The 144,179-nt window shown below is 45.6% G+C and overlaps 3 protein-coding genes across 3 annotated transcripts; all 3 read left to right on the forward strand.

Annotated features, from left to right (window-relative positions):
* Positions 1 to 16,667: 16,667 nt before the first annotated feature.
* LOC128303473 (ATP-dependent DNA helicase PIF1) lies at positions 16,668 to 18,960 on the forward strand. The gene is made up of 2 exons (XM_053040440.1): positions 16,668 to 17,706; positions 17,773 to 18,960. The coding sequence occupies exons 1-2, from the start codon at positions 16,747 to 16,749 to the stop codon at positions 18,829 to 18,831; spliced, it is 2,019 nt and encodes a 672-aa protein (XP_052896400.1). The 5' UTR covers positions 16,668 to 16,746; the 3' UTR covers positions 18,832 to 18,960.
* A 5,207-nt stretch (positions 18,961 to 24,167) lies between these two features.
* Positions 24,168 to 110,218, forward strand: LOC128300182 (ski oncogene-like). Its single transcript, XM_053036161.1, has 2 exons — positions 24,168 to 25,276; positions 110,126 to 110,218. The coding sequence occupies exons 1-2, from the start codon at positions 24,281 to 24,283 to the stop codon at positions 110,216 to 110,218; spliced, it is 1,089 nt and encodes a 362-aa protein (XP_052892121.1). The 5' UTR covers positions 24,168 to 24,280.
* Positions 110,219 to 128,706: 18,488 nt separating this feature from the next.
* LOC128300196 (YLP motif-containing protein 1-like) lies at positions 128,707 to 137,633 on the forward strand. The gene is made up of 2 exons (XM_053036179.1): positions 128,707 to 128,826; positions 134,271 to 137,633. The coding sequence occupies exons 1-2, from the start codon at positions 128,707 to 128,709 to the stop codon at positions 137,142 to 137,144; spliced, it is 2,994 nt and encodes a 997-aa protein (XP_052892139.1). The 3' UTR covers positions 137,145 to 137,633.
* Positions 137,634 to 144,179: the final 6,546 nt, after the last annotated feature.

Consider the following 144,179-nt stretch of genomic DNA (forward strand, 5'->3'; position numbering starts at 1 on the left):
GATCGAGTTGGAGCCTGGATACCATGAACTGCCATTGGATAGCGTAATTAAGATATCAATCTTCTCGCTTGCCAACGCTCTGGAACAAACACACGCAGCAGACGGCGGAGAAAGACCCTACCGAATGGTTTGCTGCCACAGCCCTACGAAGTAGGAAGTATCGTCGACAGATTCAATGTTTGTATATGTGTGGGCTCAATGCATACACGGCGATACACGGGTGTAAGTTTTTAACAGCATCGCCAGATTGATCACTGACTCTGCAACAGACTCTCCAAAACAAAAAAACACACACACACAACGAGCCGCTGATTAATGGACCCATGCCACTAGCGTACGTCCGTCTAGCTTCGGAGATTAGTGAAATTAATAAGTTTATTAAAGCAGCGACGTTTGCTATCGATCGATGTGGTGGTACAAATTGAAAACTAAGTGGAACGCAAGTGGTTCTCCCCCTGGAAGAAGGCTGGGGAGAAACTGAAGAAGCAAGGGACTTTCGAGTTATACTATCACTTCCATCGTTTTGTATAATATACAACGATCCGAACATGACATTATCGCCATGCGCCAATCCAGCATTGAGCGAGGAGTGGTTCGAGGTTGTCCCACACGAGCAGGCAGTTCAAAGAGCATCGGCTAACAAGTGGCAATATAGGCAGCAGCGCTGCGATATGAAGCTGGGGGAAAAAAGTATAGGTTGGGCATGTAATTTTAAACGACAATAGTTAGCATTAGGACAACGATGATATCGGGAGTGTATTACACGGGTGACATAATAACTGCCGTTCGACTGTGTGTGGGTAATGATAATATATGGGTATCTCGAATGTAGATGTGTCGTACGTCATTTCTAACAGCTTACCAGAGAGTCCCATGTGAGTCCCATAGGGATTCTCGATGGCTGCGTACAATGACACACGCTGCAGAAAACCCCATTAATCAACCTGATAGACGCGGTCAATCTAAAATAGCATGCATTGCGGTGAGTGCCATATCATTACATCCATCCCCGGCTTCGAGCTCTGGCGAAGATGTACGAGGCGAATATTCTTGGCTATGTTTCACAAAATATTGTTCCTGCCAGCGTCATAAATCATACATCAATGGAAGAGGAATCGATGCGAATGGGTCCGCGGGACATCGATTGACAGAAAGCTAATTTCTCTAGCCCCTAATGGATACCTCGGCGTACTTAGAACGTGATACACACAAAGAAGACCTTGTGTGCCTTTATTAAAATTGTTGATGGCTCTGTAAAACGAAGAAAAGTAACCTTCGCATGGAACGAATAAATGAAACGGTCCGCTATATAATATCAACATTGGCACGAAAGAAAAAAAAAAGTAGGTACTACTAACCATCATCAATTCCTTGGCAAAACATTACAGCGTCTCTGTGAGACAAGACCAACCTCTTGTCCCTCTCTCCCCTTCGATTTCTCACAGGGACTCTGTTACGCACTCCGCCTCCGGAGAGGCCATTTTGTCGACCGCAAAAGGGGCGCTTTCGACAGCCGGAACGGCGGGGACCCTATACAGCCCGGTCTTCTGGGACAGCTGCATCACTAGCCACACACCAAAAACAACCTTGAGAAGTGGTTTGCATCGGGCAGCTTACCGCTTCGGAGCAGCAGATAGACAAGATACAAAATAAAAACTTGATGACGAGAAGAGAAGAGAGAAAAACGACAGACACACACACACGCGCCACTCATGGAAGGCCGCATGGATGTTGGAGACACGAGACATTATGCAATCGATGCCGCCTGCCTTCCCGAGTTCTGCGAACCTACTGCTGGGATGGTGCGCTAACGTGGCACAGTTAAGTGGGCTCCCAGCGATCGGGGTCTCGCACGTTCCAACGACCAAGGCTCGTACACGTGTACACGCGGAGGCTCCACAACCGGTTAGACGAAGCCGATACGGCCGGGTCGTATCTACGGCGCAAAAAGGCTTTCCGTCTGACGGTGTTTGCTGTTTGTCGGGAGGAAGAAGCCCTCACGACGTGAAATGGTACTACTGTCACGGTCTGTGTCCGGGGGTCTGTCCAGTACAACGGGGATATAGCTCCGAAGTGGAAGGTGGATATTCGGAAGATGTCTTCCTTGAAGCAGGGAAGCCGATACATGTCACTGTCACCGCAAACTAGTGATGTGATCACAATGATTCAGAATGAATGAATGGTTTAAATCTTGGGAGTCCAAGAATCAAATCTCCAAGAAGAGTATTGATAGCTCTTTGCGATTTAACTCTTTCACAAAGAATCAAATCATTCAAAATAATTAATATTTAATTCTTCACGATGGTCTCACGGAACTCGGAACTCACGATTTAAATTTTAAGATAAAAGGCGCAGAAGAAGCGTGAGGTTAAGAGTTCAATCTTCGTTCGAACTCTTTAACTCGGATTTAAATCCTTGAAAAGAATTAAATTTCCCATCTCTACTGCAAGCCGTCATCATCCCGTTGACGGATTTCAAACTCTCCGTGTTTTTTCTTCTAGAAGTTGATGGGTCTTTCGCTTTTACGAAACATACGTGAGAGTGTGTCCTGGAAGGTGACGGATAAGGTAATCGGGTGCAGTACTTCCAGCGAAATACCGCAATTCCCACCTCGCTTTCGTCTATCTGCGAGGCGTGCGAACGAAACCATTGCTTCCAGCGGAGGGACGTGCGAATCGTGCGATGCACGCGATCAGAAATTAGCACATAGTTTATAAAGCACTGCGCCCGAGTCCATCTGTTTGCGGGGGTTTACACGATAGCGAAATGTCAGTAATTAGCGCTGCAGTTTGGCTAATTGCTCTGCTCGCACTCCCTTCCTGCGCAACGGCAGCCACTCCTGACAGAGCGCAGAGGACGCCGTGTGCGGTTTTACGTTTTTCCTACGCCAAAGCCTGTAGGAAGATCAACCCGAACCCGATCGTGGGAGTTCACGACGCTCAGGTACTCCGGCAAGATTATTCCTGCACGTACAAAACGGAGCATTATCGCTGACGTTTGATTAGCGTATGAGTAGCGTACCGCTGCTCACGACATTGCAGCGGTGGGCGTGCGCGCGCATGCATCCGTGAAGATGATTGTCGCTAAAACACTTTGCGATCACGTTGCTTATCGAGTTTACACGGCGATCAGGCAAAACTGTCGCCCGCTTTTCCATGCCGATATGCTCTCTCTCTCTCTCTCTCTCTGCGTAAGTGGCCGAGGGAAGTGACGTTTATACCGATAATTGTAGCGTGCCATCCAGTTATTCAACGATTTGGTGCCATTGCTACGCCCGGTTGCGTAAGTCGCGTTCCAGGCAGAATCGTCTACCGTCGTTGTCACATTCACTCGCCGGATGTAGGTCAGCCTAGTTTGCGATCCCATTTCCTCACCTCGGAGCGATGCACAACACACGTGGGGATGCTTTGTGCTTTGTGGAAGTGAACGCACCTCAAACACCCAAAGAGATGTGAAAGAAGAGGGTTTCTGTAACTGTAAAGCCATTGTTGAGCAAATAGACAACATGCACGGTGGAACGGTCCGCATCCCGTACATCCAGATACAGCTGTACGGGTTCGATTGTATGTGAGCGATCCGCACGTTAGAGGTCACTTCGGAAACTCTGTCGAATGTGACGAAAGCTGTGTAGAATGTAGCTTTCACAGCTGATCCTCGGTTCAGTCTAATCGAATCGGTGCCCCTTTCTTTACCATCGTGTCCCTATTCCGACGCGTAGACGTAATACACGTCGCGTTTAAAGCCACGCAATCCGCAGCACCGATGTGCGGACCCCAAGATTCCAGTAGCATTATTATCTCGCACCCAATTTCCGTCACGTTTTGACTCGCGACCTCCTCCACGTCAGCCGGGGCCGCGCGCACACAACAACAATCATCCATTACGATTGAAAGGAATTGTTTCCGAAACCGGGCATCGGCCAGTGATCGGAGTGGGGAGGGGGAACGGACGAACGGACAGTGAGAGAACGCGAAAGAAGTCGCATCGACCCAAGGCATGGCGATTGTTAAAACCGGAATGGGTCTGTACCGCAAACGGGGAGCGGGAAGGAAAGGTAAAATAAAAAAAAGCAAGAGCGAAATAATTGCCTGACCTCATTGCGGACAAACATTTTCGGGAATGGTGCTACCGCCCGGTTTGGCTCCCCCGAACCGGGAAACATACCGAAGGGTGAAATGGTACGGAAATGGGCCACTTCCGAAAAGGGGAGATACACGTACGTACAAATCGGTTAATTTTGCCGAGGTAAAAGCCGCTAGAGGGAGTTGCTTGTCAACAGTTCGTAAATTGCCAACCTTTTGTTAAAACTTTGAAGAATTCTAGAAATTCCTTCCTGTTTCCTATAAACCCACCAAGATGACGTCAATGCACACAAGTCAGCAAACAGACATCTGTTCAGTGCGATGGGACGAGGCGGGGTACCATTATACTAATGCACGCCAATTGATATTCCACGAATCATATAAGATGTCCACGTTCCGATAGCATTATTCATACTCTCATCAGCCAAGAAGCTGCCAAGGTAAGATGATAGCAATATTGATTATTCGGATCTCCACAATGCTCTTCTCCACCGTACGTACACACCAGCTACATTCTAAGAAAGAACAAGTTTCTCTTGTAGACGTCACGTTATCTACCGGTACGTCACCGGCACTGGATTTAAGTCTGACCTCATGGACCACGGAGCATGGCGAATTCCACGAGCGTATCAGCATCATCAGAGGCTCAAGAACGTTGTTTCACTGTACCGTGGCCGGTGTACAACTGTTGTCACTTAACGGATCCAAGGTTATCTGGCAAGTTCAAGCCAGTGTGTGTGCCTGTGCCACTACGCAGCGGGAGATTTCAGGAGTTCCTGGTTCCTTTGGAAGGGATCCGGGAAAATCCGGTCTTGTGAAGTCCGCCAGAGTACTTGTAGTAGCTACATTGATCGGGAGATTCTTAGAGATGGACTTTCCCGTGGGCTCCCCAGACCCTCAGTGCCTTCTAATCTTCGAGAGACTGTGGGAATATCTATTGGAACGATAAAAAAACCTGTACCGGACTGGGATCTTGGGATGCGGTAAAACATCGCTCGCACGTTGTTACTGGTATCGCGTACAAGCAAAGTGTTATTCGCCAGCAGATAACCGAACATGAAATATTTCACTGAAAAGCAGCTTACAAGGGCGGGAGGGCGACGGTCCATCGCAGCGTGAACTCATCACACCCTAACCCAACACGGGGACGAAAGTCGTTGACGTTACCGACGACACCCTGGCGCGGTGTGTCTCCATCTCCATGATCGGCTATGTAATTTCTTTGAAAATGTGCACGAAATATAGCTCGATCTCTCGATCGTCTCGATCCCTTACCGACCAAAGACCTTTGGTGTTTCAATCGGCACCGGCGCCCCGAAAGTGTGCTCCGGTCGAAATATTCACCAATTATGTAAGCGCACCATTAAAATGGCCTCCATTTTTCGTCCGTAGTTTTCTTTTTTTTGTTGTTGGTCAGACGGTTCCACCGTGTGGCAGGAAATGAGAGTGTGTGACGGTGCACGATGATGATGCGGATCACTTCTTGGGTGAAGGTTGCTGGCTTTCGCGTGGCGTCACCTTCCTGTGGTTGGCGCAATATCTGTGCGCCCGGCTTGAAGATAAGCTTGAACATCCCGCCCGGAAAGTGGACTGCGAGCTGGATTCCGTGCGTTTGGAGGTTTTTGTTTGATCGAATGCAACGAAATCGCGACCGAAGTCGACGGTGTATCGGACCTTGTCCGATGTTCAACCACGAGATAGCGATGGTACGATACAGTGATGACCGCTGTGAAGAGTGTGTTTCCTTCACTGAAAGTTCCTCTCAAATCGTCTGCAGGGACAGGCGGAACCTTTCTGTTGCGGTCCGCTCACTTTGTGCAGATAATTGTGCACCAAAGATCGGAGATAGTGAGGGGCCAGTTGTTGTTGTGGTGCTTTTTTTTTGGCGAACCACGCTGTCATAACACAAATACCTTCGACATTTACATCGGGCATGTTTATTGGAACTGTGTCAATAAAGTTGGGGCCCATCTACGTAGCACGGGCTCACCTGCTAGGGTACGCAGAGAAAAGGTGTCTTTTTAACGGAGACATAAAATGTGTATTTAAATGGGAACTAATCGCTTATAAAGTGACTGTCTGCGGTAGTTAAGTTGCCGTCCATAACCTGCTTTTGTGGGTCATAAGCCTCACTTGCACGAGAATACCCCAAACCGGACGGGTTGTCTCCATCTCGGGAGATAAGCTTAATTCTTCGGATCTTTTCCGAAAACTATCATTCGATCCAGAATTTCTCTAAAGCAACCCTTTTTTACTGTGGCTTTCCATCTTCGCCGGGTAAACGACACCAACTCCACTCTTTTCCGGCACCCTTTGGGTAATGTAATCGAATGGACGAAGTCTGTTTCCCAGCGCGACTGTTCGCCTCAACCGGTGTTCCAGAGCAGGAGGCACCAGACGTGCCGTGTAAGAACGTGACCAGAGCGGACCAGTCTCGCCTAGACGTCCCTTACAACTACCACCGTTACCTACACCACGACCACACACCCCACACCCCACCGGTAGACGGCAGACGACCACTGCAGCCCTATAACGGTGATTTCCAGACCTCGAAGACTTGCTACGCAAAGGGTCGTACACCTTTCTTCTCTCCGGCCGGAATGTGTGCATGTGGTGAGCGTGCGCGCGAACGCGAAGCAAAGGAGAATAAAAATTATTAATAATTTCTAACCTTAAAGCTTCCCGGTTCGTCCGCTTCCTACCCTGCGAACGAAATGTGATGGTGGGGTTGGGAAAATTTGCATTCTTTAGGCGGCTTGCATATTTCCCCACGAGGGCATATTAGAACCGACTTAGAATGGGCTCGCGATCACGGTTCCCGAAACGTAATGGCGATAAATTGCCCACCATAAATCGTCCCATCGCAAAAAAAAAGCTCCCTATAGATAAATAATCCACCTGTGGCTCCACAGTGAGAATGTTGTGGGGAACAAAATGAAAAATCTTATAAATTCCAACCGAAAATAGAGACACTTGTTGAAGTTGGAGTTCTGATTGGGGTATAAGCGAACAAAAAAACATACGCTTCTTTACTACGTCCGCCTATGGTCTGCACTAACGGGAAACTCCCTTTTTTCGATGAAGTTCTCCAACGTTCTGGTGGGATGGGATGCGATGCTGGACGATAGCGAAACAAATGGGGCTATCCAAAACAAACAAGACAAAAAAAACCTTCTTCCGGAAACTCTAATAACCACATCTCGGTCCCAACCTTGCGGTGGAATATGACAAGCGGGCGTACTCTTCAAGGTGCCTGGGTGAACATTTCTTTCCCAGGCCCACACGTCCGAAAAGTCAAACTTTCCTAGATTAATGAGCCGATCGCCGATAAACAACGCATATAGCCATGGCCGAACGAATCGGTCACGGTCGATCAGGCCCGAGATCGAACATGATCCGCACGAGGGGGGGGGAAGAAAAAAGGCACTGGCATTCCGCTGAGATGCCCGTGGTGGTCACACGGGATCAGACCAAATAAGAAGACAAAATGAATCATACAAGGTCCGAAAAATTCTAACGGCTTCGGTGACGATGTTTATCGGTGGCTTTTCTTGCCAAAAACTCACCCTCCCCTATCCCGAAACCGCACCAGCATTGCTGCACAGTGTGGAAAGATAGTGATCGGTTCGTTTCTCCCCCTCCCATCATCGATTATCATCCCTGATTGTGTTGTTTGTGTGCGGTTTTTTTTAAGTTCATTTGTTTCATTTCTAATTCTATTCTCACATTGATGACATATTTATAGGGGTAGTTTAAGGTGATCATTTGGGCGCTCATAATGAAGTGAGATTCTATCGAAACATAGCGGTAGAATGTAAATGGCAGCTCGTTTGTCTTATCATTAGCAGCCACCAGCGTCATCTTTATTCGCATCTTTGCCAGCAAGCCAACAAAAACGATGATGCGGCTAATGAAATGCTGAAAAAGAAGGACTTAAATTATCGTTATTATTGCTGTGCCCAAGGTGAGGTCGATGAAGCTAACCGAGAGCCTAATAAATAGACGAATAATAAGTTAACTTTGCTGACGTTATGATATTGCAATTATGGAAAAAATTGTAACACATTTGTAGCGGTATAGAGTGAGCTGCAACATTCGACGCATTTATGTGACGATTTTATTTGAAAACAATCAAAGTAACCTTTCAAGCAATACCGCAAAGCAGGCGCTGGGGTGACATTTATGGTACCGAGGAGTAGATATAATTGTTTAATTAAGTGTCGTTAGCATCGTATGTCACCGTGACGGAACGGGGTGGCAGCATATGACTGTAGTCGCATATGGTGGAAGATGATGGTTGCCTTCTTGCTTCTTGTACCCAAAGGGTGTGCGTGTGTGTTTTCTTGGATTCCATTAACGACCTTCGCCGAACTCGGGCCCAGTCCGCGAAGGTCGGCGTCTCGTGTAGTGTTTTCTGCTGTGCGTTATGCAACTAAAAACCTCCACAGGAAGGAACAATAAAGCATTTAATGTGCGTTTTACAGCGATGCAATTGAAACATTTGAAATGTTTATCAGTTACAACGGTTTTACGAGCTTTATGATGGTACTGTACCGCATAGGAAAGGAAAACGATTTAAGGTGAGAAATAGAAATATATAAACAAAAGAGGTCTTTTATAATAATAAAAAAATAAACGATTTAATTCAGCAGCATTTATGAGCATAAAATGTTTAAAGTTATTTAAGTTCATGATTATTAAACTATAACCGTTTGACTAAAAAATCAATAATGTAGCATAACATATTTTATTTTTAAAAGCACACAAAATACAAACGTATAAAGAGGGCTTAAAACAAGTTCTGCAAGTGGAGTTGATTGTGTCGCAGATGAGGCAATACTCGAAGGGAACCGTGAACCACCATACACAACCAAACAACGTGTAGGTAGTGGTGACTGCTCCCTATTGCCGTCAATTAGCATTTTTTGGCCACTCCGGCGGGTTGATATGGTCGGTTTGTTAAACATTTTACTGGATTCAACAAAATGGAACCGTTTCCATTATTTTAAACACCAAAAACGCCAACCCGAAAAAAGCACCCCCACCTAGACCCACCCCCATCATAATGGCTAATGTTGTTGTTGTTGTTGTGAGAGGGGTTACGAATTTGGTGTTTCGAAACTTCGCTTTATCATTCGACTAACTAATCAAACATCCGCCGGCAGATATTGAAACGAGTTGGAAAAAACACACACAAAATAAAATAAAAACCGCCCCAATATAACCGTTACCTCCCTCCTTTCCAGGGTAACCACCCTGGTAGGTGGTGATGGGAACAGCAAAACAAAACAAAAAACGACGAGTACAAACGCACCCACCACCCCGCTGCTCTGAACGACCTTGAGAGAGTGTTGCTTGCTTGCACGGCTACAATTTTCTCGCTGGCGTCCGGGAAAACTTCGTGACTGGAGGAAGAAATTTGTGCATTTTTTCCCGGCCGTAACCAACAGTAATTGCGCGATGGCAGTGCAAGAAACCATTCGTTCGCTCCAGCCGCGATGCACCCACCAGACGGGGGGCGCGCTGTACCGAGACACGCAACCAAAGAACGGTACACACCGCCCCGTTGTGGGGTGGCTTTGGTGAGCTGTTTTCTTTAGAGAAAGAAAAAAAAAATCTGACGCGCGTAACGCAAACGCACACCGGTACAACGATCGGCCTTGCATTGGGAGGGAAGGAAGCAAACGGCATGCTGATGGCATAACGCAACGCACCCGGTGGAGGTGGAAGGGTGAGAAAAGGGTGCGGGAAACGATCATCATTAGGGAGCGAAATTCCGGCCGGGCCTGGGCCGGGAGGAAAATTGTTAGCAACAGGTACGCCGCCTATTCCCGTTGAAAGGGGGTGGTGGTTTAGTAATTATCGAATTTGGAAAATTAAGAGTTCAAGTCCTTTAAAGAAAAAAAAACACAGACCAAAATTGGTTTGGAAGGAGAAGGAGCGCGAAATATTATAATTGAGAAAAGATTCCCCCTCGCATTAACCCGCGCGCAGCAATAGGTGTCTGGGGTCTATGTTCGGTGGTGTTGCAGGTTGCGATTGCACGAACTGAAGGCGTCGAAAGATTCGGATTCGGATGGTGCAGAGAAGCTGGGTTATGCAGGGAGAAGAAGCAAACACGATTGCATACCATCTTACGACGGGTGCATTGACCTCCCGCCAGGGCAACCAAAGGGTTATCGTTTCTTCTCGGCAGATAAATGGTACCCCGATCCAGAAGAGGCCGTGAAAAGTATTTCACCGAGGTTACCCCCGCTGCAGGGTTTGTGATACGGTACGAGATGTTTTTTTTAATGTTAGAACTTGAGATGAAAATAAAATTTAACGATTGAGGTTCGTTGCTCTTTCCATCGTTGAGGTCTTTCGCACTGCGCAGCGACGCGCGAACATGTGGTACAATTGTAACCTTTACTTCATCAGAGATTGTCGATAAAGTATCATTTAAGTGAATTTCAGTTTGATAATTTCATGTATTTTAGTGATGTAACTGCACAGTTTGATCAGTTTGCGGGGTGTTTGTTCTCTAAAACACTGTTGAATGTGCTTCTCAACAGTTTGTTCCCAACTAGAACTAGCCCTGTTTCATTGTTAAGATTAAAAAAAAGAGGTAGTTAAGCGTTATAATGGTTCAAGATTCATGGCGTTCGATCAACCGAACCTGTTCTTGACATTAGAAGTTCGAATTGATAGTTAGATTTCAGAATCTCATAATGCAACAAATCCTAGTGGGCGTTAGGTCAAGATATTGCAATGGTTTACAAAGTAGTGTTGGGATCTACAAGAAACGCTGACATTGAATCCTTCGATCAAAGCAAACCGGATTTACCTTGGCAACCTTCTTCAATTGGATACCAAGTTGAATTCACCAGGATTTGGATCAGGCAATGGAAGTGGAACATGGAATCGAAAGAAAGGAATTGGAAGAAATTAGGTTAGGATCTTTCGGGTCCCGGATCTTCTGCCATGATTGGAATTTGAGGTTGGCATTCGAAACAAGAGTCGAAACAAATTGAGATTTTTTGAGATCCGGGTGTTTCACGGTTCGAACTCGGGGTCGGATTGCGATGATCGAACCCAAGGCGAATTGTATACGGTCAGATCGAATTACACCTAGAAGCGCATACTCTCAGCACTACTGTGTAGATTCTCAACTCTTCATATTCAAGCGTTTTCGTGTCTGATGCTCGCACTTGATCAATCTTTCATCACCCATTATTTGGCGTCCCAGAGATGAGTAATTTAATTCCGTTTCTGGAACAATTCCTATCTTATTTTTTAGATGACAATTCAGGCAGTAATCAAACATCTTCATCATGTCGAGCTCTTTCAGATAATTGTAAGTGGTGAGATTTTTCAATATCCTAGCATGGTTCTTTTGTTCAATCGTGCTCCATTAATTCCAACACTTTTTTAACTTTTCCAGTGGACGGTCAAAAAGGAAAACACTTTCTTAATTACCAAGATCAAGATCAGGATGATCGCTATAGCTAGATAGTATAGCATATGACCTTATAGTATAAGCATATTCAAAATCAAAACCCCAAATCAACAACTTCTAATAAGCAACTGTGAAAAATAGCCGGTATTAATACGATGAACAACGTTTCAGGAAAAAATATCACACCAAAATACGTTTCTCGATTTGTTGCTGCCCTGACATTCTAAGCCAAATGTCGACCAGCCGGCTACCAATGAATTATGCACCACTAATAGGTAGCGCGTTCTACGTGTTGCGTTAATTTAGACAGTTCAAACGCAAAAAAAAACAATACTAACCTTTCAGCGGAGGGAAAACAAAACCAACCAACGAAAAGACAAAACCACAATAAGCAATCGAGCATTTGGTTGGGATAGGGAGGAAGATTTTAGCATTTTATCACAATAAAATATTCCTGCTTGGCGTTTTCTATTCACCCGCCCCTCACCGGTCGATCAGGCCATTTAGCACTGATTGTTAGGCTGGTTGGCATTTTAATGACGATAACCAGGGTTTATCTACGGAACATGGTTCGGAAAAACAGCAGAACAGCCGTAAAAAAAATGCAACTAATGGGCAACATCACGCTGCCCATCCAAGGAACGTTTCTCAACGACCCCTGGTGTAATTGTGAAGCGTTCGAGTTAGATTCTCATTCAAGTTCTGATTCCAGCCTGGTTGTAATGACTTTGTCGTAATAATACATTCTTTTTTCGATGTTTGAACACGCTGCCATCCAATTTCGCCTCGCCAGTAGAACGCAACGAAGCCGAAACCTGAAAAAAGATGTTCATGATGGGTTCCGCTAGCCAGGTTTGGTGCTTTCCCATCAGAAAAGTGAGAATTGAACAGGAAAATTGCACACCAAGTATGGAATCTTGCAGAGGGAGAGAGAGAGAAAAAGAAAGCTAGATTTGTTAGAGATCCATCAAACGTAGTCTTAATTTACAACCAATTTAACTATTACAAGAACCCCGAGCGGCACTGTTCCTACAGGTTGCGATCTTGCAGTATGATCAAGCTCAAATGCCGCCGATGCCTTCTTGCTACAACGTTCGTTGCCTTTTTTTACGGACGTAGAAATTTAAACTCAATGTAAGCTTCAGTTCCGGTTACTTTTCTTTTTTGGCTAGTTCTTCCGACCGTTCATGCCTGCCAGCACGAATAAAAAAGGAAAACCGTCTCAACCTTGAAACAATTCGGTCCGGTTCCCGCTAAACACACCTCCGCTTGAGGGCGGGGGATGTGCAAGTTTTCTGCGCGAAAGCGCTTGTGTCCTCTTTTTATTGTGTGTGTGTTTTTTTTTGGCAACCCTTCTGACTGGGGCCTGAAGATATATTCTGGCGAAAAGCGTGCAGGTTCATTGCACTTCTGTCGCACACACATTTAGGCGGGCGCGCTTGGTTGGCGATTTTTATTCCCGAGGTTCGTCGCTGCTACCACCGTTGACGTCTTTTGTCTTTCGGCGCAGCACAGCGTACCATAAACGGCCGTTTAGTGTGTGTTCCGAACGGAACGGGGGGGGTGAATGGCACACAATGTTTTGTTCTGTGCAAAAAGCAAAAGTGTGCACGGTGCAACAACACAAAAAAATCAGCAAAAGCAGATATAGTTTTGGGGGTTTTTTTTGCTTTACATTTCCCTACGAATTATTCATGAAATCGTTGCAGAGTTGAACCAAACGGGCCACAGGCAACAGTTTCCGGGCCGGTTCTTAAAAAGGCCAACACGTTGTCGTAACCGAAACACACCGAAGCACATCGCGCTACACTCGGTGCACCCACAACTGTCTACGTGTTCTGCCAATCGGACGGTTTTGTTCCAACGCCTTGTACTGGCTTGTTTGGTGGGTTTGAAGTGGCCAGTAGCGGCACGATGCGCGTTAAGCTCACTCGCTATCGACGTCATTATGGCTGTATCATTATCGCGCCACTTGATTGACAAGCGAGCTGGTGTTGCGGGGCGATAATACTCTCCTTCCTCTCGAGAGGAAACGGAGCTGCTAACCCGGCGCGGCACTAGATAATAAATATTGCCGACCCGGATTGATTTGAATGATTGGACGAATACGCAAACACGGATTGCAAAAAAAAACGGAACAAGAAAGCACACATTTACAGCAAGCAAATGTATAATAAACGAAGAAAAAACAAAGTAAACACACACTAGAGTCGACCGAAAAATTCCGGGAGCTTTTAACGTCGTGGTAATGAGAAAACATATAGAACATACAGGGCGACAAACAAAAAAACAAATATCAAGATTTGTGCAACGATATTTTTCGCCGTTCAAAAACCAACCTTCCAATGGATCTCTTCATCATTGATCGCATATCGATAGCGTTGGACGCAAAACGTTTTAAATGCTTTTAGATTGACGACAACAACAACAGCAACAAAACGAGTCTAACATGTCTTTTCAAGATGTATATCAAACAAATTGACTTCCATCAGCAAAGTGACTTTTATGCCGGGTGGTTTAGATATGCATCCTCCCTCCAATGCTCCTTGAGTTCTTGCCCTCTTCTTGATCATCAGCACAGACACACACAGCAAATCGTCGTTTAATGCTCGCTGGCGATCAAGCAAACCTCCACTGCTGGTACCGTGTGCTGCCCAAGGTTTAGACATGATAAAGGACCATTAATAATGTCCACCGATCATTAGCGTTCCATACACGTACGATCAATTATGTGCTTCGATCGATTCTTTCCGATCGCCGATGACGATGATGACTTGGTAAAATTGGTTCAATGGTTTCTATTGCAGTCAATAGTAGCATTGCCATTTGCATGCCACCCGAGTGCCAAGGTGAATGGATTAATCATAACTGCATTGGGGACAAAAAGTTATAACGGGGATTTGGTTTTATATAAAACTGCATTACTATATCACTTCCACCGAAAGACTTCCGTCTGAACGAAGCGAACACTTGCATTCTTGCACCAGCAATTTCACCATCGAGCGAAGACGAATATTAAGGCAAGAAGAAAACAAACTCCACTCACCAGATGCTCTCCTTGCAGATCGGCCGCACACACCGGGATTTATTTCACGAGCGAACGAAAGGGGAATCACACAAAAAAGATCGCACACATTGACCGGAATTGTGGATCGTGTTCGATTCGAACTGTTACTCCTATATCCTGGCAAGAACTTGTACGAAATTTGCACTCTTCGTTTGCGAATATTATTTTACTTACTTAAAATCCTAACCAAATCACCCACATGATAATACTTGATCCGCACACTAGTTACTGGTTTGATTCTACACCTTTTATTGATGTGTGCTGTTTCGTATGTACAAGATCGTTATCGGAGTACTAAAAGAGATGCGAGAGAGATTACAATACACTGATGCGTTTTTTTTTCTATTCTCACACAAAAGAACCGAATACACTTTTGCTCTTTGATCTCGTATCACTCTTCTTTTCTTTCTTGCTTGTACTAGCAGCAGAGCAGGAATCAAATAGCGACTTACGCTAACACTGTGTAACGATTCGTGTGCTTTAGAAGATATTCCGTACACTTCAAGTTTGTACACTGATATATTTTAAACCCGTCGCGCAGCACGGCACGCAAAACACACCCGACGCCGTTGAAAGTTGAGATTTTTTTAACCGCATGTACGGTGCTGAATGTTCAACGTGCTCTGACGTGATGTGAGTGCCCGTGACTCAACGTGAACGCTAGAGCGAAACAAAACATCCCCACGGATACTGGCGTTCTCTTTCTACTCGATGGCTTTTCTCGTTGTGTCTCGCTTTGGCAGCTGTACGAAACGGTTATTGCAAAACTGGAGTGAGAAGTGAGTGTGCCCATTTAACAATTAAGGTGGAACTCACTGCTCACATGTCTCATTCCCCGTTGACAAAAGTGGGCAGGGAACCTGGTGCTTAATAAAGTTAACAAGGTGGCTTAACAAGGTTATTCGTTTTCTTTTCGACTTAACACGTTTAGCGCGGTATCGTTCAAGGTGATTTCCATAGAGTATCATCCTAATTTTGATGATGAGACACTAAACGTGTAAAAACCATGGTTTTCACAATGAAATATATGAAGGTGCATCAAGATTGTTGTTGCGGGAACAAAGTTCGGACTGCTGGGTCCGCCGCCGTAGGTAGACCACGCGAAGATTGGCCTACCATGAAACTCTCGCGCTAGTTTCGGAATGTCGTAGAAAAATGGGACGTTAGGCTTGGCTCTGGAATTCCGGAGCTAGTTTCTAACGGTGGACTTTGCTAGTCGGAAAACCGTAGAAGTGAAGGCGCTCGGAATTGTTCGGGTCGGACAGTTAGGCTTTTGTTCTGATAAATCAGAATAAGTTCCTAATGTGGACCTCCGTTCAATTCGATTGCCAACCCAACGACTCGAAAAGCACCGGTTGAGGTTTAAAGTACAAGTGAAGTTTATTGGCAATTTCTCCTGCTTATATACTAACAATGTGTCTTGAGATTTGAAGGCGAAAACGAGATGAACGATAGAATCGTTCTCCTTACGTTAGCATATCTTGTATTTGGAAGATCGAATTATTCTTCTTATGTTGGCAAATCTATTGGTGTCGGGTGTACACGCCCGTTGGCGGTCGTATTGCGTCTGCTTATTTGCGATAATTGTCGTATAGTCGATTGTATTTGTTTACAGTATCAACGGTGAGGGCTCTTATTGTTTATACGCTTTTCGAATGGGTCTCCGGACGTTGTTTACTTATGACCTCACGTATCTTTCAATTGTTATGTTTTTGTTCCCCCTTTGAGCGCTGGCATGCTCATTCATGAATTTTGTTCGCGTTCGTAACAAAGACAAAACACTTCAAAGAGACAAATACAATGTGTTGACCATAACTATTGCAACTTTTGACGCGACGTTGACCGAGTTAAAGCGATTTATGGCGTCAAAATGAACATAGAAATGAATGTAGAAGTTTGTTTATCTGTCAAAATTAACATTTCTCTTATTTGAAAGGTGCGCAGCGTCATCTGGTGGTACGTTCTGTTTTTGGTCATTGGGTTTCGATTTCAATGACAGCTGACAGCTGTCCCCGCCGTGTTTACAATTAGCTGTCACATTTAAATCCGCTTGGAGGGAAACATTTTGTTGGCATCAGTTCCTTCCTTGTGCATTACCTGCGTCCTTAGTGGTTGTATTAATTTATACAAAAAAACTCGAATATTCCGATCTCAAAACCATGGACCCCAATGATGCCTCCTTAACCTGTGCCGTTAACGTGGAATGGAACGATGCACATGGTGCTACGATGCGGAAATTTGCCCACAAACAGACGACGCTAAGGCTTGCCCGGAACGGCATGAAGGAAATGTTCCTTGAGTTGTGCGCGGAAAAGCAGAGCACGATACGTATGAAGCTGAAAAGCGTACAGGTGCATTCGAAGTTTATGGCTGAAGGTAAAGCGAGCATCAAGTTCAACGAGGAAAAGTGCACGATTTTTCTGTCTAATGCACCGCCCGGGTTGTTGGTACAGTTTTTAAAGATTGTGTTTATCAAGCTAACGAATGGCAATGGAAACACTTCTGGAAGGAAGGAACCTTTAGACAAAAGTGAACTGCTGAAGAAATCTCGCACAGAAATATTGGCCGGCAAGTCGCTCAATCAGTATGACGAAATTAGCCCCGTAACAACGACTGAACTGATCCGGGCACGGAAGATAGCCCTCGGGAAGGGTTCCGTTACGACACCTTCACCATCTCAAAAGCGAAAGCGACCAACGGACGATCCATCCAGCGATCGTCCGAGGCCGAAAAAGCTGCTCGCTGAGGAGACTGTCAACGAACTTGCTGTGATGGATGTAGTACAGCTTAACCAGGAACAGAAACGTATCCTGGCCGCCTGTCAGTCGGGGCAGAACGTATTCTTCACCGGTTCCGCTGGAACGGGCAAGAGTTTCCTCCTGCGAAAGATCATTGCCGCCCTTCCACCGGATGGCACGATAGCGACCGCTTCGACAGGAGTGGCTGCCTGTTTGATCGGTGGCACCACGTTACATTCGTTCGCTGGAATTGGAACGGGAGAAGCCACTTTGCAAAATTGCTATGAAAAAGCATCCCGCCCGAATACCGCCCAAGCATGGCGCAAATGTAAAAGACTGATTATTGATGAAATTTCCATGATAGATGCAGATTTCTTTGAAGTACGTGTGGCGATGGTAAGATGGTAGAACGTTCCATATTGATTAATTTTTCTTGTGTTATTGTAGAAAATTGAAGCAGTAGCACGATACGTCCGGAAAAACGATAAACCCTTCGGTGGTATTCAACTGATCCTGTGCGGAGATTTCTTTCAGTTACCTCCGGTCGGTCGCCTACCGGATCGTACCCGTACCGGAAAATATTCCCAGGACGCTGACCAAGACGACGAATCGGGTCGGGTACGGTTTTGCTTCGAATCGAAAATTTGGCGCGAGTGCGTGCAAGCTTGGTACGAGCTGACGATCGTACATCGGCAGCGCGACCAAGAGTTTATTACCATACTGAATAGCATCCGCATTGGACGCGTTACGGACGAAATCAGTGAACGACTGCGTAAAACGGCCAGTCAACGTATCGAAACGGAAGGTATTCTAGCAACGCAACTCTGCTCCCACACTAGCGAGGTGGACGCAATTAATCAAGCCAAGCTGGAAGCACTCCGATCCGAACCCATAGTGTTCGATGCGAAGGACAGCGATCCGTATAGTAGCAAGCAGCTCGACACGATGTTGCAGGCACCAGCCAAGCTGACGCTCAAGATTGGTGCCCAGGTAATGCTGCTGAAGAACTACAACATTGCCGAAGGACTGGTGAATGGGGCACGAGGTGTGATTGTAAACTTCGTGCAAGGTTTACCGCTGGTGAAGCTAAAGCATCGCGAACTAGTGGTGCGCCACGAAAAGTGGTCCGTAAAGGTGGGTTCCGGAATGATGCTGACGCGCTCCCAGCTTCCATTAAAGCTAGCTTGGGCATTTTCTATCCATAAATCCCAAGGTCTTACGCTGGACTGCGCAGAACTGTCACTGTCGAAGGTATTCGAGGCGGGACAGGCATACGTTGCCCTCAGCCGTGCCCAAAGTCTCGATAGTATTCGCGTGCTTGATTTCGATTTGCGGCAAGTCTGGGCCAACACGAAGGTGCTCGAATTTTATCGGGATCTTCGGAAAAGAATTAACGCCGTGAACAACATGGAACCGGTAGCAGTGAAACGAAGCTTAAAGAAATCTCTTTCATCTATGGGACTCACGAAGTCGATCATGAGCAAACCCTTGATGGTAATAAAATAAGTGCTGACCTTTTTCCCTTTTTTTCAAAGTATTCCCCATCTAATGAAAATTCTTAGCTCAATGTATGTATTAAAGTTTGTGATTTATTATGCAACAAAAGAACTTTTTCCAATAAATTGGTGCCTCATTCGATTACTTACCTCGTGACTACTATCGGACTATCGTCCTACTATGATCGTCGGATTACTATCGTACTATTATCACGTTCTCGATTGCGGTTTTTGTCGACGAAAAACTCCAAAAATATTTAAATTAATGATGATCTTAAATGTTTAAAACGTCACTTTCAACGGGTTGTTTGAATTGTCATAAATTCAAATTTGCTTGAAAAACACACACCGTAAGATACTCTCTTGCAGCGCGGGCCGATTGTTCGTGTCATCGGGGAGGTGTGAAAGGAACGAGGAAAGGGCCGCGCGTCTGCGAGTGTGTGTGTGAGTGTCTGGCTAGAGTACGCAAGAGAACGCAAAACGCGGTGCGTGCGGTCCGCGCATGTACACACACATCAGTCGGTTGTTGTCCGGGGTGTCGAGTGCATGCTGGCTCGTCCATTTTTGTGAATTTTCCAATTCCCGTATCGTGGGCCGCGCTTCAATTTCAACCACAGTGGCAGTATTTTGCGCAAAGAGCGAATAGGGAGTCGTCATACACTCATCTCGTGGTGGCAAGGATCCTGCGGTGTGCATCCCTGTGCAAGGCACAAATGTGCAAAGGTTGGACGCAGAAACCGTAGCGAAAGGTAGGCATCGCGCGTCCTTTTGGAGAAGTGTTTTTTTCACACCTGCCGGGGCAACGACAGTGTGTGGCAGCCGTGCAAAACCGTGATGGATTCCAGTGGAAAAGTGGTTTGCGTTCTGTTGGGGTAAATCGGTGCAGTTACAGTACGGCACGTACGAATTGTCTCAATGTGTTTGAATGGTGCGTTTTTCATCCCTTGATTCGTGGTGGCTGCGAGTTTAGCGTGCACGAATCCAACGCATGCTTCGATTTCGTCTCGGGAGTAAAATGAAAACGAAAATTCACACAGCAAAACATACACCTCACAGCGTCCAAACGTACATGTACATAAAGGAAAAGCCAGTGGCCAGTAGTGTGTTTCTCGGCCGGTCGGGTGCATACACACAGTTTCCGTGCCGCAGAATGTAAAATCGATGAAAACCCCAGCGAGGAAAAAATCGACTATTTCTCATCAGAATAACACGGAACGAGCATTGCACACACATGCAAAACGGTGCTAGAGAGTGGTGTCGGGCTGCAAAAAAATTAAAAAAAAACGATGGCCGAAAAAGTGGTTGATGCGTTGATGCGGCAAAAGAAGCTGTCTGTCTGTCTGTGCTCTCTTTTCTAGGCAGGAAAATCATCTAGAAGGCACATCGACAAAAAACCCAACCCCCACCCCCTTTCGGAGCATCGTTTTTTTCCTGCTTCATCCTCTTTCGTGGTGTGGTTTTCGGTGGTCGCGGCCGTTTCGAAGTCGTCGCGGAACCTCAGTGTTGCTAGTGTTTTTCGTCGGAACTAGAAAATTTGCGTATTTCGAGGTGGTTTTTTTTCTCGTTGTTGTTGTTGCAACGGCTCATGTGCAGAGAGGTGATACTGTGTGCAGCGTGTGCTATAAGCTCGATGCGAAGAGAGGGAAAACAACGAATATCAACCCAGTGGCAGGAAACCCACCCAGAGGGGTTAAACTTTTGTTTGTCGGCCGCCGTGCGTTTCCCGTTGCGTTTCGCTCCGTGCAGAAAAGTAGTCGAAACACACACACGCACGCACGTACGCACATCCCGCAGAAGCGGCTGTCAACGCAAACAGCGACCCATGGAGGGTTGATAAAAATGGATGTGGACGGTTGTATGGTTGGCGAAAATTCAGAAGTGTGTGGCCCGGACCACCCGAAACCTTTGCTCCACCCTCTCCCGCCCGTCATCCCTTTTTCCGCTTCCGTTGCATACGCGGAGCCGCGAAACGGCGAATCTTCTCGCGTATAACCCCGAAAATTTCAACCCCGTCTCTGTGGGACACACACACACACACTCATGAGGTGTGAAAAAAACGCAACGCGGGAAGGGTGCGAGACAGGTTGCGACTGTGAGTCTGCGGTGTGTGTGTGTGTATGTGCATTGTTGATGGGGGAGCGCGAAGCAAAAGAGTACGATCATCCCGTTGAGTGTAGGCGAAACGACGTCCGCGAAACACGCCAGTTAACAAAACGTCAAACGGGCAAGCGCATGCGTTGAAAAGAGATAGAGCGGGATAGAGCGGCAAGTGAGTGCGAAAGATAGAGCGAGAGAGAGTGAGAGAGTGTGTGTCGGGTGAGGGTGGGTTGGTTTTGTGAGAGAGGTGCGTGTGACGACGACGGTGACGGGGTCAGACAGTCAGACAGACTGATTCCGAAGCGTCCCACCACCCTCGTTGTCACCCCATCACGCACCCAACACAAGGGTTGGAAATCCGCTTCTAAAGGGGGTGTGCGCGCACGCTCGCGCAACGGGAAGGGGTTGACAGCAGACAGTACAGCGCGCCGCTGCGGACGGTAGGGTGACGGGGTGCGAGTGTGCGCGCCCGTGTGTGTGTGTGTGCGATTATAATAAAAGCCGAGTTGCGTAAGTGCTGAGAGCGGGTCGGTCCTTGGCATCAGCATAGACCAGGGGACGCTTGAAGCAGGGGGGTTTTTGGGTGGATTGCGGTGAAAACGAGCACAATTGCGCACGCGGTGCCTGGTGCGCCACCATTGTTATGTGTGTGTGTGTGTGTGGGGGGTGGATGCTGAGCGCAGGGGGGTGTTGGATGGCAGGATGTTGTGTGACGTTTACTTTTGTTGCTGTTGTTGTTGTGTATTTTTTGCATTCCTACACAACGGGCCGGAGCGTGGACTCTCTACCGTCCTCTAAGCATCTCGCAGTAGATTAAAACAGTTAGGCACACAGTCAATAGACGAGATCGCTGTTATCAATCTGTCTAATACGTGTGGCGTGCGTGTGTTTGTGCTGACGGGAAAGGAGAGGAAGAGAGGAGGGAAGGGGGGGGGGGGGGGGGGGTTAACACTAGACACCGATTTAACCGGGCACACCACACACTGGACGAGGTACTGGGGGTGATATGTTGTGAAAAGTTGTGTTGATACACACAACCCCTGCAAAGCATTGTTAACCGGCCATTTTGCAAAACTTATCAAGGGTAACTTTGATGACAGATGACGCATGCACAACAGTGTAGACGAACAAGTAGGACCGCAGCACACTGTTGAGGGATGGAAGAAACGGGATTTTTAAAAAGCAACTATAAAAGTACGATAATAGTGGAATATTTGTATTTATACTACCGGTTTCTGGTTATAATTTTATGGTTTGCCTTAAGCGGGCAACTCCTTCGTCCACACGCGGTCTACCGTTCTCATGCGGTAAACTTGCTGAATTGGCGGACATTATAATTGTCGCACCAGTACAGCTACATTAATCTCGATAATTTTATCTTAATTCTTGATAAATGTTCCGTCATCATGCGTAGGATGTTTTGATTACTTTAAAAAAATGAACAATTGCTGGTATTTTCTAAAATTTTCAAAAATCTAAACCATGTTTAACTCGTGCGTACCGTTCGCGTTTGAAGTTTTCCGAGCGCTCTCTTCGCTTTTCGGCCTGTAACCTTGGACTTTGGGGTAAAGTTTACAGTAAAGAAAACACTCCAAAGACTTTCAAAGTTAAAGAAAAATACAATTTTTAGGGGACATTTTTCCGCTTCTTGGAAGGATACTTCAAGGTTTTATTTGCGTTTGTCCAAGTGGTCTAACTTCGTGTAGGAGGGGCATCTCCGTCTGCAATGCGAATTCTTGCCTTTATCTCGTCGCTTCCATTTCGGATTGCAATTAAATTCAATCAAAAATACCGGCCTCTTGGCAGAACTGTGTGGAATCAATATAGACCGCGTGGTCGAAGCCCCAACCACAGGTGCGGCGTTGTTGGTGGTGGTGTACTTTTCGCGTAATGCACCCTTATCTTAACACACACCGCACTTGGGAGGGGGTGGGAAGAAGTAGAGAGAGAGAAAGAGAAAAAAAAAACAGGCACCAAACGCTAGAAGCACACCAGAACACTTTAGCATATTAGCATATATATTATATGCAGCCATGGATGCGAGCGCATAATGATTTCTGTACTCTTGTTTCGTTTTAGACGGCTGAAGGCGCGCGTGTGCGTGTACACCCTGTTGGTGGTTGTGTGCGCGATCGCGGGTCTGGCCGCGCGCGTTGATTAACAACAAAAAAAAGGCAGCAGAAAAGCGCACCAAACCGACGACGTCTGCCGGGCGGTCGAGTTGAACCGGAGGGTGGTTGGCGCCCAGAGATGGATACGAGCGTTGAGAACGGAACCGGAGCGAAGTGATCAAAGATATACAGAAGATTCTGTGTGTGCGCTCCCGTCTGTGTGTGTGTGTGTCTTTGTGTGTGCGCACTGGAACGAGAACGAGAACCGGGAAAGGGGAGAAAGGAAAAGGAAAATCGAGAAAAAAAAGATGGCTCGCCAAAATAATTCTACACGCAGCAGCAGCAGCAGCAGCGTCATCAGTCTCGCGGCCGCTTGTGCGATCGTGGCGATCGCGCGACGTCGATGATGAGATGCGGTTTCGGGAGAATAAGATGAAAGCCAGAACCAACCCGGGGGGTTTCGGTCGTGAGCGTTGCGCCGATGAGGCCGCAGCAGTACCAGCAGCAGCAGCAGCAGAAGCGAAATCAACCGTAGGTAGTGAGCAATGAGCAAAGCAAAAGTGACCCCGCTCGACCCAGCGTGAGAACCGAGGCCGCGGCGTTGTTGTGTTGTGGATGAGCCCACAAAAAGGGATCGCTAAAAAGCGTGGAAAAAACCGCGGTTCGGCGGGAAAGGGTGGTGTGTTTAGAAACCGTGGCGGAAAGGGTGGTGTGTGGGTCGTCGGGTTGTGCGTGCTCGCGAAGTGTGTTGTGCGTGTGTGAGTTTGAGCAGTTCGGAAGGAAGTGATAATTGTTACGAAGGTTTTCCACCTTCCCAGCAGAGGAAAAAAGGGATGCGAAAAGGAAAGTTCGGTTGCGCATAAAACGAGCGAATAGCGCAGTGGAAAGATAGCGAAGAATTCCGATCGAAGCAAGTGCAAAGTGTGTCCTGCAGCGGCATAGTGAGATCGAGCCAAAACCCGTGAGCGCAGCGTGAGCTGAAAGTGAATCCGTTGAATTGGGTGTGTGCGTGCGAGTGAGAGCTTTTTTTTTATTCTGGGCTGGTTGTTTGCAGTTGTGCTGCGATTGTTTTGTGTTTTTTTTTGGTTGGGCAGTGGAAGAAATTGGCGTACACGCGGCGTGCGTGCGTGTTTCGTGAAGCGGCCGTGTGAGTGCGCGCGTGTGTGTTTGTGTGGCTGCACGTTCGGCGCAGTACATGTTGTGCGCGGCAGTGTTTTGGTAGGTGTTACACACGGTTAGTGTTTAGCAAACATGACGGAATACGTGCCACCACACGTCATCTCGGTGCTGAAGACGTACCAGGACAAAGCGCCCCGGAGTCTGCACGGGCCGGGCCTGTCGCTGGTGCACCCGAGCAAGGCGAGCAGCACGATCGTCGTTGGCCGGGCGGATACGCCGGATCTGCATGGTGGAGTCGGCGGTGCGCCGCAGCATCTTCCGCTGCACCACCCGCACGGCACCGAGCATGGGACAGGGCGTGCGGGAAGCGATGAGGATGTCCAGCAGCAAACGAGACAGCAACCGATGGGACCACCGGTCCCGGGCGTACCGATCATGACCACACCCGATCCGGACTGTGGCATCGTGCAGATGACAATCCTGGAAGGGAAGCGGATCGGTTGCTTTCTGCTCGGTGGCGAAACCCGCCTCTGTCTGCCGCAGATCTTCAACAATATCCTGATGGACTTTAGCGTGGAGCAGATCAACCGCAGCATCCAGGAGCTGATGATCTATCTGTACAACTGCACCGACCAGCAGCTGCAGGAGTTTAAGCGCGCCAACATCATCCCGGACACGGCGAAAACGTGCGGGCTGATAACGCGCACGAACGCGGAACGGCTGTGCAGTTCGCTGCTTCACCAGGCCCATGAACTGCGACCCCGGCTGAAGGGTGGCGGCGGCGTGCTGAACGGTTCCTTCCGCGTGTACCATCGGTGCTTCGGCAAGGGCGAGGGTTTGTTTCTGCCCGAGCTGTACAGCTTCGAGGAGCCGACCTGCATCGAGTGTGCCGAATGTCGGGGGCTGTTCTCGCCGCAAAAGTTCGTGTGCCACCAGCATGAGCCGCAGGAGATACGCACCTGTCACTGGGGGTTCAACTCGAGCAACTGGCGCTCGTACATCCACGTGGTGGAGAGTGAAAAGAATCGGGACGAGTACGCGCAGGTGCTGGATAAAATCTGGCTAAAGGAGCGCGAAATCGAGCAAGAGCTGGAATGTGAACGGGTCTTCTGGATTACGAGACGAAAGGTAGGAGTTGTTGCTGTTATTATCGCTGTCAGACACGGAGAGTTGTCGGTGGCTTCCAGTGTGCTTGGTGCGCATGAATGGGTTCTTCTGTGCATTCTTATCGCGACCGGAGCTGATCGTTTTACTACCATACTTTTGGGGGGGATAGGCGTGCGGATTAAATAGCGCGAAACTGACGCACTCTGACGCGATAAGCGTCTTCCGACGGTTAGGCCGTCTGCGCCATGTCTAGGCATGATGCGTCTCTGACGCAAATAGTCGTCGCAGTTATCGCTTTGTTGAATGGTAAAGTGTGGGTTTTTTGTTTGCTTGTTTGATTTATGGGTAGAAAGCCGGTGCAGGTGACAGTGGAGAACGGAAATAATAAATTACACAAGGAGTTAGGGTTGGTACAATCTTTCCAGGTTGTTTATTGCGTAGAATTCGCGTGAATGATGTAGTCCACTGTTGATTACGTTTGTGGATATCTATCCATTCTAATTGACCGTACATAGTGTACCTTAGTTATTGGAAGATATTGGAGATGTAGTCATTAGAACTCACGTCTTCAATATCTCAGATCCAATAACGAATAGTTGAGCTCTTCTCACAAAGTTTTGTTGATTGAAATGTCTTTGGGTATCAGTTCTAAATATCTCCGAACTACTAATGAATTAGGGCTTTTTGGTGACGACTAATAAGTTTGTTGACCTTAGTTCTAAGATTTCAAATATCTCAGAATGACGAATTCTTTGTGCCTTCACACAATATCGAAGCAAGTAACTAAGTTGGTTCAATATGCCTCGGTCATCTTCGATTTAGTATAAGAAAACGATCATGCATTTAGTTTTCTGTTACACCAAGTTGTTTCCGTTACATTGCAGTTGACAGAATCCAAAGCCAGCGAAAGTGAAGTGTTAACATTAACACCCAAATTTGTGTCCCCAAGCGTTGCGACGCTCTTACGGCGGGGCGATTCGTGCTTAAGCAGCACTCAACCATCAAGTATCGGGACGAAAAGAAATCTCGCACACTTTATTTGATTGCTGCTGACACGTTATGCTTGACAAACAATCGTTTCGTTCTTTTCGTGTTGAGAAAAAAGGGAGAAAGGCAGAGCTACGCTTTCATTTGCCTGAGCGCTTCTGGTTCTCGGTGTCTGGCCGCCGTTGTGATTAACAATGTATTTCCTGTGACAACCCAAGGGGTCCCGGGGTAAATTATTTGGCAGGGAGAGTTTCTAGCTTAGAATGTAACTTTTTTTTTTGCTGTTCTTGAACACTTAATTTCTTTCAATCCCTTCGTTACGAACAGCGAGGAAAGTTTGTCTGTTGTCTTTTGTTCCCCCTTTATTCCCTTTGGTGGTTCTGTGCGCAGTACTTTTAGTGTGTGTCATTGCATGTTTATGTTTCCTGCGTGATCGATTCGTATAGCGCTATGTCGCTGCGGTGGATTAATGTTTGCAATGTGTTGCGCTTGTTCTGGTGATGTCAGCCACTTGCGTCAAGTGCGTTACGTTAGAAAGATGTCTGATTTCCAAAGAACTCGCCACTATATAGAAGGGGAGAATTGGTCCATTCCTTGGTGTCTAATGCTTTGGAAAGGTACGAGGTACTTGCCTGCTGGGAACAATTGCATTCGATTTTTGTTTGAACTAGAATGGATCGTCTGTAGTGGTTTGCTTAAAGAATCTTTTGAGAAGAGTCATTTATTTGAATCTTTGTTTTATTATAAAGTTACTAAGCTATAAACTCCGAAGGTACACGAATCTTTGGAGACTGATAAATCCTTGGGGATTGTTGAATTCTTGGATGTTATTGAAGATATCTTTGTACGAAGAAGAGTTTCTGGAATAAAGGTGAATGTTTGGAGATTCTTGAGTTTACAAACTTCATGATCAGATACAGGCTCGAGTATCGTGAATCAGGCGAACCCAATATTGATTATTGGCAAGCAAAACACAAAACGTTGAGGGTTGTTCTTGTATGTTGTTGATATGTTTTAAAGCTCGCTAATAATTATCGTCTATTTTGTGTCTTTGCTTTAATGCATAGACAACCGTTCTCCTATCACAAATCACAATCTCCGGCCGGTCACGAAGAAAACGACCAAACGGTTTGAAGAAAAAGGCAACTTGTTGTAGCATCACAACACCCATTAGCGAGTTGGCCGTTGTGGGCAGCTTTTAAACTACCACGCTGCGGCCACGGTTGTTGTTGGTCGTGTCGGTTACCCTTTTCTTGCAGGCTGATGATCGTGAGCGTTGTTGACCAACCGTTTTCTTTTTTCGCTACTACGCAAACGGTTTTCACGGCCATCTCCACCGGCTGGCCCAAACGGGAATGGATAGGGCAGGGTAGAGAGATGGTGGAAGAAGGAGAGCATGTTGGGAATCTGGCGTAATGTTGTGCTCCACTGGTATCGACAGTGCGCGCACCACACCGCGTGAAACAATATATGCATGTGGAAGGGGCCTTCCCCCTTCCCGAGGGTGGGCGAAAGCAGGAGGAAGCGTGCAAACCGTCCCCCAGAGCAGATACCGGTGGGCCGAGTGGCAGTTCGTTCACTCGTGCGGCTATGCTTTGCCGTGTGTTGGTTTTGTCTTGGCCGCTATTACACGCACCACGGTTCGTCATTCGGGTTTATCAAACTTTTCTTCTAGCATGCCAACGTGGCACACTTGTCCGGATTCCGCGGCTGATTAGATGTGGCGCGGTTTTTGCGCGTGTGTTTTTTTTTTGTGGGTGGCGCTCGGTGCCGATTGCACATATGCGTTTCCTGCGGTGTTCGGTGCTTTCGGGCACAAATATTATTGATTGATTTTTGACGCAAAATTTGTCCACTTTCTCCTTTCCGCTTGTGCGATAAGATAACGTCACGATATGATTAATCACGATCGATCATAACAAGGGTACGTACGGGGTGTTTCCATTCGCTCCAAACATCTGTGCTTCTGTTTACCCCCTCAATGTGTGTGTGAGTGTGTTTTTGTTGGTTTTATTAGATTCGATTTTGAATACCACTAAATAGCCTTCAAAATGGTTGGAAATGCCAGTGCTTGAATAAGCAGCTGTACACGACCTTTCGGCGATGAGACACGCAGGGAATGCATACATATCAGAGCATGGGTGACATAGCTTAACATATCTACCCCAAACGCACCTTAAACCTAGGTCATCACCGGTTACTTTTTTACGACCGTCTCCGGCTCGTCCACGACCTTGGTCTCGGGGACCATTGAAGTTCGGTGTGATGTAACTGTTCGGACCAACCGTCGCTGCTTACAAAAGATCGGCGACATTCAGCAAGAACGAAGGTTTTTACAATTAAATTTTCAACTCGTTTTGAAAGTGTAATGTAAGAAGCATTGTAAGAAGCAATTAATGTTGCCTGATTCGTTTACTTATTCCAACATAATGCACAAATCCATCACACACGATTAGTGTCTTATTTAATCGTATGTTTAAGGATTATGTTGGCCTGCTTCCCAGCAAGAAGTAAAGGACTTTATATTTGAATTTTAATTCAATCCCATAAATATACCTCAAACTGGTGATTTATTACGCTTGCACACCCTCGTTCTGCAACGATTTCTTAACGATCAGGTTAAATTTATTATGGAGGCACCCCGAACCAGTCAATTGCTCCCTTTCGCGGTGTTGGGTAGGTTTTGTTTTCGTTTCTTCCATTCACATCGCTCGGTGGAAGGTGAAAGGAAGTGTGAAGAAGAACCTGTCTCTCTAATCCTTGGCAGTCGGGTGGTAACACCCAGTGCGCTCCGTCGAACCGTTTGACCTTCGGGTCGAATTTTGGCGCGTTACGTTTGATGAAACGGTGGGAAAAGTCTGGGTTAATGTTAAAATTGGGGGGGACAGAAGGAGGAGTGTGATGGAGGGGGGGGGGGGGGGTCTCGTAGTTGTGCTAATATTGCCCCAGTGCAGTGCACCGGTTTTATTGGTTTGATTTGAGGAGGGAAAAGCAATTTATGCCTTTCTTTGCACGAATTTTTGGTTCGTTACCAATTTGGAGAGAAACATTGGCCGAGCAACAGAAGGGTGGTGGTAATGTTGTTGTTTTTGGCCCGCACAACACCCCCCTTGGAGGGTGTGTGTGTGTGTGTGTGTGTGTGTTTGGTTAGAAAATATTCACCTTCAATTTTGATTCGAGAAGGTAGAGTTGTGTGAGAAAGGCTAAATCCAAACAAGAAAGGGGAAATAGCATGCTCGTCTATGGATTTGATTGGATCGAGCTTCTTCTTTGTGTCGATCGATATCGATCTCAGGCGTGAAAGTGACAAAAATGTAATGTGAGTACACTATGAATATCGTCTTTCATATCTTAAAGTTAATTTCTTATTGAAATCAATGAAATATTAGTTAAGGTTCTTTTGAATATCTTAAAACAAATATCATTGATGAAGTTGTCTCATTTTTATGATGTTTCCTACCATTCTACCAACACTTTTGAATGTCTTAAAGTCAACAGCATTACTGAATTCATCAAAATATTACCTATACTTGTATATTGTTTTCTCACATTTAAACAAGCTGTTCATAATTTATTATCTCGTGCCAAAAGTCTTGAATATCTTAATTCTTCAAACTTTTTTAAAACTAGTTGTGTATTCTGATGTGAAGCTGTGAAGTTGACATGTTTCTTTCCTCGATATGATTGATAAATATTTATGTGAGAAAAATTGCGATGGAATTCATTCTACTGTTGTTGTTGTTCAGTTCTGTTCATCTTCATATTTGAGCATCACAAAACCATCAAGGGCTAAGCTCATCATCCCTTATAAGAAACACCTTGATGACTTGAATTGTCCATTCCTAAACGTTCTTTAAAAGACCTTACGACATACAAACTGACCTTGGGTTTTGTTGAGATTTGATCTTAGGCCGGAGTGTACGCGGTTTGCTAAACCGTGCACTAACCGATTCCCCTATTTGACCGACGGATGATGTAGACGTTTAGTAAGACGTATAACAAACTCCCTGGACTGGCCGATCGCCTCTAAGTGGACTGTTGGAAAAGGTCTTTGTGCTGGGTTTGCTTCATCGCATCGAGTGTGATGTTTCCGTACCGGGGTCATTCGTACGTCCGTCCTAGAGAAGGCCATCACATCACAGCACACGCAGCATCAGAGCAGCTTCGGTCTCACGACAAACCGCCGCCGTCCGTTGACCGTTACATTGTTGCGGGCGGCGGATTGTGCCGTGCCGGATTGGTTTTTGTTTTATTTTGCCCTTCATTATACTGCCGCCGCCGTCGCCTTTGTTTTTGCCGCGAGCATTTGTGTGCATTTTGTTATTGTTTGCTGCGAGGAGGTTCTTTGAGTGCGTCGTCGGGTTCGATCGCGAATGGACCACCACCTCCACCCCCAGGGTCATCCTTAACCGCAGAAAGCGTCGCGCGCGTCTTACTGCCGTCGTCGTGACACGGACACGGCTGTGAATGTGTGCGCGAAATGGTAATAATCGCGCGAATGCAACAGCAAACCCATCTTTTTCCTCCTTTGGACAGACGCAGACGGACTAGACATAACACAACAAAACCGTTGAACTGGTGGTGGCCAGTGTAGGGGCGGCACGTTGGAAAATGGTTGAGCAGTGGTTTTCGGAATGTACATATTATTTCTCGGTCGCGATTTCTTGCGGTGTGCCTCCACCGCGGGGGCCGGAAGATGGAAGTCCATTGGCAGGGATTATGAAACTTTATTTTTGGTTACGCCGGAGTTCAATCACATCCGAATCGAAGTACTCGCTGTGTACGTCTGATTGGTAATGGTAAGGAGAGTCCGATTCACTGTGAGCCATTGAATGAAATAATTTAAATGTTTTACCGATCCGTAGTTTACATTTCAATGAGAGCAGTATCAATCGAGAGATCGAGGGAAGGGAATTACTGTCCCCGCTTTACATTCCTTCATTCCTGCGAGAACACCACCGTGTGTGTGTGTGATATGGGAGAACATTCTGACGTCATTCGTAGCCGATTTGGTCGCTTGGAACTGTCGCTTGGCTTCTTTTACTTGCAAATGATGGTAAAGAAATCAACTCCTCTCCACCCCAGCAATGCTCACCCGAGTGAAATTTGTTTCACTGTGCTGCGTTGCGTTTTCCTGTGCCATCCGTCCGCGGTGTCTCGTCTGGCGTTAGTCAACGGTCATGGTCATAGAAGAAAACGGCGAAACGGCCTTTGCGCGCGCTCGTCCGTTTGGACATCGGTCGAAACAAAATGGTTGCGCCGATCGCGACGACGGACGACGGGGGACGGACTGTACTGTTTTTGACACATTTGCTAAATTTAGCTTTTTCTTGCCGGGGCCGCTGCAACTCTGGTCTCGCTCACTTGCGCTTGAATGAATATGACGAGCGGGACGAATCAATGTGCGCAACCCCTGATCATATTTGGCAAGATGGAGTGTGGAAAATATTTTACCCCCCCACCCCAAATCAAGGGGGGGGGAGGGGGTGGAGATGGGGGACGATCAGGTGAATTTTCCGTGAGGGTGAGAGAGGAAGGAAGGGGAGGCAAGATCAGTGATCAATTGGTTGTATTTAGTGTGCAAATAAGAAGGGATTTTCCTAAGGCCCATTCGGGCAGGGAAATGCCTTTTCCACCTTCATCAGCTTGAAAGTTAGGCAAACACATTCCAACCCCGACCAGCTGCACCGCCGTCCAGATCATTTTAATGGAATTTGTTTATTCTGCGCGAATTCTTCGTTTATTTAAGTCATTGCCGAGGGCGCGTATTGGCATTTTCCGGTTGCTTAGCAACGAATTTTACAAGCACACAGATTTGGCTGGCACACAACACATGCAAACGATAGCAGAACAATCGAAACGGGGAATCACGAAAGGGTATAATTGTTTGGACGTGTGTAAACAAATCCCGTCCCGGTCGGCCCGGTTCATTATCATTATCGTAAAATTTTATTCCCATTAGATGGGGATGGGGGGCTGTCTTTGCGGAATTAGTTTGGCAAGTTTTCCGGAGGTATCTTCCGTCTACAACACTTTTCGACTTTTGTTTGCGGAATTGCGTTGCGAATAAGTGTAATTTATTGAACGCCAAATAGTTTTATTAAAAAAAAAACACTCACACACACACACACACACACACACACACACACACACACACACACACAGAGATTTCTCCCCGAAATGTTGGTGGCGAAGCAGCGGCTAGCCAGCCCAATGTGTGCCGGTGGATGCTGCAGTTCCCAAGCTGCCCAAGTAAGCGCATGTGCGCCAGCAGCGATCGGAAGAGAGATAAAAATACACTCGCGGCTTTCCTGTTTGTCTGTCGCGGTTTGTTGCTCACGCGGAATCGGGTTGGGGGGGGGAGTGGGTGGGAAGGTGCACCACCAGTCTGGCCCAAACCAAAAGTACCTGCCCAAGACGATCGTCGGGAAGGACGGTGGCGGCATCCCAAGTAACGCGAGCGTTTTTTTTTTGCGTCATTTTTTGGTGAAATATTCTCCACCATCCCCAAAAAAACCACACCACTCCCGTGGCAAAATCTTTTTGGGGGATGCATCGACTGCTGACGGTATTAAGAGACGGAACAGAAGGTGTCGGATTCGTGGGGATGGAGGCTGTATCAGCGACTTTTGTCAAGATCGGAAGAGCGCGCGCAGTGCGAACAAGTGCGCTTAGGCGGCGGTCTCTGCAAATTGTTAGATCGCAAATTAATGATCGTGCTGCAGCAAGCAAAACCGAAATTGTACCGAATTTCATTTGTTTTTTTTTGTTGTGTATTTTGTGCGTAGCATTATAATAAATAATTCGAGTTTGTATACTTTTTTTTTCCCAAAATAAAGACCCATAAAGTTTATGTTTAACTGGGCACAATATTTAAGGGTTAAAAATGAAGAGTTTTGGCTGTGTTTTACCTACGCCCATGGGGACATGGGTAAGAAAGATGAGGTTGCAAGTGTTAGTGGGACTGCCAGTCCCGCAGCGGCGAACGGTTTGGGGACATCCGATGGAACACGGAAGGGAAAACAACCCCCCACAACATCTCCTGCTCCTACCATCCCGAAAGGTCGAAAAGACTTTGGCGTTTTGTCTCGTCGCATCCCCCATATGCGTGTGTGTGTGCGTTAGTGAGGGCTTTTTTATTTTAATTTTATTTTACTATCGTTTTTCGCTCTTGGTGGTATCCGGCTGGGTTGCGCCTGTGTGTGGCAGTATATGCGTACACACATGCATTGTGTGCTGAGCGCGTTTTCCGCGCTTCCTTTTTCGGCTCTGTTTCGGGTTTTTTTTGTGTTTTATTCCCTGTCCCATCAACCCCCCCCCATACCCACACACACCCGCCAGTGCCCTTTTTGCCGGTACGGAGCTCCGGTTGCACTGTTCGCCGTGGCTTCTTGCTTGCTATATGCCCGCGGTTATCGTGGTTTTTTGCCTCCATACTACGTTCCATTCTATTTTTTGGCGCTGTTGTGTCGTCGTCGTCGTCGTCGCTGTTTCGATGCGGCCGTGTGCTCTTTTTTCGTTGTTTTTTTTTGTTTTTTGTGTGGATACCTTCTACACACGGTCTTTCGTGTTGCGTTTCTTTTCGCGTTTCGGTGCTTTTTTCGGTGAAGGTTTTCATTTTACTGCGCCGCGCGGCGGCGTTGTTGTGCGCTTCGTTCCACTTCTGCCGCAAAAGACCGATGACCGATGGACCCTTTCCACACACCTAGGTCCACCGATACAGGGGAGAGAGGGGAATAAAACGCTTACAGTCGCTCGGAACGTGCGTTCAGTGAGCGTAACAGACAGACGAAATTGTGGAGAAGCAAATTAATGCAAAAAGAAATCCAACGGGGCCCAACGGGGTTGTAGAGGCAAGCGTGGAAAACAAGCGCGAAACAAACCAAAAAAAAAATCCACACGATCAGCACAGCCAACACTACTCCCCGGTGCCGTCAAACCGGTCTGCATTTTGCTGGTCCTTATCTTCTTTACTTTGCATGTCCTTTTTGGTGGTTGTTTTCCTTTCAGTCCCCTTCCCCAACACACGAAATCCTGGTGCTGTTTTTCTCTCCTCTTTGTAACGTCTACCGGACGTGAATTCGTTTGGTTAATTTGCACTCGTTGCACATCGATACTTAGTTTGATTGACGACAGTGTGCTGTTGCCTTTTTTTTCTCGACGTTTCCAGCAGAATTTGTCCGCTCAGATCAGGCAGATCGTACCCAACATCCCCCCAATACAATAATAGTTTTAGAACCCCGAAGCGCACTAAACAAGAACACATTCCAGTGAAGGACGTTCCGGTGAATCGCTTATTTATCCATTAATACCGCACTAAACAACGGCGACGTTCATCGTCATGATCGTTTTTCTGCTCATGATCGTTTTTCGAGGCGCTATTCATTTGTTGTCATCGCCCTGCGCGCTCACCACTTTGGCATGTCGCGTAGGTCTCTTTTATTGCTCACGCATCATCGCGTCTGATCGGTCCCTTCCGGTTCGGCACTGACAAGACGCTTCTTTGAGCCCTTTTTTTTCTTTTGCTTCTCATCGATGAAAGGTGTAGTGTAGTGTGTGTGTGTGGGGGGTAAGTTGATGCAGAGGTGTGCCCTTTATTCTAACTAACCACCACCAACCGATCTTCAACATGATGGTGGAGTTCCGCCCTATACCGAGAGCTGTCAAAATCGTGTTTTTGAAGCAGAACTTTAATGGAAGTCAATTGTTTCATTCACAAAATATGGATTTACTTGGGGGTTTGTCAAGGGTGTGCAGAAAATAAAATAAATATAACAATAATTCTTATGAAAAGCGTTGTCTATCTCTCACCTGCACGGTGCTTCCTATACTATTGTACACTTTTCTATCTTAAATTTCCCAATTTCGTCTAAACATTTTATAGACCACGGTTTAATTCGTCGTTCGTGAGCGGAGGGTTTTCCCATGACACAATGAGACAGCCTGCTATCATCTTCTCTCTCCTTCCATTGGTTTTCTATTTGGCTCAATGTTTTAAGAAGAGTTGTAGTTGTCCGTGCTGTGCATCAGCGCGTTTGCGGGTTTTGTGATCCACATCAACGGAGTACACGGGCACGCCACTCATGGATATGTTGTGCATCATGTCTTGCGATGTGCTTTTTTTCTCTGTTCCCATGAATGTGTACGTATCTGCGCTGTTGCTGTGGCTGTGTGCGCGTTTATGTCGCTGTGTACATGATGCGATTGTTTGTGTGTTGCGTCGTCTGCAGCATAACATGCGATCGTTCGCGATCACACCAAAGCACACATGGTGCTGCCGCTGCCGCTGCTCTGTAAGTTTTCTTGCACTTCACTTGTTGGCTGTCTGTTTCGGCAACCGGTGGGACACAAAGATCGTTTGTTTGCTGATGGAATACGACAGAAGAAGAGTAGAACGCAATGTCGCGTCTACCGTGCCAGGGTCCTCCCCCCCCCCCCCCCTCCCCGGATCGTGGTTCCTCCCATGGAACGGGTTTTATGTGCAGTTTGTTGTATTTTTTTTTTTGGTTGCTCCGTATGTTTGCAGAACTCCTCAGATTTTCGTCTGTACTTTTGTGCGTTCTTTTCTGTCCGGCCTCTTTTGTGCGCTTTTTGCTTTCATTTTAGGCACTGCTTTTATGAGCTGCTGCTGTTGAGATGTTGTTTTGCCATTTGTTAGGATTTTTCATCTTCTGCATCCAGTTTGCGCAACTCCACGTTTTAAAATACATAACCCTTAAAGGCAGAACAGAGGGAGCAAAGACAAAGTATTCTCGGCTTTTTTGTGCAGTGCAGATTCCGCCATGGTGATGTTGCTTCTGCACACTTTGGTGTTCATGTTGAACTTCACGCAAATGCGTCACGGTGCTTTCGTATTCGGTTGACAGATTGCAAAACGTGGGCAAGGCCGCCGTTATGATGGAACTATTTGTTGTCTCGCAGTCGTGAAACTTCTTCGCCTGTCGCTGTTACCACTCCGTGGCACATTCGGCAATCGCAATGCTGGGGTGGGAATTGTTGTCTGATTTTCATGGGAAATCTGTCTGGGCAGGTTTTTGGTGTGCGTTGTGTTTGTGTGGACGAGGATGTGACGTTCTTTTTCTAGTGCTTTAGGGTTGAAGATGCTTTAGTTTGAAGAACTTATAAGGATCTTTAGAATATTCTCAATATGTATATCTAAGAGGAGTTTATTTTGTAAGTTGTCATCTTCAAATCTGCCACCAATCTTTTTGAGTATTGGACAAAATACTGGACATCTCAGATAAGGTCACTTTGTTAGTTGTGATCTTCAAATCTACCATCAATTAATGGAAAGTTCTAATGTTGCATGTGCTCTTTTGAACTTTTGAGCATTGGAAAGAATGTTGGACGACGAAGATGGGGACGAACTCTATATTCTGAAGTAATGACATCTTGATTACTGTTCTTGAAATGCTTAGCAATTTGTGTGCAAGATTCACTGATATATCATTTGCTTACCGCACTCGAACGTAAGATCTCAGACATGATCATACTCAGACCACCCAACCATTTCGTCACTACTACCCAGCGCTGATAAAAAGGGCGGAAATAGAACCACGATTGATTGCCATTCTCGCACATGCGCGCCATTTTTTTCCAAGGCCACAATATGCTCCATATTCGCTTATTCATCCAGCGCTAAAAGCTCGGAAAAGGGAACGGATCGAGCGGTTTCGCCATTCATCGACTATCAGCCGACCGATCACGAACCAGATACGAGTTGGAGAAGTGAAGTGGTAGACGGTAGGCCGGTGACATAAGGTGTATGGGTTTTTCGTAGTAGTTCGGATTGTTGTCGCTGAGTGGTCGCTGCCAGCGATTGACACAATGTATACTAGGGCTGGTGCCTCTAGCCGCGCACGAGATTGTGCATTGCTGTGGGGCACGCATTCGCAGACAGCTTGCTGTTGTGGGTTTTGCATCTGGTGAGATAAGACGGAAGCCACAAACTCCATTATCATGTCGGCAATTTCTCGACAATGGCGGCTGTGTACACACACACACAGTCTCCCTTATCAGCTTATCGTGGAATCACATCGCGCACCGGTTTGTACTGATGTGTGTGTATGTGTGCCCTGTCTGCATGTGAGATGTGGCCTGGCAAAACGGTCCAGTGGACGTGGAGCGTTTAAATGGAGCTGTCAAGGTGAGACACGGGCGCGCACGCCTGTTGTTTTCCCTGTCCGATCGGCGCCATTTGTTTGCTTCCATGTTGAATAAGTACTTGCCCGTCTCAGGGGTAGCAATGGCGAATTGGGGTGGGGGATGAGGGGTGGTGACGGCTGCAAGATCAGCGTCGTTGTATGTGGTGTGATCTCAGGGAACCGGTTGTGTTAATTTTTGTTTTTTTGCCAACAAAGCACCGGGCGCGTCTGCAGGAGATTACCGCCGCCCGTGGTAGGCAAAAAGGGCCGCAATAATTGTTGGAAATATGTCCTGTTTTCGGATCAAAAGTACTCGAGACTTGAGACTGAGTTTTGTTACAGAGTTACGCAGCAATTGTAAAATCGATCCACTCTAATTTTGCTGTTCTGTTCGTTTGTTTGCCTGCCGCCACAGACACACACGCGGGGCACGATTCGGTCAATGTCTTCCGCTTCGATGTTTCGTTCCGGTGCCGCGGTAGCATCGGAATGTGTTTCCTGTTGATGTTTTAATTCCTCTCATATTCCCAGTAACCGTCTGCTTCCACCTCCGGCTCCGGACCTTCCAAACCCTGCCCGAACATTGTGGAACATTTTGATCATGTTTCCTGCGCCGTTTGTGTCCGAATGGTTCGACCGCCTCTGGGGCCGCTTACGGAGACATACACGAACGAACAGTGCATCAAAGCCGCGTCGTTGCACTTGTGCTTTTTGGGGGAGGGGAAGCTATGCTTGTTGGCTCCTTCCAGACTACGTGCTTCGGTCTCGCTTTTTTTTCCCACTGCGGAAGACCAGCGGATATCATGTCATTTGTTTGCCGCGCACAGCCACACAGCTGCATCGGACGGGAACAATCATATCATCCGATGCATATGTGTTGCGTCGCCTTCATCACCTGCCCTCGACCCACGGAGGATCGTCCGTATTGACCTTCACCGACCGGTGTTTAGCTTTTTGTTTGCTTCTTTCCACCGTCGTACCTTTAACGGACGACGTCGTGTACGAGGCAGAATTTTCACGGTCACCGGTGACTACTGCACTTGTTTCGTACCTTTTTATCATTCCTTGTCCTGGACAAGCGTTGCAGTACAGATGACCGGTTTTTTTTGTTGCTCTTGTTGTTGTTCTCTCCTTCGGCTGGTTGTCTTGCGATGGTTCATGCCCCGTGCATTACTGCAACAAGACGATGGCTTGTTTCCGCTGCATAGATAGACATCTATCCGGATATTGGCGAACTTCAAGGACAAAGAACTCAGTATATATGCTGTCAAGATCTAGATTTTTGTGAAGATTACATCACATCATCGAATTTCTTTAAAAATTCCAACTTGCGAATACAAATGGGATGTGCTTTAGCTCGATAGCGTTCGTTTGCATACTGGTAAAAGCCATTCATAGATCGTTAAAATGGGAACCTTAGCTATTATCTTACCGTAGGTTTCTTATCACACGGGTTTTCGGGTTTAAATTTGGCATCCGCTGGGGCGCAGAATAAATTAATCCAAGGTCGCATTGGTTGAATTTGATGAACTTTTGACAACGATTTTTAATATCAAATATTCACGCTTATGAAATGCGGTGATTCCTGCAAATGTTGTTTAATTTTAAGATGAGACCTGCTGTATCAACACCAGGTTCGTTTTCTCGCAATAAGGGGGAATCTCGTGAGTTGATTATAAATTCCATATCGCAAGAAATTCTTGAGACATAATCATTTACATAATGATTTATGTAGTAAGGATTGTTTAGATATCTTCTACCGGTAGTGTTTCCACATGTATCTGGCAACTCTGATGAAATCGACAGTATGATTGAAACATTTTTTTGGGAATGCCACTTCCTTCAACAGACTTTATTTACCCGAGTTGGGGTAAATTTAAATTTGCAGACGCTATCGAAACAAATCCCGCTGGCTGTTTGTACAATTGGGCCTTTAGTTTGTTGGGTGAGCTTCAACAAGTGAGCTTGCTGAAATTAGACACCCAAGAAAAAAAAAACGATCGAAACAAAGTAAATAAAAACACCAAATTAACCCTGCTCCAACCGAAACAGTAACGAACGTGTATAGATAAATCAATGGAAGTTGGTATATCAAACCGAACGTTTATTCTTTAATCAAATAAATGTCTGTTTCGCAATCATTCGCCGCGCGGCGAAACAATAAAAAAAAAACAGATTGTAAGCATGTTTTGGATATTGTTTTGCTTTTGAAAACTGGCACAGAATCAATAAATTGGCTGGTTTCCACGCATTTTCGAAGCTGATCAGACAAATAAAACATAGACTGCCGATAAATAAGCGAAATAAGGCGTGAAGGTAAAGAATCGCTCGGATTTTTTTTCGATTTGCCAATGAAAGCAATATTTGGGGAGAAGATTTTTATGAATGAACTACCGCCAACAACGCGCAACGGCACAACAGTTGTTGGGCGGCCTTTTGGTCGGTTCATTAATTGCCCGTCCTCAGAGCGGTTATTGCTTATGCGTGACAACGTTTGGTAAACAACTGCCAGCGCCAGCTGGGTTTGGTGGTATAAGTTTTGGGGTACCACACGCACTCCCCGATGTTGAGAAACTTACCTTCAGTAACTTTTGGGGGTTTTCGCGAGTCACTTTGTTTGGTTTCGTGTGCCAGAATTCTATTTTTTCGCTGCTTCCAAACTTCCATCAAAACAGCGTCTGTTTTGATAAGAGTATGTGGAAGTGTTCTTGGAATATGCTTCCGAGTATTGTGAAACATAAGGCGTTGGTGCTGTGTTACGTACAGCAAACCGAAAGCGTCGACTGTTGCAACATTATTGTGGATGTGTTTTAGCAAACGCTCCACCCTGGTGGTGGATTGTAAGCGGATCGGATCAGCTTGGATGGTTCTAGAACTCTAGAAGTCTGTTAGAGCAATAATTTGTACCACTCGCTCGAATACATAATTGCATTTCAACCCTGATCGATAGTGCTTGGGGAGACCGAAAAGAAAAAAATCCCCGAACGACCTTAATTTGTCCGTCAACATGCAATTGATTGTACACGGCTGACTTTAGAGTTACTTTGTTTTGCACTCGCCTACAAACCCGGAGCGAACACGAAAGACCCGCTGACAGTTTGACATATTCGACGTTTGGATACTGCTAATTTTCCGCACCAGATAAGCCATTCGGGTGCGCGGGTTTTCTGTTGTTGCGATTTACTGAACTAAACCATCTTCCATTCTTCTGAGGGGTTTGAAAGGAGTTGTCAGGCTGGGGGCTGATATAAAACTGATAGAGCACCGAGAATCGCCGGCGCGATGATGGCTTGCAGTCGATAAAAAGTAGCTATACACAGTTGGAATAATTGCAACGCCAATGGGAGAAGGCTACAAAAAACCACGCGAGACGGTGAAAGAAAAAACGCCGATGTTCACAGTACGTTCCGATACGCTTTTTGAGATTGAGCGGACTGACAGGTGAGCTGATGTGACAACACGTGTCAGTGGAGTAAAGCAACGGAGAACGGTTGTATTGTTGCAAATTGCTTCTGACTAAAAAAAGAGAAATGTTGGAATTGATTTATTGTATGTACTAATTGTGGTCGGAATTATATATTTCATCAATTTTAAAGGGCATTTTAATAGAGAACATCCATTGGCATTAGAGTTATTCTTATTGAAGGAAGCAGAAACTAAATTGTCTTAAGAAACTCCAGAGTGTTGAAGGCAAAATTGTTCCAAGTAAAAGGGAGCGATCAACTTCTCTGATATTCGCTTGTCCTTCATGCGATTGAATGAATTGAGGGCAGCTAGAATAAATAATGTTAGCTACCTAAACCCGATGGTTATACATTGCAGACATTAGCATAGGTGATAGGTTTATTCTATCGCCGCTTTGCAATCTTGTTTCTGTGTCCTCCATGAAGTCAATAAATTCTGAACGACTTACCGGTTTCGATATTGATCTATAGAGGGCGAAATGTTAAAGTTAGAACCATTTCTTGATTGTTTTCAAGTTAAAGTGGAATCGATTCATATTGTTCCGGATAACAAGAGTTGGGAAGAATTCCTCAGCTACCTCCACAAAATTTAGTGCAACTTTGGAATATTCAGAACTCCAGAACTTCTTCGATTGGCGAGAGTGTAAGCTACATTTTCAGTTGATTACATCCTATTACTTTTTTATTAATTTTGTTTATATTTTATCGTTTTATAAGTTCTCCAAGAATTGTCCGTAAGGACTGACTGTAATGACTTGATGAGTGATGTAATTAAAATATTTTTTTTTTAATTGAAGTCATTTAATCTGCCATTCTCTCTCATATGACAAAAGAATAATGCATGGAACGAGAATTGCAAACAGCACTTATCACGAAAGTGTGCATAGCAGTGCGCTAAAACTCGTCTAACTAAGACACAAATATTCAAATTAGCGAAATATGATCGGTCCCGTCGTCGTCGTCGTCGTTAAAAGACAAAAAAAGCCATGTCCCATTGTGTTTCTGCGCCCATCGCCGCTGGTGGGAAAAAAGCGACGAATATGTGGTGTGAATGCGAACGAGGTTGTTTGCACCGGGTGGTGGGTGGCTTTATGTGGCAGTATGCATCAGTCTAGTCGGTTGGGTGGTCTTGCTCGGGGGGGAGTGTTGGTTGCGGCACAGTGGCAGTGGTGGGTGGGTGCGCATTTGCTTTGATCTGCCGCGTCAGGAGACGAATCGTGCGCATCGCGAGCTGGGTAAAAAAACCGCGACCAGAAAACAGAAGCGACGGAAATGGAAAACCGCAAACACCGCAGTTTGCAGCAGCTGCACCCGCGATGCACCCCACCCGGTGCCGGCTGCCGGCCACGTGACAGTCAACGTCGTTGTCATCCGTATCAAACGAATCGAACCGCGAATGAGAGAAGTTTCGCTGAGAGGGCCCTTGAGCCGTTGCGTCTCGCCGGTTTCGCTGGAATATAATGGCGGCAACAGTGGCACCGCGTGTGTATATGTGCGTGCGAAGGAGTGGCACTTCAAGATCACCCACGTTCCAGCACATCGGTACCAACATCCTCGTTGTCGCTGCATCGGGCTTTTGCATCATGGTGCATGATGAAGGCGTGTATCGATTGCGTAATGCGGTCTGTGCGGGGAGACACTTGAGCTAATGAGGATGGCATCGTGATGGTGGTACAGAATGCCCCTAGTAGATGTAATATTCTAGGTGATGAATCACTGTGCTGTTATGTTTTATGTAATTCTTTGGAGTGAGCTTAAAAAGCTGAAGTTTTATTAGATTTCACTACTAGAATTGTTTTTATTCGAGAAGAACTCCCAGGCGTTTTGGTTATATCTATTCGTGACTTAATTTATAGAACAAGTCATTGAAGTTTGGACACACTTTCTTCTCCAAACAGTGCAAGGGCACCTTATCCCAAGGGTTGGGACTTATCGATATTGGGAACTTGAATATGTCACCTAAGACTCGTATGAGAATGAATCTATGAACTCTGTATTTCAACAGTTTAATTGGAAATGCTCTAGAATGTAGAATATTCTCTAGAATAGTAATATAAGTTGTTCGATTATCTACACCAACAACCAAATAGCATAATATACGAAATAATTCAACAGACTTGAAGGAGTTGAGAAAACTGATGGGAGATGTAGAATTCTTGTGCCTATTTACATCAAAATCGATAGCAAATTTAAGATAAATATTATTGGAGGTCACAAATTGCAACCGTAGAAGACACAAAGAAAAAAGAACCTCTATATATCAGAATCAAATTGTCAAAGACTCATGAAAAATAGGAGAACTGATGCGAAATTCACACAGGGTATTTCTCTTAATGTCCAACTCAGAGGACCAAAGCGAAAGAATTCGAAGCGAAGCGAAAGAATGTGGGAATTTAGGAAATAACTTAATTAATTTCGAATGATGACCCAACTTCGATACAGGAAAGAATAATCAGATCTCAGATGTGAGTTAAATGAAATCTTTACAATAAATAGAGCTGTTATTACAACTACTTTTCAGATAACCAGTAGTGTAATATCCTTAAAATGTTCTTAAACTTCAGCAAAACCCTGATACATCGTCGACGTATTCAACACTTTGCGGCACTTGCGGCAACATTGTATCAATTTGGCAGGTATCCTTACCCCATATAGACACGATCTTCTTGCGATCGCGTTCTTCATTCACCTTCACTGTCTGGTGCGTGCATCCGTACAAGCACCGTACATTTTTGGGCTGTCAAGCAGAGTGTGCTGTCGCGTTTGCTACCATCACTGCATTGCTTGTAATTTATGTTATTGACATCTAGTTCAATTGCCACTCGATTCGTGCGAGGATCTTTCGTACGTATGAAGACGATGCACGATCATGACGCCGAGGGTGCAAGTAACCCTCCGGGTACGTGTCTGAGGGAAAGTAAAGCCCGACGTTGCAGCGGAGATGAAATGTTCAGTCTTACTTTGGCAACGGGGTTAAGGGAAAGGGAGGGGTGTGTGGGTGAGCAGGAAGGTGAGGCAGGTGCACTATCACGACCGAAGCATCTTCGACCAACCACTGTCGTCACCGCCGCCGCTGCCGCCGCCGGTGCAATTAACATTCCGATCGTTTATTTGATTAGACCACGCGTGCACTACCACGAGTCATTTTTGGGGTGTGACGGTGTGCCCCCGGAGACGACGTGCACGGTGCGGTATGGTAAAGCTGTCTAGCACGAAGGCGAAGGTGTGCTGGTGTTGGTGCACTAGTGCATCGCGATGCATCCGAAAATATGCAACCGCAGACTAATGCTGTCGCTTGGGGGCTGCCACTATCGTACCGCTACAGGAATATCTGCGTCTAAGTATACTGATGCGCTGGTGCTGTATGATAGGCGTCCCCTTGTACCGTGCGCCCGTTACGCGTAGAACCCGTGTGCGCGGGTAATCTGGGAGCTTGAAATGCGCACTTTTAATTTCGAGTGCGTTACGGCGCGTTAGCCCAATTTGGGGATTGGTGTGAATTTTGTTGCCCGAAACACACAACACCACACGTCGATCGTTCTCGGCCTGGGTACCGAATTCGTGTGTGTATTTTTTATTTCAACGACCACGCTCTAGCTGTGGCCGTGCATTGGGGCCAGAAGGGGGGAATGCGAATCCGCGGAGCGCAACGTGTGGTTTGCGCTTATTTTCGTCGCCGTTGCCGTCGTCTCGGTTTGCAATTAATTATTATTGACAATTAACATCTCACTGTGGCGGGACTCACGGTGCTGCGGTTGGTTAGCTCTCGTGAACTCTGTCGGTTTCGGGACGGGTCCCATAAATCTCGTGCGCGCCACAAGGAAAGACCACACTCGGCCCGGCAGTGCTGTCGGTAAGGTATGCCGTTGTGCGCTAATCGAACGCGGAGGTTACAAAGTGTGAAGTTTGCTGCACCCCCTGGCAGTGTTTTGAAGGGCGTTGGGGTTTTATTCGGTTTATTCCAATGCAATGATTTTGTTGCGGCACCAGATATTATAATTTCAAGGCTGCAGGGAAACGGTGGTCACTTTAAAATGCTTTATTTTTTCTTGCATTCGGGGGAAGGTTCTAAGTCGGTTCGTACAGCTGGAGGAATTATTCTGCATGCATAAAAAAGGGACAAACTGCAGCATCTTTTCGCATGCTAGCAGCATCCGCGAATGTTCTAATCGTTTTAGCTTCATAGTGCGTGTTTTTAGTCACGCAGCAAATTCCATTGATAGTAGTAATAGCAGTTTAGTTTTGTTTAAATGAACAATGCGACGATTGGATGACGATTGTTCCCCGATATGGTGATATGGTGTGCTGGAATAATGCAGACGAAAACAATTCCGCAGCATGGGCCCGCTCAATGCAAATGCGCCGCGCGACCATCCGGATTCCGGTCGCCTTCCGTTGAAGCTTATCGATTGGGTCGGCGCTGGTTTTCTACAACTTGGGCCACTCCGATGCGCCGTGATTTCACTATCGCTCGCGCTGCATTGGCGGATGTTTAACATTCTAAGCATGGCAATAACAGGAGCTGTTAGGCGCACGCCGAAGATGACCGGCAAGGAAGGCTATTGTAATGTGTGTAGGGTCCCGGGTGGTGCGTTTGCATAAGCAATAAGCGCGCCCCGTGTCGGGCATTTCAATGGACCGAAGGGGAAGTTTTTTCTGCCAGCGATGCGTTTCTTCCCATATCGGTGCGGGCTCTGGCCGCACTTCGATGCAGGAATCGCATCGATCCATGGTGCGGGTCTCCCTCTTCTGCAAAGCGCGCGGTCACGCGGATGTAACGCGGTCTTTGGTAAAATTCAATTAACCGCTCGTTCGCGTTCAACATGCACGCACGCGGGAAAGAATCTGTGTGATAAACGCCGTACCGTACGCGCGAGGATAGAATGGCGTAACCGGTGGTGTGGTACGCCTGGTGTGCGAACCATTTGGGAAGGGTAGCTAATCTTCTCGGCAATGCATTATTGTTGCTGCAACGGACTGAGGGAAAGATTTACGTTCGCTGTGGTGTCCCTTGTCCCTGTGATCCCTTTCGCACTCTGACCATCGTTCTGACCGTTCCTGCCGATCGCCCTTGAACCTTTCATAATCGGCTGCTAGTTGGATGTGCAGCTGTGTGATATTGCTGCGCTTGGGTATATTCTATTCGGACGAGAATGGCGGGATTTTGGAGTGAAGCTAACTTGCAAGCCAGAGACGGCAGCATTATGTTCGTAATGAAGTTGGATGTTTCATAACCAGACTAGGTAACGCTTCCGTAACGATGGCTAAACGCATCGTGTAACGTAGGAAGTAGTTTGTGTTAAAATTTTGGAGGGCAGAGATTCAATTTCTGGTATGATAAAATACTCTCCAATATTCTTGTGATGTCTAAGTTTAGTCGATATTTTAGACCAGGAGTCTTCAAACTTTTCAGTCCACGGGTCGCATAGGGTGAAGCTACCGAAGTTGGGGGCCATTTACACAGAAGCTGGAGGCTCGAGAGCTTCTCGAGGGTCGTAGTTTGGAGACCCCTGCTTTATACGATCTTCACTTTAGACAGCAACATCTCAGAAAGTTTTGTATCCCAAGATGGAGCATTTTGTTGGTGCAAATAGCTTGCCGACTTGTCGCTGTCTAATATCTTTCCCTTGTAGACCATGTCTCCAAGACACGGTGCCGATCCGAGCATCGTGTCTTTCGTTTTGCATTTGCCCCCCACACCAGAAGGCACAAGTCGCTTGATGAGACTGATGTTGCGCTCACGCGCAAAGATGAGCTCTGACATCAAATAAATTTAACGTTTATCTCGACAAGTGCAGGTCCGCGCCTGGGTTGGGATCTCCCGACAAGATGTCGAGCGCCTGGAGCACATGCGCTTCGCGGTCGCTTATCCTCTTGCGGCGATCTTCAACGCCGACAGGTCATATCGAGGAGCGCGCGCTGTGACTCTGGGGATGCGTTGACTGGTAGACAAAATACATCAGCTCGTCTTTCTTCTTCCGCGCCGCGACGCTGGTTTTGTTTGGAGGTTCGTCGACGCTTAGCTGTGAGGGGGTTTTACACAAAACCCTAGGCAGAGGTCCATCGACGACGGGAGATGTTCAGACGCGAGTCTGCGAACACCGCACACAATGAGGTTTATGTTGTCTCCTCACTGCAGTAGACAGCTTTAACGTGTGTTCGGTTGACTTTTTGTAGAGATTTTGTCGGATGATGATTTAAATATATCCATCGCAGTTGCCGGCTTGGTCTAATTATCTTCTTCTGGTTTGCCGCAATGAAACTATTCGAACTGCTGTTAACAGTGAATTTTATGAAGTGTTATTTTTGGCATTCGTGGCTGCAGTGCTTCCACACGCTAGGGCGCTGAAGGTTGGCGAAATTGCCACAAAGTAGCTCTATGGTACGACTTTTATGGGCCGTTCTTAAAAAGTGGTCCATGTATCAATCTTTTCTTACAGAGACAGCGTGAAACAGACATCTGATTGAATGGTGAAGCAGCGTCCTGACCGCACAAAAAAGCATATATTTATTCAACCGGACGTACTAACCCACGGTTCGTTCTAATGAGAAGGAAAGAAACACAGCCCCTGCGATGTTGTGTGTAGATAGTTGCAGACATTTTTTTTAAGCTCTTGATTTAGCGAATCTCCCACTTTGGCACGACCGAAGACGACCGCGATGGTCGCACTTCCCCGGCACTCGTTATTATGTTCGTGATTAGCCGTAATTATAATAATTATTGTGTGTGTTGGTGGAAACAAACAGTACTCCCCGTGTGTGACGCGGCACTGTCCAGTGTTTCGAGCCGTGTCCGTGTTGCTCTCTCGGAAGTTCTTCTTCAGCCGTCCGCGTCCGACGTTGGACTGTCTTGGTAACGGAACCTAACCAGTAACATGGGCGTTTTTTTTGTACCAAAACACCCCGGGGAGTTCAATGATTTCTGGACGTACGTTTGGTGGGTAAAATGGGGGTGTTCAGCAACCGGATCACCGGATACGTAGAACACAAAATGTTATTGTTGAACCGAAAGTTGCGTGACATCGACGATTCATATTTGTAGCGCGTAAGCTTCGCGTTTGTGACTCCGTCGTGCCGTGTAGCCATTTTGGCGCAGTCGTTGCCCGTGTGGTTGACGAAACAAATTAGAGTTCGGTAGTGGCCATGTCTCTTGCATTATTAGTATCCGTCTGCTTGAGTAAGCCCATGCTGGGGAGGAAGGTATTTGCTGAATCTAAACATCCATAGGTCGGTGTACCTTCCGTTGACACCGACCATAAACCGCCGGGTAGGGTTTCGACCTGCTGCTCTCATTCGAAAGTTGTCCACTGACACTGACTTGCTAAGGGATCTGCTTGGTTGGTGCTGCCCGGGCTGCTGTAGTGCTGAATTATTACAGCAAAATGAATGTGTAGCAGCTGTCTCGGGCTTAGATCTCGGTTCGCTATCCGAGTCCGGCGAAACGAGTCCAGCATACGATGGCAGACACACAGAGCACACCCAGCGCCTATCATTTGATTGGATTCTGGGAATCAGTTAGTTTCCGCTATTCCAGAACCATGCTAGAAGTGTTGCTGCTTGGGAGTGTCTTTCGCCCCAGCATCGTCCTTTCGTTGCCCCCGTTGCTGGCGGTGCGGATTGACCACGAAGCACATTTGTGTAGTACATGCCGAGCCGCCGCCGCCGTGTCCCGTATGATACTCTCACGATAGTATCATCTATTCTCAGCACTTTAAACATTTATGCTGCACTTGCTGTGCGACGAAAGGTGGGCACGGCGTGTTTACATGCGCGGGGTGTGGGGGAAAGCGCCGTGGTGCAGATGGTTAATGGTTGACCCAGTTCTAGGAAAATCTCCATTCTCCAACCCCATCACGTAATCTTAATTGTGTGCAGTGACCACTGGTGTGCCGCCGTGTCGTGTGTCCTCCTTTTTTGTGTTGTAGGTGGGCTAGTGCTTGCCGGTGCCGACGCAGTGTTAAACTTTAATACATTACTTCTGCACAGCAGTTTGCTTCTAATGAGGGAAAACATTTCTCTATGAATAATTGTGCGACCGTTGCGCTACGGCGAGGTTCTTGAGCTTAATTGTAACGCGCACTCGACGGGGATGTTCCTGGGAAATTGTTTGATAAAGTGCTGCTATCATTATCGGTGTAATTTTCTGCTTCTCATTATCCTGCCTTAGAGCTGTATGGTGGTAGTTTCGCTATTTTAGTATAGTTTAATAATAATGCCTTTGTCAACATCATACTTATGCTGTGCTCTTTTTCTTCTCTTTTTTCTTTTTAGGTAAGTTCCAAGTTACTAGGAAACATCGGTGCTTCAAGATCTCAACCCACATCAGACGAGTTTTGCTAAGTTGATTGTTACTGATAAGATGGATTATACAAGAAAATAATTATTAGCATAGTCAATCGCTAATAATTTAGGAAAGGAGAGAGAAATAACGGAAGGAGATGTCACCATCCCGTTGAAGTCGCTTTACCAGAAATCGATTGGAAAATCGAAGTTGAAGATCGATTTGTCGAAATTCTGGATATTCGAGTATCGCTGCCCTTTACATGATGCCACATCGCAGTGTAATTTAAATTGTTTCTTGCGCTTCCATGCGCTCTTCTTTCCAAAATTGCAAGATGTGTTTAATCGTGGAGAAAATGGTGAATTGAATTAAATTCGGACCGTTTGCGTTTGCGACCGAAATCGCGTGGCACGTTCGTTGTGTCACCCCCTTGGTACGCGGCTGACCATGTGTCAAGGTGCGCTATGCTACATCACCAAGGGGAGGTAGAATGAAGCCAATGGATCGGATCGGTTGGTTCTTTGTTCTCGGTCGAGCATAACCGTGAAACCCACCCCCCCCCCCCCCCCCCCCCCCCCCCCCCCCCGCCAGGAGGTAATGGTTCCACATCTATTCACCGAGGGACAGTTTAATGTTAACGTGCGCACTCGGTTCCGCTGTTCATTTGCACCACCGCTACCACCGCCGAGCGTGTTCGGCGAATGCATGACATTATGTAAATGTGACTTCCTATCAGCGCAGGAGCAGCGATCTATCGTTGCAGGTACTCGTCTTTTAGCCGTACCGTATCAAAACGGTTCGGTTGCCGCACGGGCATGGACGGAAAGGATTACCATTTCCGACTTACTGGTTGCGCAGCCACGTGAAGGAATAAGGACCGTCGACCGTCAGCAGAAAAAGGGGGAATAACAATGCACCAGTCAATTGCACAAATGCACCGCTACCGACGGCAGTACCATCAAAAGCCATCCCGGCTAGTAGTAGTAAGCTTCGTCGCCGCCGCGTTTTCATCGTGGTGCAACGGGTGAATTATGCTGCCCGTTGTTGCATCTCGGTTTGGCAGGCTACGAAAGCATTGCGTCGTCCGGCTAGTCGCCTTGTGTGCCTAGCCCCGCAAAGTGTGCCTGTGCATGCTGGTTTGACGTGCAATTGCACAGGAAGAAATGAGGCAGGGAGTTGAAGTGTAAGCGAGCAGAGAAGGAGGATTCAAGCATTATTCGAATGCACACTCGGCAGCTGCATTTGGTGGCGATAGCGTTGACCAAAAATACTTATACCATGCATACCATGCGAAAACGGGGCAATTTAGTAGCGGTAGTATACAAAGAGCGATATTCCATCTTTGCATAGTGAGGATATAATGCGTGTTTAATGTACAGAAGCTATTTTGATTGAGCGTATCGTGAGCAGAGTTTGTTACCGCCAGAGCAGACATTATCAGGACGTAGAACAAATCCGGATAAGATTAAACTGGGCACGATTAGCATAAATTTATAGTTTGTTATAAAAGATTAAAACCTGTCACGGAACGATTTAACATTTCAATATTTCTCTATAATCACCAATGGCAATTGGCTACAATGTCCCAAACAACCTTCATTGCCGTAATACATCTTAAACCGAGGAACTTTATTCAGCGCTCATATAGAGCGAACAAATAGAATTTCCCACCTATACCGCTCAAACCTGCTCCGATTGAGGACAAATTTGTAAAACATGTGTTTTACGCTCCGGAAAAAAATAGATATCGCTATCGCAAAGCAATTAGTTCTACATCAGTTAAGCCAATGTTTCGTGCGCGACGGGGCCACTGTCTGCTGTCCATGTGTTGTTTGTCGCCAACGATTCCACCACCACCGCTGTATGTGGGATGAACTGGAACGATTAGCACATGAACGGGGGGGATGGATTGGTGGCAGTGGCACTAACTCTGTCACTGGTAAAAGACATCAACACTGCCTCGAACGGGCGGGTCGTGTACTGTGTCGAGCACTATGAAGATATACACTCCCGTATACCGGTTTGATGGTTTTGTAGGTGAAACACATACACCCGGCCGTATGCATCCCCGGTGTGTAGGTGTAAAATTAATTTGAATTTTAATCATCATCATCGTCAAAACTGCATTAGCTTCCTTCCGGTGCATAGATGTTGAAGCGGGTGTTGAAACTCGGCTGTACTCCGAAAGATGTTTCCTACTATGTTACTGCTGGGGAACTACTTCTTTTCCGTAATCGAGTTAGTCTGATGTTGTTTTCTGAGAAATGTGTGACACGTCTATATTTATAAATCAGCTCAGAAGTTGCAATGGATAAGAACCTAGGATTTCTTCAGTTCAGAGTAGAGCTAGTAGAGCTAGTAGTATAGATGAAGGAGTTTTTGATAGATAGTGTTACTATACTATAGTGTATACTTTTTGTCTGAGTTCCAGCAAAGTTTAGCTTTGAACGCTTCGAATCAACAGAAGATTTACTAAGTTCTGCTGAGGTCCTCCGGCGCTATGTAAGTGTCGATTCCATCAGAATACGTGTATTTGCAGAGTAGTGTGTATCTCTTCCGGATATGCAAGATGCAGCATCTTAAACATTTCTTTTTTAAAGGTCTAACCTCATGCATGTTGCTTCTCATTGATGCAGCTTCATTGGCCATTGCATGTCACGCCATCATCAACCTCATTAATGAGATCATCTCTCAGTTGGCCGGCTAGCTACTGCTGCACTTGTCGTCGCATTTCGTTCATTGCTCCACGGAGAGCTGGCGATTCTAAAGCGATCCGACGAAAGACAAGCTAGTTAAGGAACGGAGTAATCGGCCACTAACAACACCGGTGCCATGGTTGGAAGTACGCGGTAGATTCGAGGTATCTCTTGATTCTTCGAGACCTTCGAGGCACCACTGGGGTGGGGTTTGCGAATGGGCGATTTCCCTGATAGCGGCAACCCTAAGATAGACCCTAAACCCCTGCATGCGTCGGCATTTTGAAAAGTGTTGGGCGTTAATGGAAAGTGATCTTGCTGTTGTGTGGAAGGTTAGGGGGCTCGGTTGGCCCAAACACTCCCACTCCTGGCGGTGCTGTGCGAGCTCTGCAAACAAGGGAAATACCCTTGCAGCAGCCTGCAGCAACACACACGACCATGGTAACGGGCGATAGCTATCAGGCCTGCACCAACACTGCGCACGCATAAAACGCTGATGAGTGATTGCAATTAACTACGGTACCACCGAAGTGCACAAAGTGCCCGAAGGGTTTCCGGATAGTCCATGCATGCATTGGGGTGGAATTCTAACCGACGACAGCAGAATCTACCTCTTTCTACTTCAATTAAAAATAAGCATTTTGCTCTTGATTGCATACGATATAGCAGACGGGCGATCGGACGATTCCGTGCGGCAGAAACGTGTTGGGGTTATATTTTTCTCTATCAGTTATGCTTTGTAGCTTCCCCCGTTTTGATCAGCTTTCCACCGTGACCTTATCATGAGTTGTGATAGTGTAATTAAATATAGCGGATGAGGCTGTTGGAGGCACTCCCGATCGCTTACCGATAAGGGAGTTTTATTTCAATGGAATCGTTTATATTGCGATTAAGATAAGAAGCAGACCGCATCATCGGGATGAGAGAATGTCGATAGCCAACTTTCTGTTTTGTGAGATAAGTTATGTTGCGTTTTAATGCAGAAAGAGGAGGAAGAATGCGTAATGTGTGCTTGGGAAACAACACAGCAACATCGAAATTAAAACGTGTGCAGATTACAACATTCGTCCGTAAATAATCTCTCCCTAACCGTATTCCCAACCAAGTTCAATGACATTTTTGTCCTTCCGGCTGCAAGGCACGCATCCCCCCCCCGGAGGGGAAACAGATATCCGTCATCTTGCCAAAGAGCATCTTACCGTGCCGGGCGTGTTACCTTACCGGGATTTGTTTTCGGATGATGACGGGGGGCTAACCGTTGCGAAATATTTTCTTACGCAAAGGGGTTTTCTGCGCAAATGAGCGCGTTTCTTTTGACTTGCCCCAGTGCCACTATTATGTGCGACCGAAAGTGCACTGAACCCCTCTTATGTCGGTAATGGTGCAATCAGCGCGGAGAAAAAAGGGATTCTTAAAAGGATTTAAGCTGCGGAGTACGCTTTCAAGAAGGACGGATTTTATGTAGTACCGCTCCATCGAAGTGAAAAGAATACTGCAGAGCAGAGCAGATGAACGTTTTTACGGCGAGGGAAACACGGACTATGTATTCGTGAATGCTTTAGAAAAAAAATGGTGGGTACGGAGTTAGGTAGTTATATAAATTATCATCCTATCGGTTAAATGGTTCCGATGTCAGATTACGGATGCGGCCTGCACACTTGGCCGAGTGAGGGAGCATTTTTAACGCTTGTCGATGTTACTCAGCCCTTTTGGCATTTGGGAATTTCTCCCCGTCCCCGTGTGGCTAGGAGTTCCAGTGCATATTCAATGGCCGGATCAAATGATTAAGGGAACATGATTCTGTGGATAAGCAGTTTTTTTTTTCGCTCTCTTCATGATCTCCTCTGTGCCTGTGTGTTTGTTTTACCAGAAAAAATTTATGACGCAGAAACGCGCACCGAACATGTTGTACGCATGAATTTATGCTCGGTCGCACACTGACACTTGCGTTACGGGACCACACAGGCACACAATGCTGTGAGGGTTGGCCGGTTTCGTACTTCGCATGCATTTCCGATGGCAATAGTCGCTGCTTGTTGCTGGCCCCCTCGCTTCGTGCGCTTGTGTTTGATGATGCGCACAACCTCCTGCCTGTTTTGGGGCGTACCGAAGTACGTACATGATTACGCTAGGGCATTTCGCGTTACCAGCCTTTTTCCTTTGTTTCATCGCCCGGGTGCAACGGGTGTAACAATCATCCCCTGTTTGGATGATGCATTTCTCGCTTCTCAAGAAAATCATCAAGGTGTGCTGCCGAGGAGAATATTTCACGACGTGGTTCTATGACTAATATTTCTGCGGTGCGAGCCTGCAGATCATAAAGAAAGAAGCGTTGTTCGGGCCGTGATAATTAAACACAAATCCGCGATCACAACACGCTCACCTAATCGAAGCAATTTTTGATTGAGTTGATAACAATCGCTAACTCGCTGGCGCTAATCAAGGTGTGATAATTAAGTTTTAATTAATTAACGAAATAACGAGAACTCGTGGTGGTTCTGTCATTTGCAGTTTGAATGCTCAGATGATCCGTTTGGCATTTTAATTATAAACCAGTGTGCATTTTGTCCTTTTTATATCTGCTGGGATGATAATGGTGCCGTAGGTGTTAAATGCTTTGTATGAGTGATTATCATCACCTGAAGCAATGTGCTCCAGCTTCTGCCGGTAGACAATGTTCTGCAAAATTCCTAATGTGGGAAAAGAATTTCTTCTTCATCGCATTCGCAATGGATGCTTCCATTCCCTCCCTCAAACCTCCGGTGTCCGGAACTGTATTTGGCTGGCAATTTATAGACGCGTAGCGCGAGCACATGCACAAGTGCATAATGCTGCAGATGAAGTATATCTTCATCTCTGGCTTCATCATTTCCCCCGGTTTTGCTTGCCATCATCCGTTCCACAGGCATCCGTTGGGGGTTTTTTTGTTCTTCCTTCCTCTCGAGTCATAACGATAATGCTTCACCGTCGTGGGCTTCCTTTGTCTGTGGGACTATTTCGAAAATTCCGTCACTATTTATGTGTGTACACCGGGAGAAAGAAAAAAATAACAGACCCAGGCCCAGCATCCGAGGATGTACCGTGAAATATTACACCGCAGCAGGACAAAAGATGTGCGCATCGGGTTGTGGACAGATGTAGTGCAGATGAAAGTACGGCGATGCTTCCTTTTTTTTCTACGTGGCATCCTCCTTTCGTCTGGGTGTGTTTGTGTGCAGCGCAGAATGTAATCGTTCTTCGTTTCGCGGATTTTTGTTTTGTTTTGTCGAACGTGAAAAATGTAAAAATGTTCCTGCCGGCCATATACTCACAGGATGTGCGAGTTAGTGCAGCCCCCCGGCATGAGGAATTACTTCTTCAATAACGTTGGATCAGACACACAGAGAGTGTGCGAGTTTGAGCGGTGCTCTCAACTGATGGTGCTACGGGGACTTCGCGTTGTTTGCTGCGCCTTCATCAGCAGGCAGCACCGTTGATACCGTTTTCATTGTATGCTACAGTTTTATGTTGCTTTGGCACAGCCCCGAATACCCGGTTCCCGGAGACTTTGCTCACGTGTTGGAATCGGTTTTGTGTTGCCTCTTCAAGAATTCTATACTTATGTGTATACGCTTTCAGCGCGTGTTATGTGTTAATACGCGACGCGGATAAAATGGGCGAGTTCTCATCAATCTGGCAGGACACGGCGGTTGGAGGAAGTTTGCGTATTTCCTCAACCTGCAACAGTAGCACATTCCATTTCCGGATTTTTTTTGTGTTCCGTTTTATTCACCAGCTTAGAGTAGGTGTTGCATGGGCATCGTGGCGATTTGACGCGTTGATGCGCGAAGTTTTAGGAAATTAATGTACTTTGCTTAATGGTTTTCATCGCCAACATACAATGAAGGGTTTTTCTTCATCCTCTAGGCTTAATACTCCTAAATGTGGCAGAAATTCTTTAATTTCAGACTTATCTTAAACATATGCAGACGTATCTAAAAAAGCCAGTCGTCAGTCGTGTCCGTCTAGCTGGACGAGATTTGATATTGGTTCTTTGTTGTTGTTCTCTGATGACGATACTATGATTTCTATATTTCAGGTCCCATAATGTCAATATTTTGAGTAAAAATCAACTTGATGTTCAAAAAATGTGGTTCCCAACGTTTGAGACTTTATCGTGGGATGTTATATAAATGTTATTCAAAGATTTGTCTATCAACATATAAGAATTTTGAAGTTCAAGAACGAGTTGATTCATAAAATATACAACGCCGATAAAAATTACCCAATATTGACCAGAATCATATTCTAAGTCAGTTCTTTGTGTATGCGTTTTGAAGTTTCCAGGCTTATGCGCTTACTGCTTAAGCCTTGTTTAAAAGGATTAGATTGTTTTCCTTATGAAGGGTTCAGTCAGCTGCTCAGTAAATGTCAAAACAAAGTATTTTGTTTGCTGGCCTGAACCATGTTAGGACAATATTTTTATATGAACACTCCAAGAAAAAAACAGATTTTATAAATATTTTTAATAATCAGACTTTTAATTTGTCTTAAATGAATTATATTAAGGACTTTAAAGATGACTTTCTAAACATCGATCGATTTTTCTCTAATCTCTCTCTGTTCTTTACGAATCTGTTTAGAATGAAACATCCCAGATATAACATGTCTGGATTATTTGACAAATTCAGGCTGAAAGCTTAAGCTTTCTATGTTATATTTAACTAACAAATAAAATTCATAAAACGCTGAAAACTTACCCGTACACCCAAAAATGAAACAAATCTATACAAAAAAAGTTTGCTATAAAATCATTCCTTCATACGTCGTGCCCCAATGAAACAAAAAAAAGCATACGCCGAGTGCACAATTGCCATCCTTCACACTTGCCACTTGCGGTTTTAGCATCTGCAAATCGTTTTTACTCGGCAACGGTCATTAATCGACGCTAATAAATCTTGCACTCCTCACACCGGCCACCAAATGCCCGGCTGTTTAAATGAACGCGCGAACGCTCGCGAAATGGTGCTGAAGCGTCCATGCCGCCACACACTGGCAGTTAGGCAGCAATTTGCAGTAGATTGTGCATTTTTGTCACACATTTGTGTACCACCCGGGCAGATTGTATTGTTGATGGGTATGTGGCACCGGGGATGATGGGTGGACGGTGGTGGGCGACAGTGTGCATGCGAGTAAAATGCATCGTTTCAGTTGGTGCGCGTGCTTGAATGGCTGTCGTGCAGTGTGTATGGGTAAAATAAGAAGAAAGAAACAGCATAGAACCAAGGGTTAATTTTTGATGGCAACGGCCTTTCCTGGTTCTGCTTCATATGATGGCCACGGGTAGTTATTGTGTATTTGCTGTGACAATATTTTACAAAACATGAATATGGCCGGGGAGATGCGTCTTGCCTATTTGCGTATAGGTAATGAATGATAGACAGTCCCCATGATGAGGCCCCTGTTTCATCGCGATATTTCGTACAGTGTTGGAGCCACTAAACGGAGCGGATGATCATCGTACGCGTAACGATCACCTCGAAGGGTGGTCTCATGCCGTTTTGGCTCAAGGATTGCCCTCCCAAAACCGTGCCCAGGGGTTCATCTTCGTTTCATCACCGTGTTCGGCCCAATCCTTGCAGCGGTAAAACGAACGCTAAGCAAATGCTGTCAAAACACGAAGTACTACGCGCTGCTCAATGGCATGACTAACGGCGGATCGTTTATGGGTTTGGCTGGCGACAGTTGGGTGGTGCAGAATCTTGCAAATGGAGAGGCGCAAATGTTGCGCTTCATCGGACGGTACCAGCACCCCCCGGGGGGAGAGTGCGTGGGTTTGACCAACGAGGCGAGGCCACCGTCAGTCAAAAACCGACCGATCGTATGCCAGCCCTTGATGGTGTGTGGTTTCGGTGCGGTGAGACGATCGTTTAGTGAATGTGAAATACAAATGGTATTTTCCACTCTATTTTCCTGTAAACGATTTCCATTTGCCAACCGGTTGCGAGTGTGCGGGAATAGGATAGGGCAGCAAAAATACAAGTAGGTGGTATTTAACAAGATGTACACGGGTTGTCGACTAAGCGGCATCGAAATGTTCCATAAATTCCCAAATAAATTGCAAGTCCGGGTGCATAATTAACAAGAACCCATTTTTCTAATATAAATTGTATCACCAACATGACGACTAGAAAGTTGTGTAAGTAGATCGAAAGACACACGCGAGTGTTGACACGATGTCACTGGACGCGTTGCAATGCAATACAACATCAAGAGACACAAAACCGCTGTGCAGAAAACATGCTGGCCATGCATGCATAAAATTGTCCGGCAGAAATGCGGTGTCTTCATGTGCCAGACTCTTTGTTTTCGTGCTTTCTCAGTCACATCTTCGATGAATTGCCTGGTCCGCAGAACAAAAACTGTACCGCGTACCGGTGGGATGGCGATGGTGTGCCGTGCCTATCACATGTCCCCCGGTAAAGAGATTTTCCTGGCAAGTGTTCCGTGTTCTTCAGTGGTTATGTGCATTGTCTGCGCACCAGCAGAACGGCAAATCCGCACCCCGAACCTTCGGGCATTTGCCTTTCTTTCGTTTGCTGGTTTGTTCTTTCGCTCAACGGGTGCAATGACAGATTTTCCGTTTTTTTCTTCGCACACCCTCGATGGTGCGGCGCGATTTTTTGTTTTACCGTTGCGTCATCTAGGAGGGCAAGAGTCTCACGGTTTCATTCCACGCGTATCATGAGCTGAATAAGATATAGAGAAAAAAGATGTATAACGAGTATGTAGGGACGTCGTGAAAACATGACCAGGGGGAAATGGAATGATATGGTAATGCACAATTTGTTGGCAACAAACGGGAAAACACGAAGAAGTTGAAGTGATGTGATCGAGCTGGGTGATTGTGAATTTGCTTGCTGCTAAACAGTTTTGGTCAGTAGATGTTGACCGAGTGTGGCAACGACGGCACATGATACATTTCGTAGCCATTCATCATCGTTTGATGATCGAACTGTGGTATTCCATAATGCTTTCTAAAGCTAGTTGGTTTTAATATGTTCAACAGTCTTTTGAGTGTAACTATATATTAGTCCTGACTTTTAGTGACTTGTTAGGCTTATTTGTTTGGGATGGTCTGATAGTGATGTGTCGGTACTCAACAAATACCACCGGTGTCGGTTCATATCTTGGTTAGTAAGGGCTTGTTCCGAAGTAGTTAAATATTGGCTCGAATTATAGGATTCTAAAGGCTCTGAATATGCTAAAGACCTGAATGAATTCTTAAGCCAAATGGATGACTCTGAATCATTCTTATCTCTGAAGATACAAAATGCTAATAGCTTAAGATGCATGATGTAAAATCAAAATATCACCCAGAATTGCTTAATGTATTATCAGATATTAGACGAATCTGATTCTACAACATTGAAGAAGAAACTAAATTCGTGGATTTTCGAAAATCTTTTGAGGACTACCTTCACTTCTAGCCATCGATAGCTCAGAACTTGATTAAAATTAGATTATAAAATCAAAGACTAACAATACTCAGAATACTTGAGATATTGTATACGTTTAAAAATCGTTTTGCCCAAATTTATACAAGAAAAGACTCAAATTCTTGAATCTTTTGAAATTTCTGAATTTTTAAAGCTCTGAGCATGACTTTCATTCCTGAGGGATACTTTCGCTTTTAAAAGCTCTGAGCATCTTCAGAACTCCACGAATCTTTTGAGAATCGACTTATGAGTTGAGTGACTCTTCGCATAAGATTCATACGAAAGAGTCTTTTTACATGATTCATTAAGCATTAATACATCTTTTAACCTCTTTAAGCCGGTCCAGTTTTCTGACAATTTCGTCTAAGGGTAGTTGGCCTTCTGTAATCATGTAACCTCCCAACAAAACACTGATACAATCCGCATAAATCAAAGCGCTGTATCAAAAGTCGACTCAAATATATAAACTTATGGTACAAAGAAATGAACCTAGCTCAATACGAATTTTACATTAGTGAAGAGTTTTGTATTACCGGGGGCCATATCAGTTCGCTAATGCAAAATTTGGGTTTTGTGGTGAAATGCGCGGTTTTGTTTTATCTTTCTTTCCCTCTCCGAACAACCTAATCATAAAAGGGGTAAAGTTCGTACGCGTTTTGCTCCTAATCAGTTATTTGTGTCACGAAGTGTGTGACGGTGGGATCGGTTCGGCACTGTCTTGGGCACGATTTTAGGGTGCTTTCTTTTTTCCCCCTGTTACGCATACTACAATCGCTGAGCATCATTCAACTGGGTCAGTGCAGAGCCGATTTGCGAACCCCGCATCATCATGGGGTCCACTTATTTAATTTATGCCAACCCGCTAGGTGGGTGGACGGGAGCGGCTGGGGGAACGCTTGTTGATGTTGGCAAAAAATATTCGCACAACTTTGCACAATCGGATGGAGTGTGTGTTATTGTTGTTTGGCCGTTATCTTCCAGCCAAAACCGCGCGTGCAGATAGCGGGGTCGTATGCAAATTTATTCGGGATTGCCTATAACATTTTGGTTTGCACATTTGATAAACGTAAGTGATTATCGTGTGTTGCAGTGGCTCAGTGGTGATCGTGGTGTCAGTGAGATGTCATTGTTCATGTGCAAATATTTGACAAAAAAAGGTTGAAAACATGACCGGTCTATAGTAGGTAGAGTGAGATCTCGATGCCTATGTTCACACGATACCGACACGTAATTAGAAACTAAAACTGCTCCACCGCTAGCCTGCCGCAGTAGAATCCTTGTTTGATGCGCATGCAGCTTGCGGATTTCACGCCAAATATTTTCACGACGGTTAATCACGTTAATCGACAGGAGGAGCCGGTCGGTCAATCGAGCATTACGGATTATGTTCGTTTGGTTGCCTTTTTGCGAACGCGCGACACACGTACAAGCGGCCCTGGCTTACGCGCATCACGTGCGGTTCGTGTTTTGCTTGCACTGGAAGCTTTGCTTGTTTCGGTATCAGAGTATCACAGTATAATTGCCTGCGATGTTCTTTCTCCCTATCGCTAGCAGCTCTTGTTTTCGCTGGCAGAAAAGAGTAAAAACGGACCATATTTCGACCTAATGCAGTGTAGGAAAGTAAAATCTCTTTCGGCCGGTAATCGGCCCGACGGTTGATTAAAGCGCGGCGTTGGGAAGCAAGACTGAACAAGCAATTTAAAGCGATAATGGTGGATGTTTCCCAGAGTAGGTTAGCCAATTTTCCGAATGACTAAACGTGTGGAAAAATCGTCCAACTTCAACTGCACGAGCGAGATGTTGCGAGAAACGTCTCTGTAGGTGTGTTGTTGCTACTCTTGATTAGGTAAAATCCGATGAAAACGACCCAAATCGGATCCGCGTATCTACGCGGCGTGAAATTATGACATTTCAAATCGAATTCGCAGCACCACGCGCGTGCGATCATTCCTCCGGTGCATTATTTATTGAAGCAACATAAACCGTTTGTCAATCAGTTGCGGACGATAAAAAAAGGAGCGAAACATCGTCAAGACAACATATGAAAATTCCTAAATAAATACTTAGACCCGATTTATGGGGCGCTTGTTTTCCCCGGCAGCAACCTGCTTAAAAATAATCTCCACTTGTGCGCGCACCGGGTGAGAAATGTTTATTACCCGCTGGAGCCGCTTTTTGGACGATTGCTGCCAAAGGAGCGGTTGTGCCCTCGATCTTCGTGCTGCTTCGACGCGGACATGCTATAAAAAGCGCACCCGATCGGAACATGTGCATGGATTTTATGTTAGTTGTCATAACTTAAGGCAACCCATCACTTAAGGAAGGATGCTGCACGGCTCTATCCTTCGTTTTCGTTGGCCGTTGTTGAGCTATTTTGCCATTCACTTTCGGATTCACTCTGGATCCTGTAGGGTGAACGGAAGGAAGGGTGCTTAGACGAGTGGAGTGTGTGTTCCTTACTTAGCTGCTGTATCTAGCTAGGAAGCTATAGGAATGTCTTCGGGTTCGGAATGGTTACGACATGTCTACACGACCTGCGAATGGCGTTTAATGGTGTGACGAAGAAAATGAAAGGAAAGCAAAACACTTCCATCACCTACACACCAAAGGGTTACCCCGGGGAGGGGGAGAGATGTGGGAAATTCGGGTGTGATGTGCTGGTGAGGATCTTCGACTCAATGCTGTGTTTTCCTAAGCTCTCACAGAGACACCGGTATAGTATGCTGTGTTGTGGGGGACCACTTCGGCGGAGCAGGAGACACATGTGGCGGGAAGTGAAGTGTGTGTCTCATCCAAGACATAATAATAACTAAATTAATTTTCTTTCTACAACATTCCACATTCGTCCGACATGGTCTGTCGTGCCGGTGTCGCCATCCGTTGTCTAGGCGCGGCAAAAGATCACCGTGCTGCAAGTTATCTCTCTTTCTTCCTCCCCGCCCAGTAGGAGGGAACCAGAAGTGAGTTCTGGTGGCGTAGTGTGTGCTGTGAGCATGTTTGGCCCCGCTGGTTTTGAGATGCGCCCACAGAGACACCAGGAACCATGAGGGGAACATTATTATTATTTTCGTCTAGCGCGCAAATCCGCAGCACACAGCAAAAAAAAAAAAATCCCTAGTCGGGCGGCGCTCGGTAGACGGTCCTATTTCTGTTTCCCGTTTTCCTCAAACTTGTTCGATGTCTTGTTGTTGTTGTTTTTTTTGTGTTTTCTTTGCGCCTCCGTGGATGAGTATTTGTTATTGGGTTTTGTTTTCCTTTAACAACTCCACCGTGCGAGTCATCTTCGTGAAGGGGGTGAAGAAGCGGTGAAAAACACGTGGCGAGTGTTGTGAGGCCTCTATGTGCGACACAAAATATTAACGATGATGGGTTTTGATGATGGTCAAAAATAGTCTCGCCGGCTTACCGGTTCACGCCGAGAGTGAACTCTACCAATCATGTTATAATGTATGTAATAACTGCTTTTTTTCTGACCAGTTCGGATGCTTTTATTTTGAGGGCGCTAGAAGTGAGAAATATCCTGGGTTTCCTAGCGGCGAATAGATTTGCCTTGAGGTTTGCACTATTTTCTAATTCTTTAAATAGTCTTTAAGGCTAATTCATTTGAATTTTGTGGAGGAGTTATTCAAATCAGGAATCGATTCTTATTAGTCTTCAGAGATTCTTGAATCCTCAAAGAATAACGAGTCTTTCTAGATTTCTTGAATGCTCAAAGATTCACAAGTCCTCGTCAAATCAAATTTAATTTAATATATTCTTATTCTGTTTCCTTTTATAATTAGAATTATCATGCAGATGTCATAATTCTAAGTACTGATTCATTCAATGAGGGCATTCATGAATCTTTGAATCATGAATTGAATCTCAATCGGCACAACAACCTTAAGAGAACCCGGCTCTCTTTGACTTTATTTAACGATATTTGGATAGTTAGTCCTGCGTTGGTCCGCATGGGATTTTGGACCAGTCCTGTCGTCGTAAGACTCGACGCCGCTACCAATACACCTCCGGAGCGAATGAATTTATGGAGGTTAATTAACCTTTGGAATTAAAATTCTGATTCATTCATGCATTTCAAAGCTTATTTCAGATTCATGAATCTGTATCAGCTTCATCAAACACTAAAAATAAAACAAGCAGTAGTAACCTTAGTTCAGTATATCCAGCGTTCCATCAAACATCGCCTTGACAATAGAGCGTATTTTTCGATTAGACAAAAATAAATAGGATCATTTAGAGCAAAACGCAATGATCGTAATCTGTTTCGAACATAAACCCATATACAACGCATTCCATGCCACTGCACGCGGAAGGTTAAACCGCGCTGCAACTGCTGCGTAAACGCGCTTTAAAGCATAAATAAAAAGCGCGCTACCCACAACGCGCGCGCCACACGGTTGTGCAAAAACACAACAAAAAAATAAAACATGGCAAACAGGGGAATTCAATGTCACAAAGCAACAACTGGCACACGGTGTGTGCATAAAACTGCAGCACGACGCCACTAAAGCCAGCAGCTTGCTGGGTGTTGCTGCTTGTAGGTTTAAATTAATGCAATATCAAATTTATACTAATTGCATGTGCGCGAATGTGTTTTCTCTGGTTGTTGTATTTTTTTTGGTGTGTTGTTGTGTTGTTTGCCACGCGAGTATGCGTAGGCGTGTGGTAGTTTATTGCGCGCGTGCGCAAGCACTTGCGTTCATTACGTTGCGCTTCTTAACCACGCACGCAGGTGGCAAACGATCCGGCGAGTGGCCGGAAGGAAGATGAAGCCATTTATAATCGAAGCAGAGAAACAACCAAAACAAAGAAAAAATCATCTCACGAGTGAAATGTGTAGACCTGCGTGCCTTACGGTGAGAAAATAAAGTCTTGTTTTACTATCAATATAACACAAAATTCTTTCCCCACTGAGACACCTTCCCGATGACACACGATGTTACGGTTGCGGTTGAAGGTCGAAAGGAAAGAGCATTTAATTATACACCACTTCGCATAGATGTGTTGTATTCTTTTGGATCGTAGAAAGAGATGCGGATACATTTGAATGTATATATGGATCCATCTTCCTCGATTCGAAGATCACAAACATCCACCAGCGGCACATGCATACGGATGCGATTAAAATGCACCCGGAATATGCATCGTGCACACTCGTGCAACGCAGCAGGAGGGCCGGGCACCATATGCATAGACCGTATTCGTATTCGAGATCCATTACCAGTGGCGACCAGTGGGACAGCCGTCGATGCCCACACGCGCCATTACGTTGGTAGAACACTACTGGGTCGCCACGGTGTAGGAACTGGGCTGGAAGAAATGGCACCTTATGGCGGTGGAGTTGCTTCCCATTCGCTCGATTTGGTACCGATCGCCACACCGCGTGTTCCATGCCGCAAATCGTTCACTTTAAAGGTTGTGTGGCCCGTTCGATTAGCATTTTAATGACCTGACACCGACCGTAGACCGTGGTCCTGGTGGGATCTCCTTGAGCGGGAACAAAAAGGAGTTTGCAATTCCTCCGGATATAGCCGTGAAGCTGTAGTGTGGATCAAAGTCACGGAGCTGTAGGGCGGCAACCTAACCCGTGGCGTTTTATGCGAAAGGGAACATGGCCGTCGGGGTAGTTGGGCATTTTAATGGTTTGGAGCGCGCTTTATGTAGTTCGAAGGGGGGTTTTGTTTTACGAATCAAACGATTTATGTTGCGCTGTAGAAGTTAGTTAAATTATAAAAAAATGATATCGGGAATTAAAGTTAACTCAAAGACCCCATCATGTCGTTTCAAAAGCCTTTTTGCAATCGAACGTCATGTGTGTAGGTTGTCGATTGTCGGGGGTTGGTCAATGAAGCAATAAAATGCTGTAACTTTACAACGTCAGCTTCTGAATGGAGGGATTAAGTTTCTCCTTATGCAGTGTATCGGAAGAACTCGCCTCATACGACAACGCAGCGGTGTTGATTCATTCGAGTTCCCCTGTCCAAGTCGTCTAGATTGATTTGAGCCTTTTACAGCGAAAAGTTCAAGGGAACAAACACCTACTTAGAGAGAATAATGGTAGCATAGGAAGCTTTGTAAACGTCAATGTCTAGGGACACTTTGACGAGGAAGTTACCGCAGTTGTCGCAATTGCTAAGAAGCAGGAGTAAGCTACTAATATGGCTATGCAGAACGTTGTGTGGGCTTGTCTGTAGTGAAATAGAGTGACAGAGTTGTGTAATTGTTGAAAAGGTATAAAAATGGGACGTAAAAACAGGAAACTGTAATTAACAACGAGTGAATGGGCAAGATGACAGGTCGAATGTTACAATCGGCTATTAGCGTATCCATTATTTGCCATCGTATTCCCCGTTGCGTAGCACGTTGATCATTCTGGCGATCTTCACGCACGACTACGTCGCCTACTAATTGAACTTTCGATGAACTTGATAACTTGATGAGCCGGCGACCAAGAACCGAATGTGGCCGTTCCTAGAAGAAACCGCAACCCCGTATCAAGTGAAGATATCATATCAAATTCAGTGAAAGTGGAAGTCATTGCTGACGGGCTGAGTGTGTGTGCGTATCTTCGCTACGCTGACCATCACTGGTCTGAAGAATTCTCACGTGCATCAAACGCTGATTGTGAAGACGGTAAAGCATGGTCGTCGCAGGTTATGCTAGAAGTGTTCCACCAACTTCTCCTGCAATTCTGATACATTCAGGTTGCCTCGAAGCGCAATTCACAGGGGTTTGTGTCCGAAATCGGGTGAGTTACATGCTGTGAGGGTCTGACATCTTATTGAATCAATTTATGAACACTCTCGCACTCTGCGCTAGAACAAGAGTCACTTGGGTAGGAAGGTGGTGCATTCGGGTTCGGGCTCCCCAGTGAACAGACAACACGGACAGTTAAATGTGATCGTTCCAATTCGGTCGTTCGTCACTGATAGCAGCTTCGCGGGATGGCGAGCAATGAGCAGTGATGCAATAAACTCGCAAAGGAAGGACGAATAAACCTAGCACGGGATATGAATGTAGTGTGTCGAAAATTGGCAATTTAAGCTGCACGATGAAAATGGTGATGTTCAGCATATCTTCGTATATGACGTAGTTTTACGGTGGGCAAAATTTAACCAGGTCATAGCGATTGCATTTTCTAATGGTGCTGATCTGGTTGCTTTGTTTCTTCCCTTTCCTCTTTAGGTAAGCAATTGGTGAATTGCGAGTGAATTGGTTGAAGTTTACTGGCTTTATGGAGAGACGCGCACACAGATAAGTAGACGAAACAGTTCCGGATATGGGACTTCAGAATTATGATTACATCACTCGAAACGTCGATCATTTATGGAGTCGTAATCAATCATCATTGATCAAAATTTCATTTCGTTGAATTTTCATACAGTGTCCGTTTTGACGGTTTAGAAAATTGGATGTGCTTGCCTTCGCCATGTAGTTACCAGAGTTCCCCGTATTAAATCATCAAGTACAAGAGGAAAGTCACGAAACGTAACAGTTACTGTAGGATTTTTTTTCGTTGGAAAGATGAACGGAAGAATTCTGACGTTCGTCGTGACACTTTCCGTTGGGGAAATTCAAGCTTTTCCTCGTATATCTCTCGGATAGCATGGGTACGGGGACGTGTGTGTGTGTGCTAGTTTCGTGCTATCATGATGCGCACCCTGGTATGTAAATTTTGATTGCACCGATTACGGGTAGGCACCCATGGCAGACGTGCTCTTCCTTATACATTCTATATGCAAAATACTGTGTCAGTTCTATTCCGTCAGAAATGACGTTCGATTAGTTTAGCATCGATTCCCATGCCCCGGGTTAGTGTGGAATTTGATGCTATATCCACCATATCCAGAGCCCGTCCATCCAACGTCCACCTTCAGTAAGCTAGGCTCTCATTGGTTTCGACACATTCGTCCGTCGATAGCTGTCAAATGCAGAGCGCATGGCATCGGATATGCTGCTCTGCAGCGCAACATGCTCCGCACCATCCCACTGCCACATTTCCGGACGAACAGGAGGACATGTGATTGCTTCCGTTTGGCGTGTTGTGTATGTGGGTGGCAGGGTAAAATTTGATGGGAGCCGTATTACAGCGCATACTTTTACAATTTCCGCACACGATGCAATAATCCGACAGTGTCGATCGATAGCGATTGCTGTCAGTTTTCGTTCGGATTTGGAAACTTTTGGATGAATGCATTTTGGTGCTTATCAGCAACGGACATCATCCAGTTACACATCCCACTCCTGATAGTAATCTAATTGAGTGTGCTGCATGCAGTCCCATTGGATAGTGTTGGCTACAAAATTCTACGAAAAAAAAAACGCAACAATTCAATTCAATTGTTTCCACATTTAATGCTCGCTTAGGTTGTGTAATGGTTTTATTATAAACGCTTTGTTCCTTCTTTTGTTTTTGGTTCGTGTCCAGCGTTCCTCCCATTGAGCCCAGGTCGTTAATTATTATTTAAATTGGGTTAATAACGAGCCGCTTGGGACCGGAACACGGGGCCCATATTCTCGCGCGGCATCGGTTTCATCTGTTCGATGCAAGATTTAGGGATTTTTCGGGTGCTCACGAGCGCGAGGTAACTGTGTGCCTGGGGTTCGTAAATCACCTCATTATAAGCCAAGCCGGGTCATATTTTATGCTTTTGGCGTGCTGCAGTGCGATGACCGATGAGTGTTCTTCCCACCGGGAGGTCTGTTTTTGCCTTGGCCTCGCCTTGGGTCGAGGGTTCTTTTTCCACCGCGCACCGATATATTCTTACGGTTACGGGCCGCATCTGAGGAATTGTTTGATGTTTTCTCTCGTATTGACTTGAATGTACTCTCGAGGGTGTGGTGTAGCATCCTGTTTCTTGCTTTGGGCAAGAAAATACGTTAGTGATATGAGTATGGGCGTGATTGGGTTTCCAGCGCCGCTCCTGCCACGGGAAGGGAGGCAGAATGAGAATCATTCATATGGTAGGTTATGGAGTCCATAAAATCGAAACATTCTTACCAATGGTATAGATCCTTCGCTTATAGCGACCTTTACAGTGACCCATGACTTTTCCTTTTTTCCCTCTAAATCTGAAGTTGAAGCGTCGGTGCTAACTAATTTCACGGTTCGATGAATCATTAGACTCTTTCGACGATTCTGGCGAACTGACTTCCCGTAGAAGAGGAATTCAACTATTTAGTTTTCCCACTCACCATAAAAATCACCGACCGGAAAAAGGCCGCGTAACGAGATGCGTCCACAAGACAGCCTGCATCTTCGAGAAGTCGCGCGCACACTTGCCCAATATGATCGAATGGCGACTTCTCTTCCGCATCAACACATTCAACGGCTCAACGGATAGATGGTTAGAAATTTCGTAGGAAAAAGTGTCACTTTCCCCACCGGAATTACGTCCCGAACGTTCGGTGCCCTACTGCCGAAAATGCGCTTTATTACTTGGTTCACTTGACGCATCGTGTGTGTGTGTGTGCGCGGACGTTTGTTGTTGGCTGGGAGAATTTCCCACTTCCGGTGCGGAAAGTGTTTCTTCATCCCGTCGTAAAGCTGTCGAAACCGATTTCGGCAGTCTACTGCCACCCCCTGGGGAGTGCTCTGGTGTGTGGTGTGGTGTAGCCCTAGATCATAAAATCTCGACTGCCGCTGATGGTGGGTGATGATGAGGTCGGGGTGACGATGATTTGAATGTTGGGCATGCTGTGTGGGCTTGCGCATGCTGAAGGTTTTCTCGATGGTGCTGGTAGGTGCTCCACCACCGGCCATCAATTCTATATCCAGCGAGCGAGCGGACGCTACCAGAGCCGGTTGAAGAAGCCGATCGACAGTGGGAAGCAGTAGCTGATGAAGATGTTTCCCGATGGGTTTGTATTTTATTTCAATCACATGTCTCCGACCGCGGACCGCCGGAGCGAAGTGTATTTCTCGCAATCTACGGTTTTATAAGATGTTTCTTCGTTAGATTTCTAACGATCAGTGTGTGCATTGAATTGATTCCCAGCAGCAGCAGCAGCAAATGGAACCGGCCTTGGTTTGGTTTCGATTCAGAAGATCAAAGGATTTGCCCTGGAGGACATAAAATTTATTCATTTCCAAGCTTCTTTTCTCTTCCCTCGACTCGTCGCAAAAAGCTAGAAATATAGTGGATTTGTTGTTTGCGATGAAATATTCCACGCATCTTCACAGCAAGCTGGCTTTGATTCTCTCTGCTTCGGCGAAAAATATTCCGCGGTTATGTCCTCCTAAAGCATCTAAAGTTCGCATTGATTGAGATATCCAATCGGACGGGTCGACTTTGTTGCATGGCGTTAGGGTTTGCGTGCTTCCCGATCGGCAATCAAAACTGCATTCCAACACGCGTGTCTGCTGCTTGCTGCTGCATTGCATTACTTGGTGCTTGGTGGATGCAAAGATGAAAACTGCTACCGTAAAACGAGAAGAGATGGCTTAATAATCTGCTAATGAAAGGTAATTAACGTTCGTGATGCTGGAAAGGTTCATTTCATTTGGCCCCCGAATGATTTACACAGATGTGAAGGAAGGCCTTTTAGAACTAGTTATCACGCATTAGACACACCGAATATGTCGTAATAGTTTTTTTTGTTTAGATAGTTATGGTGAATTGAGGGATTTTTTCTTTAAATTCCAACAGTTCACCTTAACTATTGAGGAATTGATGGAATTCCTCAAGAATTGATGGAATTCCTCAAGAATTGAAGGGATTTCTAAAACGACTGTGATATTTTTGTGAGTATCTGCAGCAATTCAATTTATATTCCTAGATTCCTATATCATTTACGACGTCAAGCTTCGATGGGTCATCCGAATCATTAATGAAGGGACATAAGAGGAAGTGTGTTTGAAAGTATTCCATAGTGTACGATAATTGGAGTTCCTAAACTTTTCCAAACCTTTTTATCCATCCATTATACACCGCCGACAATGCGGACCCGTAGCTTTCACACTCAATTGAATTAATTGTGTATCGTGTGGTACCCTCCCAGTGACACACATTATCCCAGGGATGTACAAACAATTGTGTGGTTGGTTGGCTTCAGCAGAAAGCAGAACTGACGGGAACGATGGATATTGCTGCTTCCATACGCGAACCGTTGTGGATCGATTCAACCCGGCGGAATTTATCACGACCGGACCTGTAAAACGTATGATGTTGAGTGTGCCGAAGGGTACGGAGTGGGACAACACCACTTGCAGGGCAGGGATGTTGTGTCCTGGTTTTACCCTTCATTTAACTCGAACAAGGATTATTCAGTAGTTTTGGATCCCTGTTTTTAATGCCGGAAGAATGATTGCGGTAGCAATAGGGAAGGGAAACACGATCAATCAGTGTGACGGTGAAGCCTCGGAGAGCGTGTGAGCTTGTGTGTACGAGTGAGCGAGTGGAAACAACCGGGCCGGGTACGGTTCATTTCAGTAAAAGGGATAAATAGAACGTTTCTGCTTGAAACTATGCTTTGTCTGCCGGCATTGCAGTGCTGTTCTGCTTGTTGGGTTTTCTGCTAAGGGCCAAAAGCAAAACAAAAAAAAAGGGAACGGAAGATACACACACACAAAGAAGAAGGGCTCCGAAGTTTGCACGACCGTGTGTCCCTGGGTGTCCTTCAGATGTCCTGACATTTATTACCATATGCCTGTCAGACGCACAATGGGACATCCTCGATATCGGCAGCGGGGAGACGCTACGACGTGTGTCGAAATGTCTGCTTCTGACAGATCGAAACAAGAATAGCATAAAACTGTTAATGAAACTGGCAACTATTGATGCGTAGAAAGTGTTTTTTTTTGTTCTTGTTGAGACTTTGTTCGTTGTCGCATATTTTGTAGTGATAAAATTATCTTACCACCACAAACGTCCCATTTCACGTGAAGTATTCCGGGTATTCGATTGGATTCGATTGAGTAAGCAGAAAAGGAACATGCGAATTACTTACTCTCTTTAGTGGTGGTTATTGGCATTCGTTTCCTTACAGAAAAAATCAATGATATATTAAAGAGAAACTAGCTGATAAAGTGGAAAGTGGTTGTTGAAGCAAGGCATTCATAAAACAAGTGACGACTCCATGACGGGTAACGTTGCATCGGATAGCCAACAGAGCGTTTTTTTATTTTATTTTTATTTGTTGATGACCACCAATGTCAAATCCCTGCAGAAAGAAACATAAAATTTTATCACTTCTCGTTCTTGATAGGGAAAGCCGGAAAGTTGCCGTGTGGCAAAAATCTTTCCCCAAAACTTGCGCAGATATCCGGGAAGCTAGTTCGTGCCCTGTACTTTCGCACAGTTGCATGAGTGTGTATCTAGTTCTCGCGGGCAAAGTGGTAGAGTGGTGCCCGTTTTCTTTTTTTCTTGTGTTGGTGCTCCTTGCAGACGCTTGCAGTTTTTGTTTTCCGCCTCGACTTTCGGATGGCAGTGAACGGCGGCAGACGGTTAATGCTGCGTCTTCGCCCCGACGGCGCGGCGCATCTTGGAAGTCGTTCGTCTCTGCCAGCGCCAATATTCGTGACGCCTCACTTGCGTTCACTTCGCTATCCTTTCCTCTTCCGGTTTCCGATTCCGGCGAAGGGCAACGGGTGTCGTTGATGAACTGCATGATAAGAGCGAAGCGTTGAGAGGTTTTTCCTTCGTTCGTGATTGAACGGAACCACATTCCAGCAGTGTGTGTGTGTGTGCGTGGTTGTTGGTCGTCAAACGTCAGCAGTTTCTCGTTGTGTCAGACGTTCGATGGAACGTCTCTGCCGTTTTTTTCTTTTTCTGGGGCGAAGGAAATCTGGGCGTCGTCGCTTCAAGGATAGTATCGCTGGAGGTGGAAGTGTATAGAATCCAGGCCGAGGTAAAAGGTTCCGGTGTCCTGTGCTTCCTAGAAATGAATCACAAGCACACCATTACAGCCGAGAGAAAAAAGGACCTGGAATATGGCGTGTTGTTTGAGAGCGAGAGCGCAAAGTGGCAGGATGCTGAAGAAAGTGAAATCTGCTCCGCAATATTGAATCGTCATCGTGCAAATACGTGTCCAAAAATAGAAAACCCTCAACCTTCTTGCCGCTCATCTCATCTACCCCTTTTCCTTCCGGAGCAAAGAGCTGTAATGTGTTTCTACCGAGAACAACACTGGGCGAGACGTGCCTGTAGAAATATGGGTTGCCAGTTGACGCCAAATGGCAATAAAAGCAAGCGCCGCCGAACCGACCACCGAAGCGACATAAACATAACGCTTGCCCGCTGCGCCGGGGCTAATGATGCTATCGGCTCCACTGTCAATGATAACGCTCGCCATGATGATGATGATGATAGTGATGTTTCGAGGGCAAAACTTTACTCCCGAGACCGATCGACCACCCCGTGGATGTTGTTTTGTTGACCGAATGTTAGGAACCAGTGCCCCTGCTTCTACCCGACATTGTCGCGCCAAATAAACGGCGACAGTGTGTTTTTTTTTTCGTTCCCGTCGCCAGCCAACTAGCGCCAACTCTTCACCGTGGCGTTTCACCTACCTCTCCCAAGATCGTTTCTCGACTTCAACCCGACTGGATCCGATTTCTTTGATTGGCCGATTTTCTTCTCCCTCGGGACTTTTGGGGCGTATGGGTGGAACAGGGGGGCTGTGCGCGCGCGTGTTCGTTTGGTTGCGTGAGGATGAAATTTATTAATATTTTGTATGAAATTGTTTTTTTTTGTCGTTGAAAAACAAACATATTTTTTAACAAAAACATAGAGTTTTTGTTTAGCATAAATAGTAGGGATAATTGATAATTTCAAGATGTGATAAACGAAAAGTTTGATTTTGTGATGAATTAAGTTTACAAAAATTTAATTAGTTTGGAACTCGTGTTCGATGGAGACGCCTGGTGGTTTATAAAAATAGTAATATTTAATAGTAAATAGTAAGACATCAAATTCGTAATGCGCGTTAAATTCCACAACATTGAGTTAAGTTTAGAACGGTACCAATATCAAAACAAAAATTGTCAAACAAAACGTATCAATAAATATGAACTACTAAAAAAAAAAAAAATAGTAAATAGTTATATTTAAGTAATTTTAAAAACTGTTAAAATAAAAAAAAATGGTTGAAATAATGATAATTATGATAATTTATAATTTCAAGATGTTGGACAAAGGAAAGTTGGATTTTGTGGTGAATTAAGTATACAAAAATTTAATTAGTTTGGAACACGTGTTCGATGGAGACGCCTGGTGGTTCATAAAAATAGTATTATTAAATAGTAAATAGTTATATTTAAGTAATATTAAAAACTGGTAAAATTTGTAGTATTTTGAAAAATGCTCTTTTTATAAAGTGTATCGTTCTTAAACTTTTTTAGTTATTTAAATAATCTTGTGAAGTCACAAGGTTTATTGTTGACCTTTGACCTATTTGCGTTTCCGAAAGGATGAAATCGCTTCCACTTTCATGGTATTGGTATTTTTAAAGAGGATGCTCGCCTTTTTTTCTCAGAAACGCCCCTGAAATGTCGTACTTATGGCTCGAAAAAGAAGGAAAGAGCGTTTTGCGTACCGGTAATGATAATGGAACGCGCGAATGTTTGATTCAATGGTATCTCTTGGTTGGATTCACATTTTCATCTTCATCCAAACATCATCAATCGTATTGGGTGTGGCATGCAGCTATCTAAAAATGGTGTAATTTTTAAGTAGCGAAACTTTTTCTTCTTCTGCAAAATTCGTTTTTTTTCGTGGCAGTTTTCCTAACCATGACATCTTACAACACCGCGAGCAATATTCAGCAAGAAAACGAAACTGTGCCTTTTTGGAACGCGCCTTTGGTCGTCATTTATTTTGCACACTAAATCCCTCTGCAAAGCGGCGCTTCAAGAGAGATTTAAATGTTAACCCATTTATCTTCCATGCGCCGGGCACAAACTCATCCCGAGCGATGACGGCGATGTGGCGTACATCTTGTGCTTGAATGCTTTAGACTAGTTAAAGATTTTATGTGATTTTTGTCCGTTTTCGTAAAATGAAACGGGGAGTGCACGTAGCAGAAGCGAGAACGAGGATAAGATTGATTGCGACATTGTCCGCCACGACAGTGGGTGGGTTTTCGCCTGGATTGAAAGTGAAAGATACGATCGGATGTTCGCGAGCTGGAACCGAGCCTGGTCTACTTTACACTGGGTAGAAAAGAAACGGCTTGATGCTTCGTCGCCGTGGATGTGCTTTTATCTGTTCCAGCGAAAGCGTTATCTTATTTCAATGTGGAAATTGTAGCCAGAAATGTAATGCTCCGTTACCATTGAAGTTCGAATGGGCGAATGGGTGTGGAAGTGCGTGTGCATTAGCAGAAGCTTTCCGGGACTGTGTCCCGAATTATCCCGGAATCGTCCAAAAAGGAAACACCTACGCATCCTTTGGCTTTAGTGTGTGCGTGTGTGGTGGTACGGGTGCGTAACCGGGACGACAAGATGTGGCCTGTGCGAGAACGATCAACAAGCACAGTGGATGCGTTCGGAGGAAAATGCCCGTGTAGAAAGAGGGACCCATTTTCCTGTGGTTTGGGTATGGCTCCAGAAGGTTCGACGACAAGGTTATGAGCCGTCCGACGGTCGGTCCCGATGGACGACCCGATTACAAGCGTTTGCGTGAGCGGGAGCGAACGCTGCGTGCGTGTCTGGATCTTATGTACTGGCGCCATGTTGTTTGAACGCACCGATCACAAACCTCCTGCATTATTCCCGACGTTCCCGAATTTTCCCGCAACACAACCGGGCGCTTTTGCTATGTAAAGCTAACACGAAGCCGAAAAAAAAACGGGAGACCCAGTGGAAGGAGTCGGTTTTACTGCAGCGAAAAGACTACCGTAAATTGGGTAGAAAGAAACCAGACAGAAGCGTCTTTTTACATGGCAGCATACCGTGTTGGTTCGGGGGGAGTGGAGGCCTCGTGCGTAGGCCTTAGTCACCACTGCCGACACCATTTGGAATCTTACGCACACGGCCGTTGGAAGGAAAAACTTTCGATTGAAAGCAGGGAACGTGGAACATGGGAAAGAAAAACTGGAAACCATCTTGCGGAACTCCTGCTGGAACGATCACTCACCGGGACCCGATCGAACAGCACATTTTCTTCCTCCGTCAAGTTCTTAGGTAAGCTTTTTTTGTGTGTTGCTGTTGGTTCTGTGCTTTTTTTGGTAGCTGTTCGGCAGCAGTTGCGGGAGAGAGTCTGTGTGTAGGTGCCCATTTGTGCTTCACTTTCGATTTTATTTGCCACCGGTTTCATTCGATTGCCTTGGGCGTGGACGGTAGGCGGCTGTTTCGATGCAGCCGGTCGAAAACGATAAGCAATGTTGTGAAATAGTTGTACGGAATTGCGGAAATTTAAGAACTCCGCTACCGCTTCTTTCATGTAGGGTTATTTGGTTGATTTGTTTTATTATTTTAAATATAATGGTAATTTTTTATTTAAGTTACATTACGTTGACCATATGTACATACATTATTGTTCGCGTAATTCATTGGAATTTATCGACTTACAAGTATCCTGGTCACGGCACCATAAGGTCGCGTTCTTCTTATTAAGTATATGTTATATTGCGTCTGATTAAAGTGAAGAATTTCAGGTCGCTATGAATATTAAGTTTGCTCACTTACATAGAATATTGCTGGTTGCTTTCGTAATTATGATTTTGTTAACGTGTTTGGTCTGTGCCTGCACATATGAGTTATTTGAATTAAGGTTCTTGACGCATAGCCCGGCATAATCATTAGTTTGGACGACGTATATAATTAATGTATACGGACAGTCAGTTTTCCTTGACAGCTTTTAGCTACGCCATCACCATTCGGGCGACCGTTCTTTTCTAAAGCCCAAGTTCGACGGCTAGTTCTCGACGGCAAGTTGTGCTGCTCACACCAAACCAACAAAAAAAAAAAACAGGAAGGTGTGTGAACGGTGTCGATGTGCTTAGCAGGTTCCCATTTACTGGCAACCATTTGCCGAAATGTTGAGGCCTTTTTTATTTATTCATTTACTCATTCTTCTACCGCGCTGCTTCCCCCCTGCCAGGGGCATTCCGACGGCTTCCAGCGTCTCGCGCGCTCCTTATTTATAAGCGTTCCCGGCGCTTTTCTGCGTGTGTGTGTCTGTATGTGTGATGATCTCGCATTTTTCGGGCTTTCCGGGAACGGTCCAGTATATAACCTTCATCGATTTTCTCCCGCAAACTGCGGGCGTTTTTCACCAGGACTTCTGGAACGATACTGGTGTGGCCGGAACGCTGCCGCTCCCCGTGTGTTGTGTGAAAGAGACGGACAAAAAACGGGACGTACGATGTCTGTATGAACGTGTCCCGGTGGATGAAGACTATGCGTAACTTTGGAAAAAGTCAATTAAGTGTGCGTTGTTCCGGGAATATTATGCTACCATTGTGTTTTTTTTTGTTTTGTTGCTGCCGTACCTTCAATTTTTGTCTTTTGTGTTTACGTTGTTACTGCGCATCTTGTGCGTGTGCGTTAGAGAAAGAGAGTGCTTTTTTTAAAGGAGGTGCCCTTGGGACGATTACTCAGTGTTTTTCGCGCTATCCACCCTTAATAGTGTAAGGTTACCGCTCGGCTAAAACCGGCTACAAACAGCGAACAGCGAGCGTAAAGTGAGCAGCATGATGGTCATTTCGTTTTATTAACGAAGGAAAGCTTTGGCTCGTCTGTGTCCCTTTATTCGCTGTGTTACCACGATGGAAATATGCTGTACAACACACTGTACCCACCGGTTTTATGTTATATTTTACTTGAAATCGTATTGTTTCCCTTACGCACGTTCATATCTTCTTTTCCACCTAGTTCACGACTGGCCGTGCTGGCCAGAGAGACAAATGAACGAAAATAATTCATGATTTAAATGGGCCGAGCCCGTGTTGTGTTTGATATTTACGCGGACCAGGTGCGCTTTAAGGGGCAAGCGTAATTGCTTGGCTAAATCATTATCCGCCGTGTTGGGAAAAATAGTGAATGAAAAATAAGAGAAACACATCGTTAAGAAATTCCATTTTCATGAATAATTATGCACAAGGTGAATAATCAATAACTGTTTGCCCTTTGCCTTCTCTACTTTCAGGTATGTTTATTTCCGCAACGGAACGGGTGGATGTGCTGGGCCCGCGACCAGTAAATAAATCTCCTTCGCATTACAATCGACCAGGCGGCTCCATCGTGCATGGACGGGAATTACAGGTAGTGTCGTTGCTCATTTACGATGAAGCAGAGCAACGGCATGGAGACATTGGATAAAATGATCTAGAAATTGTAATGAACGAGGAAATTGTGAAAAATGAGGATATTTTATTTTTCGAGAATGAAAAGCGTCACTCAACACCACCGGGGGGGACACACACGGGTGTTCTGTTGGACCGAATAAATTTGAAGCATCAAAAAGACAGTCTTTCCCCGTACAATACAACACGCCTTATTGTATACAGCTCTTAAGATCTCTATGGAAAATGTGGAATGCATGCTTGAAAAAAGTGTTCAATGCACTATCCAGGACAAACGTGTCTTCGGGAACGCTTTGCCGCAAGGCTTGCTCAGCCAGTTCGCGACCCAGTTTCTTCATTTCACTGGGTCATGTCAATGTTCGGCTCGTTGTCGGACCTGGGTTTCCTTCATCTTCAGGCACGTGTGAAGTGATGGTACTCTGCCCTAAAAGTGAGCTTTGTAAGAGAAAAAAATACCCCTCCAGCGCACACATCAGCTTCTCTAGGCAGATGTGAAAGCATGCCTATGTTCAAAGACAAAACTGACAGAAAGAATCTGTGCTGGTTGGTCGTAAATTGAAGAAAAAAATCACATCTCCGGAATGTATAGTGAGGAACAGGGAGGTTGAAGGATATGTGGCGAGGATTATCCTGCCCGAAGGCGTCCGAGATGTTGGCTTCTGCTGTGATGTTGCGTCCTTGAGTCAGAACAGTCCTTTGACGAGTGCGAGAGAGCTTGATTGTAGCGGCACTACTGAGGCTTAGAGTGTTTGAATTTTCTTTCTCCCATTCCCTCGCCTGGATAGTGTTCCGATGAAATGATGATCTGCACACTATGAAAAGACATAATTTCAAAGGCATCCAAGACGGGAGTCGTTTCCAGCGCAAGTGCCCCCTGAGAGTGTGCTTGACTAATGAATGTAAGACACGACACGATAGGGTGAATGTATGCAGAAGGAAGAATCCCTCTAAAACTGCACTCCTATTATGTTGGTTTAGTATTGTGTTTTAGCTTTGCCAGTATTAGTTTGCTGTTTATTGTTGCATCCTTTTTTGTTTTCTTTCTACTCTACTTGTGCTGTATTCTTTATGCCAAAAATAAGAAAAGAAGATCAAACGCTAATGGTGGAAAAGAATAAATGATCGAGTGCGAAGATAGGCCTCGATTAAGCATGGCCCGCCGGAAGAGCGTTGTTGTTATTGCAATGGTTAAAGAAGAATAAAGCACTGTAGAGTTCTTCTATATTATAATATGTTTCTGATTGCTTACATATATTCGTTAATTATTACTTTGCTAAGATGTATGCACCCCGTACAACAATATTCAATCTCAGAAATTCAATCAAATCAGAAATCTAGTAAAAGGTTCGAAGAATTAAGCGAAGAAAAGATCTTGGAGGCATAATAGCCAAGTGACATGAGAACCGGAATACGTTGATCGTGTGTGTTGACAGAAAGGAAAAATTTGGAACTTGCCGACAGACCGGCTGTCACCACGTTGTTGTCACTTGTCTAGCTTGTTTTCAACGGCACATCGTCTTGGTGGTAGTCCCCGGAAAAAATGTCACATTTTGGGCTACTTTCCATTTCCGTTTCGACATTTTGGTTGGCATATTTACTGCAAGCCACCGCGTTTGGTTGTATAGTCCTGGAAGTCCTTGGAAGGTGCCTTATATTAGTTGAGGAATATAATTGTCCATTGATTATAGTCGCACGATCAAAACCGCTTATTAACATCTCTTTGTGACTTTCCGAACTCTAACCGAATTTTATCAATCAGTCAATTAGCGATGTATCGGTGTTAAATGCTGGCAGCTTATTTACACTTCCAGTAAAATGCCTACAGTCAAGCATAAGCGCGTGTGTAACAGTGGTATGCGGCAGCATAATTCTAAGACATTGAACCGTGTTCGTTTGGGGTTCGAAATAGACACAGAATCAAGAATAGCTTGTGGGACTGTTTGTGTTTCTTTTTAACCACACGTTCACGGTTACGTTGTTGGCTTTTCTTAGTTCCTCACACCGGCCGGCCATCGGTGTTGAAAATCCAATTAGACGGTGTGATGGAAAAGTGGCACCGCTGGTATCGGTTTTGCTCACCTCCACGTCGATTTTATTTCGCTCCTCGCATTGTGGTGTAATTTTTTTTACGCTAGTTCTAATTAATGACGTAATACTATGCAAATGAAATGAGTGAAAAAATTGAATGAATATACAGTATTGAAATAATTATAGATGAATATTTCAGTGCAAAGAAACTCACGGGGGAGCCTTCTCCAGGTTGTCTCATAAAAAATACAGTTCCATTATTCTGAACGTCATGATTATCGGCCTGCACGTATCTGGTTTCGTTAGCATACAATGCTCACACAGTGGTGTCACCTGTCAATCCAGAAATCATTAAATGACCCTTGTATCATGTTGCTGGAATAATTACTGGCGCTGCAATAATATGCTTTCTCATGGCAGGCAACTGCGTGCGTGAAGAGAAGCGAGACAGCAGAGCGAGCAGGAGAAATTGAATGGCAGAGCGTTGGCAGGGATTGCAGAGTGCAAATTAGGGCTGAGTCAAGGTTGCTGCTCCCCTGGACCACCTTCTGCTCCTGGGCAGTTTGTTGTTTTTCCAAAAGTCGTACACGGTATATGGCATAAGAGTCAGTAAACATCGAAACACCACCCGACCATGGCTACCGATGTCAGGCAGTTGCAAAAATAAAACAAACCTAACCTGTCAGCTAATGCACCCGTTATCAACGCTTCAATGTTTGCCTAGACACCTCACGCGCGCGCCTTCCCTGCCCGTACCGCAACCCGTACCCTGACATAAATTCCGGAGAAAGAAAAACCCCCCATCGAATGGGGAAAATGTGGCCGGGGGAGCGGGGTGGGAATGTGCTCAGTCTCCGTCTCGTACGGTTGACAACTCAATTCGTCTCTCTTGCTCACGGGCACAGGAACTCATTGCTCGGTGGCCTCTCGGTGGCGCTTTCTGCGCACGTGGTAGAAAAACACTCCTCCAACCCCGCCCCGGCACACACATCGTATCGATGTTTTCCTCCGCAACAAACTGGAGTCGTTGTCTAGGATTGCACTCCAGACAACTTCCATCTCGCTTCGATGGCCGCTAGCGCCCATCCCTCGGAACCCGCTCCCGTTGTGCTCGTTTTGTGGGGCGAACGAATTAAACCGCGGGTGAGTTATGTTCCGTGTATCTGGGCTGTGGCAGGTCGGCTGAGGCATGTTGGCTGAGTTCCCGTACCATTGGCCCATGTGCGTGTGTGTGTGTGTGTGGCCTAGCAAAGGCAGGATGTGTGGAGGAGGTAGAGCACATTTGAAGAGCACTCAACTCTCATTACCTCGTTCCTTTGCTCGATCCTTGCTGCCATGCTGCGGCATGGTGCCTCGTGGAGGTCACCGTGTGAACGATTTAACTGCGTCATAACATGGTTTTGCAAAGGATTTTGTTTTCAGTTTCCGACTCCTCTCTTCAGAGATGCATTTACGGGTGTGTGAGTGTAAGATCGAGATAGGCGTGCACTGGGTTATGCTTTTTTTTCTTTAAATTTCATAACTTTGTGTCCTGGCGTTACATTGTATACGGATGCAACCCCCTGTTTTTTTGGGGCACTGATACATACAGGGACAGGTAAAAGTCAGGATGAAAAAGATGCCTTCTGTTTTGCTTCAGGAACCCGAAATATACGAATTACGGTGCTGCTGCTGCTCCTGCAAGTAATGGTTTTTTTTTCTCCAGCTGGGCAAGCAAGCGATTTTGAGCGAGAGCGAAGCAAACAAGGATGGAAGCAGCTGGTTCTAACGTGACGGGCCTCACACCGGATGCAGGTGCCCCGAAGGAGGGCGTACTGTTTATGTATCATCGACCCACGTACGCAGTTGGTCGTCGTTCGTTCGTGTCCCGGTTTTAGGCAATGGTGGCAATCCGAGGTCGTGCCGAGCCACGATTCCCAACCACCGTTCCCGGTGGGGCTTTCCAAGCCCCAGCAGCGGAGCGAGTTTCCCGGGAAAAGAGAAACAAGAGAGTATTCGCTGCCAGCCAACGGTGGCACTCACAAAGTCCTTGATGGGAAGTTCCCACGTCACAGGGGCAACTCCGGGAAGTTACACTCACCGCCACCGGAGAGAGAGAGAGACCGCACACACAGGGTGTGGTGCACTCCCGCACATCCGCTAACACAGGTCGTACCGATTGCGCAGACCCCAGCGCACGGGTGGACACACGCATTTGTGTCCTGCCGAACGTGTGCGCTGTGCGAAAGAGAGCAACGGGCGTTTGCGTTCACCGAATGGGCCAGACTGGCGTATCGGGGTGTTTTTTTTTCCTTTCGGGCAGAGGTTGATGATAAGCGCACGAGGAAAGTATTGCGGCAGGACACTCTCGGCAAAACGAAGCGCCATCATTGCCGTCGTCGTCGGGACGGACCGGCGCGATTATGTGTGCTTTTTGCGTAAAATCAATAGACGAGACGACTCGCCTGAAAGGCGCCGGACGGGTTTTCGTGTCGGTTACCGTCGTCGTCGTCATCGTCTGGCGGGAGCATGGGCTCCATCCATCCTGTAAAGGCCCCGTAGTCTGGGGTGTAGGTGCAGCGTGTGGGGTTGTTTTCTTGCCCCGTTTGTCCTCTGGTTTGTCCTCGACAATCGGTGCTCGTGCCATTTCTTTCGTGCTCGTGCGATACTCATCTTCTCACCAGACAAAAAGCCGGATGCGTAGATGCGCGTGGTGATGGCGGAGGGTGTGTGTAATGGCCTCGCCTCTCTCCCCCTCCCCCTTTTGCCCCGCATGGTCACGCATTTTATGCTTTATTGTGCCTGCGTGTACTGGAAGTGTCCCTGAGTTTGTTGATGGGTTGTTGATTTTATTTTGCGAATGGACGCTGTTTTTGTGCTGCCCCCGTTTAAAGCATTTCAGGTACTCAGGCCACTGTGCAATCGTAAGGCAAATACTGCAGAAGGGAAATGTTTGCTTATGATATGGAAAAGTTAATTTTAAACACATCCTCCCATGCTGCACTTGTCAGTAACAACAGGTAACTCAAACATTCCTCGATCCGCTTCAAATGATTGACCCGCATTGGGTCTTTGTTGCAATTTCCCTTTCGCTTTTCCTTTTAAAGGCACACCGCCGTACGAGCGAGACTTCTCCTCGTTCGTGTGCTTTGAAGGGTGGCTCAAATTCCCGACCCACCGTCACGTGATTGATGTTTTCTACGCAGTGTGTTCTCCTCGCACAGAATGTTGTTTTGTTTTTATTTCGCCCATTAAAGAAGGCAATTATGAAATAGAAGTTCGGTACTATCGGTTCCACAGTTTTCAATGGTTGAAATGGGTGGGTATAGGAGGAGGGCTGTTAGGGGTTGTCCTTAGAGCAACTGGGGCGATGACGCCCCACTAGTGCGCTGAAGGACACGCTGAAGGTTATTTATGGAATTGTGGTGTTGGTCGTTGGCATCGTTGTTGCTGCTTGCGATGGAAGTTCCTGCGGGATATAGGGCGTATGCGCATGGGCATACGAGCCCCGATAAATTGTTCCAGAGTGTGTCCTGAATGGAATTCCGATGTAATACAGCAGCAACACAGGGACAGCATTGATGGGGAGAGAGTTGTTTGCCGCACACGTACTGGTGGAGCGTAATAGATTGAAGGAGGTAATCATTGTTGGTTTATCGTGTTTGGCTATAAATGGACAGACATGGGGCGCGATGTTTAGAAATTGAATTATTCTTGAACTTGAAGTTTTGACACTTCTAAGGCTCGTGTCGTCTGATGAAGAATAGCGCCATCTACATTGGTGGAAGCATTTTACATCAAGAATTGGAATAATATTGTACATTGTACAACAAAATGCCTATTCCTGCTAAGTAAAAAGATCCATTACAGATATTGCGTCTGTATCAATTTATTAGCGTCCGAGAATTTTGACACAGCGCCGAACGTAGCAAAGGCGTGAGTAATGTTTGAAGTTGAAAAACATATTTTCCTTACGCGCGCCATACGATGCGTAAGTGTCCGGGTTTGCTGTCCCGCGTTGAAATGAAGCCGGCTCCGTACGTCCGGCCGGGCCTCGCTTGTGGCGGTGGGCCCTACCCGTTTTGCTCCGGTTTGCCTTACGGGGCCAACGGGACGCAAGTGTCTGGTTTGTTTCCTGGATATTCGCGCGACGACCGGACGGGTCCCTGTGTGTGTTGTGTCCCGCGGAGCGCAACATCACGATGTTATTTCTGGCCCGCAGGGTAGCGCAAAAGTAGAATAAGAAGCGAGAAGATGCAACGTCGGATCATTGCTGTCGGTTTAGTGACACCGCCCAGTTTCCACCGTGAGCGAAATTTCTTCGCTACGAGGAAAGCGAAAAAAAAAACACGACACCACAACCAATGTGGGGATTTTTTTTTTGCTTCTTCCTCTAGTGGAGCAAGAATACGGGTGTACACACTTTGCAGGACATGCTCCGACATGGGCCGGGAATGCTTAGTTTTACGTACCTGGTACATCCATGTGCTAAGGTGAATATAAGTGAACCGGCCGCAGCAGCTGTGGCAACGGAAAGGGCTTTCGGTTATTTTGAACGATGGTACAGGGACACCAGGTCTCGGTGTGGTTTGCATTGGCAAATTCACGCACAAATAAATACGCGTTCCGCGGTCTAAGAATAACTCCGGGGTGCTGTGTTCCGATGGTGCGATGTCTCAAACCTCGATGCTTTCGGCTATGTTGTTATGGGTGTAATTATGGTATTTATGCTTCTGTCAAAAGATGAGATCGTTTGTTGCATCTCTAAAACATCGCAACGTCAACGGTGTGCCTGAAACCATATGGTTTTTTGATGTTAAATAGACTAGCGGGGGTTAAATATATATTATATTTCGCTGCAAGAGAATATGTTTATTTTGGTGTGGCCTGTTGCATCAAGCTAAGGCACTTTAATATGGTTTCATGTTTCTTTCCGCACAGCGCAGCCCACAACCATTTGGCGAAGCGTTTGCTTTATTCTTTACACAACGAGATTGTATTAAAAATAAACAGCATTGCTTAGGCGCAGTACTTCCGTTGGTGAAAGTTTTCCGGCACGTACGCATCGTCGCACGTCTGGTTTATGCAGTCGCCGGTGCATGTGCAATTGTGCATTGGGGCCTGATGTTTGTTTGTCGGGCTGTTTGGCGTGCTTTGCTAGCTTTGCTAGCTTGTTTGTATGCACTGTCCCGGGTGATGAGCAATTTGCTTAACGATTTTGGTGTGTAATAATGGTGGTTGTTTGTCTTGTTGTCCGGGGGAAGAGGAGGTTTTGTGTTTGTACGTGTCTGATTTTTTTTGTACGGGGCTTTAATGTATTTGTTGCAGAAACTTTTCGTGATTGATGACCCACCGAAGACATCAGTATGGCTAGAACTAGAAACATGACGATGTAAAGAGCTAGTTTATTTAATTTTGGCTTAACTAATCGTATTCTGATTCGCATGGTGTACTCAAGATACTAACGTATCGCAGAGATCCGTACGGAAATTTCGGCGTACAGTGGAGCGCCGATTATCCGGGTGTCTGATTAACCGTGCACCTTAGAAATGACATATTCCAAAAGAAATTTGACTGATTCCGGCAACACCGTTGACGGAAGAGTAGAAAGACCCAATTATATACGATAACATTAGCTCAAGTTCTTAAAGAAAACAATTACAATTTCTTTTGCAACAATAAAACTCACGGGAAAAATAAATTGTATTCTAAAAAAGCCCTACCAGACAACACATTATATGCTAATTGCAACAAAAAATAGGATATGTGCCAATTATCCGTGTCATTCGATTATCCGGCAACCGTCGAGTCCCATCATCGAGTCTAATCGATATTCTTTATATTAGAATGGGGTAGAGTTCACTTTCTTCTTTTATTTCCATAAAATATTCGGAATTTCAGACATCTTTTCTAATAAAAAAGACAAACATTTCAAATATTTGAATATTACTCAAAAACATAATTCCTCAATCTTCGTGATTTTGAAGAACATCATTCTTTAAAGAAAAAGAAAACATCAGCTTTTCCGCCGTTTTTCTTTTATTTTGATGTTGAAATAGGGGAAACACATTGGCAAGCATCTAGTATAAGTCTTTTTGTAGAATTTAATACATTTAAAACAATAAACCAGTTGCATGTTTAGTCTAGTATCGCTTGTTGATTGTGTTTTATGTTGTTCCACTGCGTTAATGTTGCATATGTTAATGTGCACACCACGGGAACGAAGTGCAAAGAATCCAACACCGACTCTTCTAACATAAAAACACACATGTTTTCTAAGGAAATCGTTAAAAAAGCATCGTCAACGGTGCTTGCCACCGGCTTTTTGCGGTGTTATGCTGGTGGCAAATACGAAGAAAAACATCGCTTAGAATACAAACCAAGCCTTTCGGTGCTTTTAAAGGTGAGAAAAGAGCCCGTGGGTTGGGACGGAGTGTTTGTTACGGGGGAGAGGTACCCTACCGGACCGGACAGTGTCTCCTCCCCATTCCGCACTCAAGACCCAAAACGGTGCGATGTTTTGCTGCGAATGCAAATTGCAATTGCAACTGTGGTGCATTACTTGCGACCAACCCCACGGTCGCTTCCCACCCTGTCGGATGCATGCATATTTTGTGCCGCGTTGTTTGTTTATATGATTCGAAGCAAACAGTAATCGGGCTTTGCGTGTGAAATTGCACTGCATAACACCGGTTTATTTGGCTTTGCCTCGCTATGTTTGTGTGTGTGTGTGAATGTGTGGACGGGACAAGTGTAATTAGTAAAAATTGATATATATTTTTTGCCCTTGCGTCAGGAGGCCGGCCAACGTGTTTGATGCACCCTAAATGTGTCGTTCTGCGCTTTACCGACAAGTAAACATTCTAATGTTGTAACGTCGGCAAACATACATATACACACACCAGCGAGAAGTTCACAACACGGTGGTGGAAAAGTGGGACACAAAAGCTAAATAAATAAACCATTGACGAAAAGTGCATTCAACATGCGAGGCGCGTTTTGGGGGTGGTGCAAACTCGACCGGGGGTGCTTTTACCGTTCCGTTGCAAAAATGTGTGACCGTTAGTATTTTCGTTGCATGTCGCATGGTGCGAAGGGAAATAATGATTAATCGGCTGTTTCGCTGTTCGGGCAGCGAAAACACTGTGTGTGCAGCAAGTTTTTAACAGTTTTTTTGAAGCATTTTTTTTTTCAAATTAGTTGTATCTGATAGCTTCATTATTATAACGCGCTTTGTGTAAACTTTAGATGGCCAATCTAGCACTAATCTAGTTAATCCATCAACTATTGAATGATATCAGTATCAAAGGACACCACAGCACTTTTGGTAGTTCTCCAAGTCTGTGTTTTAAAACATTCTAAAGATCACTTAGCGATATTTCCCGAAGGATTGCTTGAAGTACTACTTGCCGAAACCAAGCATGAAATCCATCAAAGACCTCCAGTGCTGAAGGCCCAACTGGTTCGGAATCGAATCACATTGAACACCGAACGAGAACGCTTGCCAAAGTGCACCTCTAGATTAAAATCAATTAGAATCCCATCATCATCAATCAACTCGAAAACGCTCTCTCAGTTTGGCCCATCATAAAAATGTTACGGCTTTCGCAACAACAACCCAAAAAAAGGTGGGAAAACTTCAATAATTCTTAATGCAAATGCAATTGCTTTTTCTTGGGGGCGAAACGGGGAACAAAATTTGGAAACGATGCTGGAGAATTTCACTGTGTATCAAGTGCAGTTTTCATTATAAAGAAATGAAAATCCTTCTTCAAATAAGCAGGGAAAATCTGTAAGGAATTTAGGATCATCGAGTTTTGAAGAAAACTTTACCCTACTGATTGTTATTGCCTCTCTTGTGGGCTTCTTGGGCTCAACGATTCGTAGAGCAGGAAAAACTTTCCACCCAAACTATTCGCCACGAATTAAACGAGAAAATGGTGAAAAGTTTTGCCATCGTGCGCGTTCCACTGGGATTTAAGACCTGGGTAGGGCAAAAATTATTGGCTTGTGGCTGGCTTTGTGCATATATTTGTTGAAAAATGTTCCTCGATGAAGTGCGGGTTAGGTTTTATCCATTGCGACCACTCTCTGGAATCGGAATTCTTGAATTCCGCAAAACGGTGGTAGTGTCCAAAGTACTCTGAAGGAAGCAGGATGAATTTAAACAGGAAGCCTTTTTTTTGGAGGGGAATTTACATCCATATTCCACGCAATATAGTGGCATCTGCCGAATCTGACGGAGACAGAAGACTAAAAGTGTGAGGAAGAAACTTTATCACTTTCCATTCAGGCTTGAGGGACTAGGAGTGAATTAATGGACGGATATTGTTATTGTACCAGTGGGATTAAAACTATAGTCCGCCTGCTGGTATAGTCCGGGAAAACTAAGCGAATACGGGATGAAAACTTTGCTGGCAGCCACAGTTTTAAAGCGAATTGATTTTAAATGTGGGTCAACGGTGTTGATTGTGGCGATGCTTCAAAACTTACCGATGCTATTGTGCAACAGATAACAATCCAATTAGCGCTTCACTCGTGCTTTACAAACATTTGCCTAAGAAGGGTAGTTATGTATAGCTATTTATTATAATACTTGAGGTATTATAGTCTTTATACATGTTGGTTGCATCCCTGGGGATATACATCGAATGTCTAGAAGTTGTTTTTCATTTCTGGAGTTATTGGAACCATTTGCGCTAACAGCCAAACTGTGTCACGCTTAATATTATACCATTTATTCGCGTCACTGTAGAGGATCGGGCATAAAACAGCACTTCCTCAATCGCAAGTTTTTCCGCTCCAATCGCTACTACTTACGAGAAACGATCCCGGGGTCCGGTGATGGCGGCATATCGATTTATTTTAATTCTCAGCTTGTGATCCACCGTTTTCTTCCCAACTCCGCGAGCCACCGAGATGGGGAAAGGAGAAGGCTCACGGACACGTTCACGGTGTGTGGGGTGCGTGATGGCGTGAGAAGACCGCTACCGGTCGAATGATTATGGTAATTAGTGCTTGTAATTTGTTACAATAAATACAGCCATAGTTTGCATGTTTGAGTTCAGTCGGGCCGACACACTCATGTGTTTTCTTTTTCAACCTGCCCAACGGTTTTGCATGCGTCCGTGGTCGCCCAGGTGTCGGCGTTTTGCGTAGCAGCAATATGTGTGTTGCACCCTGTTCCAGCCATCGTAGCACGTAGGTGCAAGGATGCAGCGGTCATTTCAATCGAGGCATATCGATCTACCTGAAAACCGGCTCTGTCCGGCAGACTTATTAGTTGCAACCCATGGTAAGGGAATCATTATACGAAACAGAACCGTACGTGCGTATGTATGCGTCGATGGGATCTTGCTGCAGCCTGCTTGCGGTGGCTTTTCCAAGTGATGCTGCTATTTGCTTACGTTTGCTTTTTTTCTTATGAAGGAGGCCCCCATTGTACGATCCAAACAGCGTTCGGATTAGTATGATTAGTACACGATCGTGGCACTTTATGTGCCCACGCCACCGCACGGTCAGAAGTGCGGGTAGGTCCGTGATTGTAGTGCCGCGCGTGATGACCACTTCGCAGGAAATGTGTTGTCAATCGATAGAGAGAGGGGGCGCCTAGTTCGTCATAATTAGCAACCTCCCCCTAATGCCATCTGCTCGGCGTGTGCTGTTGCGGGCTAGGTGCGAAACGATTGCTGGAACAAGGCGCTATGGAAGGCGACGGTCGCGGGCAGTTCAATATGTTGCCGGTTGATTGGCTGCCGGTGTAGCAATCACGGGAAATGAGACATTGGTCCTTTAGCACGGTGAGGAGAGGTGGTCGGTCAGTCTTCCAAAGACCGTGGGAAAAGCTCTTGCATACAGGTAGCACGACGAATGTCCAATAGGCAATGTTTTTTTAATCGAGCAATCGATGACCGATTTTTTGTGATTGCAGAAAAGTAGCTCAACGTTTTGATAGTTTGTAATTGTTGTTGAAATGTTGATGAATAAATTAAGATGTCTATGGTTAATATTTTACAATATCTTACAGCGGTTTCGCATTCAAGTAGGATCAATTCTCTATTTTGTTTAAGTTGAACTTCAATATATTGGAGGTATTTCTGGAGTCCTTCCCAGTTTTTGGAACTTCTAGAACTTCCTCCACCAGAGAATGATTTGATCATAATCTATTTCAGATGGCAAAAGTTCCAGAAAGTTATTAAAGAGATTACCAGATCTATCGCAATAAATTTCAGTTAAACATTAATTAACAATATTTAGAATTGGTTCGAGTTTTTCATCTGTACCACTCTGTATGAATCCGGTCTAGACATGCCATAGCTTTCACAAATAATCATTTGTGATCGAGATTTCGTCTAAGCGTCGAAATAATAATATTGACGGTTTCTCTTCAACTTTTAACGATCTTGTTCATTCGAACTCCTCAGAATTCCCCATAATTCTGTCGATCACTTTTTAGTTAGATCCTTAAAATAGTTACTTTTAGTTACATCTGGGATGAATGGCAATATCTGGATTGATTAAAAAAATGTGTAGAATGAAACTTTCAAATTTTCAAAGTAATCTCAAATTCCTGTCTAATTTTAACATCCTCGTATTTCCGAATTTGCCCAACTCTGGACAAACATATGCACAAAACTCCACAAGTATTTCTCTCGATGTCTTGTGTGACGTTTGTTATTTAAAGCCTGCCGTCATTTGTTCACTTGTTGTGTTTTTCCAAAGTGATCTTTTGACCCGTAGCTTGATCGATAGCTGGCCATAATGCACAGCACCGACTAGATCGTAGGTGGATGAAGCCAGCACCGTCGGCAGCCCTTTTGTATGAGCACACGCGCGCTCTCACCCCTCGCCAAAGGAACTATCATTAGAGACCATTTGCTTGTGCTGCACCATCTTCCAGCAGGAAAAACTCGTCGTCTTCGTTAGGTTTCCGAGGCACCGGTCCAGCGACGAACAGCAGTAGCGGCGAATGGTAGCTTCCAGTCTGATTAGAGCCGCATGATTGAAGTCACAATTCATGGGAATTAGCGTCGTAAATCGCGGCTAAGGTTTCCACATACATGATGGGCCCCCCCCTGTTCCGCTCACCATCACCGTCTATTTCGCACAAAAACGATCACCGTGCGATCTCTAGCGATCGCCGATGCACCCCCACCCGTGGCCTGATGGTTTGGGGTTTTGGGGTATATGGTATGCGGGCCTACTGCACGATCTCATGCCAATGATGATGATCAACTCGATCGCGCAAATTGGATGGGCTAAAGTGGCGATCCCTTCAGTACGTTCGCTGCACGGGCCGCGTGTTTTGCATGCTGTTGTGACACGGCGCGAGGTGCGTTCTTATGCTGTTGCACCACAGAGGGGTTCGGGAAACTTTTTCTGCGAGTTCGTTTCGATTGTACACACGCGGCACTGCGCTGAAGAAGGGTGTTCTATTGCGCAAATCCCGTGCTGCGCAAGGGGAATGGAATAGAGTGGCCAAGGTAGTTCCAAATCCCTTGCCATCCGTACCACCGTTGGGTGCACATTGATGGATCGAATTTTCGTACGTGGCGGAGAGGACAAAACGCACAAACACAGCGAGAGAGTGGCCGTCGATCATGATGGAATGAAAATGTTGATGTCGTCCCGATCCCGTTCAGGGGGGATGGGGTTCTCCTTGCGATGATGGTGACCCGGATTGTGAGTGAGTAATTTACGATGCAGTTCTGTGCCTGTGGTGGCCCCACGTGGTTTGGCACCACCACTCATCCGCACTGCGTGAGGCACTACAACACAGCACTGTCTGTGATGCCAATCGAAACGGAAAGAAGGTGTCAATGTGGGATCAATAAATGCACATTCTCTCCCACCCACGGTTTTTGACCCATCGGTTGGAAGCTGCACGCAATCTCACAGTGTGGAGGCTAGAGAAATAAAAACACCCACCCGGCCAAACAACAAGGACCTCCTTCACCACACTGCCGCGGGCACATTATTGATTTATCCCCCCCCCCCCAGGGTTTGTTTTGCCGGGAAGGTGTTGCCACGAAATAATAGCTCCATTTCACAACGCGTCCTTTACCGTTGACTTTCCCCGCTGTGAAGCTGGAAGGGGAAGGAATCTGAACAACCATCTGCTAATCATCAAATGTGAGTTAAACGTGACCCAACCACGAACCCCTCGGTTGTGTGCGGGGCGGGTGTATGTCAGGGTACAAATATTGGAAATTGTTTAGCACAGCCAAGCAGCACACCGGAACGAACAGACGAATTTCAAATTACACCCCTTGTTTCACGAAACGGTGCTTCTAATGATGTCAATGAGTGCATTGTGAAGGTGTGTAATTTTAAATAATATCCTCTAATGTAGCCCGGGGGGTTCATTGAATGGTGTTTGTGTGGATATCCGTACGATTGGAGATGATTGTTTGTTTCACATCAGGCAGCATATGAGAATATTAAATGTCATTGTACGCTGATTGGCTGACATTCAAACTGAGCTCAAGGAGGGGCAGGACGATATTAGGAATTTGCTATTAAATTATATTGCTCAAAATTGCTATAAAGAGCATGTAGTCTATCTTATGTTCAAAGAAACTTTAAGATTGCCTGTTTGCATTAGGAGTTTTCCAAGTGAAGTTACCAAATTACCGCGACTTGCTGGAATTAATTCGGCGTAAAATTCATGTCCTCCCATTCGAATGCCAACCCAACGATCCGCAATCGATTGAGCGGTAAGATCGAACGACCCGATGCATGTGACCCAGTTCGAAAGAGTTACTCGTGAGAAAGGAATCATCCCCCTTTTTTCCTTTATTCGCTTTATCGCACCCATTTGGTCTGGTTCGTGCACGTGTCGTAAAAATAAATCGTTCAAGTTTTGCATTAGAACGACCAGACGAATGTTGTGTCAGTGTTGTGCATTTTCGAGGTGGAAGAATTTTAAAATCATCCCCACTGTTGCAACTTGGGCACAACCCGGCCAAAAGTCAGTGAACCAATTAAAATGTGAACAACCGTTTCATCGGGGGTTTCGGATTTTGCCCCCCGGGGATGGTCTCCTCACAGTACAGTTCGTACGTACGTAGACAATGTAACACTGCACTGGAGCAATGACATTATGCACTCGTCTGGGTGGATGACGCCAAAGGAAAGGATGTCAACATCCAACATCGACCAATGCTCCAGTGATCTGTTTCGCGCCCCCAAAAAGGGGTTGTGATGGGCGAGGAGTTTCGAGTGCACCCTCACATTGGGTTGGATGAGTTTTTGTATTTTCGTGACCTAGCTTTACATTTTATGTATGTTGGAGTTGAAGAGAAACCATGAGAGAAAACGGGCAGGGTGAGTTCGGAACAATGACTGTGACTTCGGGGATGTATGTGCATTGCAGGCGATAGACGGGGGTGGTTGGTTTTAAAATCCCCTTCTTTGCGAATGCACACTCTCTTATCGAAGGTGCAGCGTCAGCACTATTTATACTGCACATTTTCTCGATGCTGCCTGCTGTGTCTTGCTGCTTTTCGCTGGAAAATATATCGATTTTACTGCAGCTTCAGGCTCAACACCTCCGGTAACCGTCCGGTAGATGCGACCCAGCTGCAGTTTCACGTTCGCTTCACATTGAAACGGGTTTTTTTGTCCCCCCCCCCCCACCCTCATCCTCCCCATACCGAAGATAGGATCATCAGTTTTTCCGTAGATTTTCCTGTTGCCGTTGCTATGCGAACCTCAGAACAAAGGAACTGGGACGGATAGTGCAGCAAAGGCTGCAGTAAGAACTGGCGTGTCAGCGCATTCAATTTTGCTTTCGTCGTCCTTCGAATGTCCTTGTTTTGGTTGGGAATGAAGCCGAAAGGGGGTGAGTAGTGGAGCGTAGCCGACCGCCAGTAGTGTTTCAGCACGTGGCAACAAAGTTCACCGTATAACTCACCCGCTTTTTTTTTTCGTGCAGTGCCGAGGTTCCATCGCCCTTCGACGGTGTCGTGGGTTGATTGGGTTTCGGTAGTAGTGCGGAGTAGTGCCCGCAGCCCTTTTGCTTTCTCCTTTCCCCTTTCGGCTCCGTGCCGAGTGGTAGCAAACATCAAGACACACAAAGACACGGACCACGTGGTGTATCTGTTAGAAAGCGCAGAAACAGAACTCAGGCAGAGACGAGCAAACGAAAAAAAAGGGCGGGAAATTGCAATCAAAAGTTTCAATGTAAATGCACTCCCGGTCGCACTGCCAAACGGGTCGGAAAAAAAGGCAGCACTCTTGTCCATCTGCAAAAAAAAAAGAAAGAGCTAAAGTTTTCATGTTCGGGATTTGAGTCAGTATGTGTGGATGGTTAAACAAAACACGAAACATTAAAAGAATTTATGAAGAGCTGCAAAGGAGCATGTGCACACAAAGGAACTTCTAAGGCTAGGAAGCAGTTGTGGAGGGCTGTTCTTCTGCACAGCACGGAAAGAAATGAACGGTTGTTTTAGAATGGAAAGTTTGATGTCTGTTGCCGAGTGATGAGTTCATTCTTTTCATCGGTGTACAAAGGCCACTGCATGAGTTTCAATGTAACTGGGAATAGTTGGGTTACTCATATATTAGCTTTCTTATCTGGCATTTAATGGAACATTGACGTGTTTTCTGGCATTTAGATCAAAATAGTATACAATGTTCAGACAATGCTTCAAACGTTTTCTGACTTTTTCTGGACAGGGGCCTGCCAGGCATCCTTCTAGCTGGTCAAAACCTGCATAAAACCGGATGCAAATGTTAGCATTTATCCTTCGTTACAACCTTAAAAGTTATCAGAGTAAGTGCTCTGTTGAAGGAGCGTTGAAATTAGGAGGCTGCGTACCAGACGACGGCGACAGCCTCGAGGTGGTAGAATACTTCTCTCCGGATAATGGTTAGACGCATTCTCTGGATAATCTTTGGCGGTGTGTTCGAGCATGAAGTGTGGAGGATACACTACGAGCTTGTTGAGCTGTATGAGGAACCGGACATCCTCATGTCCAGCCAAGAAGGTGTTCGTCAGCGATCACCAGTTCGGCATGAGGCGCAGCGAGTTCGTTGGCTGGATCGCGTTTGATATTCGGAAGGATCGCGATCTTCAATGAAATGTTTATTCTTTAGTCCCAAGAATAACTTTTTCAGGCCCAACTTAGTTGAGATCAAAAGCCCACGACCTCCTTCATACGGTAGATCGTGATGTAATTACCAATTCCGGAAGACAGTTTGAAGTCATCTGTCGAATCTCTTCAAGTCCTGAATGAGAAGAGACTTCCTTTTCGCTGATCGTGTATCGTGGGAGGGAATCCTTCGGGACATGGTGTGAGAGTCGTCAATAGATGTATTATTTGTGGAGAACTTAAGATATCCGTATAGAATACTCTAATAGAATTTCGATTAAGATCACTAGATGTCGCCCTTCACGGAATTGATTTTCTTCAATGTCCGCCTTGTCCAGGAAATCCTTATTGAGCTCAGTTGTTAATAAAGAATTCGTATGACTTCGTATTTATTTCACTATGTTTAACTTCATTCAATATCATGCTCTTAAATCTTGGTCAAGAGTAAGTCAAATTATTAAGTCGCTAAAAGCATAGCATAATATACCCCCTTTTTTCGATTCCATGCCATTCTAATCAACATTCTAGTCGCGTTCCGTTTGGTGTTTGGCTTCCTCTCCGGTTCAGTTCCGCACACACATAGAGCCGTTGTCTGCAGTCTGCAGAAATTGCTCAACATTTTTCTTCGACACCTCGCCCAAGCCCAGCACCGAAACCGAGAAAAAGGACTCCGGTGGTAACGGGAGGCAACGAACGAAATGCATCAACTCATGCGATATGTTCCACCACCACACCGGCTACAATTACGCTGCCCGTGGAACACGCTTTCGCACTCCCGCGGCAACCGACCATATAATGCGGCAGCCGTTTTTCGCGTGTTCCGCGTGGTTCGTATTCGATTCTTTTGCTTTTCTTCACCCATGCGGACCACCGCAACCGGAGAAAGGGCGGGTGTGTGTTGCGTGTAGGTGGTCAACATATGAACCCCCTGACGATGGCAGGTGGCAAAAAGGAATGTTTCCTTCGTTCTGGTATTCCGCCCGAAAGCAACTCGCCGGTCGCGCCGTGTGGCCGTGTACTGTGGATGCGATTGCTCCGTGCCAAACACCGCTAAGCGCAAGTCATCACCTTTCGCTGTAGCGGGGTTGCGATTTTTTCCGCCTTGCGATTGTGCACCCGCTTTGGCTCCCGCGCGCTCTCACGTGCATTTATGTATGCACATAAAATGCACCTACAGTGCGGTGCGGTGCATAATTTATGCGCCTGGTACTGAGTTCGTCAGTGCGCCACCGGGTGTAGTCCGGAGAGGCGGGGGGTTTTTCTGCCACCTTACGATCCTGACCTGGCGCACCTTAACGGCTCACCCTCGCTCCGTGACCATGGCTAAGAAGCGCACCGGTGTCCAACGTCATGCCGCACGGTCGCGCGTCGATTCCGGCTTTATTATGTTCGCACACACGTGTGCCGCTCGTGCGGTGTTGTGACCGGAGACGCAAACGTACCATACTTCATCGGCTGCCAAAGCCACGCGACTTTACCGATTTTTGCCGAGGGTTCGGTACGTGTGTTTTTTTTATGTTCCGCTGTCTTTGCGTATGATAGAATGTTAATTGAATTGTGCAACATGTACAAACATACACACGCATTGGCGACAAAAAGGCAATCGATCCGGGTGAACAAGATGTCGATGGTAGTTCTGGTTGTTTCCTGCCGTTTGTTGCTTTTCTTTTCCTGTTCGCTATGTCATGAGTAAGGAATTTGTTTTTACCTAAGCTTTTACATAAGATGGCGGAATGGAGGACTATTAATATTTTTAAATTATAATTATAATATCTAACCACTAAAATGTAGAGCAGTTTCACTTAGACGAAATCCTTGGGAAATTCCAAATTCCAACCTCAGCCCGATTTGTTCCTAGAGCTGCTACGACGCATAAAGTACCAATGTTTGTTCCACTTAGCGTACGATGTCATAATCGTTTCCCGCTTGGACCTTCAATCAGTTCCTTTATGCTGTAAGCCCTTAAATTCATCTGGGGTGCGTGGGTGTGAAAAATTGGAACATAAAACTCCAGTTTACGACAGCTCCATTATGAATGTTTAATGAAATTGTATAGACGTGATCATGACGTAAAATTTATTCTTTACATATGGGCACCGTATGGTTGTGTCTCAAACGCAGCATAAGAGTAATGGCCAAAAAATGGAACAGATTTAAAAAATTCTCGCAGCTTGCTCTTAGCAAGTGATGTGAGTGTTTTTTTTTCTTGTCAAATCTGTACCGGCTTATAAGTGGAACAAATTGAACGCCCGACTGTCGCCTTTGCTTTCGACATGATTGTGGTCAAAGTTCTTAAAAATTTTAATTACGGTTCGGTTTTATTGCTGTGGGTAATTGAATACGCTCCCAGATTCGTTGACATTCGACACATCATCGTGCCTTTGAAACCAACCATTCATGGTCGACACATAGTGGTGGCTGTTTATTTGATGCTGATTCTTCAAATCTGCTGACTAAACAAATCGGAAGCGGAAGCGCGGTTATTAAACTAAAGTCACCCAACGCTCAACTCCCTCTTCGCGACTGTAGCACGTACTGTTTTTCCTTCCCCCAAAACCCCTATACAACCCCGGGTCCCGCTCTGTTGCCGTCCCGGCAGTCGCAACATCGGGCTGGAAAAGTGTGCAACACGCGTGGAAAAAATAGTGTTGCGTCTTGCCGGGAAACCACCAAAAAATGCAGAGCTTATCAGCCGAGGGGTATGTCTATTGCGGCTCTGTGTCACGGTTGTTTGTGGCCATCCCTCAATCGACGCTGCGGGAAAGGCAAAACTTTCCCATGCCGAGCTCTGAAGCGGTAGAATAGTTTGCAAACACACGAAAACGAAACCGTTCGGGTGGAAAGAAAAACTGTCGTGTAACGAAACGGAAAGGGTGGTGGCCGGATGAGGCTGAGGCTTGTGGTGGGCTGAGGCCTTCGGCTATGGGGTGGCCTGCTGGCTTTTGGTAACTTTTTTAAATGTTGTCACATTTTTGTTTGGACAAACTTCTTTGGCAACCACTATAAGCTTTTGCGAGACGTTTATTTGTTGTTTTTTTCTTCACCGCTGTTTGGCTGTTTATATGCAGGTGCATACCTTTCAGTACACCTGAGCCGATGGGTGACCAATCTATGTCTTGAAAGGCTTGGGTTAAACTCTATCAACTTCAACTTGAAAAGACCGATCAACCGATAGTTATACAGATAGTTCTCGTATTGGATAAATCAGAATCAGATTCATGAATCTGAATGCATCTTCATCAGAATGAACTACTCTGACTCTGTGAGGACTCAGGAATATATTGAGATTCGCCTTCCGATCTTTAGACGCAACCCTGGTTAGTTTCCATATGACACCTTGTTCTTGGTGTAAAGAACTGCGAGGTCAATCCTATCATTTCTAGTCTACTTAATTGTTTGCCATATTGCCGGAAAGGTCAGCCCTTGCTATGGAGAAACCGTCCGGATGGGATTTTGTATTGGTCCTGTTGTGTGCAGCTTGAAGTTTAAATATTTGTGATGTTTTGTTCTTTGTTTTATGTTATTGAAACATGTCTCTGTTTATGGTGCCATTCGCGGTCCACGCTTATGCGCTGCAAGACCCATGGGAAAATGTTCACACTCTGCTGTAAACAACCGATCGAGACCAGGAAACGTTTTTGGACGCTTGTTGTAAAATGTGAACCTTCTGTAGGTGTTCACCGTTGCAGGCAAACCAACCGAAAACGTGGAATGATAAATAAATCAATTGTTGCTCTTGTCTTACAATTATCAATTTTGTTAGCTGCATCAAATATTCAATAAAGAAGGGTAAAAGAAAGGGTAAGAGAAGTTCGAGTCAGTATTGTCGTTACATGCCTGTCAATCATGAAACATGGATGGTGATGCCGTTTTTACATGCCACACGTTTAGTAAACACGCAAACTCGCAATTATATGAAATATATTTGCTATTATTTTTAATCACTTCCTCTTCGATTAAGTGCCGATTAGTTTCCAAGTCGAATTGCTGGACATTTTGTTGTGGTTCGAACCATTTTATAATGAAACACAATTCAGGTCACAATTGGGCTCCCCACTCGAGCTGTACGCAGTCACTGCACACCCGGCGAACGTTTCCCGAGTCGGCTGCATATTGACCCTACACTCGGGGCCGCTGTGGGCGAGGTCTGTCCATTGTGTTGTGCCGTGTTTTGCAACGAAAGTCCGTGGCGCTTTTCGTACGTCACTGCGGATCGATACATTGGTGGTGTGCAATTGGGGTTCCTGGTTTGCAGTTCCTCTCGCACCCACAGCCGACGCTCGTGAGGCCAATTTATGTGTGTCACCTATTATATTATAGCTTATGCTTCCTTCTTGCCTTCGCGGTAAGGTGAGCAGATGTCTGCACGGTGTGCGAAGGGATGCGGACCGAAGACGACGAGACGTGCCCCAGGTACTACGACACGTGATGCAATCGATAGACGATGTAGACCGTCGAAGAAACCGCCGCCGTATTGCAACGTCATCTCAGATAACTGGGCAACCACCAACCACCATTCGGCCACTTTACGGTCCGGCTGCAGTAGTGAGCGGTTTACTGAATTTAAATAATAAATCGTTTGCGCGGTCCCGGCCAGATGGGGGTATCAAAGGGTTAAAGTGAACAAGGAAGTAGACAAAAACTGCCCTACAATAAGATTTGTCCACATTCTGGGCTTGGGCTACCGCAAAGCTGTCCATCAAATGTTTTGCGTAGGAAAGAACGCACGGAGTGTTCTATTCGGTGTTTGTGGCCTAGATCGACGATCAGTGACCGATGCCCCCTTTTATGGCATGTTGAAAAATGTATCGCCAATTGTGTTGGCTACTCCTCACCAGCAATCAGCAACCAATCGTCCATTAGAACCGTACACAAACAGAAGATTTTCTTTTGCCGTTCAACAACGGCTGCGTGACGGTTCGCCAGGACGCCATCCTCAGGACTATCCGTTTGCCATAAATAATTCCTTTAGTAATTAGCATTATGGCATGCCTTCTGGCCCATGCATGTCTTGGGGAAATATTGAGCTTTTGCGTACAGTCTTGCAGTAACTTTTTCTACGTATCTTAAGGCGTTACTTATCGGTTTTATGCGTTTTTGATTAATGTCAAACAATTATCCGATTACCATCCATCATGTACGTTGTAAATGAATAATCATTCGAGCATTGTATCATAGAACGAAAAGGGCAACAAAAGCTCACTAATTAACATTCGAGGTGCGTTATGGTGTTTGGTGCGCATCGCGTGCGTCTTGTTACTGATCAAAGTGCCGCCCGCGTATATGCATGAGATGATGGTGAGAAATAGGTACGGTGTCGATGGAAACTAACAAGTCAATTGTTTCAATGCCTGGTTTGTGATGTGTATGTCTTCTTTTTTTTGGTGGAATACTGCAAACATTCAAGCGGTGCTTGTGCTTTTGTGCCCAATGAAGCATACCGATGAAGGTGTTTGAAAGAAATCACACGAACAGAACCGATGCTACATTGTAACATACATTGTATATGCTCCGCTAGCGGAAAGGTGTTAACTCTGCCCCACTGACCAGCCACGGTGGGTAAATTGTTTTACTTGATTAATTGCATAAATATGTTATTAAGACAAAGTTACTGCTGCTAAGGCTGTTTCTGCTGTGTCTTATCCGCGTATCAGCTTCCGCTTGTTGTGATTTAACCTTTGATCGAATGTAATAACGTTTGGTGATATCCACTTTTTGGAAGCTTTCACCTTAATTCCGAAGCACATAAGGATTGTGGTGCGGAAAATCATTGCTAACATTTAATTGTTCGGTTTGGAAATTAATTCACTAAATAAAAAAAAGCCAACAAGCAACTCTACAAACCGTTACATGCTGTTGCACCCTCTCGCAAGGGTAAATGGCACGTGCAATGGTGGAACGGTGTGAAGAACTGTTGTTTTGTTATGTTTTTTCGATGTGTTAAACTCGCTTCCTTCGACATAACTGTGTTGCATTCCTTTAAATGAAGGCGGAGCGGATTAGCGGTAATGTAGATCAAGTCGTTCGCAAAGGCGCTAATGTTCATGCAGCAGCTCCATCGCCCGAAGGACACTGTGATTACACACTACCTGAATGTTGGTGTTTATATGGTTTTTAATTTGAAAACAGCACCGAAAAAGCTCACCGGAAACGCGAAGCGTCAAGGAAAAACGGGTGGGCAGGAAAGTCCAATATCCAATCAATTAGAAAATCATTCATCATTCACGGTTCACAGGCGCCAACAGGGGCGCCTGATTAGTTTGACGGCTTTTAACGGCTCGGGGTTTTGCGTGAAACTTGAACGTCCATGTGCCACTCAGTACACACGCGCGCGAGCGCGCGCGCAAAAGCTCGTTCTTGTCGCTGTGTTTAGTGCAGCGACGCGCAAAGGTGTTAATAGTGATGGATGGAATGCGCAACGGGCAGCCCCGATGCTTGTATTACTGTTATGGCTGCCACACGATCACGAGATCCGGATAGTTTGACAGGTTTGGGAGGTACGCGCTTGATGTGGTGGTGGTAAGCTTACAAGAAGCCATTCGTGTGCCTGCCCGCTGCGTGTTTGCCGATGGCGTGCAAAAAACTTCCCCTGCACTTGTGCAGCATGATCTGCAGCAGTAGACGAGTATGTCACAGATGAGATATAACCGCGCTTCCTCGGATATTGGGAGCCTCAACCTCACGTATTCCTCGAGATATCTCTTCAGGTTTTACACTACTCTTAGAGCCTTCAACATTCTTTGTTGGGTATTCTACGAATTCTCCAACTTGGAGGTCTACACACCTTCAACAAATTCCAAGTCTTAAGAAGACTTGTGAAACTTTGGTTTCTCGGGTGCTTGATTTCTGTGAAACATTCGTGCTATAAACCGGTGACGGATGCTTCCACGATTCAATGCAGGTTGGTGGAGTTCGTCTTGATGCTCAGCAGATTTATGCCGTTGGTTGATTGCAAAATTACAAATTGCTATCTGACCCACCCCGGATGAAGCACCTCGTGGGGTCTGTGCTGTGTAATCTCAGCCTAAGCTGACAGATACCGCGTGGGCTCTTGGGTGTTAAGGGTTCCTTTTTTAACTTCCGGTAATTCGTTGCCCACCCTTCTATCTGTCGTGCCGCTTCCTGCCGTCAATACTCTTCCAGTCCCGCAAACAGTTGCAAAACGATGCAGAGTACAAGTGTAAAGTGGCGATAGGATAACCTTGTAAGACAGAGGAATGGTTTTGATGGTGCAACGGCCATTCCCTGCCCCGGTTCCACCGTCTCAGAGCTTGGTAATCGTCTCGGGAATAATGTTTTTTCTTTCTTGTGACGTTGCTGTTGCTTTTTTTCCCCCGCCGAAGAGTGTACTACACTTGATGATGGTGATTGCCAATGTTGCTTTGCCAGTTGTACCCAGTCACCCTTGTTAGAGAGAGTTACCGGGTGCGGGTGTAAGGGTCGCTGTGGTCGCGCAATCCCTACCGGGCCTGGCTAATAAATTCCTCTGTCACAAGTTTATGACAGCGATCGGTTAATTCCTACCTTTCCACGAGCCGCGCGCAAGTATGTTCCTCCTACTACCGGAGCGACGGTTAAACGGGGGTGGGAACGGGTGAACGGCAGCTATAAATTTCGTCCCTTCCTGTCCTTCGGACGCGGCTTGAACCACCAGCTCAGTTTTACGGCTTATAGAGCGAAGAAGAGGAGGGAGAGAAGGTTTGTACCACGGGACGGTTCTGGCACACATGTAAAGTGATCACATTTAATCTCGATCATCTTAAGAGCCAAGCGAGGTTGATCTTTTGGACATGCGAAAGGCTGGGATGGTGGTGGTTTTAGTGCTGGTGGTGTTGTTTTTTTTTAAGATTGACACAGGTGAAGGGATCTCTTGGAGGAGGATCACCCAATCGTATCCTCTTGGTTGCAACAGATACCTCCGAGTGGTCTGGTACATACTTCGTACCTCGCATCCTGAGATTTAGCGCGGAAATCCGTGCAAATAGCGCATGAGAAGAACGACTTGTGGCTGTTTTTTTGCGCTGTTCGAGACTTCTATAATGTTGGCCTATGTGTTGGCCTTCCATGTTTCGAGCGACAGTTATGCGCCGAGTCTGTGTGCACGGAGAGGGACAGTTGCGTAATGATATGGTACTGGCAGGCACGGATATATGTTTCTGACTCGCCTGCCTGTCATCAGTGCAGTCGCTCTTGTCTGCTGATCGAGCAAACCGAAACGTGTGTTGTGTGTTTCGTTTCTTCATTCGCGCACCGGTCCCGGTGCACACGTCTCAGAATGAAGGGCACGTACCGGAGGAGATGCCACATACACCCCCGTTTCGCGAGAAAACAGTCTCTGGCCTCTTGGCACATGGAGACACCGGAGTACAAGGTACTCCAACGGTGTGCCTGCCTGTTGGCAGGTTGTTGCGCTTATTTGCCGACTCTCGATAATTACCTCATCAATTCTGAATTGTGGACACCCGGCAAACCCGTGGACCCGAGCAATCCTTCTTCGTTTTGTGAGTGAGACCCGCTAGAGAGAAGGGAACGTCACACATATGTAGCTCAGAACGAACAGGACGTGTAAACGAGCACATCGAAACGAATGGACGGCGCAATGGCGAGCGAGTAGGATGCAGGCCCCTAGTCCGCTGATCAATAAATCACCCGAGGGCCAATCTCTTGCGTTTGTACGTGTCGGGGTCCGTCCGGCGTGAAGACTGGGGACAATTAGCCCGGTTTTTGTGCGCAGGCCCTGCGCACCGCAACAAAACTTGTGCATGAGATCACGGAAACTAATGAATCTTGATGGAAGCATGTCGATCGCTGTCCAGAGATTAGCGAGTGGCGGGATGCCTGAGACCTCCTGGAAGCGAATATCCGCAACCCTGGGGGCGTTGCGTTAGTTTGTGTGCAGTGCGGCATGCGATATCGTTTCGCATGGATCTTGAGCGTTACCTGTTGCAGCGGGTGTAGCGTGTGCGTCGCGCGATTCGTTGCAATTAGTTGAGCTATTGAGTACACACCAAAAATAAAGCAAAAGGGTATCAGAGCGCGTACGACCCGCAAACGCAAACCCGAGATGCAAAAACGTTGACTTTGTACTACAAATAAAACCCGCGTCGTCCATCAAGGCGTGTGAGAGAACGTGTAAATCATTGGGTATATGCCGTATGCTGCCGGCGACAGCTGTAAAGAAGGAAAACTGTTGTGTGGAACACTATTTGCATGCAAATGAATGCGCAAAGGTATGCTAGATCTCTCCGCCGCGGTCTCGACAGTGTCCGAGAGTCGCGGATCGCAAGAAACCAAGCAATCGATAATCTCTGGCATTAATTCTTGCGGTAGGAATTCAATGTCGTGTGTGCTGCATTGGCTGCGAACGGGTCACACCGATGACTAATAGCGAAACAAATGATCAATGGAACTGCCCCGCTCGCATCGTAACGCGAAACTGGTCCACTGCACGCTAACTTCCTGAGCGCGTTGACTGATCGCGCGGCCATACCACCGCCGCGCCATTGATCGGGTTGTTTCGATCGCCAATTTGTAGTGGCTCCCACTGCTACCGGCTGCGGTGGAGGACGCCGTGGACGCGCAGCTGTACGTAATTGCTTCGACGCCGCGTTCCACCATCGATCGATCGATCGGTCGGGGCTGTGTGGTCGGATTGGTTCGATAGTGTACGATCGGGATGGGAGCGCCCGTCGAGTGCCGTCGATTGGCTGCACGGGTTCTACAAAAGATAATCATACCACTCTTAGGTTCCTCCCCCTCCTGGATGCTGGGTGAAATATGATGAATTACACCGCCCGGGAAGTGCATAAATAATCTATGAATAATATTTAATTTTCTGCATTATTACTGGTGCGAACCTTATAATTCACCTCCAATTATGGGGGGCCTGGGTCGCAGATGTGAAGGAAAAATGCTGTGAAGGGTGAGTGTAAAACCAGTCACAGCATTGTCCATAGCACGTCTAGGTGGCTGATGGTCGCGTTGACAGTTAGTAGTAACACGATTGAGCCAAAGATCGAACAACACGTTCTAGTGCAGTTCAGACAAAACGAATAACGCCAACTTTTACAACCACAGTTGGAGGGATTGATCTTAAGCGGATGCCTACGCATAGCGGACATTATTTAGTACAACCGATGATTTAGTACAATTGGGCTGAAGTGTGCACCACCGTGCGCGGTCTGACGTGTGCGTCTGTCTGTGTACTCATTAGCAGCGTTTAAGTGGCAATATGGCTTTGTTTCATGGAGTAATTACCATTCCCCCCGTACGTACCTTGACCGTTGTCAACTGCATCAGGTTGGGTGCGTTTGCAATCTGTTTTCGGTCATTTAAATCGGCGATTTCTCTCCTCATTAGCCACACGTCACCTGTGTTTTTTTTTGCTTTCATTACTGCATATCTCACTTGCCGGGCAACGGCGAGCGAGCTTTAAGCGGATGATGTTGTGCTGGGGCGCGCAGACCCGGCCCTGTAATGGGATCATGTCGACTTTGCGTAATTAATTGCTGGTGCGCTTAACGAGCTGCGGGATCACAAATTTTCTTGGAGAAGTGTGCCGAGGAATCGTGTCTTGTGACACCTACACCGAGCGCGGGTGAGCGGGATGCGAGAAGGGGATTATTGCAATTGATTGCGTGACTAAAAGGTGGGTTCGAAAATCGTTTGGTGCGTGCGAGTTGCAGTCGGATGTGTATGGGCTTTCGTCTGTTTGTTTGTTTGTTTGATCCAGTGTCCTAATCCTATCGGTTTCATTTGTGTGGGACGTTAGTTTTTGTCTGTTGTACCATTAAATGACACTATCCTGCTGCAGAATCTCAAGCCATCAGGGCTGGGTGTTTTTGTTTGTCACTGGTAAACCACTTAGCAATGGATTTGGGTCGGGTAATAGAAAAAGGTAAACAGATCCGGGACCTCCCAGTTGCTATAGTTATTTTTTGTTATCGATTTTGTTTAAGCAATCGCAAAATAGATACTTCATCCTGCAATGGACTGTATCGCTGCATCCAAACATCCGCCCTGTTTCGTTTTTTTTGCTTTTGAACTACTATGCGTACGTACTCGCTTGCGGTGCAGCGAAATTAAAATTAAAATACGAAGCTCAACACACCAAAACCACCAGCAGAAAAAAATGATGCCGGAAAAAAATAAATCCCAGCTCCACTGTTCGCACACAAACACTCTGCACCAGACGGGACAGGCCGTTTATCGCACAGCTTAATCAAGATCTCATTAGAACATGGCGTCATTACTTGCTAGGTGCGGCCTGCGGGAGAGGTGACAGGAAAAGGGGCCTGGGGGCGGATGATGGGCTACGGGGACGCGCTCTTGGTGCATTAGCAATGCGATCGTAATCGTTCGTTTCGCTGTAAATTATGCATCATTATTTTGTTGCAGTAAACCTTAAACCCTCCCCCCCCCCACGACACACGATGCAAATCTTTGTGTATCAGCGAAACAGCGCTGTGCGATGGAGGTGATGTGTCCCCGCGATGCAGTAGTTAAATTTGAATATTCATTTAGTGCTCTTTTCACCTACGCCTTCGACATACGAAAATGGCAAAGCGCTAAAGCCCATTCTTGCTCACGGAATTCTTCACGGCGCGCACAGTGAAGATGGAAGAGTTTTTGACGCTCGCGCCACTAGTCGGTTGCAGACGGGAGATGATGACTGGCGGTTTGGGTATTTGCAGGAAAATTGTCACTTTATATCGTGCCGGTGCTGGATGGCATTTGCTTTATGAACCAAAGATCGGTACATCCAGATAAAAGCAAAACGAAACATATTGAAATGGATGGATTTACAAACGTTGGTGTTAATTTACTTTCTTTGCTTGATTTTTTTTTCCTTTAATTTATTACTCCTTCTATTTACACTTTTCCGTTAATGAGGCGGACCTGCCCCCTTTGTCTGCGTCTAATGGCAATTGCATTGCGGGGATGCAGCATTGTGTGAAATGCAACTGACGTCTGATGATTAAAATGGCGAAGAAATTGAGTAATTGTTACGTCGTTATTTTCGCCCCTTTCGCGTTCGCAGTTCGCCAGTGCGCGCGTTGGAGTGTAAATAATATTACACGACAACCAAATAGAACCTGGGCTAGCGCTGCAGCGCATCAGTTACGGGAGGAAGTTCATTAACCTCGTTTATCCTCCATTCACCGACTCTATTGGACGAACGCATTCTTGCACTTCTCGTGGCAGTTTTTGCAATCGTTTCATCATCGTGTCTATTTTCGAGAAAGATGTAATAAATAAATTAGTGAGTCATCTCCAGAAGGGCCACCGTTATGAAGGCACGATTCAATAACGGAGTTGATGACCTTCTGAAAGGCGCTCTCAGTGTGAAGAATTTATGGGGTTTGGAGAGATTTATTGAAGAACGATGAAAGATGTATAATATTGCAATGAATAAAGTCCAAGGAATTTATTTTTCTGGAGGATAGGAGGAGTCCTTGTATTCTAACACTAGATTCTCCAAGGATTTTGGGCAAATTTTATTAAATGTTATTTATCAACAAGTGTGAAGATCTGGACTGTTTGGTAATTTATTTTTTAAAGTTGGAGCTATATATTCTATTCTTTTAAATCTTGCAGCAACTGTGGTAGAATTGTTTAAGCTCAATAATTCATGCGATGCAAAGGAAACGTACATGTCCAAATGACCTAGTTCTCTAGACCTAGTGATAACTATCCCTGTTTTATGTCTGTTAATACTATTGCAAATCGGTTTGATTTGTTTCCCCCAGCTTTCCTGCCCACAATGCAATCCCCTACGTGATAAAATTGACCCACAATGGGCTTATCGTTTGACGTAGTTTGCGCTCGCCAATGCGTTCGGCGGCTCTGTGTTTGATTTATTTCGAAACAATACCGCATCTCGCCGCCAACCAATGCATACATTTGATTAAATCTTTTGATAAGAGAAAACGCTTTGTTATGTAGCTTTTTTTAAGCGCTAAATTGCACCTCTGCCGGTTATGCAGTGCAGCACAGGTGTGTGACGTAATGTTTGGTGCTACAACACGCCGACGAAAGTGTTCACACTTCTATCGCTAGATCACGCTGGAAAATGAATAAATATTAACGATCGAAGCGGAGTGTTTTTTTTTATAAAATAATATTGTATGTACACGCTGGAACAGCAAATCGCTCTGCCCGTTCGTGGACAGAAAAGCATAAAAATTGTAGTGAAACTCACCAGTGCCAGCAATAATACGTTCGAGTGAGGAACAATTGAACCCGACCATCTTAATAAGGGCGCATTATTTTTTTGCCCCATTAATCGTTTCAACGAAAACATCTTACGTGTCGACCCCCGGGAGACAATACTTTCGAGCCTGTCCTGTCCTCCTACGGCATACTTATAAAGATCGTAAACCTGCATAGATCGTTCTTGGGTGCGCGCGCGCGCGCGATCATAAAAGTGCCGAATGTGCCGATCGCACGACGTCGTGTGCGCACCACGGGATGCCCCGCTCCAGCAACATTGTCGCGCAACGCAACAAAAAACAATGGCAATTTTTATGGTTTCCTGTGTCTAATATTTTTCCTGGTCCCGCGGGGGGGTTTGTTCTATTGCTCTCGAGACCCAAACAGATCTAAGTCATCTGAAGAGTCGTCGATCGCGGTCCAATGGGGTGGTTGTGCATGAAGAGTGCATGGAATAAGGTCGCTTTTTTGTGGCAGAGACATGCCAACTATGGGTGGAATAAAATAGAAAACAATTGTAATTGGTACCCTTTTGATTGGCAACGATTGTCATGTGCCTGTGGTGGTGTGTTTTTTTGTTTGTTTGTTAAGTAAAGGAGAGAGAAGAAAAAAAAAAACCTCCCCATCTACGCACGAAGGTCTTGTTGCAATCGAAAATGTGCGACCGCTTCTAGCAACATTCCTACAATGTATCAATTAATTGCCACAACGGCGTGCAGCCGTTGTCATTGAGCAGTGGCACTGGAAGGAGCGAATCCGCACTGGCATTGAGAGTGTGTAGTGCAGCGAAGAAAAGGCTCCAGCGGAGTGTATTTTCACTTTTTTGTTGTTGCTGGGGACGGGATTTTCTCCCTTAACGACCGAATTGCGTGCCAAAAAGCGCAACTCGAAAAAAGAACGTTCGTTTGGGTTTCGTTCGGTTGCGGGGCTATCAGGGCAGCAGGGCAAAAGTCGGCTAATCGGCCGCGTGAGAAGCTTTCACACCTTCCGGACAACCTTCCCATCCTTCGGCAACCTTCCGAGGGGTGAAGGGTGGGGCATCATGTTTCGTCTGACATAACGCACACCGTCAGCGTTTATCGTGGGGTGGGACGGCGAACGGTTCTAACGGTCGGTTGTTGGGGTGGGTGGGCGAAAGTTGTGTTGTACTGTTTATGTTTTACTTCTCGTCCGCAATACTTTTGTGTGTATTTTTTTTCCTAGCCATGCGTTATAGCAAACGGCACGTTTCGAAGGATGTAACTGTACGTTTCTTGATTACCGTTGGTGAAACGTTAGCCAAAGATTGGCAAGTGTTGAAATTTACAGTGAATAACAAAAAAAAGCTTTAAATTGCTCTGTTTTTCAGAGTTCTAAATTTTGTTGTTAATTTTTGGTTGCCTAATCTGCCATCATAACAAGCTGAAGAGCACTACCACCATTTTGTTTCACAACACAAACGGAGTGACTATTTTATTACTATCCTAAACTTTCCGCCATAAAGAAAAAGTTATTGTGCTGTAGTTTCTATTAATTCGACGATTCGCATTCACCCCCGATCCGGTGGGTGGGTGACCGAAGCGAATTTTATGGAATCGGTTGTCAACGCACTCGGGTCTCCCCTGGGATGGTTCAGAATGTGGCAGAACTATTGTAACAAAAGCAGCATACGAAATAAAATAAAGTATCAATCTATCCACAGTGGCGTAGATCGTACTGCCTTTTTTTTTTTGCTCTCTCGCTCTTTTCCCCAAACAATGTGACTTCTCAGCGACGACGAGTTCAACGTACCATCTGCGTGTGGTTATTTGTAGCGCTTCACGGTTGTCGCGCGGACACAATTCGCAGACGAAATATAAAAGCTCTCCCCTCACTATTCTCGGCCGTGCGCACAATTTATGATCGTTTCCATAATGAAATCGTTTCGAGACGAAATTTATTGACCAATATCTGATAAATCGTTCAATGGCAGCAATCATCCTAGGGGGCGAATGGGTGGCGGGGGTGGGGTTTGTTTCTTGCGCACGCGCATCAACCCTCAGTTGTCGTGCGTGCATGTAAGACCCTGTACGCTGGGGCCCAAAATGTCCACCTCATTTGCCGGGATCGTGCTGGAATTAATTCGCAAGAATAAAGCGCACGGTGTGTGTTAAAATTCTAGATTTCATTGCCAAGAGCTGATGCACGGCGGGTTGATTTGTTCGTTGGAGTGCTTTATTTTTTATTCAAACCATGCTTATGATTATTTCTTTCTTTCTTTTTTCCTCCCCTTTCCCGGTAGGTATGGATGCACCAACGGCGGAGAGGGCTTGACAGTTTTAGTACGAGAATAGTTGAAACAAATCGATACGCGCACCAACAACAAGACGGTTAAGATCGCAACTACTTTGGTGTGGTTGGTACGGAATAACTACCCAAACCATATCCGCCAACTGCTCGCGAGGGTCGTAAAAAAACCAACAGACCATCGGGCAAATCCACAGGTTGAAGTAACGCGCGAACACGCGGAGGTCATAAACTTGCATTTTCATTTGCACACACACAACGGACTCAATGGCTTCTGCCTATAAGTTGGTTTGATTTCTTCTGGTTGGCTTCGTTATGGCCATGTACTTCCATTGGGCTATTGTTTGGGCGCTTCGTTTCAGCAGATAAGGTGCAAATGATTTACCAATCTTTTTTTATAATGCCACGATTAGACATTATCTTATGACGCTAAACTCAGATTAGGCGAAAGAAACCCAACATAAAAAAAATACGAAAATGAAAGCCTCACCACCCGCAATATTCCTTGGGATGTATTCTACTGGTAAAGGTCACCTCGATTACCATCCGTAAAGAATGCTTTTATCCACTAACGCACACCATGGGTGCCATGTTTTTGTCATATAAATACGAATTAACGTCAAACAAAACGGCAGGAACTCTGGTTTACATTTATTGGATGTCACCGGTAATCCCCCACAGCAAACATCCACCGCTGTGTGATGTGAAAATGCAAATCAACCAATCTATAGTGTGCAGCTTTACGCGCGCGTACGGTTATGGGTTAATATTCGTTTAAATTTATAAAATGCTACCCGCCGACATATATTACTATTTACGATTGTTGGTGTGCGCGCCGATAGTGTCTTGTTACAGAGGTGGTTTAATGAGAGTGGTTCCTGCAGAAGGTAATACCACTCTATCGGCCACCACTTTTGACACCTTTTAGCTCGTTGATGTAAAAGCTGAGATGCATAAGATGCATGCAACTTGCAGCTTGTGGAGGTGTGAGTATAACAGGTGGGCTGATAATTGTTTGGCCTATGACAGTAAAACACTTGTTTTTGGCCAAATTTTTTTTTTGTATTCAACATACGTCCCTTCAAGGATGATTCACCAATTATAGCGGTCTTTCAATTTTCGATACCATTTTTATAGTAATATTTGCACCTTGCCTCAAAAAACGTCTTTGTTTCGGCGATCACCTCTTTATCCGACGAAAATTTCTTCTCAGAGGACATCCTTTTGGGATCTGAGAAATGGAGTTAGTCACTGAGAGCCAGATCTACGAAATACGGTGGGTGGCGAAGAATTTCGTGGCCTATTTCATGAATTTTTGCCATTGTTTTCACTGATTTGTTGCACGGTGCGTTGTCTTGACGAAACAAAACTTTTTTTTCTTCAAATGCGGCCGTTTTTTGGCGATTTCGTCCTTCAATCGCTCCAAAAATTTGATGTAATAGTCGCTGTTAATGGTTTTTTCTTTCTCAAGATAATCGATGAAGATTATTCCTTGCGAATCCCAAAAAATTGACGCCATAACCTTGCCAGCTGATTGTTGCGTTTTCCCCCGCTTTGGAGCAAGTTCATCGCGTCCAGTCCACTCGGATGACTGTCTATTGGACTTTGGAGTGACTTGGAGAAGCCAACACTAATCCATGGTAACATACTGACGCAAAAACTCGGATTAAATTCGCTTAAACAGCTCCAAACACTGCTCCGAATCATGAACTCGTTGTTGTTTTTGGTCAAATGTGAGCTCGCGCGGCAGCCATTTTGCACAGAGCTTTCCCATATCCATATATTAGAGAATGATATGTCCAACACGTTCCTTAGACATCTTTAGGGTGTCAGCTATCTCGATCAGCTTCACATTATGGGTGTTCTTAAAAATTTTGTGATTTTTTTAAATGTTTTCTTCTGTAACCACCTCTTTTGGGCTTCCACTGTGTTCACCGTCCTTAGGGCTCATTTTACCACTTTTAAATTTAGCATACCAATATCTGATGGATGATTTTGGTAGAGCAGAGTCCGAAGACTCTTCATCAAGCCAATTTTTGGCTTTAACTATATGTTTCCTCTTCAAAAAGCAATATTTTATCAACACGCGAAATTCCTTCTTTTCCATGATTACTAAAAACACAAAAGTTGCGTCACACAAAAAGCTCTAGCTCATTAGGTTGTGGCCCGAGTGCTGTCAAATTTGGACAGAATTCGTTTGAAGGTTGGTACAAACGAAATATGATATGGATAAAAATCTTCTAGCGCGATAAATGTGTTAGGCCAAACAATTATCAGCCCACCTGTTACTTGTGGAGTACAATTTTTGGAAATAGCTCAGGCGAGAAATAATCAAAAGCCTTTCGTTTTAGGAGAACACCGTCTGGTAGGATTATCTCCATTATTCTGCTCTAAAAATGCTGCCCCGTGCACTGTTTGACATTGGATATCATAACCGCCCGTAGTATGCAAATTTTCCTCGGTCATCATCTTTTGCCTGCTGTCGTTCGAATATGTGTGTGCACCGAGATAGTTCCTACCGTCGCCTTAATCGCGATGCTGTTAAACACTTGTTACCGAAGATGCACCAAACCTCGGGGCACTCATCTCACCGGTGAATCCTTGTCCGAGCGGGTAATAGTAGACATGTTTCCTGTCAGAATCCGTGCGGATGAGGATGTCCGAGGTCAGGGCGCATTCATGTAACGTAAGATGGGTATGATTTATGTGAGCGTGCCGCTCCTCACATCGCTAAAGCGAACGATTGCTGGAACGGGGTGCAACCGATTGCACCGTTGAACTTGAACCGATCAAAGTCAGACGGAAGAAGCGTTATACACCTTCCGAATAGCGTAACACTGCTCAACACGGTGGGTTAGGTGTGTAACATGGTTGAAGCATGCAATCGGGAGAAAGGTAGCCCGGTAGCCCAGCGCTAATGCTATGATTTATAGCGCTTACGTTTTTGATCGTTTGCAGCGTCGGTTGGTACCAGAGTACCCCACACACATAGCCGTAAACACATACACTCCGTATGACTGCCCATATCGTAATACGTCGTTTGGTGGAGAAGAGTTGGTGCATTAGATAATATTGCAGATATATTAGGGCCCTGGCCTTTAACCACCGGAGCTCAAAAGATTGATGTTCGCTTTATGCGCTCTATATAGTGCTATGGCAAACCTGCAGCTGCCACCGCATCAAGGTACACTGCGCCCCGTAGGTCAAGATTGAGAACGATGATGAACGCTTTTTTAAGCGGTAGGAAGCGAATAAAATGTGGCATCTCATGCTCTCATGCTATGCTTTGCTGAAGGGAAATGTAAATTATGCGCAAGTGTGCAACCATGCAAAATGATGGTTCGGGTGAATTTTATGTCCACGCTTGTCATGCTTGAACGTTTTAGATTTTTCTCCAACATTTCCAATTAAAATCTGAAGAAGGAGAGTTCTATATAGAGATTTGGAACCAATTCTTACAATCTATTTTCACCTCCTACAACATCTGATGTTAGTGTCTAAAGATTTAAATAGGTACCTACAAATATTTGGAATCAAAACATCATAAACTCGAACTCGAAACTCGGTACGAATGCGCAATGGTCCTGGAAATTTTCACCATACTTAGCAGTAGACATTTCAGTTTTAATCATCTCCAGACAGCACAACGGTTGATGCTCTATCGAGCTTGCGATAAATGCAAACTTATGCTGCATCCTCGCTTTCTCCTATACCCACGATGATGGAATCCATTTCACCAGCTTGGTAATTGTGCAGCACTGCTTATGCCAACGAGCGTGCCCGCCAGAAGTGAAGGACACTTTCCTTCGAGTGGTTCGTCCGCATGGTCCCTAAGCGTTGCGAGACATTGAGCTTTGTCCCATAACGTCCCCACCGCGCACAAGTGCTAGATCGTTGGCAAGTGGCCCGAGAACGCGAGGCATGTCTATAAAATCACGAGCATAAACTCGTCTGCATCGGTCGGAGGAGGACGTCGGTGTTGGGAATGGTCGCCTCGGCGAGTTCTCTTCCCCCCCTCGTTTGCTGATGTTTTTTCGTGCCAGAACGCAGTTGAAAGATGTAAAGCGGCAGGCAAAGAATCGTCAGCCCGCAATAAGACTCCAGTAATAAGCACAAATCCTGTACCGCGGACAAAGGCGACGGCTCAGAATGACACCAACAGCAGCGGCAGAGCCCGTAGTGACACCGTGTCCTATGAGTTTGCCGCTTAAAGCTCAACGAAGTTCGGCACCGGATTCGCAATCCAAGGCACTGGTTTGTCCGTCCGGACCGTGATGAGCTGGGTCAACATGCGGGGAGGACGCTTAATTGAACATTCCACCGTCTCCACGCCACTGTCGTCTTAGACGAGCCAAAACGATGCCGAAGATTTGCGGTTTGCAGACGATGTTTACGACAAAACAGCACACCAACAGCAGCAGCAGCAGCAGCATCAGCATGCAACGCGAGACGATACGATACGACGCTGTAGCGGTGTGGCGTCCTTTTACGTCCATCTAAGTTCAGCTTCGCTCGGCAGCGCCAACTCATCGCTATGATCACGAGCATAACAATAATAAAATAAATTACACGATCAAACACATCCACCTGCAGCGAGCGACTGTGGGCCGGCCGGGTGCCGGTGATGGTGGCGATGCAAGCGCGACCGCTCCGTCCACCGAAGAAAAGAAACTTGAGAAGAATCGTCGCATCATGCACTTTTACCCGTCCCCAGGCAGACATGACAGTCTGGCCGCAAATGTTCGGTGGCTGGTGCGACGGAACGTTCTGGTTTATTTTCCCTTTTTTTTTTTGTTTTGCAAGCGGAGACGATACGCTGCCTGGAAGTTGCTGCGCTGCTATGACGCTTGGTTTCGTGTCGTAAAGATGCCGTACCGCGCTAAGGGGGTGTATGGAGCCGATCGGCCAATTTAAGAGGGAAATTTAAAGAAACGAATAATATACGGTTTAAAAAATGAATACAACACACCCTTAACGACAGGTCGAAAGTTCAACCCCGCCAAAGGCGGCATGCAGTGGATGAAGTTTTGAACTGCGCTTTTGGTTATGATGATGTAATGGGGAAGGTCGTACGGGTTGGTACGCCATGAACCACCATATCCATTTTCTTGAAGGTTTCCAGAGCAAAGCCCTAGTGGGGTTTTTTTTCTCTCTTTTTGCTTTTTTGCATACACCCCAATAGAATTCCCGTTCTGATGATGATGATGGCGATGCTTTAACTCTCCACATTACCTTTACTGTGCAGTTAATTAAAAAGCGCAAAAATTTCTCCCGGTGAAGGTGCAATCAAAAAGGATCAAGAATACATTTTCGCCAGGCTGCCGTCGCCGGATTGTGAGCTAAAATCTCGTTTACGATCGCACTGATTGTAAAACGTACGCAACGCTTTCATGCTAACGTACGGCAATGGGCAAGCTAATGGTCTGTTGATTGGGTTCTCCGAGCGCTGCAGTAATTAAAATGCATCCTTAACGGGTAAAGCGCACCGAAACGGGACGGGTTCCGATCTCCCAAACGAAGTATTTTGATGGTTCGTTTGCTATTGGAGGAAAGGTTCGCTTTTATGTAAATTTTTGGACAATTATTCACACATAACTTACGCCTTTTGAACGTTTTTTTTCGTAAATATTCCCTAATCCCTTTTTTAAAAATCAGCTAAAATTATTATCCCACAATCACTGAGAAGTTCAGAGAAGCAATTTAATGGCAGGCACCAAGACTTCGAGGGAGTTTTAGTCATCGATCGGCAGTCTTGATCGTCTATCGTCCACAAGTAATAGACAAATGTTGATGTTCTTCATTCCTCGCCATAAACTACTTCCAAAGGGTGTATAATTGCAATTTCACTATGGAAAGGCGTAGCTCATTTTTCCAATTTTCTATTACCACCGGTTCGGTAATATTTCCCATCCATTGCCGGTGCTTTACGAGCAGATTGCACGGCCGAATAAGGGGAAAACCTTTTGCGGGTGGTTGCAGATAAGGGCCCTTTTTTCTCTTACGTTCGATTCCCCCATAAAGAGGACAATCTGCGAGCGATGGAGATGGAGTTTGAAGGATTTAGCGCTCCTGACGGTCGAAATGATCGCGACCATTCGTCGGTCGATTATATCGTTACCTTCATTTTGCTTGCAGATAAGAGGCGGACCCACGGTATGGGTATGGCTGTATTATTACTATGAACGACATCGGTGCGGTTGTTAAGCAAGGAACTTTATGGTGAAAGCCTTCGTACTACACCGTCCAACCATGACCAACCACCGGGCCGGCCTTTGGGGGTCGTTGGGGAATTGGTTCGCGTTTTAATGCAGCACGGCTTGCGGAAGGATGGGAAGTTTAGTAGACGTAGCCATAAAGAATCGATTAGTGCGGCATTTGTGGGCTGTATACCATCTGAATCGGGTGTTCCGTGCACATTAGAACGGGTTGCAGTGCAGTGACCACCTTGAACTTGCCGAGATTGATTTAAGTCCAGTTCTCGATATCGCAAATCGCAGCACCTTGCTTATCGGCAAAACGAATGGAACGGAGCTCTGTGGTACTCCGACACGCCTCCGGCTAGCTGGATGTGTCTTCTTCTAACGCAATGGCTCTGGCTTCAGCACTCGCATTGATATTGTGAAGAATTGCACCGAAACATGTACGGTGGTGGTGGTGCATACAGAGCTTGACCACAACGAGGAAACGCTCCAGGGCATAAGGTGCCATAAAACTGTGCACGAATCCGAGTGCATCCCGAGATGTGTGCTTGTTTGTGGTGATTGTACTTAACTTATGATCTAAACGTAATCCAGATTGGAAGCGTCGACACTCGTTTTACAACATCTTCCCGAAGGAAAGTTTATCGCCTTCTTCTTGCGCATGGTATTACAGTTTATGGCTGTTATCGTGACATCTAGCAGCTTGGGGAACTGCTTTTATTGGGCAAAATTTTGTGTCGAACTGTGATCCATAAATGATTCGCTGCCCATCGATTTCCTGCACCTCGGATGTACGCTCGAAATTGAATCCATTGCTGTGCGGGGAGCATCGTTAACAATCGCAAACGCAGATATCGCAACGATCTCCGCGCTGTAACCGCACAGGAAAGGAAAGCGATTCGATTTTCTAGGATGCAAATTTTAGCCGATGAAATTTTACGATTACAATTTAATGCAGTAAAATTAACCCCACTCGATGTGATGGAAGCAAACGCCTTGGAACGCCCGAACGTGGTAAGGGCACAAGGATGGAAGGAAAAAAAATATTTGAAGAAAGGAAACTGTACATACAAATTCTAACCTAGGGAAAATGGATAGCAGTTTTCTTTCACGCCAATGCCCTTTCTCGGCTGCTGTCCGCGTGCGTTCCGCGTGTGTTGAGTCATATCATTTTCTCTCCGAAGGCGAATAAATTTATAGCCGGTAATTATTGGGTAAGATGCGAACGTGTGCCGCCGCACACACTCGGGCAAGAACGGGCAAACACTCGCGCCGGCCACAAGAAATGGACATTTGAATGCGCAAAGAAAACGCGAAACCCCCCCCCCCCCTCCCCCCTATTCAGCGGACTGTTTGTCGTTATGCAAAGTGAGGTTCGAGTCTACCGTCGTGCTCGTACGGATTGAAAGACAACGGATTCTTTAAATCCTTGATGGTGGAGAATGGGTGAATGTTTTATTTTTTTGTTATACCATTAATGGTTCGTGCGTGTGGAGTAACTCTTCTAAAGGCATGACTCTGAAGCAACTAACAGAGTGTCTGAAGAAGCGACATGCATTGTGAGATGTAATAGCAACCGTTCTCCGTTAGGAAAATGCTTAAACTATCATGTTCTGGTAGTAGTCCACATAAAAAGTTTCCAATAAAATATAGACTCAACTGCGCCAATTTCATAATCCCACCCCATTTTAAGGGATGTACATCCATCTGCTCGTACACGATTTTTATACACAAACGGCACATTTTATAATGCAAAATACGGTTAAAGATGAAAAAGGCTGCTATTTACATTACAAAACCATAATTAACGGACAAATCCCTTGGCCGAAACCTGTCCGAATGTCTCGCCAGAATATGTTTAACAATTCCCCCTTTCTTTTGCACTCCCAACATTCGTCGCAAAAGTGGTGGTGTTTTTTTTTTTTGGCCCTAAAATGCGTTGGAACGAATCCGTTATCCTTGGCCTGGCCCGCTTTCTTTCTTCCCTTACGCTTGGGGATGACAATGTTGCACAAATATTTTCAGCGGTCGGTTGGACCGCGGGGACCCCTTTCTGGAAAAAAGGTGCTGAAAAGACCGGTTTGCACGGGGTTTTTTTTTTTTTTTGGTTACGGACAGAATATTCCACGATGGACTGAAAGTTTGATGTGGATTTTTAAAAACGATATAAAACGCAGAAGGAATCCGAGCGAATAAATCCATATCCGCGAGCGGTAGGCTAAGAAAGAAGAACGCGTAAGGGTGGCTGGAGAGGAGAACATGACCTGCGGGGTTGATCCTCTTTTTTTCGTTGTTCCGTGAGACAGGCACCAGACAGTTTGATGGGGTAGCCAGGGGATGGATTGAATAAAAACGAGACAAAAGAAGGAACAAAAAAACTGGTGAAATTTCGGACGTGATCTGCAGCAATGTCCTGCTGGGTGCTTGAAGCAATCCAACATTGGAAGTAATCTGCTGCGTTTAAAAGCAAAATAAATTCCATGAGCAAGGATGAGTGAAGTTTTGCAAAAAAACGCACCCATTTTGGGGTTGTTTTTTTTTATTGTTCGCTTTAATCAATTGTAACGTCATCGTAAGGATGAACACAAATTGCCGTCTGGCAGATAGAAGTTTAAGGTTTATTTCGGATGTTACTTGTAGGAATGTGTTCATAAATCTTATACTTTGTAGTATTTTCAACTCACCATTTTTGATTTCGATCTTAAAGAAATTCAAAACTTCGCGAAATCGCTACAGAAACAGTTTAAAAATCCTTTCCTCTCAAAGACTTCTATGCGAACAATCCAAGAACGATCACACACAATGGAAAAAAGCGGATCATTGCGTGCGAGCATAGACTCTTCTTGCTGATGTCGCAAGGGTACCGTTGGTCAATATTTATAGACAATTAGAAACAATAGAATGGCAGGAAAAAGCAAACTCTAGCGAGAGGGAATAAAGTTAAATAACATAAACACACCGTCGCCGTGTTGTCCACCGTGCTGTGGTGACCGAAATGGTGCAACCAGCACCACCACCGCTCCATCTAACAGTGGACATCTTTACGGTTCATTGCACAGACGATGCTCGCTGCAGAGTTTACTTTGCAGCCGAAGGCAAAGCAGAAATGGCAGCCAGGGTGCTTGCTTGGGTGGCATCCAGGGCAAAACACCGTGACCGTGGTGCTGGGGTTGGGGGGACGGTACGGAAATGTGCCGTGTCATGTCCGGTTGTCTACTCTACTCTGCAGCCCGCGTTGGTGTGGGTCTTTGTACCGCGAGATGCATCCAAACGAGGTCTTTGAAATCTGGTGGCACTGGAAGGAGGTGGAAAAAGAAAAAAAAACGATGGACCGATGGTAAGAAAATGTATTTCATCCATCGGTACATTCGGGCGGTGGTCGTTTTTCTCCGTTCTTGTATGGGTTGTTGCATCGCTTTGAAGTGCAGCAGATTGTAAACGCTCGCCTGGCCTGGGCATACCCCCGGGCGCGGTCGGGACGGACAGATGGATTGTTATTGCTGGTAACACGCGAGATTTGTTCGTGATCGGCGGATTTATGGACTATAAATAATAAGCAAATTTATGTCACCATCCACCTTTCTATGGCGATTAAAATCCCTACGCCGTGCCTTTATTAGCTCGATTGGGTTTGGATGTTTTTCTTACCGATCGTACCGCAATTGCACACACCGGCCCATCAAAATTTAATCGTTCGTCCTGTCCATTTCTGTATCCCAGCGAGAAAAAGAAAGTGAAATACATTGCGAGATCCGATCCGTTCCTGGTAGGGAAGATGGAAATTAAATAAATTAGCACAACACTGCCTCCTTGATCGATCTCGTTCGCTCGCTCCCATGATCTTTGCGCCGATGGGTGATGGTTGAGTGGGCGAGCTGTTTCATCGGATGAGTGACCGGAGAAGAGTATCATTTGGTTTACGGTGCGTCCATCGGTGTCCGTCGCGCCTTGTACGGTGTTGCTATAATTCATTGCATCTGCCGCGCTGCGGATGTGGATTCGTTCGCCGTGGGTTTGAGCTGCGGGTGTAGTTAAGCCATAATTAGTTTATTGGAGCATTTTTTTTTCTATGATCGACGAGAAGCGTGATTAAGAAATTCTTTTACGACAACTGGAAATGGATGCCCATCAGTGTTTGACATGAACATTTACAAATTAATGGTTATGAGACGTTAAGGTTTTTAATGTAATTACCGAAAGCATAGATATTGGCGTTTCCAGCACTATGGGAATACTACTATTCTCTCTCTCTCTCTCTTTCTCTCTCTCTCTGTGTTTGGTTTTGGGTGCCCAATGAATCAGTGACAACAGACAAAAAGTACATTATTCTCGAAACATTCGTTCCGTCAGCTGGCACTTCTGGTGGTGCAAGCGGGATGATTAATATACCCCACATAGAACTTTGTCTTCATCATTCTTGACAGGCAAGCAAAAAAGCAAAACAAAACAAACAGAAAAGAAACAAGTGCGAAACTCAATGTTCGTTAGTTGAAAGATCGTTAAACAACCAACCAAGGCGACCATAATCTTCCCGCTCGCTCGACACCAGGCTTCTACTTCTCGCGGCGTTGCCAGGGACAACGCTGGGAACGGAGCGAAATCATCGATCGTTTCCAGTTTCTTACATTTGCACCAACTGTGTTGCAGGAGCAGAAGGATAAGTTTTTTCTCCGCTTTATATCATACGTCATAAGTTTTTCTTGTATTTCAAATGCTCGTTAGCGGCACAGAAAAAAAAGAGCTGTTAACACCCGTTGGAGCGTCTGGAATCCGCGAGTTTTACTGTTTTGGCAATGAATCATCGAGTGTTAGTGTTTTGTTAGGAAATGTTTTAACCTGTCGTCATTATTATCCCCCATTTTCAGTAGCATTACTAACGGAGAGCAAACAGATAGTATTCTGAGTACGAATATATTTAGCTGTGATTGATAAGCTTAAAATTGGAGTTTAAAAATACTTCTTTTGTTAGTGAAAATTAGTTTCAATGATTCAGAACACAAAGCAACTTTGAAGAGAATCTAAAGCTGGTTACCTGGGAGACGACTATGTACGGGCGAGAGAAATGGTATAGGTGGTAAGTTGCGACCCTATCAACACTTCCAGTCTGCGTTCAAAACTCCACTGAATCCGAACTTTTCATGCATGGGACTCTGATGATTAGTCCAGCTATGGGGGATGACTTTCAAATCACTTGAACAATTTATCCAAGTAGGGTAGACAAAGTCAACCACGTTCAACGTTGTACAATCCAAATAAAAAGACGATTTTTCAAAATTTTGCTAAATATTTTTAACGTCATTCGCTTGTTGTCGCACACACTGTACGCAAAAATGGAGGACTGCGCACGGGGCAATTAGGTTCACTGTTATTTGTGAAGAAAAATCAATTACTCCACCGGGAGATGATAGTGTGCATGGTTTTGTTTGCCAACCATCACAATTCTTTTTGTTTTTGCGCGTCCCACATCCACAGCAAACCGCACACAAAACGTAAGGTGTGCAATCTAAAACAAACGATGCATTCACGCATCGCAACGATGCACAACGCATTCACGCCGCAGCATGGCGACCGTTCTGCCGCAAAACGCTGCAGACGCGTTATAGTTTTATGACGCAGTTTTCCATTAAATTTATGTTCAATTTGTATTTACAGTTTAGCGCCCGAGTACGGGCGGGCAACAACATAGCCGCTGTCTGAGCTGCCACACCGTGCACACTGTGGGTGGATATCGTAGCGTTGGAGCAGCGCGCAGGGTTGGATATGCGCTGGTGAAACCAATCGTTAAACTGTCACAAATCGGCATTATCCTTTTTTGCCCAGCTGCGTCCCCGGTGGCAATGGCCTGCGAGTGCACAACTGACAGCGTCCGGGCTGGAAATGGCTTTTGGGTGGTTTGAAAACACCAATATCTTTCCGTTTTGCTGGGGTATTGTGCTGTGGGAACTTTAAGGGTTAAGGAGTTAAGGGGAAAAATTATTGCCAAACGGGCGGGAAAATGTGCAAACGTTAGCAGTATGCACTAACCGCCAATTCGTATTGGTTTTAGGCGTGAAATTCATAGACAACGGAATGCCGATGAGTGGACGTCTCCATTTGGTGGACTATACAAGCCCTAGCGGAGAGTTCCATGCCTTGGGGCAATAAGCACAGCAAGAAAGCGTCATAAATTTTCCCTGGAAAACTGCATTTTTATGGCACCTGTAAGCGATCTTTCCGAACAACCATATTCCACGTAAATATTCACTGTCCTTCGCGGTAGTACTACCCTAATACTTAACAATTAGTTAAATTCTAAATTGATTGCATTCGAAATTGTATTATATTTGTAGAAATACATATAAAATAGCAATCAAGAATCTTTTAGCACATAAAACAACTTACAATGTTGATTTAATGCAACTCCATTCGCCATCCTCAACACGGATATTCGTTCCGATATTTATCCGTGTCTTTTAACTTTATTCACTTCGACAAGGCTCGCGCCTTCCTCCAGACCCACGACAAGCTAGGGTGTGGAATGGAATTAAATTAATTCTCCCATCGCATCTGCCAAACGTGGTGGCTTCTTCGTCAGTCCCCAAAAGGGAGGAGGTGAGGAGTAATTCCATTTTCATGCCATCACACTCTCATTCTTCCTATCGGTTCCTCCGTTGAAATGCATATTAACGCCGACCGTAGCCGAGAGATCCTACCACCGAACGAAGCGAAATGACTCCGACGTTTATGGGAATTTGATGTGACATTTTCTGCGACCTGATCCGACCGAAAATGGCTCCGGTGCTAACGTTTGCCCTAGGGAGGGAGCCTGAAAGGCGTGACTTGTACAGGGCATGTGGTGTTGTGCACTTGTGCTGCACTCCCAGGTTCAAGTGCAACCCTCCGTGCCTTAAGGAATTAGTGTGAGATTGTACCCCCGAGCAGGTTTCGTTGCACTTTTCCGATGCTGACGCGATCCGTACGGGTCCGAAATGCAACTGTGGCACATTTGACTGTCAAGTTTTGTCGACTGATGCTTAAGACGTACCGCTCTCATCCCGCTGCCAAATGCATTTATTGATTCCATTTTTACGACCCGGTCAGAGTCAGAGTCCCCTACGCAGTTGTTGATGGGCATTCCGGTAAAGCGATTTTTATTGCCACACACCGATCGTCGTCACCCCATCACGAATTCCACGCTCGAAGTGTCGCGTCCTCTAATGGATATCAGATTAAGTTCTGGGTCCACGGGAATGGCAGCGCGCTAGCGGGAAGGCAACCAGAAATTGTCAGTGAAATTAGTATGCCGAAGAACTCGTGTTTCCCCGAAGGTGGAGGCGTTTGTCCAACGCTGGAAAGACAGACTGTTGGAGGGGTTTGGGTATATGCAGAATCAGACGAGACGCCAGGTTGTGGGGATTAAATATGCATTAAATTTACGATTTCACCTGCATCGTGGATAGTCGTGCAATTCGAAGTGCAGCTTGCAACTTTGTTGCATCCGTGCTTTCAAGGTTTGAGGACAATTAATTGACGTCGCAAAATTAGGTGTCTTGCGCGAGGTGCGTCCGGATTGTGTCTGTGTATGTTTAAAATTTACCCGAGTAGTGTCGCATCGCGTGCTTCCTGGAATGTCCCACGCCACTCCGTCTGATGTTTCAATCTGCACAAACAGACGGAAATTAATATTCAACAGTCATATAGCCAAAGCAAACATACAAGTCGTTACTGTCGAGAGCCGTGTCTGATGGCGAGCAGCTCGGCGTTTCAGTGTGCAAACAATGTACCGCTGTGAGGAGTGTCCTGCTGCTGCTGCTGCTGTTGTGGCGCTTACATATCGTGGGTTAATCGTGGGAACTAGGATCTCTGGGTGCAAAATGTTTGTGTTCTGGATGAAATGTCGCCTGAGATTAGCCCAACGCCAACGAGCACGATCGCGGGATATCAGTTTTCCTGGAGAGCACACGTGAGGAGGGGTGTGTACGGTCACGTGAGGAAAAGCAATCTTCTGTCGAGCATTGCTAGGCAAATACGTGGCGGATCTTCCAGCGGTTCGCTGTAGTTTGTGATTGACGGAATCTAATTTTATGTGCATGCTAAACCTTAAATGTGACACATCAGACACAAACGATGGAGCATCGTGAGTTCTCATTTTGCTATCGTCTCCTTGTTCTTCGCATGGACCATCATCAACTGGAAGACCCGGACCTTTTGTTGCGCCAATTTTGACGTTAAATATACGCAAGCACACGCATCACAACAGAGAGGGAAGCTATAGCAGGCACCGCATTGTCGTGATTTGCATCAGGTTTTGCCAAACCCTTGCCCTACAACTTTACAACATTTTTCCTCCATATCCCACAGTGGACAGACGACTGGTTGATGTAGTAGGTAGGGTTTTGGGGTCCGGTTCTCACTTACGACAGTCAGTGGTGCCTTTTTTACTCTTAAAGTCCACTCGTTAATCCGGCCGCTAAGGCGCTAAGCTACCGTCTGGTCGCGTTTTGTCGCGTAGCTGCCACCGCATTCTTGCCTGTCCGACGGTCTTCGAAGGTCATTAGCATGCAGTTTACCATCTGGGCTCCCTCGGATAGGTGGACAATTTGCACCGTTTTCTGGGGTCTGTGCTGTCTGTGGTTGAGCAATGCTTGATGGACATTAGAATGGGATCTACTGGAGATGCTGAATGTACGCGCCTGTTTCCGGATTTGGGATACGACCCGTGTCGTGTGGGTCGTATGCAAAACCCATGCCACACATACGAGCGCCCTCTGCTGGGAAATGAATGTGAGCGAATATGCAATTTTGAAGGAAAAGAAATCAAAACATATGGTAATGTTGACGTTGAAATGTCACCGTCCACTGAGGATACGAAGACATTGGACATTGTCACATATTCATAAGGAGCGAATCATATCAACATGCGAAGGCAACCTTTTTCCATTTCCCGAAGTTATGTTTCCGTGTTCTTTGGGGTATCTCTCCTATCCTTCACTGCACCTACAGTAGGAGGTTGATTGTCAATCATAGCGGAGAAGCGTGCTAAACAAGATTACACAAAATGATCATTACAGTCCCTTTATTGCTGCCCACCACCCACCCCCCTTATACCTGTGGGAATGAGTTCAACCTCCAACACGTTCGTTGGTGGGTGGAACCGTGGAACGATCATCAACATCACACCACACGGGCCCGTTTGCTCTCGTTGCAAAGTGGTCATAAAAAGAAGTGCACCGTCAGCGTCATAATCAGAACATGAACGACCAGATCGGTTTTCATGCCACAAGTATTCCTTCCGTCCGGTCCGGGCTACGTACATCGATTGATGGTGCCGCGATGAAAGGTGCCCTCTTTAGGAAGGAAAGGTGTAGGAATATAAAGGGGAACCGAGGAGACGAGGTCATTCCATCATTGCTCAATGGGAAAAGAAAAGAAGCAAGATAGGTGTGTGTGTGTGTGCGCTTTCCTGCAGGATGCATTTTCCGATCTTCCGCTGCAGCGAAACACACAGTTTGCTTTGCCCTCAGGTGGCACAGTTAGTGATGATGCGATTTCGTTCGGCAGACGTCGGCAAACCAGCGCTAAATCATCTCCATTTGCAACGGAACAAACGCTGCCAGCCCTCCTTTCCCCAGTTCCTGGATACCCCTGCCCTTTATGCAGCAAACCGTTTTGGATGGGAGGATGTAAAGGGGAGGGTGAGGGGGGAGGATGAGCCCGGGTCTCGTGTGCTCCGGCGCAGTGATTTCCGGTAGGCGTTGATTTATTTTCTCATGGCCAATTTGTTTATCGCGTTAAAAGTGATTATGCTGATGCTGCACACAGCCATGGTCGCGGTTTGGAGCGTATGGTGATATGCTGATACTGCTAGATTCCTCCCGCGTGTGTGCATAGAGTACACAGGCTGGAAAGACCGGACGGGACCAGTGTTGTGGCATATTAAAGGCGTATATGCTTTACTGGTGCAGCACCGTAATGCCGTTGTCGACAGGTTTTTAAAGCGAAATCCACCACCACCACTCCACCACGGAAAACCTGCACAGGAAAGCAAATATAAGATTGTACGGAAGATAATGCGATTATCTTGGGAGACTCATCTCGCAGATCTGTGGTTCCGTTAAGGGCTTATCCCTTTGAAGCTGTGCAGCTTCGTTGATAGTTAATGAGCAATTTGGAGCATCAGGGGGTCCTCGCAGCTTGATAAATTTTTATTGATAACAGTGTTTAGATGCACTTAGGTGCAGTCATACTATTTTTCTTCGTGCTCATTCCTAGGTAATTGGATCAGTGGAGTAGAGCAAGGGTTCAATAGTGATAAATTGGACTGCAACTACCAGAATCCAAGTGTGAAGTATGAAGTCTTTGAGTTTTATCAGATTAAAGAAGTAGCAGTAGTAACCAAACTGTGAGAGGGCTCTTATTTTCTCAATAATTGTGTTGTCACAATGTTTAATATCGGCAAGAATTCATTGTCCAGGAGAAAAAAATGGAGATCAGTGTTGTTCCAGCAGTTTGACAAACCATTAAACATCACAATCTCCCAACAGCACAATGTAGCAAACGGTTCTTAGTGCAGCCTTCGCACCAGCACACAAATACGGGACACTGCCGATCTCGCAAGGGTGAAACCATTTCTTAATAATGTCTACAAAATCATTCGCGTCCAGGAGGGATCAGGGTTCAGATTAATCCTCTAAAGTACAGCGTACATGATGTGGCACACTGTTTTTTTCCACCCTGCAGACCGGCGTCCCTAGACTCCGTTGTCTAAAAAGCATTTTTATTGAAGAACGACATAAAGGAGCGGCATCGCCGCTGGAACGTGTTAATATTTCGTCCAGAGCTGTGTGTGTTTTTTTCTGTTGTTGCTCACGCATCTTACTTTACTGCCACTCTGGTACCATGGCACCCAGTACACCGCACGTTGCCAACCCCAAAAAGTCAACCAGAATTATGTGCATGAACCTTGAAAAGTATCATGTTTCGATGTTTCTTCGTTCGTATGGCAACTTTGTATTAAGAATAAAGAAGGGAATAGGGCAAAGATTTCTGGCAGCTTTGTAGACATGGTAATGATTAACGTTGGCGACGATGGAAGCGCATGAATTCTATGGACCCCGCAAATGCTCAAACAATCCATGTTTGCACGTCCGCCAAAACGCAAACATCAGTAGCGCTGTTGGCGCTAATTTACAAAATCAGTTGCGCATTTTTGTAGTTATTTCTTGTTTCTTTGGTCCGCTTTTTTTGAACCCCTTCTCATCGATAAAAAAAAATCATAATCAAAATGTTTTTTTTTTTTTGTTGGAAAGGTTTCCTTCGGGACGCTATCACTTTTTTTTTAAGCGGCTATTATGCTAATGCGCACAGCAAAGATGGCGACACCGGGGTACGCATATGTCAATATTTTAATTGAGGTTTCGGTTTGCCAAGGGGGTTCCTCATCGATAGGGTCTCGGCGAGACTCGGACTGATGGCAATGTGTTACATTCTTTCAAATGTCACGACGAACATAAATTAAGATCTCAATCCCAGCTGGTCCACAGCACCACCGTCGTACGTCCAGCCGTACAAAGAAAACGTTTATGCGGAACTGCTTCCGCCAATGGGGACCTCATGGGGATGTGTTTTTTTTTTCTTTCTTTGCTGTAAACCCGAAAGGGTTGTTCTATGCACACAATAACGTAACACCATAGGGAGAAGGACGGGAAGGTAAGTGTTCCAGCTCCTGCAAACTCGACACTTCTCAATCTGACACCTTTCGTACGCGGCCAACGAATGCCATGCGAATTACGCCCGGGATGTGGATTGTGGAAAAGCAACGAATAGAAAAAAGAAGTATCACGCCGCTTCATGCTCATGCACACATCATAAACATTAGCGGTCGTGAGCATAGCTTGAATGATTTCTCGTCGCTGGCGTTCTTATTTCTTTCCCGTACGCTTCTGGAAAAAAAAACCCGTACAACTGGCACCGGGGAACGTACACAAATTGCGCCGTATTGATGGTTGCTTGCCGCCGCACAACCGGGTGCCGCTTCCGTGTGAGGACATAAATTAGGATATTTGCGCACCACGTGGCTGATGGCGATGATAGCACCGGGCCCACGGGAATCGTTTGCAAAAACCCCGTCAGTTTACCCCTCCGGATTGTCTAAGATTTAAAAGATGCTCATCATCGTCTTGCATTACGGTTGAGAAATGTGTTTGGCGATTGGAAAGAGCTGTCCCCCAGCGTTCGGTTTTGCTGAGGTCATGGAGTAATGTGAGTTGTCATAAATATTCAACTAAGTTGCATTTGAGGGTACATTTACAGGGGTACAAGATGAGTGGTTCTTTGGGCTTTTTACATAAAATAATTCTTTTTTTTTGCTAAAAAAACAAGCTAAAACACTAATTAGATGATCAATGCGATGAAGGAGAATCAGTCCTCATCGCGCTATTCAACGTCCAATGCGATTTCATCTGTAAAGTCGTTAGTTGGCATCGGTGGCATCACGATTACCCGTATGAATGCATCGGTCATTTCTAACGGGAAGCGTTAATAGAATTTTACTGCACCCCATTCACCTGCCGGAACGGTAACGAAAGGTTCCGGGGGGCTAAAGTGAACCGATTTACCACCGGTTCGCGATGCTGCCGGATCATCACCCTCGAGTCGCGAACCGGTGGTTGTCGATGGATTTTCACCGGCTTTTCCAAACCGCGCGTTGCTATGTGCCGATGAGAAAAAGCGCACGATCATAATTGGATCTTGATCTATAACGACTGGCGGTGATCCATTGGCCTCCAACGCCGGGATCGGTTGCATACGTTGCATCCGCTGCGGCAAGATGGACGCTACGATGCGGCAAATAAAAAAAAACAGAGCGGACGAACGGCGAAGGGAACGGCATGGCTATAATTGCTACGGAATTGTGACAGGATCGGGTTGAGGATGGCGAGCAGAAATTGAAATACTTCATCCATCCCCCTGCTCGGATCTGCGCCGGCGAGATTTGGAACCGTTGATGTCCCGACGGAGAGAGAGAAAGGTGGATTATCCGTCCGCCGTTTGACTAGAAGTAACAGTCTGTTGTGTTGCTTTATGAGATACACAAATTATCGCATGACTTCTACGAACTATTCAGCAGCTCCGCTCATTGGTGCTGTGCCAGGGGGAAAACAGCCAGCAGGAGGATGGCGGATGGCGATGTGGCGTTGATTGAAGACGTTACCAGCCAGTGTGCGTACTAGACGGCCGCGCTCGTGGGTCACTAGCAGCAGCAGCAACAACCAGCGTCGTTAGACGCAAAAGATGATGAGCCGCATTTTCTTGTGCACGAAGTGTGTGCAACCGAGCCGGAGACAGAAAGAGGCCGACTGTGTCAGTGCAGGCGGGTGTAAATGCATCAAGATCGCTGTTAATTTACGCCAAAGCGCTCTCGTTCTGTGTTTGCCTCCTTTTTATTTTTACTCGATCCATTTGCTCGTCCCCGGCTGCTGCTTCTGCCACGCACGGTGCGCGCTCGGACACCTTGCGGTATATATTTACCTTCCTGTTCGTAGCCGTGCCGTAGCTCCGAGCACCCGAGCAACGATGTTAAAAATATAGGATGGGAAATCATATCCAAAAGCACCAGCAGCGACGCACCTCGGAACCACGGACACGGTGGGCAGACGGTTGTTGTACGTTCGACCCCGAACCGGCAGTTTGACCACTGATACCGCCCGGATATGTCAATGTCGGGCCAATGGAAAACGGGAAGACGTCGGGAAGTGCACGATTCGGATGAGTTGTAAGACACTTTGATGGGCTGTAGTCGTCCAGCGATGTGGGCAAATTGGAAAACGGGGTGGAGTTGGTGGTGTTGGATGGATGTTTGCCGCGGATCAATTATATTGATTTGGTTTGTCATCATTCACATGCGTCAGGAAGGCATCCGGTCACTGTCGGTAAGGTTGTTTTTGGGACGGGGGCAGTTTGGTTAATCACGGTTCTTGACATGATTGCAACAGATGCAGAATGGATTTTCTTACTAGTATGGGGATTACTGAGCTGTAGTTTTAGCACAATTGATAGACTGACACTATAAAGTACAGTTTTTTGAAGTCTAACAAACGGTAGATTGTGCTTTATTTATTAAACGACTTAGAAAAATAGAAATTATCTCAATATTGTAAGTATCCTCCTCACAATAGTCGAATGTCCATGAGTTCTTCAAGATTCTAAAGACTGTTTATTATGACAGCAGGATAAACAGTGGCATAAATGCACTACTTGCGGACTTTAAACATTTAAACAATGTTGCTGTACGTTAAATTTATAAAACAAACCTGTAGGAATGTTGAATATCTCATTATGGATTATGGAAGTATTGCCTCATGTTTACATTCTTCACGCAGTTCGCATAAGCACTAAGCCCTTTCGACATGAGACGAAACATTGTAGTAGTCACTCAGTCAAATAAAACAATCCGGTACCAGCATCTTCATTATAGATCGTATGCGCGTTCACTTCTAATTACAAGATAACTCGATCACGGACGGAGACCACGCGCGCTTGCTGGCGGTGGCGGTACAAGAATGCAGCCATAATGTTCATTCGACCGCAAAGGCTGTAAATTTTGTCGCTCGCCTAATGCGGCCTGGGCCGCCTATATATGTGTGTGCGGTGCATGCGGCGCAACCACTTCCTTTATTTTTCTCGCTTCCTTCCGCAAATTACCGCGCACCGAGTAGTTAGAGTCTCGAACGGTGTATCGAACGAGCGAGTTTTCTGGTAGCCCGTTAGTACAACGTGGATACAAAGAGCCAATGGAGGGTATGTCGTCGTCGTCGTCGTTGGGCCAACCACCGCCACCGAGACGCCGCCAACGTCGTGAAGTTCCTATTAAGGTGATAAATTAACCGTCCGACGCGGTTCTAATTAGAAAGATTTAGTAGATATCGAATGGCATAGCCGCGCCCGTGTCGTACCCGCATCGGCCGGGCAATATTGAATCGTCCCCATCGTTCGGAAGACGGAATTCTGGTGGAATCGTGGAAAAAAACGGGACGACATCTCGTCGACAACAGTATGTCGACAACAGACGGTAAAAACTTCCCCATACAACGACATTGCACTTTGTCTCCAGTTGTGCATAGGAGACCGCTTTTTTGTGGAAGTATACAGTGCCATTATACACATTATCCTTGTTGAAAAAAAAAATATTAAAATCCAGGGACGTAACGAGCTGCTTTTGATGGTGAGCTATAGTTAGTCCGTTGAAAAAGGACCTTAAGCTGCTGTTTATGTGAAGTTTAGCAACATACCATGCTGCTAAATGCCTAAATTGCACTTTGGAGAGCAATTTGTTGCCAAATCCTAAAATACTTATCGGTACCTAATGCGGTCATGTACGATGCAGCGATCGGACTCCATTCCATCTTCACGTCGTTGAATTAGTTAGTCGGGACGAAACGAACCATTCCGTCAGGGTCAACAAAAAACGAAACGAAAAACCCATACAAGCAAGCAACAAACATCTAACGTACAAAGATGCCCCAGATGGCCGAACCATGGCCAGCTGACTGGTGCTGGTTTACACTGTGAGCACCGTACAAAGCGAGCGTTAGGTATAAATAAAACCGAAGAGGTTCCCTTTAACATAATCATCCCTTTTTACCGGACCAATCGGTGCGGTTCGTCCTTCAGTCCCGCTGCAACATTGTATGCAAACAGCAAGTGGTCGAAGATGCGATCGATTTCATCGCCGTTTTCGTTGCAAAACGATGCCGTGGGCAAGTCTTTCGCGCTGTGCCAATGTTGTCTCTAACATTAATTATGCTGGCTATCGCGTGTTAATTTGCTCTCTTGCTGTTTGTTGTCTGTCTGTCGTCGCCAGCCTTTGCGCCGTTTCGTGTCACCATTTTGCCCATGCTCTAACTGCCGGCCGCGAATCGTCTTGTGTCGTTTGGGCGTCGCGCCTTGTGAAAAAGCTGGAATTCGCTAGCGCTCTTTTTTGCGGTGCACTTAAAGCTCACTGCAACGCCGCATCGTATGCGATCGACCGGCTCGCCGTGAATACAATGTTGCACCAATTGGTTAGTGCGATAGCATGTTTTGTGCATTTAATTGTAATTGATAAAATAAATGAAGCATATTGGAGCTACATTACTTTAACCTTAGCTTCAAAGGCTTTCGAACTATCCGCTTGAATTTAATCGTTTTATGTTCTTTTCGAACATGACAGGATGGAATAAAAATCAATAAATACTGTGTAAACCCACCTATTGCATTGCTAATTAACGAGGTGTTGCATTTACGCTCGCAACCGGTTCATGTTATGAATATTTTTAAAGTATACTCCAATGGATAAGCTAAGTGTGAAGAAGCTAAACTAGAACACATTTCCCTCGAGTGGTACCGAAGGCGAAGACACTTAAGATACGGTATAAAGGTGTGATTTAAAATAAAATAAACCTTTCAGATGTCTCTTCCTGTGCTGGGCTACAGGCACTAAACTAGAGATTCACACGTGCTCACAATGACGGCCAACAGAAGACTGTCGCAACCAGGTGCAGCAGGGCATTACAGACTGGAAATAATGAAGAAACCAGTTCAATTATCAACTCGGTGCAGTCCCAGGTTCCGTCCCGAGCTCAATGGGAGCTGAGTCGGCGAACTGCATTCTCAACTGCGGCTCTCGACACCTGGCACCCGAAAGGAAACCATCGAACCCCGTTGTCGTTGTGCAAATATTCCTCCAAGCGAAAAAGAAGGGCACCCGTTTGTGTAATAGAAAAGTCAGTTTTGAAAGCACGAAGAAGAATGCAGCCGACGATTGGTGATGAATATAAAGCAATACAAGTGAGTGCTGGCCCGGTTTGATCGATGGTTATGTTCCATTTGTGAGCGCGCGGCAGATAATGGAAGTTTCGGGATGTACGGTGGGAAGAACGGTTGCACTTTGCTAGACCTGCCCGCATACCGGGCCGGATGAGACAGTGTGGCGATAGTGTGCCTCCGCCTGCCATCCTGGTTTGGATTCCTTCCTTCCGACGAACGACGGGGTATGGAAGAAATCGAATGATCAACCTGTCGATCAGCAGGGAGGAGTAGGTGAAGGATGTCTCAGGTTGGAGCCGGTGTGCGCATTGCTTCATTCTTTTCTTTTGGTCGCGCTCACATTAACTACTGCCCCGCGACGACTGCCTGCTGCATGACAGCATAGCAGCATAGTTGACAAATGCAGCGCGGGCAACTAGGAATGTAGACGAGCGCGCAAGAAGAGGCCAACCCCTTGCCAACTGCGCGAGGGCTTCGCCATCCCAGCCATTTTCGTTGTGATAACTTAATTTATGAAATGGCTTTTTCCTTAGCCGGATGACGGGGAAGCATGCAATGGGTTTTGACCAACCAACGACCAAGTTCCAGTTGAGGAGGGCCTGAAACGAAAAAAAAAGATGCAACACCTTGTATGGAAGGAAGGGATGTAACTCGTTGGTAGAACGAAATAGCGCAGTCACTTTGTTAATGGTTCTTTTTTTTCGCACGCGCCCCAAGAATGTATTTTGATGGGAAAACAGGGAATAAGGGAATGATATTATGAGATTATTTTACAGATTTAAAGATGCATTTGAAATTGAAGTTCTCTTACAAAACTCATGAAGGAATCTCCAAGGATTTCTGAATGTCTGAAGGCAACATTATGGCTCTATTCAACTAAAAATGTTCTATTGCAATCAAAAGACTCTTCAAGACTCAAGATATCTAGAATCTTGAATTCGAATGGTTGATCTATCGTATTATGAAAATTCAGAAACATTCGTCCAATTTCATTCATATAGATATTTGAATGCTATTCAGAATTATTTCTAAAAAGGCAATGTTTATAGAAAAACATATCAGAAAATCATTGTCTTGCTCCCATTTTGTATTGAAACGCAAATATTAGATTGGTCTTACTGATTTTTGTTTGTTTGTGTGTTTGTCTATTTTTAGGCGGCCTTTGAAGATGGCGGTCCGATTGCCATCAAAGCAGAACCACTGGACATTCCAATAAAGAAACCAAAGCTTATGAGCGACGTCTCGTCGCTATATCACTGCAGCAACAGCAGCGGCGGCGGCAGCAGTAGTGGCAGCAGTAGGCACCAGCATTATGCAACCCAGCAGCAGCTGCTCGTGCAGCAGCAGCAGCACCATCTGCATCACCACCAGCAGCAGCAGCAAACGAATGCGGCTTTCCGGCCGTGGACCGCCCAGCAGAAGGCCCAGAAGTACGCGCAGCAACAGCAACAAGCGCTGCTGCTGCAGCAAAACATGCCGTACGCGAACGGTACGACCACCACCATCGTGAATGGTACGATACGTGCGACTTCGCCCGGCGGTACGATACTCACCCTCAGCCAAGAACCACCGCTGCTGCAAAACCCCGAAAACGTCGTACCGATGTCCGAGACGGATAAGTTCGAGCGGTCGTACCAGCCGAACGTGGCGCTCGTGCCACGTAAAACGATCCTGTGCGGGAAGGAGGCTCCGACGGCTGCGGTCGGGCCGGGGCAGCGCCGCGAGTACGAGGGGAAAGATCGGTCGGTGATCAAGTGCGAGGTGGTACAGATCAAGCAGGAAAGTCCGTCGACACCTCCGGCAACGTCGCACGTGCCCGGTGGCGCCTCGGCCGTTGATGGACCGATGCGGTCTGTGATAAAATGTGACGTGCAGATTAAGCAGGAACGGCCGGGGACACCTTTATCCACGGCATCGGGACATCTGGAGCACGGTGGTAGGGGAGACAGGGGGGACAGTAGTCGATCGCCCGGACCGCCGAACTCGGCACACATTCCCGTTTCGCCACCACCGCCCGGCACGTCACATCAGCACCAGCTGGCGCAGGGCGCGATCGCGATCAGTACGATCATTGCCAAACAGCACCACCACCCCCAGCAGGTCTCGTCGATGGCGACGTACGGTGGTAGCAATAGCAACAGTCCCGTACCGATCCAGCTGGACGTGCCACATTCCGGTTCGTCTGGCTCGAATGAGATCACCTCGTCGACGTCTCCGCTACCGCCGACCGCCATCGTGCTAAACATGAACGGTGGCGAAGGTGTGGCAGGGGGAGGAGAAGGAAGAGACAAGCCAAAGCTAGTGCTAATAAAGGAACCGATCAGTCCGCCGCTCGGCCCACATACGCCCACGTCCCGGCGCTCCCCTCCCGGCCATATGCTGCAACAGCAGCAGGGTGGCGTTTCCGGCCACCACTCACAGCAGGTGTCTTCACCGCCACCGTCACACCACCAGCCGCTGTACTTGCATCATCACCCGGTGCTACAGCAGCAGCAGCAGCACCACCATCACTTCCGATCTCACCATCCGGGTACGACGGCCACGGGCACGATCATACACCGGAACGGGCTTCCGATCGTGGGCAATTCGGAGTTCGAGCTGTCCACCGACACGGACGACGACAGTCAGGCGGGCGAGCCGGACAGTAGCAACGTGCCCTCGACGATGGAACTGATCGGCGAGGTGCTGAAGGAGGTGGAACCGGAAACGAAGCAGCAAATACAGGACATCTTCAAGGTGCTGCTGCAGGAGACGCGCATCGAGCACCATCGGCTGCAGATGGAGATCCGCGCGAAGGAAGACCAGCTGATGGAGATGCAGCGACACAAAATGGAGCTGCAGCGGCAAACGGATCACTTCCAGCAGCAGATCCATCAGCTGCAGCATGAGCTAGACCGGGCGCTGCTAAAAATCGATTCGCTGCGCGAACACCAACATCAGCTGTCGCAACACCAGCAGCATCACATAATGGTGCGGGAAACGTTAGCTGGTGTCGGAGAGTCGAGCACGTCTTCGACACCTCCATCGCCACTGTCACTGGTCAGCAACGGTAGCAACAGCAACCACAGCCATCAGCTGATCGAACGGCGGAACAGTTTTCCGGAAAAGTCCGAGATCATCATGAAGCCGCTGAAGAAGCTGTTGCGCCGCAGTCCGGATGATGCGACGACGGTGCTAATGCTGGCGTCGCCACCGCCCCAAACCACCGGCACCCTACCACCGGCGCTTCCAGCCTGTCTGTCAATTACGGCTACCACCGTGTCGGTGCCGGCATCGAAAGGGTCCACCATCCTCCAGCCGGACGCGGAACCGGTCCGCGATGACATGAGGCAGCAGCAGCACAGCTCCTCGTCTACTTCTCCATCGCCAACGGGACCGCAGGGAGGAGGAGTGTTACAATCACCTTCACCTGCTGCTCCACATCAACCACCACCACCACCACCACCACCAACAAGTGCCACCAATGTACCTGTATCGACGACAACGATAACGGCAGTGAGTACCGTGAATGGCAGTGTTCCTCCAGCAATGGCAGGCAGCTCGACAGCGCCTAGCATCCCCAAATCGACGACACCGGTCGCGAACGGTCCATCATCGTCACCGATCGTTGTGGTCATCCCCGTCAGCACCAGTGCACCGTTGCCAAAGGAGCCAGCAGGTAGACCACCGAGTCCTGCGTTGCGCTGCACCGAGTCACCTGCTGAGCCACCGCGGTGCGATCGCGATGCTAAAGGTGGTCCAACAACGCCGCACAACGAGCAGGAAGCGGCTGAAGAAGATGAGGACGAACCGATGGAAGACGAACCGAGCCCTTCGCCTGATGCGGTATCAAAATCGGAATCGGCCCCGGACGGTGGTGGTTCAGCGACGAAAACCTCGAACAGTGTGAAAGCCACCATCGGTGGTCCGGCCACCATCACCAGCAATAGTGCGTCATCCGGTGCATCCAGCAACCAGGAGAACGATTCACCGAACCGGTCCAAGGGGCACAACGGTAGCGGTAGCGTCCGGAGTAGCTGTGACAACTGATAGTTTGTAATCCGTTGGCGCTGAACCAAACGCGAGCGCCCGGCCCCCGTGACGGTCGATCGGTACGCCAGCAGAAACATCGTATCATAAAGTGTAGTAAAACGCGTGTCATTATCATCTTAAAACATATTATTTATCTTGCGTTACCAACGATGGTGGTATATAGGGCATCGTAGCACGGCCTTTTTTGCCGCGAATAGCCACAACAAAGTGAAGCATTTCTTGTACGAATTCCATTCGCAGAAACGTTTTGCTTCGAGTTTGTCCAAGCCAAAATCAAAGCTTTGTGTTTAATTCGGTATTCGTTTCGTTTCTTACCCACCTAAATTATTTATGTATACATATTAATGGTTAGACCGCCCCAGAATAGACATGAAGGTTGCGCAAGCGAAAAAGAGCCACTCGATACGGAAACTTAAATTTACACTCACATTGCGAATAATGGCTCACTGTCACTGTACGCGTCAAGTTGTGCAGCGTTACAAGCAAATCGATAACATGCGTAAACCAGAGGCAGAGTTCATCCGCACAAAAAAACCCAGGAACGTTGGGGATGCGTGAAGTTGTGATGGGTGAACGATAGATGGAAGAACAACGAACCAGACGCGGCTGGATGCGTAGAAAGTCGTGTGAGCGAATCGCGCTTAGCAGTAATTATCAATCCGACACATTAACCGAAGGTACAGGATTTGTCGCAAAAGAAAAAAGAAAACGTAGGCGTAAATAGTGCGCATTGCTAGGCCAATGCCCACAAGGCCGTGTGAGATTAGACAACACACCGTACACCTTCCCTCTGTTCTGTGTGTTGCAGGCTGTCCGGGTTAGGTATTAGGGCAGCCAGCGTAAAGTAGTAGGTTTAGTTTCTGTTTTTTTTTTAAATTAACCACTAAGTGGTTTCAAATGCTAGTATCGAACACGAAACAACCGTGCAGGAAGATATGTTGTGTGGAAGTCACCGATGTTTCATGTTTCAACCGATTCGCCAACCGACTGGCCAATCTGGAAGGATGCGCGCAAAAACCCGCGCAAAGCGATTGTAAGAAGTAAGCGTACGGCGAACAACCGTATCAGCGTAACATTTACGATAAAGTCGGACGATAAAAGAACTACTATTTAAACATGCGCATAAGCATAGCAAAACGAAACACAATTTGCAAAACTAAACAAAACAGCAGCTTCGTAAAGTGCAGGTAGCATGGAACCATCTAAAACTTAAGTTAAACAACAACAAAAAAAAACTGTTTTTAAAACAAGCGTTTCAAAAGTTAAGCTCTAATGATAAATCATAATAACACACATAAACACACAAAATACAGTAGCGCAAGAGAGCGACAACCATCGGTAATGGTCAATGGCTCGGTAAAATAGTTCACTAAAGGCGTAGAGACAAAACGCGTTAGACTTAGTGTATCCCGTTTGTAAATAGTTTCCTTCCTTCCAAAACAACAAACAAAACACTAAGCAAGAAAACAAAAATGCACCCATTAATGCACACACACTCACTCGCCAATATTTCTACACAATTGGGGGTTTTTGTCAGACTAAATTTCAGTTTTCTGCAGTCCCCAAAAACTCCTCATTTACTGTCGATTGTAACGTCCTTCAGAGGGCTTAAGATCGCCTGGAATGGATCATCTAGTGCCAGTTATTTTTATCGAATCTTTAATCTATTTTCTTACTTTTGGTTTACAAAAAATTGCTGTCTGTGCTACTGCGTACTGATTTAAAGGGAATTTATCTTAAAATTATTGCCTAGCGGAGGTTGGCCTGACGTTACATTACACCAAAATTAGTTGATAGAACACTACACAGAAGAATCTTTCTTGCGATTGAGGGGAGGGTTAAACCTTTGGATGTAATTATTAGTTGTCGAAAAGCTATCGTATAATTTATTTTAAAATTTTATGTAAAAAGTATCTGGGCGCATTGCAAGGTTAAGTTATTCGGGAGTTTTAAATTATCTACCTGCTGGTAGCAGAAAAAAGGATCTATCCATTCTCGAGCATCGTCAACTCGAGAACTTCAACTGTTCAGGACCATTCTGCTGCTTATTCGATTGTGTTATACATTTTATGTTAACTTCTAAAGTGCGTAATATCTCTGCGTTGCAAAGCAACACTCGTCCACCACTAACTGCCCCTCCCCTCTCTCCCCCCTGAACCCGCAACGGCTCCTTTCGATGGGGCATCTCCATCGTGTTCCTTTCGGTAACTGGTAACTTGTCAGGCAAAACCAGCAGCTGCTAGCTGCTTACAATTATTTATTTACAATCAGCACAAAACAGCCATCAAATTTAGTGTATTTGAGTTTTCTTGTCCCTTGTAATTTGTCTGCTTGTAAAGCAATTAAATGTTTGTTTTTTAAATGAGCAAGAAGATGTCTAACGGTGCGTTAAAAACATACTTGCGATCCAAATGAGAAAACGGAAAAAGTCTCCTCTCTTCTTTTCTTACTTCTGCTGTTGCTTCCTTTTTAGGTTTTTCTCGTCCGCGTTGGGATAAAATTCCTTCCTAAAGCTTAAAGCTTGCTGTTTTTCGTTTTTCTCCCGCGATTATTCCCAGTTCTACGAAAGCGCTGGGTAACACAGATTCGAGTTCGAGCCCTGCAGTAGGCATACCTTTGCTGTCGATCTTAAACGATGATTTTGTATAAAAGATGATAAAACAACAATGCAAAACGATAACTTTAAACAACAAATCAGTCCGTTAAGAAACCATGCTTCTTAGGCGTTAATGAATTAATACATAAGTAATGGAGCAAATCACCCAAATGAATGGTAAAGAAGAAAAAAAAAACACATAAAAGTCGAAACAAGTTACGTGTGTTCTCTGTCTGCGCTTGTGTGTGGTTTGGTGTATTGAGAAAAAAAAGGAAAATTCGAACAACACTCTGTAGACATGGACGGAAAGCAATGAAATTGGACCACACACATACACACACACACACTTAATGGTGGACACCATTCGTGTACGATAATGTTTTTTGGGGTTTTCTTTTTACATTTTTGCATTAAAATACGTTCATACTGCTAATGCAATAATTAATGTGTTCGAACGAACTACAAAAGGTTCGGGTTTTTGTGTGGTTAGGCAATCGCCAATCGCCGAGCAACTGCCAGTTTAAAGAAAAGCAAACTTAAATTAATGAACGCATAACTCACCAAAATCTCGCAAAACAAATCGTCTTTTTTTATAACAAATGAATCCAGAAGAGCGAAAGCTTCTGCAAAGTATGGGAACTGTTGTAACGTTTTTTTTTGTTAGTTTACCTTTTCTTTGTGGTTATTGTGAGCTGTTTAGAGTCTGGTTGTGCTTTATTTTTTGTAGGGAAATTCCTTTGGAGCCGCCGTAATCGTGTAACTTACGCATGTGTTAACAATGCAGCAGAGGGAAAAGCAAAACGGGGAAGCATTTCCTGAAGGCATTTGTGAGTTAAAATGTGCGCAAACTGATAGATGGAGCGAACGTAAACCCAAATGCGAAACTGTTTGCCTTATGAATGGTTCGAAAACTCACAACAAAAAAACACATACAACAAACAATACAATCAAGATCGAGGGATGATGGGAAGACTCAAGATCGGGTTTGCTTCACCAAAAAACGCCTTTTCCGCGGTTCGCTTGGTGGTAATTTGGTTGGGGTGACGAAACTGACCATCCCGACAATTTTGCATGGATTTCGTTTTTAACTGTGTTTTGTTGGCTGGTACCATTTGTTTAGCTCCTAATGTCTAATGGTGTTCGAGGAAATACTGGTGCCCGGACACGGATACACACATCCAATGGTGGTTTCATGTTTTAGAGATTCTTGGCCCCGTTCAAATGTTGCCGGTTGTCTAGTGGGCACGGCTGATAAAGGTACCCCGGCAAAAGAGGTAGACAGAGGAGACTACAAGCAATTTAGTAACATAAGACAGAATGGCAGCTCCGGACGCGGAAAGAGCAGAATGTAGAAAGGACGACCATGAAAAACCATTAAAACGCGCACTCCCACATCAGGCACACAGGACACACCAATCATGCAAATACGTGAAACACTTACATACGCAAAAACACACACACACACAAACACACTCACTCACTAAAGGGGAGAGGAGAATAATAAATACATATAACAAAAATACAATAAATAAATATATAGATATATATACATGTACGATCACTATCGTCAAGATTCACTTTCTAGACTCCTGATTGCGAAACGAAGTACAAATTAGAATGTATGCTTTAACAAAATGAAAAAAAAAACTCATAGGAAAATGACGAAGTAAAAAAAAATACCACTTTCACTACTCAAGCAACCAATAAGCTAATATGTAATAACAACAAACAAACACAAATGCGATAGCCACCAGATGAAAACTGCAACTTACTTAAGGAAGTAAAACGAAAACATGATAAGGGATTTATTTCTTTCGTCTGTCCATCGCATTATACTTTGACCCTTTTTTATTTGAATCGATATGTTCTAGAATGTTTCCTTTCGGGCTGTCAACATGTGCCAACATTGATTTCGTCTATTACACATTACAAGGGATACTAACCCTTAGGGCACCTTCGTTTGGGATCCTTTTGCTTTGCAAAGGACCAACTATTTTCCAGAAGAACCAGAAGAAGCAATATCTGGTAGCAGAAACTCCCAAACTCCCAAGTTAAAACGATACAAGCTCCTTTTTAAGAGAACAATTAGGCATTGCGCAAACGCAACAATAGACAAGATAGCAAAAGAGAATCAAAATCATAATGTATAGCAGCAACCAGATAACATCAAACACATAAAGAAGCTAGCAAAAAAAAACACTGCACCGTTAAACCTTAGCCATACTATTTTTCTACAATTAAATAACGTCATAAAGCGACATAGAAACACACTACCCCCAACAGTGGGCTTATATCTGGGTGGGTGAAAATGTGAGGTAACGAAAGTCAAGAACAAAACAAAACAAGAAAAAAAAAACAGATAAATCGTACACGAATTTAATAGTCAAATGCATGTATGCGTTAGTTGCAAAAACGTAAAAAGAAACAAAAACATGGCTTATAGTGTGTATAATTCTGCAGCAAAACGCAATTGATACGGCTAAAGAAGAGCAAAAAGTAAACAAAAGAAAACCGAACACACACGAATCCACAAACAGTTCTCTCTATCTCTTACTTTGTTTCTGTTCACTTTATTTAAAAAATTTAGTTCAATTAATCTTTTTTTTTCAATTTTCCACTCCCAACTTCCTGTCTTGTCATGCATCTTTGTACAGCCGTGCTTCTGTAAGCACACGCGTTTTGCTCGTGCGTTCCCCATAAATCCATTTGCCATTTGCTTTCCCTTCGTCGCGGGACAAACAAATCCCCCTGGTAGAGAAAAATCATTAAACGCTAGTAGAGTCCTTCTTTCCTGTTGCACCTGTTGTTATTACAAAAAAAAAAGAAAAATGCAGGCACATACGAAAACTTATAGCAAATACACGACAAAACGGTGGAAAATCGTATTTATATTAGCCAAAGTAGCATCTATGAGAGTTTCTAAAGTAAATAACATTGCAAACAAACAAACAAACAAACACACACACACACACATACACTCCCTTTTCACATCCAAACTATATAGAGCATTTTTTTAAATGAAAAAGAGAAAGGCAGAACGGGCGGAAAATTGTATAAAACAGCGAAACGCAATATACATAATTGTAAAACACAACTGTTTTCTGAACCCAAAAGTAACCAAGAAGTGTAATAAACTCGGTACACGTGTGTGAGTGTGCGGCAGAGCGAAAGAACATAAACAAAATATAAGTGCGTAGAACGTAACAAAACAGAAAGTTATACAACACATAGAACATGTAGTGAAAAAAAACACAGTAAGCAAACAGAATCAAACTTAAACGGCAAACAAACCCTACAACACATTAGCGATGCGATGCAACAGAAACAAAACATAAAGACGAGATGATGATGATAAATAATGAGGAAAATGGCGGAAAATGCAACACAAATCAACCCCCAAAATTGATCCGATATATGTACAAAGCGTGAAAAGGGCTTAGTCGAGGCGCTTGTGACACAATGGTGACTGAAGCGAACGACCGACACACAAGAGCAAAAGCGATGCTTGCTGAGGTTACGTTAGTAATGGAAAACGAGAAAACAACTAAACAGCAGTCTAGCTGACAGTACAGTGTGCTCCCCATTACCCATTACTCCCCCACACCACCATGTGTGCGCAACGTCGATTAGTGTAGGAGTATAACATTTTAATTTTGGCTGTGCTTATCGGAAGAAGAAAATTATGTAGTTGCCCATTGGTGGAGTTTGTTTTTTTTTGTTTTAAAAGCGATTCAGTTGCACAGCACCATACTTTAAGCGACGGAATTCCGGTTCCTTTAACCGGGAAATGGACGGACATTTGGTGTGTTTGATTTTTTAAATTGCGAACGTATTCACTATATTAGCGAGATTCGATCGGACGCGCAATCGATTATTAAACGAGCTAGGTTTAGCGGTGTTGTGTAGGATGTATCTGTAAAAAGTAATGTATATTTTCTCTGATAAGTTTCTTACCTTATGTTGGGCATCGGAAGCTAAGCGACGAATGAAGCTGATTCGCCCAAATATCCCGGCTGATATTCATTTTGCGTTGTTATACGTTCGCCGTACTTCATTTGGCAGTCTAATCCTCCTTTTTCTCTCTTCCTTTACGTTCTACTTCCGTTTAATCGGAAGTTCGTACGGGAAAGGCGTAAAAAAGGCGTACAGAGGATGTTTCCGAGACGGTGTCTAATGATTGAGGAAACGAAGAATTATAAAAGCCAAACAAACCGGTGTGGGGGGTGAATGTTACGTTTTTAATCGCTTAGTGCTTCTTCTGTTCCGATGTGTTCCGGAGGTGAAATTGAATGAAAAACAAAAACCAGGAGAGATGAAACAGGTACAAAACCTGAGAAAACCGAAGCCAAACGTTAGTGCACAAACACGTTGCTGCGCGCGCACTGTGTCACACGTTTCGTGCCAGGTTCGCCTAAAGGGTTTCGGGATTATTTATT

This window comes from Anopheles moucheti, chromosome 3, assembly GCF_943734755.1.
Source record: "Anopheles moucheti chromosome 3, idAnoMoucSN_F20_07, whole genome shotgun sequence".
In the NCBI taxonomy this organism is placed as follows: Eukaryota; Metazoa; Arthropoda; class Insecta; order Diptera; family Culicidae; genus Anopheles; species Anopheles moucheti.

Coding starts and splice junctions, on each gene's coding strand:
- LOC128303473 (XM_053040440.1), top strand. CDS start 16,747: ATGGACCCCAATGATGCCTCCTTAACCTGTGCCGTTAACGTGGAATGG. Junction 17,707..17,772: donor TAGATGCAGATTTCTTTGAA/GTACGTGTGGCG, acceptor GTGTTATTGTAG/AAAATTGAAGCAGTAGCACG.
- LOC128300182 (XM_053036161.1), top strand. CDS start 24,281: ATGACGGAATACGTGCCACCACACGTCATCTCGGTGCTGAAGACGTAC. Junction 25,277..110,125: donor TCTGGATTACGAGACGAAAG/GTAGGAGTTGTT, acceptor CTTTCCCGGTAG/GTATGGATGCACCAACGGCG.
- LOC128300196 (XM_053036179.1), top strand. CDS start 128,707: ATGATCAATGCGATGAAGGAGAATCAGTCCTCATCGCGCTATTCAACG. Junction 128,827..134,270: donor TTACCCGTATGAATGCATCG/GTCATTTCTAAC, acceptor GTCTATTTTTAG/GCGGCCTTTGAAGATGGCGG.